The 121,896-nt window shown below is 40.3% G+C and overlaps 10 protein-coding genes across 13 annotated transcripts; 5 read left to right on the forward strand and 5 right to left on the reverse strand.

The window, feature by feature from the left end:
* Positions 1-24,712: 24,712 nt before the first annotated feature.
* fscn2b (fascin actin-bundling protein 2b, retinal) lies at positions 24,713-38,484 on the forward strand. The gene is made up of 7 exons (XM_028028750.1): positions 24,713-25,533; positions 25,846-25,944; positions 26,037-26,763; positions 36,163-36,319; positions 36,819-36,940; positions 37,026-37,193; positions 37,977-38,484. The coding sequence occupies exons 2-7, from the start codon at positions 25,852-25,854 to the stop codon at positions 38,180-38,182; spliced, it is 1,473 nt and encodes a 490-aa protein (XP_027884551.1). The 5' UTR covers positions 24,713-25,533; positions 25,846-25,851; the 3' UTR covers positions 38,183-38,484.
* A 414-nt stretch (positions 38,485-38,898) lies between these two features.
* Positions 38,899-48,273, reverse strand: faap100 (FA core complex associated protein 100). Its single transcript, XM_028028749.1, has 8 exons — positions 47,969-48,273; positions 47,380-47,498; positions 45,948-46,816; positions 44,428-44,584; positions 42,644-43,496; positions 42,452-42,562; positions 40,930-41,004; positions 38,899-40,801 (listed from the first exon to the last, which is right to left on the reverse strand). The coding sequence occupies exons 1-8, from the start codon at positions 48,125-48,127 to the stop codon at positions 40,685-40,687; spliced, it is 2,460 nt and encodes an 819-aa protein (XP_027884550.1). The 5' UTR covers positions 48,128-48,273; the 3' UTR covers positions 38,899-40,684.
* Positions 48,274-48,531: 258 nt separating this feature from the next.
* Positions 48,532-50,984, forward strand: birc5a (baculoviral IAP repeat containing 5a). The gene is made up of 4 exons (XM_028028752.1): positions 48,532-48,790; positions 49,679-49,788; positions 50,522-50,639; positions 50,729-50,984. Exons 1-4 carry the CDS (start codon positions 48,683-48,685, stop codon positions 50,819-50,821), a joined length of 429 nt encoding a protein of 142 aa, XP_027884553.1. The 5' UTR covers positions 48,532-48,682; the 3' UTR covers positions 50,822-50,984.
* A 994-nt stretch (positions 50,985-51,978) lies between these two features.
* On the forward strand, positions 51,979-65,265 carry tmem235b (transmembrane protein 235b). Its single transcript, XM_028026796.1, has 5 exons — positions 51,979-52,365; positions 52,463-52,543; positions 52,635-52,772; positions 61,523-62,436; positions 64,554-65,265. Exons 1-4 carry the CDS (start codon positions 52,188-52,190, stop codon positions 61,750-61,752), a joined length of 627 nt encoding a protein of 208 aa, XP_027882597.1. The 5' UTR covers positions 51,979-52,187; the 3' UTR covers positions 61,753-62,436; positions 64,554-65,265.
* Positions 65,266-67,165: 1,900 nt separating this feature from the next.
* On the reverse strand, positions 67,166-75,478 carry uqcrc2b (ubiquinol-cytochrome c reductase core protein 2b). Of its 2 annotated transcripts, none has more exons than XM_028028611.1 (14): positions 75,361-75,478; positions 73,401-73,469; positions 72,921-73,070; positions 72,209-72,273; positions 72,071-72,127; positions 71,860-71,984; positions 71,630-71,727; positions 71,499-71,556; positions 70,316-70,411; positions 70,028-70,227; positions 69,387-69,467; positions 68,901-68,977; positions 68,019-68,172; positions 67,166-67,528 (listed from the first exon to the last, which is right to left on the reverse strand). In XM_028028611.1, exons 1-14 carry the CDS (start codon positions 75,391-75,393, stop codon positions 67,445-67,447), a joined length of 1,347 nt encoding a protein of 448 aa, XP_027884412.1. In that variant the 5' UTR covers positions 75,394-75,478; the 3' UTR covers positions 67,166-67,444. The 2 variants fall into 2 exon arrangements, with proteins under 2 accessions (XP_027884412.1, XP_027884411.1); XM_028028610.1 differs by lacking the exon at positions 73,401-73,469 and adding an exon at positions 73,264-73,365 and having other exon boundaries at positions 75,361-75,458.
* A 952-nt stretch (positions 75,479-76,430) lies between these two features.
* snu13b (SNU13 homolog, small nuclear ribonucleoprotein b (U4/U6.U5)) lies at positions 76,431-78,341 on the forward strand. Its single transcript, XM_028028619.1, has 3 exons — positions 76,431-76,652; positions 76,819-76,939; positions 77,924-78,341. The coding sequence occupies exons 1-3, from the start codon at positions 76,650-76,652 to the stop codon at positions 78,184-78,186; spliced, it is 387 nt and encodes a 128-aa protein (XP_027884420.1). The 5' UTR covers positions 76,431-76,649; the 3' UTR covers positions 78,187-78,341.
* A 3,405-nt stretch (positions 78,342-81,746) lies between these two features.
* Positions 81,747-85,634, forward strand: crym (crystallin, mu). 2 transcript variants are annotated; one of them, XM_028028612.1, is made up of 8 exons: positions 81,748-82,009; positions 82,079-82,229; positions 83,333-83,395; positions 83,507-83,608; positions 84,407-84,590; positions 84,677-84,798; positions 84,886-84,970; positions 85,053-85,634. In XM_028028612.1, exons 1-8 carry the CDS (start codon positions 81,843-81,845, stop codon positions 85,124-85,126), a joined length of 948 nt encoding a protein of 315 aa, XP_027884413.1. In that variant the 5' UTR covers positions 81,748-81,842; the 3' UTR covers positions 85,127-85,634. The 2 variants fall into 2 exon arrangements, with proteins under 2 accessions (XP_027884414.1, XP_027884413.1); XM_028028613.1 differs by lacking the exon at positions 83,333-83,395 and having other exon boundaries at positions 81,747-82,009.
* On the reverse strand, positions 85,423-103,230 carry LOC114151419 (ras-related C3 botulinum toxin substrate 1-like). 2 transcript variants are annotated; one of them, XM_028028615.1, is made up of 9 exons: positions 103,003-103,230; positions 100,051-100,122; positions 99,743-99,860; positions 99,620-99,682; positions 98,342-98,501; positions 96,609-96,736; positions 89,020-89,082; positions 88,064-88,223; positions 85,423-86,666 (listed from the first exon to the last, which is right to left on the reverse strand). In XM_028028615.1, the coding sequence occupies exons 1-9, from the start codon at positions 103,038-103,040 to the stop codon at positions 86,536-86,538; spliced, it is 933 nt and encodes a 310-aa protein (XP_027884416.1). In that variant the 5' UTR covers positions 103,041-103,230; the 3' UTR covers positions 85,423-86,535. The 2 variants fall into 2 exon arrangements, with proteins under 2 accessions (XP_027884416.1, XP_027884415.1); XM_028028614.1 differs by lacking the exons at positions 96,609-96,736; positions 98,342-98,501; positions 99,620-99,682; ... (1 more) ...; positions 100,051-100,122; positions 103,003-103,230 and adding exons at positions 89,775-89,892; positions 90,031-90,099; positions 91,227-91,500.
* A 1,456-nt stretch (positions 103,231-104,686) lies between these two features.
* LOC114151421 (ras-related C3 botulinum toxin substrate 1-like) lies at positions 104,687-110,010 on the reverse strand. Its single transcript, XM_028028617.1, has 6 exons — positions 109,722-110,010; positions 108,525-108,596; positions 108,238-108,355; positions 107,718-107,780; positions 107,340-107,490; positions 104,687-105,931 (listed from the first exon to the last, which is right to left on the reverse strand). Exons 1-6 carry the CDS (start codon positions 109,754-109,756, stop codon positions 105,804-105,806), a joined length of 567 nt encoding a protein of 188 aa, XP_027884418.1. The 5' UTR covers positions 109,757-110,010; the 3' UTR covers positions 104,687-105,803.
* A 3,992-nt stretch (positions 110,011-114,002) lies between these two features.
* LOC114151420 (ras-related C3 botulinum toxin substrate 1-like) lies at positions 114,003-120,250 on the reverse strand. The gene is made up of 6 exons (XM_028028616.1): positions 119,933-120,250; positions 118,696-118,767; positions 118,453-118,570; positions 117,956-118,018; positions 116,924-117,083; positions 114,003-116,114 (listed from the first exon to the last, which is right to left on the reverse strand). Exons 1-6 carry the CDS (start codon positions 119,965-119,967, stop codon positions 115,981-115,983), a joined length of 582 nt encoding a protein of 193 aa, XP_027884417.1. The 5' UTR covers positions 119,968-120,250; the 3' UTR covers positions 114,003-115,980.
* Between the last annotated feature and the right edge of the window lie 1,646 nt (positions 120,251-121,896).

Genomic DNA, 121,896 nt, shown 5'->3' on the forward strand with positions numbered 1-121,896 from the left:
GTCAGGCCAGAATGTATTGATAAAACCCATTAACAAAGTGTTAAAATATGAATAAATAACTGTCTTTGCATTTTAGAAGTAGTTGTTAAAATTGAACATCTTTATACATTGTTCAGTCCCTCTAGGATTTTGCAATTGATTTTGTGATTTTTAAAAATTTTTTTGCAATAAAATCACAAATATTGTGGAGCTAATTTAGAAATATTTTCAAGGAATTTTGAAATATTCACATTTACATATGACGTAAAATGTGACTTTAATCGTCACATCGATTACGGACTAATCAGTTGATATCAAATAAGGCTGAGGCAGCGGTGTTGTAAAAAGACTGCCCCCTACAGGAGGGAGTTAGTGCTTAGTTAAATCCAATGTTTCTGACCATGTTTGCTGAAAATTTGCAGTTTTGCATTAGTGAGAAAAAAAAGTGGGAATCTGTTGATTTTATGTGAATTTCCATGATCACAGGAAACTGGGAGGACTGATTGATCTAATTCGGCACCTGGAGTCTGGAGGGCCACACAAAAAAGCCATGGCAAACCAGATTTGGCCTCCAGGCCTTTATTTTGACATGTGTGTTAAAACATAAGTAAGGCTTTGATAATTAGCATTTTGGCAGATCCTGTTTAAAGAGCAGGTGTTTTGTGATTTCCAGCCATATAGTCACATTTTATAGCACAATCACGTAACCATGTTACCTACAGTTGTTACAAAAGTGCTGCATGTGTCCAATAGGACTTAAAAAAATGACACTTAAAAGAAACAACACTTTGCAAATACCATTGGCTCTCAGTGTCAGTTCCAGTTCCAGCGTGGAGACGCCACAAATCCACGTTACACAGAGAAACACGCCACCAGCTTCTGTGGAGGTGCGACTCCATCAGTCACCGGGCGAGAGGTGGTTCATCCTGGACAGGCTGCTGGTCCATGACAGGGCGACACAGAGACACACAACCATGCACACACTCATTCATAACTAATGGCAATTCAGAGTAACCAATTAACCTCAATTAATTAACCTACCTTAATGTGGATCTGTGCTGTGGGAGGAAGCTGGAATACCTGGAGATAAGCCGAGCATGCACAGGGAGAACAGGCGGGAAGATTCAGACATGTCCTGCTGCAGGCAGCAGAGCTAACAACTGCAGCACCATACAGACAAGTTCCACCCACTTCATATTTCTTAGAGATTCAAATAAACTTGAATCGCAACATATTTTAAATAAGTCTTCAGGTTTAACCAGAAGTAATTCCTAAAGGCCTTCAGTTTTTCAACTGCTTTGGCTATTTTGTCTCATTAATGCTGTAGTATGCAACTTTTATTTTAGAAAAACGTTTTGTGTATTTGTTAAATGATTTTCATGTTGTGACAGTATAAGACAGATAATCTGTGAAAAAATCGAGCTTTCTTTCAGTTATTCCAGGAGGAGGGTCTTAGCGCTGTCAATCACTCGCTATACTCGCTGCTCTGGTTCACCACAATGTAGCCTGCCACCAATGCTAATGCTAGTTAGCATAGCCAGCGGATAAAAAGTTTTCCTGGAATGTGACATTGTTTCTCCACCATTACCTCTGATTAGACCATTTGGCAGCAGGCTCATAAGGTTGATGGACAGCGCTAAGCCCCTCCTCCTGGCTCTGATTGGTTGCTTTTGACCGGGAGAGGTGCATTTCTTGATCTTTTATTCTTTTCCAAGGTTTCATTGGTTCTAATGGCCTTCATTTGAGAGAGGTTAGACATGAAATTGGGTTTTGAGACAGGAAGAAAGACATGCGGCAAAAGTCATCAGGCCGGGAATCGAACCTGTGACATCCGCATCGAGGACTAAGGCCTCCTTACATGGGTTGTGCTTTACCTCTGCGCCACCACAGCACCCAAGAAATCGATCTTTTCACAGATAATCTGTCTCATAGCACACTGTCATGGTGAAGATTTTAACAAATATGTAAAAAGCATATTTTGTAACCTGACACACTGCAGCTTTAAAGGAAAAAAATATCCAAAGCAACCTGGACTTATGTGATTTTATCTGCCATATTGTCACATTAGAGTGTTTCAGTGAAGAACATGAACGGCCTGTTTGAGGTTATGCATTAGTATGTTGATTAGTTTTAAGTCTAGACTTGGACTAAGCCATTCAAAACCCTTATTTTTTCTCCTTTTAAAGCATTCACAGTGGTGTGACTTGTGTGTCATTGTCCTGTTGTATAACCCAAGCGCACTTGAGCTTTCAGTCACAAGCTGAGACAGGCCGCTGTTCTCTGTTTGTGGATAATGGCTCTCAGTGTAGCTCAATAGAGCCAAATGGTTTCATAATCCTTTTCGGACTGAAACACCAGAATTTGTTTCTCCTCTGATACATTTCTTTAAACCGGAGCATGATGTAATACTTTTTAGGATTTTTTAACATATCTGGGTTCTATCCAGGAAATGTTTGCCATTCCTCAGGTCTGCTTGATGCGGCTGGTGCAACTGAATTCACTTTGCAGTTTATTATTTCCTTTCTTCCGTCTTTTCGTCTTAGTGCTCATCTGGAATCATCATGTTCTTGATCCAGTTCTGTTGTGGCACGTTCTGCTGTGACTTTGGCAGCAATTACTTCTTAAATCCCAAACACGCCGGTGGAAAACAACACACTCTCATTAAAGCACACAAACGAAAAAATTCACAAAAAAACAAAATGTGAAACTAAAATTTCTCCTCCTGTTAATAACCATTCGCTAATTACAAGTTCCCTCGACAAAGCAACATAGCATCCTCATAGAAAGATAGCTGTGAAAAGCATTTCATTACCTTGGTAACACTTTTGGTGCTAATATCCCTGCTTGCCCAGACAACAGTTTTATCACAAGCTAGAGCATGAATATCATACCTCCTGTCAGGTTAGTGGCATGAGAGAAACAGCTTTGATGACTGCGTAGTGAGTAAAGCCCAAAGATTGAGTGTTGGGTTGCAATTCTGTTTATCATTCACTCCCTCCATGAAAAAAGGGAAAAAAATTACAATTTAACCACACATACAATTTTTTCTTCAATATTTTAAATGTTCACTTGAGACTGCTGTCAAAAAGCTGTCGTTTCAGCATTTGGACCAGAAATGCTTAAAGACTTGCATGTAGAGCAACCAGCTCTGTTTGGTAATTCAGCTCCTGCAGTTTGTCTTTTCAGCAGCTTTTCTTCGCTATTCTTGGAGGAATGTGTAGGTTTTCCTAATGTCATTGTTTATGCATCTTTAATTCTTCTTATGAAACATTTGACTGGTGTAATGATGAAGACTTCTTGGGTTGAACAACCTTCACATATTCTGTCAGTGTCTTAAATCTCCTCAACCTTTCAACCAAGAAAGGAAATCAAAAGAAACCACAGAATAAATTTATTCCTGAACCAAATTCTAGATTCAAGCTCCTCCTAACAGATCCAAACACAAACCATAAATCAAAGATGCAAAGGCAATGTGGTTGGACTTTATAGATCAATGTGCATGTAATTTGTGCAGTACTAGATCTAAGCACTATGTAAACATATTTTAATACCCAAAGGAATGGAGGATAAAAAGCCTATCAGGAGAGAGACGGCTGACATTGTTGCGTTCTTCGACTTCTTCCTGTTCCTCCCCCCGTTCCCCGTTCCCTCTACCTCTCTCTTAGCTGTTACGTTGATGGATGCAGCACACTCAGCAATATTTCAAGGCATGATAGGGGCACAAAAAAAAACCTTTCATGGCAAAACAAACAGGCTTCGAGCAGCTTAGGCATGTGTTGACAAATGGAGAAGGAGCATTAAGTACAGTCAGAAATGGCTACATGAATCCCCTGAAGAATAGCAAGAAAAAAAATCTGACTACTTGGTTGGCCCATAACCATAAGGCTGGGTAGGTTTTACACTGACACACACACACACCCACACACTGAACAGTCCTTTGAGGAGCCTCGGGCCTAGAGGGAATAATGGTTAGCAACCTGAAAAATGCCCTCATCACAAAAGGCCTCAGACAGTAATAAATGAAATAGTTGAGCCGACCACATTAATCCACGCCGCCGCGTCAGAAAGTGTGTGTGTGTTTTACATGGTGGGTGTGTGCATCCCTGTTTGCGTATTTCTCTGAACTTTGCTGCGGGTATCTGTGTTTTTCTGTCTAGTCACGCAGGCTGGAAGCCATGGTCTCAATTTGTATGTGTGTGTTTCAGTGTGTTTGATGGAAAAAAAGAGAATCTGTCACAGCGTACGACCGGGATAGATGCTAACACACCGCCAATGCAAATATCGTTCCTGCCTCTTGAGAAAGCTCGGGATATTTGTGAAAACAATGTGGGCACATGTTAGCATTCCAGTAAGCAAAGTCTCAAAGGGAATATTTGTAAAACTGACCAGCAGGTAGTTCGTCACAAAGCAGCCAATCTTGATGCACCATTCATGTTCCCCAGCGCTGATTGGCCAAACCCTAAGAGCTGAGAAAAGGAAGACTGGGAATGTTAGCTTCTGCTGTACAGAGAAGTTGGTTCACTCTGTGTGTAAAAATGCATATTAAGGTACATTTGGTATTTGAATGATTAAAAATAGGCATATGTAACCTTCTTTAGACATTTAGACATTGTCTCAAGTATTTGTAGATTTCAGCTATTCAAGGGCGGTTAGATAACTCCCAAAAATACTGCGGAATTACTGTACTTAAATTTCATGAAAGTCAACAAAAGATCTCATGCCCCTGAACTTAAATTAATATCAGTTGACAGTGAAGTATTTGGTGATTCATCATGGAGATAAATAATCACAAGAATTCTCAACTACTGGAGGAAGTGCATTCCTCCAATTTCAAATGGACCAATCAGGAGAAGTTGGGAACGATGACATTATTTTTTCTGTGCTGTTTTTCTATTTGTAGTCTGCCTGTAGTTTTAGCTACACTAAAAGGAAGTGACGAACACACCAAAGCTGTTCAGTCTGTGTTGGCCACACTTCCAAATATTGAATTAACATCGTCGGTCATTTGGTTCAGATCAGCACTTCTCTCTTCGCAGAGATTGATGGTTGCTTTCAGCGCAGGTGGATTCCAGTAAGCTTTATGGCGTCAAACTGCCATGTTGCATACATCACAGACAAATGTTAATGATTGGGTAAAATTTAAACCCTCAACAGGGTCCAAGCCTGAAACAATCATTTCTCAGTAGCCAAGAGTTCAAACTCTCTGAACGAAGCAAATAGCATCAAACCAGGGGCTGGTTTTACTAGAATACTGTTGTCGCAAATTTGCCTCAAACCAAAAAACAGCCAAAGTGAAGTATTTTCATTACTAATCCCAGCTGGTGAATAATATTCTACACATATCAATAATCATGTTGGAAACACTGTCACCATCGGTCAGTCAATATCATACCCAAATATCTAATTTGAGTCATTTGCATACTAAATACCTGAATTCATGTCTGTTGTATTTGCTATGTAAGGCTGAACAGTCTGCTTGACACTCAAAACACAAATATTAAATGGTTTTACAATTATAAATGAATTCAGACAGTAAGATGTTTAATACACACACAAACACACAAAATGAGGGTAATCTGTAACTTTAGCTTATAATCAACCTGTGAATTCCACCCCAAAATATTGGCAGTATTCAAAATTTCCAGGCATGTTGTAAAACAAGCTGTGTGGAAGAGCAAATATCTTTCTCCAGATTGTTGATGGAAATGTTCAGAAATGTAAAACATAGAAAGCTGCATCAGATTGATGTGTTAAGTCATCAACTTAACCATTATAAACTCAGCACTACCAAAATAATTCTTGGTGCTAAATTGATGCTGACCTCAAAACACTGGTCATCTTTCTCATGGCTATGTAAAGTCGGTCAGTTCTTGTCTTTATTTAGCCAAGAAAAACAGACTGAAAATTGAAACTTTCAAAGCCTCATCCAAATTTTAACTAAACAAAAACATTACAAAGTCAGACCTGGTTAGCCCATTTGATCATCTCCAACCACTTTTTAACCGCAGTTAGACATGTGGCAACATCATCCTAACCCTAACCCTACATTTTGCTTGGGGGACTGCTGTTTGCCTGAGACCAGGTATTTATGTTTCCACTGGAAAAGCACCAACTCCAGGCCAGTAAAACTGGCTTCATGTTACCATCCAGTCTTTGTCTGGGCCAGAAGGAGTCGTAATTATCAGGGTCCAAGAATGTTGCAAGCAACCAATTAAAATGCTGCAAGGACCATGTTAAAAACTCACATGGTTTCACTTTTAGCTTGCCTAATTTTGAACAAAAACAACAAAAAAAGCGGCCTAAATAAATATCAGGTTAAGAGAAATAACCTCATTGTTTGTAATCTTCATGATAATCTGTTGTCCCGTGAACATGGGTTAATGCACACATAGAGCTCCAAGCAGAATTTATAAACTCAGCTTGTTTTGTCACTGATCATTAATTTAATATTTTTTCATTAGTCTTCATGATTTCTTCCTACAATAGCAATTGTTCTAAATAGTTATTGTTCTAAACACCTTTTAGAGATGACAAATATTAAGAACGATAAAGATTTTTCATAAACACTGACTGTTCAAACATAACATTTATATCTGACATGTATACAAAGGATAAAGGTAATGTGTGTACAAAGCACAGCCTTGGCTCATCTGTTGCCCTCTGAATGATTTAGTGTGGCCCCCAACCACAATAACAGCAACAGCAGAAACACATGGGCACGTTTTTTTTTTTTTCAGGGAAATAGTTTTACTGACAACATTTTCTCATCATGTTAAACATGAGGTACAAAAACCCTTGGGAACTCCCGTTCATTAAACAGGGCCTAACACAGCAAGTCCTGAGGCAGAGTAAGAGTGACCGTTGTCCAGTTCAAAGAAAGTATTTTCCTGAATGAAAACAGAAACAATCGGAAACTATGCCTGTTTTTAATGCACAAATGCAATAAGAGCCCCTTCTTATGTTCCAAATCTGATCTCGTTTCTACAGAACATAAGACGACTTTGTGTTTCTCATAAAATACTGTATGTCTAGTTCATTTTTTTAGAAAAAAATTATAAGAAAATTCATTTAGTTTTTTGGGGGGGAGGCTGGTTTACAGTTTTTTGAGTGCTTGAAACTTGATTTTAACTCTCTTGGCAAGAAGCTTGGAGAACACTGGCGTAAATAAATCTCCACAGGGGTTAGGAACAGCAGAGGCCTGTGCATAGCTGAAATCAGTGAATGCTTGGTGAATGCTCCTTCTAAAAACATTTATAACTGCCTGTTTTATTAGTTCAAACACCAAATATACAGTAATATGCATCAACACACACAGCAGAAACTGATGTTAACAGAAACTAACATTTACAGATTTCCTCGTCTCTTGGGTACAGCCAATCAGTGACAAGGAAAAAAAATACAGTTTCTGGATTGGCTGTTTGCAAATTCCACCCAAGACATGTCAGATATAGCATTGCACCCAGGTATTTCAGCTTCTAACGTTGCATTTTCTATGCAATATTTCAGACGACATAATCGGTTGAATTTTGTGCAAATAGTTTGGAATCACGTTCCACAGAAAAATCCATGAATACTAAGCTATGAATAGATGGAGGTCTATTGTATACATTTCCCCTTATTTTGTTTAGAAAATACATATTTCTAGTCAGCGCTTAGCGTAGCTTGTTTCTCCACTCCTTCCCTTTGCCACTGCTCTTTTCCTCTCTACAAACTGTGTGTATTTTGGTCAGTCTGTGGGGAGTCAGGGGTCATTATTAATCTTGCTGCCTCTTCTACCTTCAGGCATAACAGCAGGGCAGCATCGTTCTGTGTGTGTGTGCACATGTGTGTGTGTGGGTGTTTAAGTGAGAGTGAAAGGAGTGGTTGCAAATGAGTCAGTTATGCTATTCAAGTAAAGTGTGAGTTCTAGGGAAAGCACCGTTCATGTCGTAAGGTGTGTTCACGCTGCTGCAACGCGCAAGTTTGTGTGTAATGACTGAAAAGGACGGAAGCTGTATTCTGGCATGATGGATCATGAGAGAGCAATAGTCGTAGGACACACTCGCACAGGATACACACCCATGAGAAATGAAGGAGAGAAAGAGAGGAGGGTGGAGGCTTGGGGGTTGGGGGGAGGGTGATAGGGAAACCCAGACCGAGAGAGAATAGAAGTAGAGAGGGACACCGTGGTGAGTCCCCCGTTTCTCCTGAACTCATTAACCGCTGTCCTCTCCGCCCTCCCTCCTGCACTCCCACAATGCCAAGCAGCGGCGTGCATCAATAACACCGGTGACAGCATGAGGGGGACGGGTCAGACAAGCAACCGCCATCTCCCTGGCAACCACCTCTACGGCCACCATCACCAGGACAACAAATGTCGAACTCAAACAGGCTACGGTGGGGAAGCGAGGGGGGTTCCCCTACCCTCCTTTACGCCCCCCACAGCCCGTCACGCAGCGAGGGCCGCCGCGCCCGCTGCTGCCGGATCAGAGGCGAGCTAAATCCCCAGCACGGCTCCGGCGCAGGATGAGGTGAGAGAAAGCTGACTGATCCCCGTTCTGAGGTGATCTGAACGGAAAGGGGGTTCAGCCTGAGCCGAGGTTAGCAGCGTTATTCAGCGTTTCAAGAGGAGGACGGGGATGAGGACGCCAGGATGGAAGGAAGGGAGGAAAGTCCATCTGCAAAAACTCATGTCCGGAAGGAAAAGTCTACCGTTTTCTGGAGAAAACTAAAAATTTCTGTGCAAACCAGAAGAGTTAGGGGTGGAAAATGTACTGAAATACACATTTATTTGATAACTCTGTGCTATAACACTTAAATAAACCATTAGCTTAGCAATCTTGGTCAAACATGTAAAAGCAACACAACTTTAATTTGTTCAATCAGTGCAATTAGTAGTAGAAGAGCCAATGTAAAATAAATAATAAAGAAACTGAAACTGACAAAAACAATAGGTAGACTACCTTGGTCAAACATATAAGAAATAAATCACAACGTTCAGCAAGTGCAACTAGGGATTCTAAATATAATGTCAAATAAATAATAAAGCATGATGTCTTCTATGGATCGAGTACATTTTCATTGATATTTTGGATTTTTCTTCAATTTCAGGACCTGATAACAGCACTATTATCAGGACTAGTGATGCACCAATCTCACTGTATAGAGATTGGTGCGCCTTTATACAGAACTACATCTTAAAAAGTCACACCCAGCAGGGGTGAGAACCCAAAAGGGGTCTCTGCTCTACGCTGAAGAACAAAAATGCACTCGGATCAGTCTTTTTTCATGAAAATCGGTTCCAAACTGAAAGTCAAAGCAGCCACAAACGCTGCTCCCTCTGCCACTCAGCTTCATCCCCGCTCGCCTCCCTTCGGTGTCTTTAGACGGTGGAGGTTTTGATTTACTTCCCTGAAACCCGAAGCACAGACCAGCTCATCTCCTGAGCCGATGCCGGGCTAAAATCTAAACACCTCATCATCTGGATCAAACCAGAAGCAACAATTATTTGTTAACATCCGACACCTCCCACTGGAGCTCCCATTAGGCTTTGACGGCATGCCAAAGTCGGAGCTTTTGCTCTCCTCAACGCGAGCACACTGTGCATTTTTTGGCACCCAGAAGCACCATTATGTAATGGCTGTTCCGGAAGCTTCTGACGGTGCTCACTTTACGTTATTTAGCAGTTAATTGAATTAATACACAATCTACAGCTCAAAATTACCCCAACAGATTTTTTTTTTTTAAACCCAGCTAATTTAGACTGTTTAGCAACAAAAATGCACATTTATTGGTAATTTTCCTGCAACTGTTGAAGACTGGTAATAGCTAGTTAATGATTTCCCACATGGGCTGAAATGTACTTCTATTGTAATTGTTTAAATTGTTCCATGACTACACCTACCGCAATTCTCAAGTATTACTATTTAAATTAATCGTTCTAAATAACTGACTTTGCTCTCTTTTTTTAACTTTTATATATGTTAAGATGTCAGGTTATTAAATGCACCATGATCATTTGAAATATATATATATATATATATATATATTTATAAATACTTTCAGTTTGGAGCCGATAATACGAATAATGTTACAGCACTTTTTGATTTGTTCAGTATTTTACTTTCTGACTTGCTCCCAGTTGATCTATCTTCACCTGTTTTCTAGATCTATTAAGTCGTAGCAATCTCTGGCCCACAGCCCTCTCCAGTTGACCATAAGGAGGTAGTGGGCAATGTGAACATAAAATGTTATCACAATATTTTGTAGCACTTATCGTGGTAACAATGAAAGTATTTGTAGCTTCTTTTCAGTATTTCTAGGCAACTGCCCAATTCCCATTTGGAAATAGGTTTCTTCAGGATATAAGTGATGCAAAGAATGTGACTCCTAACACTAAACTCCACACAGTCAATGCATTTAGTCATATTTATTAAATGTCCCATGGACTCAATCGAACCAACACTACAGTCAGTTTTTGGTGTTTCATACATCTTTCATTGGAAATTATTGTTGTTACAATACATTTAAAGTTCTTATGATGAGAAATTTTAGAGATTTGATGAGCGATATGATAAATGGCAATCCCTACCACTATAGATCTTCAATCAGTTTCATTTCTGGACTGGCTAATCCATTCCAGAACCTTCCAACGCCATTCATAAAGTTATTCTTTGGTGCGATGCGGAAAAATAAAATTCCTCAACATCTTTGGCTTTCTTCATCAGGAGATTTTGGAACTGTTTTTATTGTCCAATACCCCAGTCCCATCTAAGAAAACAAAACCCAATAGCATGAAGTTGTCACTAAACATCATGCTATCATGTTCGTTTGGTAATTTTTACTGTTTTGGTTTCAAACGTATCTTTGAGAACTTGGGCGGAAATGCACTGGATTGGTTTTGTTTTCCCACAAGGTTTAAGGTTTTAGCCATGTCAGAGTGTTTCTTTTGAAGACGAGGCTTTTTTTTTAACAGCCCCATTTATGGTGATAAAAAATCTCGGATACAACAGGTTTGGAGGTGGTTCACACACCACACACAAGCTGATTTCACTCACCAACATTCAGATGTCAGATAGGAAATCTCTCGGAACCTCTCAAGATCAAACTTGAGTTCAGAGTAAGCAAACATGGGAAGAAGCAATGGCGATAGATTGTGGACTATATTTAACAGAAAAAAAACAAAAACAAAGACGTTTCCAATGTCCACCGGAATTTCTCTTGCGTAACGGCAGTTGTTGTGTTTTCTGTGTACTCGCCGTGTTTCTGTCACCTCGCTCTCTGATTAGCTAAAAGTCACATTCAACAGTCTGTGGTTCTGTTTGTCCCAACGAAACACTCCACGCATTGAGATACCGGGCCAAAACAATCCAACATGTTGAATATCCTCAACTTTTGATGGGATTGGTCCTAATGTCTTTCCGAGTGGACCAGATCACTCTTAACACTCCACACACTGCAGGAATATCTCCTAAGATTACCTTTACAACCTTCCCAATAATCGGGGCATTCTTACGATTGTCGAAAGGGGAAAATCAGGGCAAAATTCAGCATAAAAATCTTGTCGTGTCAGGTAGGAATTATGTGCTATCTACCTACCAATTGGTTGTAGTTTTTATGTTCTACTATACCAACTTAAGGATTTGCTAAACACCACTAGGACTTTACCTGGTTGGGATTAGATTAAGATCTAGGGCCTGTCCACATGGGAACATTTTCTCCTAAAACAGATTGTCAGTTTCAAAAATAATTGTGTCCACCTGGGACAATTTCAAGAAATGTTTTTACCCACACAGAAACACTAAGAATAGCCCAATATGCTGTTTACTCCCCCAGATGTGTTAGTGGTGCAAAACATGGAGTATGTATGCACATAAAGCCTCCACACAAGGTTAGCAGTAAACAGGTCAAGAAAACAAGAATGGCAAATAGCAAGGCGTGAGTGGACTTTTTTTGTAGAACTTCACCATTGTTACTGTTATGACGCGTTTGGGGTGGTAGATGAGGTTAGAGGTTTGGCTAATATGTCAAGTTTTCACATGAATTTGTTGTGCACATGAATATGTGAGGGCAAAATTTTTAACACTCTGGAACCCATTTTGGCTCCCCTAAAACACAGTTTGCATGTGCATCTGAATCAACCTACCTACCTACAGTGTATTAGGATCAATGTAGATAGAATTTTAAGGAGTAAATTTCAGCCAAAAAACTTTTTGACGTTTGGAAATTTTCTGAGTCACATAATTTCAACTTTTGAAACTCAAACATTCCTCAATTTTTTCTAGAAGATTTCTAAGACTAATCTAAAACTTTCTGAGTTTTTTGTCTTTAATTTACTGCTCCTTTTTTCATCTACAATGGCCCTGATACCCCATTGTACATCTATCTATCTGAAATATGCACATGTATCCGTTAGTTTTGGACAGATTTGAAAATGACATGTTTTTATTCTTACAACGAACATAAAGGCAAAGGCAAAAATGAATATGCCGTTCACTTTGGTAAATAGATAAGGTTTTAGAAGATACTTCAGAGTGTGTACATATTTACTTGTACTAGGGGTTGACCAATGAAAAAGTGTGCTGGTTCCTTTGAAGACCAGAGGAGAACAAGAGAGCAGCATGTCAGAGACATTCGCGCTAAAAATGGAAAGTCCTCCTCCAGAGCTGTCGACGCGGAGCTAAATATCATGTCAGATAATCGTTTGTGCTGTTCTTGTTTTTTATAATTTCAGAACGGTGAAACGAGCGGTGAGAGTCCGCTACCTCCTGATAGATGTGACGCTGCGGCGGGCGGCAGCAGAGAGATTTCCTTCCCTCGCGGACGGACAAACAAGGCGCGGAGAGGAGAGCGAGAGGGAGCCAATCACACGTCCAGACCAGCGGTGGGCGGAGTTGAGCGTCGGCGTCTCAACCAGTGAAAGCTCGCGAAGAGCGCCGAAACCCCACGTGGGTGTTCAGCTCCGAACGACACCGAGAAGGATTCTGGCCAATCAGGGCCCCGAAAGGTGTTAATCTCGACGCTGATTGGCTCGCTGTTTTTTCTCTCTACAGAGTCCCGTCACTCAACACGCTTAGCCCATCGTTTTTAACTCTTTCCTACCACACGGGATGGCGCTGCCCATAAAGCACAAACCTGCTCTGTAATAGCTAAATGTGAATTAATGAATGACTCAGAAGCGGTTTGTTTTTAGAAACGCGATACATAAGTTAGCCCGGACTGATTCAAAGCCTCGTTTCAGACATATTCAAAGAAAAGCGAGGGTGACATGGTGAAGAACTATAGTGGAGCAGCAGATCAGTGCAGCAGCTTTCTGTTTTTTAACGTGTTGACTTGATCATAATCAAATCAGCATGCAAGAAAACGATGAAATTAAAAGCACATGAGAAGACCATGCTTAGCAGTGAGGTATAACCCACATTCACACATCCAGAGCCTAAAATTGTTCTCCTTCCCCAAACTGGGCACAAGAGAATCGGAATCAGGCACTGAGCATTGACTGGAAGTGATCCGAACAAAGAGAACAGTCTCTCCAGTCCATCCTTCTTATTTTAAGAATAACTGCACTGATCTTTGATAGTTGATGACGCCTCACGTGTCGTAAGCTCTTTTCACTTTATGCAACGTCCTCCCCTCACTCTACACCCACATACATACACACCCCACGCCCCCCAAAAAGCAATAAACATTAACGCATCCATTTTAAATAACACTACAGTCCGTCCCTTCGTGCTATGCAGTCACACAGGCACCAACACTGACAAACCGAGCATCAATCTTCTCTCGCTCTTTTCCTTTTTTGCAACCTCCGAAAAATATATAGGAAAGGTGGTGATATGAGGAAGGAGCAGAAGGCTGACATCGCCTCTCTGTGGCTGCTTTGTGTATTGAAAAGAAGGGTCAGCGTGTGAGAGAGCAGAATGATTTGATCTGGATTAGATCTTTTGACTTATTTGTGTCGCAGTTCTATAGTGTCACTGGATTCCGGGCACGTGCCCCACATAAGTGACGTGATAGGCGCGTCTCAGTAGGCCAGGATATGATGCGAAAGTTTATTTACCCCGCAAATCCAATTTAAAAGTCAGTCTGATTTTTAAGATTTTGTTTGGTTTTAGTAGTTTTTTTAAAAATTATAATCTGACATCAATAAAGCAAGTCTTTTAACAAAGAAAGGCAAGTATTTCCATGCACTTGTACAGAGTTCAAAACTTGGTTGGGTCTCGTTTTATGGAGGAGTTACTGCATCAATGCGGCGTGACACAGAAGAGATCAGTCCGTGCTTCTGCCGTTGCTAAGGAAAACCAGGTTTCTTTAATGGCATTGTTGGTTCTGGGGTCTAGTTTTGGTCATTAGAGTTTTCTCCAGTCAATCACAGTGATTCCATAGATACTAAAGTGAGTATTAGCACCTTTAGCTGTACGGCTAGGTGTCCAGGCTGCTGGGAAATAAATCAGCTTCTCCATAAAATTTTTCAGCATAGAGGGTCAGTGTTCTGAAATATCTATGGACTCAATAAGATCCAGCGGACCAACACTAGCAGCTGACATGGCATCCCACATCATCTCAAGCTGCGTTTCCATTACAAATGTGTGCAAAAATGTGTCAATATTCCACCAAGGTAAAAAAACAAACAATTTCTCAATTGCTGTGTCCTCCTACCACTTCCTGTCGTTTTCTTCTTCGTGGTTTGCGTCAGCGGCATCATCCGGTTGTTGATCACGTGACTCGCGTGATGCGCAAAAACTGTTTCCACTGCAGTTTTGAGAAATGAACCAATGTCAACATGAGAGGAAGCCGTAAATGGCAACATAGCCAAAAACGAAAACACCTCATCCTGATGCCAAAACCTTTAATTGAAAAACAAACTTCTTTGAAATTGAGAAGTTTATTTTTGAAATATCGAATTGCTCAATTATGGGGTCAATGGAAATGCAGCTATTGACTGAAAATTTCACCCAGAACCGGAAGCATCATGAATTCTGGACTTGTATTTCCATTTTCAAACAAAACACAAACTTTACTTTCTCCTAAAATATATTTTAGAAAAAGAGGCTGTTGTATTCCCTCTGGTTCCAGAAGACTTTAAAAGAATGCTACCATTCTGAATACTGACTTCAGGGAAATCCACTCGTTGGGAATTTCCTGAATCTCTATAGCACTTTTTTCCTTTCACAGAACTTTCCTTTAATGAACAGCATTCTGTGAACACCCAGCTTATTTACCAGCTGCGATTTATGGCTCCCTCTCATGAAACGTTTCAATGACTGTCTGCTGAACAACTGCCAAGTCAGCAATGTTCCCATCAATTTTGAATTCAGATATTTTTTTTATTTTAATTTGCTTATTTGTTTTATGTAGTATTCTAACTCTCTAAGAAACCGCATTTTATTTCTTTTCTCTTTGATAATGATTTGTTTTTTATAGAATGAAAATGGAGAAAGAATATTTCCAGATGTATTTCTGTAACAACTGATTGAAATGATCTTTCTATGGACATTCTGGTTGTTTCAGATGGATGCTTTGTCCAGGAAGACGACATTTGGTGGTGGAAAAAAACTGATCAGAATTTACAGCATAGACCAGGAGAACTTCCTTTCCCTCTGCACGTCTCTAAAGATGGCAAAGGAGCAGAGAGGGAAAAAAAACAAAAAAAACCAGAGATGAGGCCGAAGATGAAAGGCTCAGCTTGATGGACATGGAGGAGAGGTTCCACTAAAAACAAGCGGTGACTCTTTTCTGCTCCACACCCGACGCGTTTCACGCCGCCTCGTTTACGCCAGGCCTTCGTCGGCTGCGGCAGCTGGCTGGTCTCAGACCCATTCACGCCCGCTGCAGCTCTTGTTTTATTTTCCAGGAAACAAAAAAACAGGTTTTACCTTTCTGATTAACCAATTCATAGTTTCTTAGAATCTAAAAAAAAATAAAAATTAAAAAAGAGTCAGGTGCGCGGCTGCCAGAGCATCGTGGAAAAACCCGACATCAGATCTCATAGAAAGATTATTTGTTTTTTTATCTTAGGCTTTGTTTTCATAAGCAAATATTTACAACAGATTTCTGCTCTCTTTTACCTTAAACTGAAGAATCAGAATTAGCTTTAGTTGTCGTCACATGCTCACAGCATTAAATATACAAACGTAAACTTTAGAGGAGTTTAAAACAAAAAAACTAAAGGTACACTATGTACATATCAACGAGCACAGCTAATATTTCCTTGTTGAAAATAGTGAAAATATGTTCATCTTGTTTTACAGCAGAGAAGCTGACTCACCCAGGCTGTTAGGGGTTCATTGTGTTCATCAGAGACAGTCTAGGGGGAGAAACAGTTTCTGAGGTGGCTGGTTTTATTGCTTTGTAGCACCGACCTGAAGGTAAAAGTCTAGGCAGTTTGTGTCCAGGATGTGTGGGGTCTGCAGAGATGCTAGCGGCCCCTTTCCTGACCGTACACCTGTATGCAGGGCAGTTAGCTTTGACCTGACTGTTCTTTGCAGTTTGGACCTGTCCTGTTTGGTGGATGATGGATGAACCCAGGGCAGGCTGAATGATAGCACCGAATGATGATGAGTAGCTGCTCCTGCAGAAGGCTGGACTTCCTGATTCGCTGCAGGACGTTTAGTTTCTGCTGCGCCTTCATCCAAACACTGGCTGTGTCTTCATTACAAATGTGTGCAAATCTTTGTCTATATTCTGCTAATGTGAACGAAAAAAAAAAAGAATTTCACAATTATAGTGTTTCCTTTAAAACAGAAATTAAATTAGATTCAGGTGAATAAGTTTGGCGATGCAGTAAGTAACTAAAAATCTGTGATAGATGTAAACAGTTCCATAAGATATATTCATAATTCAGCCATAGTGCTAGCGCTCATCATGTATCAGCCAATCAGAGGAGACGTCAGCATCTTATTCGGGCTAATTCGCCTTCTTGTTAGCGGCTACATGTGCAGCGTTTTAGAGAAATTGTAGTTGGCTATTTTACAGAAGAGTTATGGATTCAACACGCTGGAACTGTGTGATGCTGTGAGAGGTCCAAAAGAGCCAGCTGACCTTTGTCCAAAAAAACAAACCATCATCGTCCTACCACTTCCTGTTTTCTTCTTCATCGTTTTTGCCAGTAGTAACAGCTGGTTGCTGATCATGTGACTCACGTGACGTGAAAAAAAAAAAAGTTCCCATTGCAGTTTTGAGAGACACATCTGTTCTAATGCGGCTGAAAAAAAATCACCTCATCACAGCTCAAAAACTTGAGTGAGCTTTTTCGAAACTTATGTTTCCTTAAGTAAATTTATTTTTGCAATTTCAAGTTGCGCAATTTCATGGTCAGTGAAATGCAGTTACTTATACTCCAAAACAGGAGTCTCCAATCCTGGTCCTTAACATCTACCATCCTGAAGGTTTTCGATCAATCACTGCTTCAGCACACCTGAATCAAATGACTCATGACCCGCTGAAGAGGTCATGCAATCACTGTATTGCACGCGCACACTGTTATATACTCAAAGTTCAGTACTCCAAGTTGAGATTAATTTCCGCTGTTAATGTGTGTGAAGTGTGCAGGAAACAGGAAAAGCCGTGAACGACTTCCGAAAGCCTCCAGGTGAAACCCTCTCCGGCTTGTTTTTGTTTTGCGAGACGCGACAACTCGGACAAGCGGGGGACTCAGACGTAGATCCGGCTGATCTCACCTTCATTCAGTTCGCAACCTGTGGAAATGAACTGAAGTCCAGACAGGAAGGAAGGTCGACTTATTGGACTTACAAGGAGAGAAAAAAAAAAAAAAAAAAACAGAAATGGAGGAGATGAGAACTACTAGAAGAAGAGACAGAGGAAGAGTGTGAGTCTGAATAGGAAGGGGTGGTAAGTGGGGGGGGGGGGGGTCTATGTGGTGATTGTGTGTGTGTTGGTGAGGGAGACGGGGGGAGGTTCACTGTGGGGTACGAGGCAGCACCCTGCAGTTCCTAGTAATGGCAGAATAGAACTTAATAGGGTAGAAAAAGGCTGGAGGCTGTTAACTCACAAACGGTCATTTTAAATTCCCCGTTCTCCATCTTTCCCTCTCCTCCGTCTCTCTGTGCACTTTGTGCATCTTTAACTCTTCCCATCCATGTCTGCCTGCCTATGCCCCCCCACTGCATCCCCCGAAACACACACAGACACACACACACACTTTTCATCTCTTTTACCTCTCTTTTAACCACCCCTCTCTCCTACCTCTTCCTTGCCATCACTCCTTGCCCCCCCCGGCCCCCGGCCTCTCCTTGGAGGAGGTGTAATGATAGCTATTTGAGTGTCATCAGAGGATCGCTGTAAAGGCTTCTAAAGCAACATCCTACGGTTGCCACAGTGAACCTGGCACAGCCGCTGTCCCAAAAGAAGAGGGTAGAAAAAAGAAAAGAAGAAAAAAACCCACATCTGGTTGGTTGTAGACAGGCGTCGCCGTGCCGACAGCAGCAGCAGATGATGACGCGGCCCCGAGGGGCCACGGAAAACGAGCTAATGATGCGTGGGATAGGATACATATGAGGACCAAGTACAGTAATAGTGATAATAGAGAGAGTAATGAAAACAATAGCGCTGATAATGGTAACAGTGTGTGACTTTTCTGATTTGTTAGCACCATGTCTGACTCTGTCTTCCACATTCATGCACCTCTTTTTTTTTCTCCTCTCATTTTTTCCTCTCATTATTTTTTTCCCCTCCTTTGTTTGGAAGATTCTTTTGCTTTAATTTAAGAAACAGAAAAGAAAGGAGGAGATCCACGATTAGAAATTGAAGGATGCAAAAGCAAAGATCTGATTTCCATTTTAATTCCTTTTTTTTTTTTTTTTTGAAGAGCTCTATGCTGAGCTGACAATGAATTTCATGCATGCACACTCATGCCCGCCACGGAGCCCGTCGCTTAAATATCAGGTAAAAAAAAGAAGAAAAAAAAGAAGAGAGGAGTGAACGTTAATAGGTGGAAAAGGAGAAAACTACTGGATTTCTGATGTTTAAAACAGATGTGAAACTACAGCTTTACGCAGTTCAGGCGTGAACTGGACCTTCTGTGTGTTGAACAGCGATGCCCTCTGTAGGTCAGACAGCAGCAGTAGTCGGGACGACTTCCTGTTCCTCCTGTTTACAGCTCATTCTAAGCAGCCATTTAATGTAATTATTTTTCTGTATCATCCTGAAAAATAAGGCAAAAGCAGAAAAAAAACAGCAAAGGAGTAAACCTGAAGATATGAGGCGAAGGAAACATATTTTTAAAAAATCATTTGAAATGAAACCACATGTAACACGAACACACTGTCACTCATTAGCAGTGTTACTGACATCGGACCACTTTTTTCAGTCACGAGTAATCTAACGTGTTGCTATTTCAAATCCAGTAGTCAGACTACAATTACTTATTGAAATCACTTTGCGTTACTATTTTCTTTTGTTGTTTCATTGTATTTCCTCTACGCGTCTTGTGGAGTGACCGACGTCTTTATGCGACAGTAACAGCAGAGACAGAAATGTGAACAATGGAGGGAGATGCATATTTTGTTGGTGGAAAAACAGGAACTATTTTGAGTTTCTGTCGCCAAGTTTGATTTTTATAAGCGGCTTTGGGCTTTTTTTTTTTTTTTTTAAAAAGTCGCTTGCAAATTTAATGAGTCGCGGGTTGCGCCTCTTTGGACTCGTTTTTGAACGTGAAGTTGCTCATTTGGGCTTGGAAATAAGCAGAGACTGGTAATAAATCCCAGAATTTATCTGACATCCAGTTAGTTTTAGTCCATCATTTCGCGGATGATCCGTCCTGCTGTGTCTTTGTTAATGTCAAGTTAAAATATTACCTGTGAATTACATCGTACTATCCAGAACATTGGAAACATCGAGACTAATCTGAACAGCGCAATAAACGTGAAAACAGCCACGAATGAACGAGTCCGTAAAGTTGTGCAACTAAACGCCTTTATAATTATTAATATTAAGATAAGTGTCACAAATCTGTGCAGCCATCTGAATTGTGGAGCGGCAGGAGGAGCTCTGTGCTCTGACACCAAACACAGGGCCCTAACACACAACCTGGAGGCTGGGGGGTATTAAAATCCTTCTTAGAGTTTTCCAGACAATAGTGGACCACACAAAAACATGCACAAATTACAAAAGTTTTTTTTTGTACTGTTGTAACCATTAAACAATTTCACCTTCAGTTCAACCTTAAAAGTGGAGACACATTGTTGATGTTTCCATTATAAAATAACTTGCAATTAAGTATTGGCAAAGATCAATGTCATTTTCACAGCGTTGTTGTTAGCAGCTGCTGAAAGTAACTAAAAAAGTTATTTTTAATGTAACTTTCCAAATCAAGTAGTCAGTAATCTAACTAAGTTACTTTTTCAAGGAGTAATCAGTAATCCGATTAAAGTCACTTTTTCAAAGTAACTATCCCATCACTGCTCATTAGGCCTGCATGTCATAATGATTTTAGACTTCTAAACCTCCATTTGAATTGTTCTTTTTCCAGAATCGAGTAAAACAGGAACTAGTTGGCAGGGTTTTAATTGTTTTTCCTTATCCAGCATTCAGATTCTATGCTCCACAAATCTGGAGCAAACTTCCAGAAAACTGCAAAACAGCTGAAACACTGAGTTCCTTTAAATCTAGACCAAAAACCCGCCTGCTTAGAGCTGCTGAACCATAATAAATGAAACATTAACCGCCATGTTTGAAGTTTATCGATGATTTTGGACAGTGACTTTTGTCCGGGCGAGAAAACACTGTTCATCAGAAGAAGTCGTTAAGTTAGGACCTGTTTGCCATGGATGATTCTACCAACCAATGACCAATGAGATCCCTGGATCACTGGGACTCTCAAACCCCTCCACCTGGTGAGGTGGCTGCCTCGGAATCCTTTTCCTGGAGGAGCTGGCCCAAGTGGCTGGGTAGAAGGAAGTCTCTGCTTAGACTGTTGCCTCCGACATGATGGATGGACAGACGGACAGACATTGGAGCACAGCTAAGTTCTTTTTGAAGTGTATGCAGACACATTATAGGCACTCCCTCTGTAGTTTTCAATGCACAAACAGCTGCTAAATACAGAAAATGCCAATAGAATTAATTATTCTACCATGTTTTGGCGCCCCCTCTAGTGTGGCACCACTATGCATCGCATATAGTACGTACCTACTTTTTGTGCCACTGAATGGACGGATGGAGAGATGAAGGAGGAGGACTACCTCCACGTTCTTCAATTTCATTTCAGCTCAAAAGATAAGGTGATTCAAACCAAGATACAGTTTGGTGTTCCAGCGGGGACGTGAGCCAAACACACACCAAAACCGGGTTTGGAAAGAATAAAGACAGCAAACATGAAGTTTCTGGAATTTAACAGTATTGAAAATTTGTGGACTCTGCCTTAAAAGCAGCGTTTGTGTCAGGAAGTCAACTAATTTACCGTTACAAGAAGTAAACATCCAGGCAGAGGCATGCGAGAAGCTTTTAATGGTCACAAAAATATGTTTCCATATAACTACCTAAGGCACATTCAACCTAATATTTGGGGTGTTGGTCTATATTTGGACCTGTATATCTAATGTTTACACCATCTGGCCAGGAATACAAAAACCCACAATCAAATACATACAATTCTTGTTTTTCAAATTACTTGAAATGAACTGAAGTTGAAAAAACTGAAAGCCGAAAAACAATCTTGTTATGGTTGAGTGGGTGTAAACTTCTCACCGGCATGATTAATAATTATTTACTGACGGTCTAACCAGTTTCAAACTTTAAGCATATTTTATATACCTTTGTCACCTCTCCAGCCTTGGAGAGGTGACAGCAAGATTTGCCCTTTGAATTTCTATATCATAAATTTTTATAATTCTTAGTTTTCCAGTCCAAAACTGTAAGCTTTATAATCCAGCTGGATCCAACTGGATTTGATGTTCCATTTTTTTTCTCCTGTTTTCTATTAAGCGCTAATAAATCTCCACAAAGCTAATTCGAACTCAGCTGTTTTATCCCCCTGCATCTTCACAGTTACAATCGTTCTCCTCTCACTGATGTTAGAGTATAAATTTAACATTACTAATTATGCTTTTTGTATTTTCGCAATATCAAATTCCTCACTTATTATATTTTTGCAATACCAGGGCTTGTGGTTATGCTATTTATTTTTATGCTTTACTTTCCTACTTAATGGAAGTGATTAGTGTGCAAGTCTTCCAGCAGCATTTTCAGACTTTTAAATTGGAAATTTGTTTTTGTGAATGAAATGTGGCAAGTCATAAATTAAGAATAGAACTTTCTGGTTATAAATATGTAGAAATGTTGAGGTGCCAACAAAGAAGTAAACTTTTATGTGGGTCTTTGTATGCTTTCACTGCTGTCTGCACAACAAAATTGCCCCTTGGGAATAATAAAGCTTACTTAACTTGACTAGCTAGGTGATGCTACTAGTTATGCTCACTTAGCTCACATTACCTGTAGCCCAAACATAAAGAGAAAATGATGTTAGCTTTTTAAATGTTCAAAAATAAACCACCCCCTCATCAAAGTATTGTGTGTGTTTTGGTGCGTAACTTCTGTTTCCAGTGTGTCAGGGCTAATGCTATGACATTAGCATAGCGGCTGAATTTGACACATTTAACAGCAAAGAAAGTTGTGATATCAAAGGCTGAAAACATGTTATTATCTGTTGCTCTGGAGAAAAAAAAAGAATCTCCTGTTACTGCTCCTGATTACATGCAAGCTAATGTAAGCATTGCAGCATAGCTAGCTGACTCAGATAGCTAGAAAAGCGGTCCCACCACACGCTTGTGTGAATTTGACAGAACAGATATCAAAGCTTATTTGGATCAAATATACTGCAGTCTTTGTATTGTTGAGTGCCTTTCTGCTCTCTTGATGATCCTTCACTTTGTCTCAATTTACACTCCCCCAAAAACTAGGTTACTTTGTGAACGAGCCATGGGTTGACTTAACACATGAGGGCTGGTTATCAGTTTGACCCAAACTACTGGGTGGTGTTTTCACCTAAAAAATCTGATTGATATAAGTAATGTTTGACGGTAAAACTATCATAAAGTCAGTTGAAGAAAACTCATGTTACATGGTAACTAGATAAGTAATTTTTTTGATAATGAATTATTCATTTTCTACAACGTCAAACTCCGACGGTTTCCCAGGACAAATTGCAACACAAACACACAATTTAGAATTTATAAACATAATGTGCATGATTAGTCTTTTTTATTGTGGGGAGTGAGAGAGAACCAATGCATACACAGAAAGGCCCAATTAAATTCAAACCCTGGACCCAGGTTCATAGCCACAGCTAACAGTGCCAACAAAAATCTTTAAATAATAAATATTGGCAAGTAACTGAATTTAGAAAACAAAACCCATGCTCACTATATAAAACTGTAAAAGATATGGCCTGTGGATATTAACTTTGTGACCAAGTCTTTATTAGCCAGTATTGTCAACTCAGTAACTTTGTTGCTAAGTTTAAGTGTTCAGACCCATCTAATGACTCTTGAAAAATAACTAAATTAGCGAGGGAGAAACCTTTTAACTTTTTATGAGTCAACAAAAGCTTTTGGAGACTCTAACCTGAAATCACACATCATTCCTGCTCATATTCAGAATCCCAAGACACGGAAACCCAAGTTATTAACATTTATTAAATGGAATAATTTTGCCATCATGGATGGCTATGACATTTCGTCACCTTCCCAAAATAATGGCTTGAGTCTTCTTTTTTTTTTTTGGCAATTTTACCAAAAAAAGAAAATCACCACCATTTTCTTTCAAAAAGATGTCACAGGCCAAAAGAAAAAATCACTTTTGGCAAAAATGATACAGGCCATTATTTTAGGAAGGTGATGATTTGTAAGTCTTTGAGTTACATTGTCAGCATTTGTGTGACATGGATTGTCCATCCTAGTTTATGCAGCAGTTTAGTCCTCGTTCTTCAGGAGTAAACCTTTGTTGTCTGTTGTGTTGTGTGAGGCCGGGACTAGTGGCCATTTTCCATTTTCCAACAGTAGTTGGACAAGAAGGAAGCAGGAAGGGGAAGACATGCGCTAAGGGCACTGAGGTCAGGAATCGAACCCGGAACAACCGCTACGAGGACTATCACTTCTACATACGGGGCACCCGCTGTACCTACTACGCCACGCGATGCCCCAACTCTCTGGTTGGTGATGACATCTACATTAATCTGTCAGTGAGTCAATGTAGACGTTCATTTCCACTGACAAGCAGAGTAAACGTCATCATGTGTGATGCAAGTGCGTATGTGGAGTGGCGGGGTGTGTGTGTGTGTGTGTGTGTGTGTGTGTGTGTGTGTTTGAGGGTTGGCAGTAGATTAGCCAGGTTGGGATGATTGGGTTGAGGATTAGATGGATTCAGGAACAGACATGTCTGTTTACTCCTCAAAGGCGACCTATAATAGGCTGATTGGCAAGGCTGATTACACACACGCACGCACACCCCTGCACACGCACACAGAAGCAAGCACACATATTCAAAAACTTGCATGATCATTAGGTTGTTGCCTTTATACCCAGCATCTCCTTTCCTAAATTTAGATGTAAAGTCTGCCTCCCCCTTCATCTCAGACACACTTCCCATTAGAATGGAGAGAGCTTGCAATCAGAGACAGTGTGTAACCAAACCCAGCACAGGCAGGTAAGGGGAGCCGCAGTCAGGCAAGTACCCCAAAGGCAGAGGGAGTGCTCTGGTTACCCGGCGCTGTGGGAGCATACATGAGTATTGTCTCTACTCACTTCTATTTATGTGCAGGAGAAAGAGGTGAAGAGCAGAGCTCCAAATGAGGTGAAAAAAAAGAGAAAGGCAGGATTAGATACCTTGCAGGTTAGAGAAAGGCAGAGAGGGAAAAGAAGAGGATCGGAAGAAAAATCGTCAGGGAGAGGCTTAAGATTCAAAGGAGAGCATCATTCATAGCTGGCTTGAGTTGTGATAGACAGCTTATGCTTTTAGACGATTGAAGCGGTCCTCCAGTTTTCTAGGGCCTCTGAGGATGTACTCCATCCCTGCTTAAACTTGCTTTTCACAATCTAGAAGTCTGCGCTACACAGAAAGGTAAAGCAAAGTGTAAAGCCAGTTGATATGATTGATCCAAACATAGTATAGGCAAAGAAGCCAAAGGGGGGAACAGACAACACCCAAGAGAAGTCAAGTCTTGGGGAACCAAATGATTGAGCCTTCAGGGTAAATAACAAGTCATGCAAGAACAGGGGTGAAGTTGTTCAGCTGAAGAGACGAGAGAAAGAGGGATATAGGCTTCACAAGGCAAGCTAAGCAGTCCAGAGCAAAATTAGTCCACAGAGAAAGAGGGGCTGACACTGGACAGAAGAGAGATCAAGGCTGACTCAAGTCTCTGCTGCCTCTAACCTGATTAGGAAGAACAGGAGTGGTGGAGGAGCTGAGTTCGGAGACCCGATCAGCAGAAAGTACGAGCCAGCAAGAAAAGAAGAAAAAGGAGAAGGAATTACAAGAGGGAGCCTGACGAAAGAAGCCTCTTAAATCTGGGAGCTGGAATTGGAGCCGCAGGAACTGCAGAGGGGAAGCCACAAAACCGCAGTAAGTAAATTAGGAGGCTGCGGCTGGAAAAATGTATAATGAAGTCATGGGCGGGGGAAAGAATTTGTGGTTTTCGGAGTGCTTTATGTACTGCACCTTAATGAATTGATTTCCTGCTTTTACAGCGTTTGCATTTCACCATTCACTTTGATGCTTCTCTTATTCTTCACAGCTTAAAAACCTCTTCTCTTTCTTTAGTCTAATCAGACTATTTCTTATGTATCTCCTGTCCCCAGATGTTAACTTCTTATTTCTCTCTCACAACCCTTGTCACATGTCCTTCCTTACTCTCTGGACTCAACATACCCAAAGGTGAAGATGCCTGCTAACGGAAACCATCCCTTGAAGTTACAGTTTGGTCTTATCAATCATGAGGGTCGTTACCTCACTGCAGAAAACTTTGGTTACAAGGTAAACAGTGCAAGCTAATGAAACTGTTTTGGTGGTGGTACATGTCATCTGTAGACATAATGTATTAAAAGGACACCTTTTTTGTGTCTCAGCTGAATGCATCAGCTCCAAGCCTAAAGAAGAAGCAGATATGGACTCTAGAGCAAGACTCCCAGGAGACCCAAGTTGTGTATTTACGCAGTCATCTGGGACGCTACTTGGCTTCTGACAAGGATGGCAAAGTCACCTGCGAGGCAGATGGCCATAACTCCAACTGCCGCTTCCTCATCATACCGCAGTCAGACGGCCGCTGGGCCCTCCAGTCTGAGCAATACCTCCGCTTCTTCGGTGGCTCTCGGGACTACCTGTCTTGCTTTGCTCAGATTATCACAGATGCCGAGCTTTGGGCAATACACCTGGCTCTGCATCCGCAAGCCAACCTGCTGTCTGTCGCCCGTAAGCGGTATGCCCACCTCTCCACGGAGGACGGGGAAATCGCAGTGGACAGGAACATTCCATGGGGTGTCGAGGCACTCTTGACTCTCGTCTACCTGGATGGGAAGTACTGCTTAAAGACCTGCGACAGTCGCTTCCTCAGCAGCGATGGGAAGCTGCAGACAGAGAATGGGAGGGCCACAACATACACACTGGAGCTGAAGTGTGGGAAGCTTGCCTTTAAAGACAGTGAGGGAAAGTATTTGTCTCCCATGGGCCCCACAGGGACCCTGAGGTCAGGACGATGCTCCAAGCCAGGCAAAGATGAACTGTTTGACTTGGAGGAGAGCCATCCACAAGTGGTTTTGATAGCAGCTAATGGCCGTTATGTCTCCAACAGGCAAGGTAAGAAAACACAGATCCATCTTTAAAATAGTTTCCTCTCTAAAATCCTTAGATTCATTGAATCCCTGCTCCAAGGTCATCTTACTAGTCTTCCAAAAACATTGCACAGACTCCCAACAAGCTGATTGAATGAACAAAGACTTACCTTCAGTGCCATTGCTGAAGGACACACAAGCTTTTGCTAATGAAGCCGAAACTGATGATTGGCAAAGGGGTGCATGGTAATTATGAGTGATGCACTTTGTGCTTATCGTGCATATAAGTTACAGTGAACAGATGCACCTTTCCATTAAAATAAAACAGATAAGACTGATTCACAGTGTGGGCCTCATGAAAGGCACCAGAGGGGAATAGGGGATTTTGGAATGGGACTTTGGCTATGAGACAAAGTAATTACCCCTAAGCCCACTGGCTTCACCAACTGCCAACCAGCATTAACTGAGAAGGACTCCGTATGGATGATGTTTGGCCAATTCTTTTATTTAAATGATATTGGAGGGTTTTCCAACATGATTGACCTTTTCAAGTTCACACCTCAGCATCTCTGTCAGAGTTAAGTCTAGGCTTTGCTGATGTCAATCCAAACTTTTTACTTAAATATTGTTGAGCTACTCAACTAGCAACTCTTTAGCTTAAGGATGGGGGAACTTTCTCCTTCAGGATTTTATTGTAACAAGCAAAATTCCTGGCTCCATGAATTATGACAAGTTGTCTAGGTTCTGAAGCAGCAACTCAGTCTAAGACCATCACACTACCACCACCACGTTTGACTGTCAATGTGATGTTCTTTCTCTGAAATGCTTTGTTAGTTTTATGCCAGATGTAGGGAATTCATACCTAACAACGCATTTCCATTTTGTCTTGGCAGTCCACTGAAAATTGTCCCAAACCTCTTGGACAATATCAAGATGTTTTGTGGCTAATCTGTGATGGGCCTGTGTATTCCTTTTGGTCAACAGTGATTCTTGTCTTGGGTTGTAGTGGTTTTCTTTTTTACATATTTGTTAAAACTGTCACTATGTCGGGACACTATGGAACTAAGACAGATAATCTGTGAAAAAAATCGAGCTCATCTTCCTTCTCCCAGTTCTAACTAGAAATGACCAATAATAGTCAGAAGGAGAGTCTTAGCGCTGTCAATCATGCTTGACACTGCTGCTCCGCACCCCTCTCTCCCTGCTCTCTGCTATGCTAAAGCGTCTTCCCAACAGTAGAGCCTGCCATGAATGCTAAGCTAGTTACCAGAGCCACCCAAGATGGCAGATAAATTGTTTTTCCTTGAACGGTGAGTTGTTTCTCCACGATTATCACATTGTGCAGCATGTACACAAAATTGATTGACAGTGCTAAGACCGTCATCCTTACTCTGGTTGTTTTGGTGGGAAACAGCGTATTTCTTCAGACAGATCATCTGACTCATACTGTTGCAACATGGTGACAGTTTTAACAAGTAAGTAAAAACCATGTTTTTATAAAGGTTACATACTGCAGCTTTAAGTGACCTGAGTGAAGTTGGCCCCCCCACCTTCTTCAAATTAGACAAAATTGGTGTCAAACGTTTGTGCTACGTGGGGGCTGGTTGACCTTTGATGACCTCTAAAAACATTTCTTTATATCTTTAAAATGATAGCGGCACAAACGAAAATTTTTGCTGCACAAACCAGCACAAACGTAGCACAAACGTTTGACACCAATTTTGTCTAATTTGAAGAAGGTGGGGGGGCCAACTTCACTCAGGTCTGAATAAGTTGTTGAGAGTAATTTTGGGGGGCCGGCCACTCCCGAAAATATTTAGTAGCCTACTGTTCTATGTTTTCTCCATTTGTGGATAAAGGCTTTTTATGTGGGTCTTTGGAATCAACTTTTTAATCCTTAGATTGGGGCATGAAGGGTTGTTGATGGCTTCATGTTGTGTGACAGATTCTATTGAAGTGATTTTGTGATTTTACAGTTTGGCAGTAATCAGGCCTGAAGGTGACAAGTAAAACTGGGTATAGGGGTCCAAGAAATCCAATTAATTACAGTTCATTTGTGATTTAAGCAACTGAGATTTTGTCATAAAACGGGCTCAACATAATAAATACATACATTAATTGTTTTACGTCTCTGCTATATCATATGCTTAAAATACATTTTGTGTTTGTCCCGGTTCATTTAGCTCTATGCTCTCAGTGATGCAGCTGCCTGTGCCTGTGTTGATATTGAATTATGTCTTTACTCTTCAGTCTTGTGATAAGGGAACTTCAGGCGTTATTTGATCTCTGTGTTAGGCATGACATCACCTCATCGTCATGCCTGTCATGCTGATGGACTCCTCATTGACCCCAAAGTAGTTTCCTCTCAAAACCAAGGTTGAATTTCTTTGATCAGAGTAAAAACCAGAGCAGTTCTAAATTAGAGTGTCACGTTTCATCTAGTTGAGTTGCCACAGTGTGACTTGCCTAGAGTTTCAGTCGCCATGGTCAAAGGGCCCATTGGTCTGATTTCAGAATGGATTTGGAGGTAGATTAGCATAGACCAATGGCGATTGTCAGCACATTAGATCATGTCGGCCATCACTAGGCAGATTCTAGTCTGCAGGCTCAAGTTGCTACAACCCCGGATGCTGTAACTGAATATCTCCTTACTCATTGTTCTTGGTTAGCAATGGCCGCTCCGAGCAGGAATAAAATTGCTGGAAGTATTGTACATTTGGTTTCATATAAAACAAACATTTGGGATACCATGCTATGTACATTCATGCATGCTGATAATTTTTGGCTACATGCTGCTCCTCATCCTGCTTTTTTTACTCTTTTAGCACTCTCTATCCACAAACAAAAGCCTCATATTTTTTCTGCAGCACTCACCCACTCACAATCATGCTATCCTGCTGAGACGAGTGGTGAGTTGTTTTGAATTATTGATGAAGTTGGCCCCCGTTCCTGGAGGGCGAGGGGGGTGGGAGGGGAATCTGCTTTCAGAAACCCAAGCTGCCTCTTACCTGCAGCCAAAACTTCCACCCCATGAGTCCGGCTTTAACCCGCTAATCCAACCTGTAAACAGTAAGGCTGATGGGTTTATGTGGATTTTATTATACATTAAGAACTACAGTAAATGTGTATAATGTGCTTTATACACATTATACACATTTGGAGGACAGTGCATTATACCCATTTAGTCCAAGTTATGATCAAAATTCCTGTGTTAGTCCAGGAGGTTTGTATCTAGCTTTAGCTAGTTTAGCAACAAAGCTAACACTAGCTTTTGCTTCTTAAAGGGGCAGTACTGCATAAAATCAACTATTCTGAACTTTAAATCATGATATAATGTTATGCCTTCATCAAAAACATACTTGGAATGTTACCTTGATTCTTTCATGAATGTTTGAGAAATTCTTGTATTTCCCATGGCAACCAATCAGCCGTATAAAACACCTGGGTGGACTGAGCACCACCTTCAAGACGCAGCAAGAAGGAGCTGCGGCTTCTGAGCTTCTGCCTCACAGAGCAGCAGTCCTCCATTCAACTCCTTCAGACTAGCCAGCAGCAATGAACAAACATCTAATGGAACTGTACACCTGCTGAGCTCTTTGTAAGAGCACTGGTAAAAACATTGTTAAAGGGTTAAGAGAGGAGCCATGTTGTGATGACTTCCTGAAGGCGGAGTTTCAGAAAGAACAGGAGTTTTTTAAAGGGACAGAGGTCCAATTTCAAGGCTCTAAGTTACAAAGTCAAATTTCTTATAAGTCATATTTGATAAATATTGCATTTTTATAACAACTGAAGGTAACATAGCTACTTGCCATAAAATGGCACGATGTGACTGGAAAACACATACTGCTCCTTTAACTGAGACAGATGTTGCCAATGAATCACACATCTTAGCTGTGGTTGCCAGGGAAGAGGTTCACACCTGAACAGAAATTACTTTAAAAACACCGGTAAATCCATAAAAGTTGATTGAAAATATGATTCTGGATTTGGACATTTTGAATTTTGCAGCATGCAACCTGGACAGATCATGAAACTTTTGGGTTGATTGTACAAATGTTTTATGCTTTGATTAATGAATAAAACATAAATTGTAAATAACAAATTATACAGCCTCCTCTTGGCTCTGATTGGTTGTTTTTTGTTGAGAGTGAAGTATTTCTTCAGATGGCAATAGTAGCTCAGGGACGAGGTGAAGGAGATTGATTTTTTCAGATTAACTGTCTCATAACGATATGGTGACAGTTTTAGCAAATATATAACATATTTTTGTAAAAGTGACATAGTGTAGTATAGAAGTATAAAAGATGACCATTGTATGACTTCAGCGAGTTGGTCTGTATTGTATGCAGTGTGTAACGTTTAGTCTCATGATCTTTCACTGGCCAGTCACAACTTTCCTGCTAAAAATCTCCACAAGAGTCATTGTAAAAATGACTAAAGCCAAGAAACAAACTCTGTATTTTCCAAAATGACAGACTTTCTCCATCCATGCACAAAGCCTAGGACAAGATGTGTTGGAAAAAGTACAAAAATAAACAAAGGAAAGTGTAGTCGTGATGGATAAAAAGATGGGAGCTCATGGATAATAAGGGACGCAGGGATAGTGGCATTGGCTTACTATTAATAATTGATGTCAGGGCCGACTATCGTTGATGGATTAGTTAGGTCTGCCCCACTTCCAGACTTGTAGGTAGGACAACCTGAGGAAGGGGAGCTAGATCTGGGCTTCGATCAGAAATAAGACACTAGAACCTGTGTGTTATTCAGGAGCTCCTGGAAGTGCACTGATCCATTTGTTTCTCTCCTCCTTTCCTTTTTCTTGACCATCAAGTGTGTCAAAGATGCTCATCAACAATACCGTCAATAAATAATTATGCCAGCTCGGATTAGAGCACATCCAATCTCCCTTCCCCCTTTTTCTGGCTTTCTTTTTCCTTCTTCCTCCACCTTTCCTTCCACTGTCGGCTCTTGTCTCATCTGTCAGACAGCAACTATAAGGTCCCAGCTGAGCTCTGTCTGAAGATCATTTCTGGGTTGAATTAGTGTGAAATAGACACACGGAATAGGTAGACTAAGCATGACATTGAGCTGGGATGAGAGAGAATAGGAGTGATAGGCCCCCAGGCGTTGCTACAGAGTGGAAGAGCTTAAATTTATGCTTCAGATGCACTTAAGATCAATGATAATTTAACCAGCTGTACGACCTAATGATACCTAGTTTATCAAGTGTGAATAAGATGTGATTAAACCATCCCAGCAGCTCAGTGAGCGTGACATCTCTGTTGCGTATCATCCCCTCTCCTCCGCGGTTTATCTCTGCGGTCGCTTTTGAAATGCCCCAAAAGAATATTTCAAACAAATTGGATTAACACTGTCACGAACGAGCCGCTGAAGGCTGAGCATCTAGTTTAGAGATTTCATACTGACAAAAGTTGTCTGTAGCTCTTTTGTCGCTTGAAAGAAGTCAGACTTTTCCTCTCACCTGTTAAAGTGCTCTTCAGCTCATCGGGGTTTAGAATGTAGATTTTACTCATTTGGATTTAATAACAATAGCACAGCTCTGCCATGTTGTTTGATTATAAACAAGCTAACAGCTAACATGTGATCTGGGACAACAGGGACAAGAACAAAATTCTCACTGGCCAGGACATTCCATACTTCACAGGAACTATTGGGAAATTCTCACAGGTCAGTCCTACTGCAGGGTTTGTATAATAATGGCTGCACACCAAATAGGGAACGAGTTCTGACCAGGTAAATGTGTCAAGAACAAACTGCAAAAACTCCCAACCTAGAGCTGCAAGAAGACAATTTAAAGGAGCAGTGTTAAGTGTTTTTCAGGCATATAGTGCCATTTTATAGCACAATCAAGTAGCTATGTTACCTTCAGTTGTTATAAAAATGCTACGTATATGGCTTAAAAGAAATATGACTTTTATATTTATCGCCTTAAAATTAGGCCTCTGTCTCTTTAAAATCTCCTGCTCTTTCTGAAACTCTGCCTTCAGGAAGTCGTCACAACATGGCTCCTCTATTAACCCTTTAAGCATGTTTTTACCAGCGTTTGACTGAGAAGTACCTTCCATAATGCTAATTGCTGCTGGCTAGTCTGAAGCAGCTGAGTGGGGAAGGGGTGTTCTGTGTTCTGTGAGGCGGAAACTCGGAAACCGCAGCTCAGAGGACAAAACATCTGAAGGCAGCGCTAGGCCCACCTAGGCGTTTTGAAAAGTTGAATGGTTGCCATGGAGATTAAAGGATTTCTCAAACATGCATGAAAAGAATCAAGGCAACACTCCAGTGGTTTTGTTTAGGGAATAACATTATAACATCATGTAAACCTCAAAAAAGTGGATTTTACATAATTCAGCCCCTTTAAGAATAAATTCTGAAAGCACAGTGCAGAGTTATTGTGGAGTGTTTTTAAAATTTTACAGCACAGCTAGCTGCTACAACAACTCAGAACAGTAGTACTATCAAACTTTCATGAGTTATTGCTTCAAATGTCAAATGTACCTGTCACTTTTTGACATACAAAAACATCATAATGATGTCTAAAACATAAAACTGATCACATAAGTTAATTCAGTTGATTATCCATATATTACAGTCATGTTTCACATTTGTTTTGGTTTTAATTCCATTTCAGCCAGTTGACTCTAATGAAATACAACGGATTTATAATGTATATAGTAGAAAGTAAAGCAAAGCACAAACCAGGAAAGGCTAAACCAGTTTTGACAAAATCTTACAATATGCAAGCTGGCTCTTTGGAACGGCTTTCTGATAAAACTCTGTTGGGTATGGTAGGGTAGGATAAGCATCAGGTATTCCATAATCAGGAAGTGAAGTTTCACCCAGAACTGGTTTCCCTGGAAGTTCTCCTCAGAGACTCGGACCTCGCTTATCTCGGTGATGTAGCTGACAAGAAAAGTGAAGTGTCTGTTTACCGGGGATTGCTGCGCCCGCAGGACCGTGACGAGGTGGACTCTACAGCCTGGGAACTGGGGAGGATGACATCACAGAATGTGGTAACTCTGGTAGCGAAGGGGGGAAATGTCAAGCACCCGTCTGAAAAATAAAATTAAATAAATAAAAAATAACCCCAGTTATGTTATTTTAATACAAACAAGCTGAGCATATCATAAAAGCACAGCTAGCTGCTGCTGGAATTTAGAAAAGAAACAGTTCAAACCCAGATGTCTTCATTACATTCTGCTATATAACAACATTGTGTTGGATAATCACTGCAGCGAGGGACTTTTTGTCATGTTTAGCTCATTAGCTGTTTATATTGCTCTCTAACTAAAGACTGGTTTCCAATATTAATGATTTATAGCATCCATAGTCAAAGGCCATCCAAAGCAAAGGCTCGCATGCAGTCAGTGTTCACTGACAAGATGCTGTGGCAATTTCACAATTTTTTTTTAATTAATTAAAGTTTTCCTTCCATCAAAACTGTTTTCAAGTTTGAATGATTTTCAAATTTCTGATTATGTTTTTATACTGATTTCATGTTGCCTTTCTCTATCTTCAGTACCGTATCATTGTGTTTTCATGTTTTCATGATATTTTGTGACTCGGTTTTTATTTAATCTTGTATTGTTTCCTAATCCTGGGGGCTGAGCTGACCACTGCTGTGGTGGAGCTCCTGCTTCTTTAAACTGTTCTAGAAATAAAGAATTTAAACTTTGCCTAACTTCAAATTCTTTTGAAGGTAAGCAAAAGCAACTGACTGCAAATTATTTATTTTTTTTTTTTAATTATTTTTATGTGTGACATCCTTTCCCTAATGTTTGACCAACTGTAGTTTTATTGCCTAATGGTTTAGGATTGGTTGCTAATTATCTGCTATGTTTGGCCCATACAATCCTCCGCTCATTTCCTGTTTTTGTCTTTATTCCTTTTTTTTTAAGGAAGAAGCGGGGATTGCTCTAAAGCTGATTATATCTGAGCCCCGCTGTGAAGAAAGCAGACAGCCGGAGCTCCGGGCGGGGTAATGGTTCGGGACGGGGCTTTAGGGTGTTAGAGGTATGGAGGGAGACGAGGAGGGAAGGGAGAGGGAACAGGTACCGCTAACAAGAACAGGAAGAGATAAGAGGCACGGAGATTAGCGTTGTTAAAGGATTAAGAAAATGTTTGGGGGATATTTTGAGATGCATCTAATTAAGGATTTGGCCCTCTGCAATCTGGTGGTGCGGCAAGAGTTTATTCCAACCGAAGCAACAACCTGTTTGAGATGTTGGTTGTCTTTACGGCTAAATCAGAAAACATGTGAAACACAGTTTGAAATGTTTAAGAGTAACCGGTAGTAGCTGGTGGAAGAGCAGGTTTGATCGTAAAGCGTCATGTTTTCTCCCTCACCAGGATGTCACACCGTGGATGGAAGGGTGTCAGCGCTTGTTTGTCGGAAACATCTGTGTTTATCTGCGATGCATAAGCAACGGAAAGGCAAAAAATAATTGCTTTCCAAGAGATTTGCTGAAAATATTTCAAAGGTGTGACTTTTCATCAGGTGCAAACGACGGAGGGACTGCTGTTTGTAATTGCTGCTACGCGCCAACAAGAAACCTGCATCAAACCGGCCTTATTTTTCCTGCACTGACTCTTATTGTATTTACTTCCCATGTTTTTAATATTGCCCACTCTTTACTTTCTTCATAAACTGAAAACTGAAAGTACCAACCCGCTAAGGTTCTGTTCTGTTTCAAACCTGAGTTTCAGTCCAAAACCTAAAGCTGGAGTCGTTGTGTGTGTTTTTTTTCTGTAAAGTTATTATTTTCTCATAATTCTTTCCCTGAACACCTTTTGTTCATTTCTATAACCTTTGCTCCCAGCTGCAACTTTGGATAACCTCAGATTGCATGAACCCCTGTTTGGCTGTTTCTGTCCAGCCAGAGCTAAGCTAGCACATAGCTGCTTGAAAGTGAACAAATTTGGAGTGTATGGTTATATATGAGCTTGTGTGTTTAAATTTTGACCCTTGTAAAGTTCAGGAACATCCACAACAGGTTTTCTGGGGGGTTAAAATCCCCAAGCCCATTCCAAAGAAAGAAAAAGCTTTAAATACAAAGTTGGATTTGGGTTTTAGACAATGAGAAGGGCCAGAGTCAGTTTTCATTTAATTGTGAGTTCGATTTTTGAAAGTAGAGCACCTGAGATGAGTACGTCTAGGTTTTACGTTATAAAATAGCTTCTTTATGCTAATTGTTATGTTGCTAACTAGTAATGGTAATACCAGACGACAATAAGGCATTTCTCTCCTTTTTATATTCAAAAAACATATTCAAAAACAGAAGTTGTACTGCACTATCTGTCTCTGGGTTCATCTAATACGAGCCACTATTAAACAGTTTGTACCTGCAGCTTTCCCACCATTTTGTCATGGAGTTAACGGCGACATGCGTCTTTCCTGTGGCCCTCCCAGGAGTCAGCCTCGCCGCTAATCAAGAAGATGAAACTGACACGGAGACGTTTCAGATGGAGATCGACAGGGAGACCAAGATGTGCACCTTCCGCACCAGCCAAGGTTTCTACTGGGCCCTGGTGGCTCACGGCGGCGTGCAGAGCACCGCCACAGCAGTGTGAGTGAACGGCCGCGGGAGGCGTTCAAATGGAGGCATAGGTTTTATTTTACACCTTTACTAGATGTGAGTGGGCGGGAAACACCAAAACATGGTTTCTGAGCAATGAATTATTTCTTATGTTGGTGAATTATTTTTACCTTAAGGTGAGGAAATGCAGTGACTGATGGTTTCACTCATCATGAAAGCATTAGTCATAGAAACTCGGCATATAATCCTAAATCAATTTCTGCCGAACAACTCAGACATTTTGAGGGGAAAATATTGTGAGCTTGAAAAGTTGAACATTTGCGAGAAAAACAAAAAAAACCCCCGATATTTTGAGATTAATCGCAAACATTTTCTAGAAAACAACATGTGGAGCTCAGAAATGTAAAAAAAAAAAAAAAGTTTTTCTAGCAACCTCCTTTTTCCCCATCTATAGTGACAGTGACCCTAATATGTTGTATATAACTTTTTTTACTATGAGAAATAATTAGAGGGATTTTTTTGCCCACAGATCTGCAAACACCATGTTTTCAGTGGAATGGCTCAGCCACAAGGTGGCGATAAAAGCAAGCAATGGCAAATACATCTGCACCAAGAAGAATGGCCAGTTACTGGCAGTCAGTGACACCATAGGTGACTTTTCTTCTCTTTCCTGCCGGATCTCCTCTCTCCTCTAATCCTCGTTGAGCCGACTTGTTTTGTTTTTTTTTTCCTCCAGGTGAGGACGAGCAGCTCACTCTGAAACTGATCAACCGGCCCATGCTGATCCTGAGAGGGGACAACGGCTTCATCTGCCACCACAGGAACTCCAACACGCTGGACGCCAGCAGATCAGTCTACGACATCTTCACCCTGGAGTACAGCAGCGGAGCCTATCACATTAAAGGTCAAGCTCAGTTTAATACCACAGCATATTCAGCACATTCCAATAGGCCGACAAAGTGCTTCACATCGTAAAGACATTTTACAGTCATCAATTATGAAACAAGCCATAAACATTTTGCACATTTATTACTAATCAGAAGTGTCTCTAAACAGGTTGTGGTTTCAGCCTGGATTTAAAGGAACTCAGTGTTTCGGCTGTTTTTGCAGTTTTCTGGATGTTTGTTCCAGATTAAGTGTAGCTTAAAAACTGAATGTTGCAAATCTCCCCCACTCAGCTCCTTCAGACTAGCCGGAAGAAATTAGCAAACATCTGGTTGAACTGCATCAGCCGAGCTCATTATAAGAGCTACTTCTCAGTACAGCGCTGGTGAAACGTTGTTAAAGGGTTAATAGAGGAGCCATGTTGTGATGACCTTCTGAAGGCGAAGTTTCAGAAAGAGCAGGAGTTTTTAAAGAGACAGAGGTTTAAGTTCCAGGTGTTCAATTACAAAGTAAAAATTATTTTAAGTCATGTTGTGATGACTTAAAAATCACAACATGACTTGTGATTTTTAAGTCTCAAATCATGGGCTGCCCGGGGCTCCAATTTCAACAAGTTAAATTACAAAGTAAAAATTCTTTTAAGTCATACATAGCATTTTAATAACAACTGAAGGTGACATTGTTACTTGTCGGTGCTACAAAATGGCACCCTATACCCGGAAAACACACAGTACTGGCCCTTTAAGCGCCCACACAGCAGGTCACCGGTATGCCCCTCACTGGTTCCTTTGTGCCGTTGCAGGTGTGGACGGGCGGTTCTGGTACGTGAACAGCAGCGGGCTGGTGTGTGCAGACGGCGAGGCTCCGGAGGATTTCACCCTGGAGCTCCTGGAGCGCGGCCGCCTCGCCATCAGAGGGAAAAACGGAAAATACCTACGTGGAGACCAGGGAGGCACGCTGAAGGGAGACGGGCTGAGCCTCAGCAGCTCGGCTCTGTGGGAGTTCTAGAGCAAACTAATACCAGACCCAACTGTTCTGCCAGGCTTAGAGATTCACTGAGGAGAGAAGTCTCTAAAGTTTCCTGGTGCTGAGGAAGGAGACAGATGTTCAGCTGAAGAAGAGCTGGAGAAGAGACCGTGCAGTATGATAAGCCAACAGAAGTATTTTCAAGATCTGTAGCCTGAAAATTAGCCTGAGTAAACATTAGTTTGGTGTTTTTCTTTTAGATTGTTTTCCAGTAGACAATTGATGCAAGCAGAAATTCATGTCTGAAACTGTAGAAATTAAAGGCATTCAGTCATAAGTGGAAATTTTCTCTTCTTTGCCTTCACTTAATGCTATTAAAATCGGGCACTGACAGACGAAGAAGTTTATCATGGGTACAAAATAAATCTCAAACTAATTTAGGGATTAAGTAATGTATTTCAGCCTGGTGTGATCATTACAAACTCTAATGTTTTTTCAGAACAAGAATCTATGAAAGGAAGAGCTTCTGTAATTTCAAAGTTTCAAAAAATTGTTGCTGAGAAAGCCCACTTATTGTATCCCACAGCAAGCTTCCGGGAGAACTTTGAATATTTTATCACCGTACTTAGTGGAAATGGTAGTTCACATTTAAAATCGGTTTGCTTCCTGGCAAAGAACCAGCTTTTACGTCCAGTTCATCCATTTTTAATAAGGCTGAGGTTTGGGTCATATTAATAACCTCCACTGTCGATTCCACATGTGTTTATAGGCTTTTATTTCACGGTGAAGTTAAAGAATTTTCATCCTTTATCATACCACCCAGATTCTGACCCGATTAGAGAAAGTCCAGGACAAATTTATAATTGTAGAGTTTAAAATGCATCACTAGCCACGTTTTCTTTACAAATGCTCTCAAACCTTTGTCAATATTCCACTAATATTATCCCCCCAACACACACACACACACACACAATTTTGCCGTTTCCATTAAATATGAAACACAATTCAAATCAGACGTGATTATCCTCTGACAACTTCCTGTCGTCTTCTTCGTGGTTTGTGCTAGTAGTAACGTCTGCTTGTGCATCATGTGACGCGATAAAAAGTGTTTCCATTGCAGTTTGGCGAAATAAACCAATTCAATGCGGCCAGAAGAAAACCCAACCTCATCCTGTCGCCAAAACTTTCTAATCAAACAACAAGAAGGTTTTTGAAACCGCCGTGTTTCCATCAAGCTAACTTATGTTCGAAATGTCAAATTGCACAATTACCAAGTGGCCAATAAAAGCGCAGCTAGTGAGAAAGTCAAAAATAATACAACTTTCATTTACACAACTAAACCTCACTGCGACACAGAGGGTTTCACTTTCAACAGGTAACCCGGTTCTATTCATGTTCTCCTTTTGCTGCTCAGTTAACCTGGAAATTACATGTTTCTGCTCTCAACATTTATGGTGTGGACCCGTCAGCATTCAGAACCAAACCTTCCTTCAGAGGAAGAATCATGTCATCTGCCCACTTCCTCCAGTTCCAAGAGACTACAGATCAACCAACCACACATAAATTAGACAGGATTTATTCCTTTCTCTCTCTTCACAATATACAACTCAGGAAGAGAGTTTGATCACAGAGTCCCACAAAACTCAGCTGACTTTTAAAACCTAACCACAAAAACAATTCAAACTAAAAGACTGTAAGTGAGCCATGCTAAAAACCATGAAAGTGGAGTTCATAAAAATGTATTTAATCTAGATTGCTTTACAAAACCTTTTTACTTTTTACAGTTTTTTTTAACTTAAACTTTAGTTTATACGAAACCCCAACAGAAAGTATGACATACTGTAACTGTGGAGAGGGAGGAAAAATAAGCATTGGCTTTTTATGTCTTATTTTGACCAAATCCTCTGTGGCATTCAGATTCAGCTTCCTTTACTCTGATACCCCTAAATGAAATCAGTGGCTGAGGAAAACCTGCTGAAGGCTGCAGAGGAGATGAGACTTTGGTGGAGGTTCACCTTCCAATAGACCGACCAGACATTCACCCAGAGACGGAACGATCAAAGCATATTCAGGTGTTGGAATGGCCTAGTCAAAGACCAGACTTAAATCAATTTGCCAATTGATTTAATAGATTTTTTTTTTGCTAAAATCTGACTTTTTAGCAAAAAAAGAAGAAAAGTTTCCATCTCTAGGTGTGAAAAGCTGGTAGAAAAATACAAAGGCACACCACACTTTTCAGTCTTTTCTCAATAATAATAATAATAATAATAATAATAATAGTAAAAACAGGAATCAGCTTCTCATTTTTCTTCCAGATTATGCTTCACTTTGCGTCGATATGACACCTAAAATCCAATAAAATATATTGACTCTGTGGTTCTAAAAGTCAAAGCAGTTCAAAGGGTAGGAATACTTTGTGATCCCAACTTTACAGCCAGGGCCCGAATCCTCTGCAACACGAGAAGATAATTAGGCAGCTTCATCATCATCCTCATCCTCAGGTTGGAGAAGGCAGCGAGGGGTCGAAGGTCGGCTGAGTGGGTGTCAGAGCATGAGCAGAGGGCCGTCTCTGAGCTGCTGGTAAACACGCAGGAGGAGGGTCTGCATCTGCCCAGAGGACACGCCCACACTGCTGGCCTCCCAGACCTGACCTCGCTCCACCTGACGGCGCAGGAGGGAGAGAGAGAGAGAGGAGCCATGCCATTGGTCGCTTTCTGGACATCTTAGGTTTAAGAGTCATACACGTCTCTGTTGTTCTACACCGGATTGAGAATAAAGCCTGATGTTACCTCGGCTTGCTGTAGCGCGAGCCTCAGATCTGCAATGGGAACTGTTCTGGAGGAACCGGCCCTCTGCAGCAGAGTCTGTGTGAGAGAACAGAGCCGTTTGTTCCAAACAAGGTCAAAATCTGACAATGCAGGACAGCAAATAGGTTCAATCGGAGGTTCCTAAACCTGTCCATGCCATGGCCCCCCAAACACATGAACCTTTAGCTGTTGACCCCCTCTGCAATCCACAGACAGTGCTACGAAATATGTAAAGAAACTCTGAAGTTTACTTGATTTTTTTTTTTTGTAGAGATTTTGATATGCTGTAGAAATATAATGATGAAAGTAAATCTTCTCTTATAATTTTTTATACTTTATTTAGGAAAAAAAATAGTAATTTGTTTTGTTTTTCAGTTGTTTCTGTCTATGTTAATATGTCACCTAAAAAAAGTATTTTATTCATTGTTTCATAATTACTACGTTCATGTAGCATACATGCTGCCTCAGACCCTCTGATTTTAGTTGGCAATGAGTTCTGTGGTTGAAAATGTTGTCATCAGGTATTACATGATGACTTTATTAATCTGATGTTGCATATCTTATCCACCAATCCCCTCTTGTGGTAAGAAAATGTGTAATATTTGACACTAATCACATTAAATTGGATTTAATCTTCATAGCTCTTGTGGGTTTTCTCGTCAGAAACTTTTTCATTTCTAGCCTGAGGAGCAGCTTGATGAATTTGACTGGCAGCCAATCAGAAAGATGATCATTTCAAATTAATTTATTCTGAATTTCCTCTCTGTGGGACAATAAATTTCTATATTCAATAGCTCCATCTTCAATAAATTATTTTAACTTATATTTTATAGCAATGATTGATAAACAGATTACATTTATATAGATAAAAATATATCTGTGGAAAGACTTAAATATCGCTGTTCACATACAACCTCATGTGGAACACAAAGTAGTTCCACAATCTAATACCTCAGTGAGGGGAATAAAAATGAACTCCACACTTTTTAGATTTTTATCTGTAAAAGAATATTAAAAACATTTTCCCTGGAGGATAAGTTTCACCTTTTTGATAACTCACACTGGGGAGCAAGTTTAACTGTGAATTAAGATTAGCCACCGTCAGAGCAAAGGCTGATGGGAATCCAAAGACACAAAAACAAACAATCACACAGAATTACGGATATTGGAGCCGATCGATTGGTTAATCTCTGAATCCTCCATGAGAAAAAGTGAGAACAGGCGATTCTTCCACAAATAAAGTTTATGAAAAACAAGATTTCAGTCCATCTTAACACATTTGGGCAAGACTGTTGACTTCGGTTGAGTGAAACACGAGCTGAAACGCTTTCATCTGCTTCCTGTTGTCTCCTACCAGGTTAAAGGGAGGAGACAACAGCTAAGCTTAAGGTCGTCTTTAACAAGTTCTAGAAAATTCTGACTTGCAGATTTTGAGTAACACTTTGAGAATAACCTGTAAGCTCCTCTGAAGTTGCTGGTACGTTTAAGAGCGTAGGGTGTGTACCTGAATCCGATGCAGCACGGCGTGGTGCAGGCCGCACACGGCCGCAACTGACGAGCTCTTCACCTGAACCTCCATGGTGACCAGGGGTTCTGTCTTCTCCTCTGTGTTTACCTGCAGACCAGAAGACGGAGGCTCAGGTTAAACCAGGAAACGCCTGTCGGAGTAACCGGGTCTCTCCGGTAGAGGGTTCACCTCTTCAGCAGTCAGTTTGACTGCGGCGTTATTTGGCGCACTGCCACAGATCACTGAACTGTCCCCGTCAGTCTTGATTCCTTTGCGCTCCGCCTTCACTCCACCACAGCCTTCAGACAACAGCCACTCAAGCAAAGAGACACGGGGGCCTCCAGGGGTCAACCCCAGCGCGTCCCTCAGTAACTCTGACGACACGCGGACTCTAGCAGAATACTCCTCCGGTCTGGACGCCTGGCCTCCTCCTCTGCACCGGAGCTGCCGTGAGCTTATAAAACCCTGGATGAGGTCTGCCGGGTTGCTGCTGGACCGGGCTGGAGCCGGCGGGTCGCCGAGCCGCAGGGCGTGCAGCCAGTCCACCGTCAGGGTGTTTAATGGCAAACTGAAACAGGCCCTCTGCGAGTCCAGAGGGGCCGCCGCCTCCTCCTGTCCCAGGAACCTCCAGAGGGAGAACAGGAGAGAGCAGGTCACGGTAACGGGGAAGGAGGCGTCGCCCTCCGCCGCGACCGGCAGAGACACCTCCACCGACTCCCCCGGGCCGAGACCCCCGAACGGGAAGGAGTAGTTCACAGACGAGGCGTCCCCTCCTGCTTCTAGAGGACAGGACAGAGGACGGACAGCGACGCTCAGCGTCCAGCCTCGCTCCAGGACGAAAGGACTCAAGTTCTCCAGGACGCATGTCAGGTTCAGGGAGTCTCTCTGAAGCAGGCTGCTCCACCGTACCAAACCGCGACACCTGACTGGCTTCGAGTCAAACTCTGAACGGTTCGACAGCAGGAAGCTGATGTTCATCACCTGATTCAGCTCCTTCAGGATCTGATTCTTGGATCTGATGATGGTTTTCAGCACTGATGCTCTGAAGGAAAACAGATTGAAAGCACTTTAGGTTCGGGAAAGTTGGGACACAAAGTAAAAGACCCTGAAGATACAATTTAAATATCATTAGAAGGATATTTAGTTAACAAACTTGGAAAGGGTTTCATTTTCACCCAGTAGCTACGTTTCCATTACAAATGTGAGCAAATCTTTGTCTATATTTCGCTAAAAAACACAATTTCACAATTAAATAAGAAATGAAATTAAAATCACACGTGAATCAGATTGTTCACGCGAGAAGACAATAAAAATTATGGCAGTGATGGGTGCAAACAGTTACATGAGATATATTCATAATCTGAATATGAATATATTCAGCGCTCATTATCTATCAGCCAATCAGAGGAGATGTCGGCGTCTTGTTCAGCTGTTGGAGTGACAAGCCCCCTCCTACTTGGGAGCGGCTACGTATGCGACGGGATTATAGTCGCCCATTTTACATTAGAGCTGTGAATTCAACATGTTGGAATTACACACAACTTTTTATGAACTGTGATGTTGTGAGAGGAATAAGCCAGCTGCACATAGTCCAAAAACAAAACAACAAAACCCCTACAAACAAACCATGATCCTCTTACTACTTCCTGTCGTCTTCTTTGTTGTTTTCGTCAGTAGTACGTGATCAACATGCAGCTTTGGATCAAATGGCTCCTGTGATGCGAAATAAACGTTTCCATTGCAGTCTTAAGAAATACATCTTCTTTGCTACGGTTGAAAAACCACCTCATTATAGCACAAAAACTTTTTATCAAACAAACGTGAGTTTTTTCCAAACGTGTTTCCATTAAGCAAATTTTTTTTCCTAATTTCAATTTGCGCAGTTTTACGGTAAATGGAAACGCAGCTGGTTGAACTCATCTCTGGTTTTGCTCATGAATCTAAAACAAACGGACGTCCTTCGGTTGGTGTACCTTTCACAAACGTCCCCAATGGCAGACAGGATGTCCCCGACGCTGCGTCCAACCTGGGAGGAGGGACGCTTGGACAAACCGTCCTCCTGTGTCCTAACAGGGAGACGGATGGACTGCAGCCGCCCTCTGACTGACAGGCTGAGCAGCTGAACTTCACCTGGGGGCAGAGGTCACACACTTTACCAACCCACAACTTCAGGACGTCACACAGAACGGTTCAAAGCTTAAATATGATTAAAGACTCTAAAGAACTTAAGATAAAGGCTTCCGGACCAGACAGTCACTAACAGAAGGTAGTGAATGATTGAAAAGAGGAAGGGTATGATTCTCCAAGTTATTATAAATTAAAATCTACCAGTTTTGCAGGTTTAGAAAGTGAAATTCTTTCTAATTCTTCAATGCAAAGAATAAACTAAAGCTCAGCCAAGGTTAGATGGAGAACATATGAGGACATATGTAACATATAGAACATATGTAGCTTTACCTGAAATTCACAAGACGAGACTAAATGAGACAAGGTACTAAGTTCACAATCACCTGTCAAGGTTTTAACATCACTTTTAAAATGTTCAAATTTAGATCAAATGCTGCAAAAAGGCCTTTTCCTGATCTAGTTTTTATCAACTACACGCAGTCTGCAGTACATTTACCATTGCCTAGTTGCTGTTGATAGTTGAGGCATATTATACTGCAACTTCATCAGGCAAAGCCAACATGATGGCAACTGGTTATAGCTGATGAGATAGGAGAGCAACTAAGGATTATTTTGACAATTTATTAGTTAATCAGATAAAAAAGTTCACTTACTGTGAAGATTTAAACTTATTTTATGCGACATTAAAAATACAAAGAAACAACTAATTCGATTCCTTTTTTAAAATAAGAAAATAAACATTTTATTTCTTAAAATCCAATAACAGCATTCATTTACTGAACGTTTCATAAATTGTAGTGAAGGATTTGCAGCTACAAAATACTTCTAACATCAACACGTGAAAAGTTCAGACCTTTCTGCTGGACTGAACATCAGTACAGTGTAGGGCTGATCTGCTGATTATTATTTTTATTAATAATTGGATAGCAAAAGGTGCTTAATGGGAGATTTTTTTTTTTACAGAATTTGAACTAGGTAAAGCTAAAACAGAACATACAAAAAAGTTTTTTAATTTTAAATACAAAATATATATACTTTTTGACCAGTTTGGGCCGGCCCAAGCCTTTTAGGGGCCCTGAGAGGGCCCCCTTTGCAACATGTCAACACCAGATTCTTAATCATTCCTAACCAACACACCTACTATCAGTAGCATCATTTCCAATTAGCTTACATCGTACTGATGTTATTATGGCTTTTGACTTTAAACTTACAGGAGTAGCAAACTAAAAAAGACTTGGGACATTTTAGGAGGGTGAGGATGTGCTTTGGGTCTGCTCTGTGTGAAACGCATTAAATCCTGCATGGAAATGTGACAAAACATTCAGGGGGTGTGAATATTTTTGCATGCGAGGCGTCATCCATTCACCTGCAGAGCTGCATGTAGGCTGATGCAAAGCCGTGACTCCGCTCACGTTTAAACTGACGGGTGTGAGGAGGGCAGCGGGGTTGGACCGGGACCCCTCGTCCTCCTCGCCCCCCTGTCTTCCTGCTGTCCCAGAAGAACTGTCCCACAGATCCACCGTTAGCAGGTCTGAGCCGGTGCTGTAGTAAACACGTCTCTGATCCATACAGGCGCACTCCACTGGACCTGGGACGCAGCCCAGGGTAAACCTGGTGCCGCCGCCTCCCTCTGACCCGGCCCCACCAGCCCCGATCAGAACGGCTCTGCCTTGTTTGCCCAGAGCTATCAAACACCCCGCGCAACCTGCATCGGTTTCCATGACAGCAGATGCTCCGACAAACACGACCGGCTGCTCGAGGCTGTGGAGGATCCGGAGCCTGGATCCCGGGATGCGCAGAGGGAGGAAGGACAAGCGTCCGTCTGGCAGGCCGCAGAGCACAACCGGCGATTTGGAGAGCGCCGCTTCCGCCCCAAACAGAAGCCTGAAGAGGAGAGGCTGGAGAGGGAAGTGGGAACGAGACGGACGAAGACGGGAGGAGGCGGGCGACACGTCGCCGGGATACACACACACCAGCACACATCTGGATTCTGTGTCGCCTTGAACGGAAGGGGAGACCAGCGGCAGAGAGAAGGAGGCGAGCAGGTCGCAGGGGTCGGACTGAGACGCCCGCTGGGTTTGATACAGAGTCAGTGACCAGGACGAGTCGGTCCGGCAAAGTGTCAGGAGCACAGAACCAACGACCAGGAGGGACGACACTCTGTCGGCGACGGCAACGAGACACTCGGTAGAGATCTTCAACTCAGTGGGACCAGAACCTGCATCATGGGAGGAACTTTGACCCCCAAACAGATAAAAGGTCAAATCAGATTTACAGACATTAGAGGCGCACCGACAGCAGTTTTCTAGCCGATAACCCATCCTCAAAATGCCAGAGGATTCCCCCAGTGTATTATAAGCCTGGCGGGCTATCAGGCTTTACCTCCTACTGGTGGACTCCCTAGCAACCCTACCACAGGCCTTAGCAGATTTTTGGGGGGAAGCCCTGATTTACCCGATATCCAATTTTGGCCAATTCCATTTTTTTCCCCTGAAAATTAGACTTCTGTGTGAACAGTTTACAACTAATTATGACACTTGTCTGACATCAATGACATAAAAGCTGGATAAAATGACCATTGTGGTTCAGACTGCAGACGCTTTGAAAACTATGAGATACATATCCAAAATAGTTTCTCATGTGGTTCAAATTAGATTTTTTTGTGGGTGAAAAGAACGGAATTAGGTCGTTCAGATTGGTACAGGTCAAAGATCAGCAAAAAAAAAGCAGATTTGGGTTGCGTTTGCCTGCTGAGTGAACATAGTTTGTGCTACTGAGTGACAGGAAGTGATTTGTACCTGGGTACCAGCAGCTGGACTTTAACACAGTAAACTCCACTCCAGCATGCCACAAACAGGAGCTGCTCATCATAGCTGACAGCCAGATCCCTCACAGCAGCAGGCATCTGAAGAACCGCCTGCAACACAACAACCAAACAGGGAGTAACAGGAAGGAGTTGTGTTTTCATCAGCTGTAATGAAAACACAACATTACAATATTAAGTCAGACCAATAAAAACACACTTTTAATACATTATGGGAAAAGCTGACAAGGCAGCGGTCCAGCAGACAGACACATCCCCCACAGAGGGCTAGCTAAAGAAGCAGGCTGGTCACTGTGCTGTGTTGATGAAAAGTTGACATACTTTTCAGTGGTTGACATTTCTGTTTTTAAAATGTATTTTTATTGGTCTTCTGTAATATTAGAATTTTCTAAGAAACTTAATCGTGGATTTTCATTAGCATCAAAATGATCAAATTCTAATTTCAACAGTTTGTGTGACATGATCCTATATAGTATACGAAGGAGATAGGAACTGAATTACAGAAACATAAACTTTCCAGCTTGCATCTGTGAATTAATGACTTCAAACATAAACCTGCTTACCCTGAGTGTTTTCTCCTGCGCAGTGAAGACATAAACCTCCTCACCACCAGTACAGATGAAAACATCCGTCCCAGTTCCACACTTGACCAGCGGTGTTCCAGATTTTCCTAAAAGGCCGAACTCAGCCCAAGGCTCAGCAGCACACCGTCCTTCCATCATGGCTACAAAGTTTCATCAGGGTGACACGTTTCCTACATACCTCGTTTATCAGCAGGGTTAGTGGTCAAGAGCTGCAAGTTAACTTTGTGACCAGCTGTTGACAAGAGGAAGACGTCAGAAGTCCCGCGCCTCATTATTTTAACCAATGACAGTCTTGAACTACATTACCCATGACCATTAGACGGAAATGGTATGAAAAAAAGATCGAGGATCTTTTTTTTTTCGCTGTAGCCTCTAACCTCTTGTTTTACAGAGGTTAGAGGCTCTAGAGCGAGTAGGTTTAAAGTATTTCCATTTAGCAGAGAAACAATAAATACAATTAAAAACAAACAATATTGACATTTAGAAAAATACCCTGACTTAGGTTCCCTGTTCTCTGTATGACACTAGGTGGCGTCCGGTCAACGTGTCGAGCTGTTTAACCACCTACGAAGAAGAAGGCAGGCAAGGCCCAATCAAAACAGCCGAAGTGAACATCCGCCGAAATTTGAAAACGCCCTCTAGCTTAGCAGTTGTTAGCAGGTAGAAGTTTGAGCTAAGCTTGTGAAACACATAATGGACCCGTTGGACCAAAAGGATATCAAGTTATATTTTTTTGAGAACAGACTTAAAACTTTTCAAGGGTGGCCGTTTGACGAAGACTGCGCGTGCACTCCTGAGAACGTGAGTATGAAACAGTGAAGTACCGCAAACTCCCATAGTGACCCAAAATAAGTTTATATGAAGTCAAAACCTGTTGTTTGTTCTGTGGGTCGTTCTACCTGGAGGTTACATACTATTGTTGTTTTAGGTGGCTGGTTTTCTAAGATTTTAAGTAACAACAGCTCACTAAATAGTATATTTTACAGACAGCTGAAGAGGCATTTTAAAGCAGCACTTCAAATAGACGTTGGAATATCGGCCTGCGCTGTCTTTTGTCATAGATACAATAAAAATGTTGTGTTTTTTTGTTAATACTAAGTAAAACATTTTAAGTTTCCAATTCATAAAAAGTAAACAGGAATTTCCTAAGGGAAGTCCTAAAGGGAGGAGCTAATCTTTTCACTAACCCCAATCCAATATGGCTTCCTTAGAAAAAGTATTCACTTCTACCAGTTTGTATATCACTAAATCTTCCCCATAACTACACAGATACAACTTTTGTTAATATCACAGTTCTTTAGACAGAATCCCATTCTAATCTTTACCTCTTAGTACTATTGGTTTCCACTAACTCTTTGCTACAGAGTAATGGGTCCCAAATGAAGGAGCACAGATTCCTAAAAATAAATCTTTTTCAGTGAAAGCTTTGGAACTGTTGAGGTACTAGCTGCACTAGCAAATACACGCAGAAATGTGAATTTTTTTGTTTTGGTACAAGTATATATATTTTTAAGCCAGAAAAGCCTCTGATATCCAGGTAAAAGTGTTTGTTTATATCACTAAGTGAGAAAGATAAAATCTTTCTCATTTTAGAAAATTTGAGCCTGGATGTGTGTGGAATATTGAAATGAAAAGCTTTGTGGACATGTGTTGTCTCAGTGCTCTCTGTGTGCTCATGTGTTGGTGTAGATGGCCAGAGCTGGTTTCATTCACACGCCGTCAGAGAACAGCCCAGACACGGCCATGTGTTTCTTCTGCCTCAAGGAGCTGGAAGGCTGGGAGCCAGAGGACGACCCAGAGTAAGAACTGCACTTAACTGGGCCACACGTGTGTGGTTACCATGCCTACAAATATACTGTAATTCTTTTCCAAGTATGTTAGTATACAATATGTACATTCTTCCTTTGTTTGGCTGTACATTAACAAACCGTTAGCAAATGGAACTAGATAGAGCCAAATACACCTTTACAAACAATCTGAACAAATAAATCAGCTTGGTTAGTTTTCTTTTTTACCCTACTACAAAAACAATGTCTGTTTGACTGTTGTTTTATTCTGCCTTAGAATTTTGAAACATGTGGTATTTGGTTTTAGTTTTTTTCCAAGTTAGGATTACTATTACAAAGCTCTGAAAAACAGCCACTGTCCTACGTTGCTCTGAGAGACTCAACATGGTTGGTTAACAGTCAACTTCTCTTTTACCAACTTAGTCATTTTTTTAGACAAAAAAAAAAAATCGGAATAGGCAGATCAGGCTTTTAAAATATTGTTGATGGACCAGAAATCGGTGCAGCCCATCTTAATCTTAAAGGTAACGGTAATTTTATTTATATAGCACATTTTCAGCAACAAAGCAATACAAAGTGCTTTACAGAAATGGGACTTAAATTGGACTTCTGTTCAGTTTGGATTGCTTTGCCTTTTCCTTTTCTTTTTGCCATCCAGAAGAAGACTTTTTGTATTTAATAGCATACAGATTGTATGAATTTGTAAATATTTGTCATGATTATTAAGGTTGCTTTGTTTTATCAGGAAGGAACACAGATCCCATTCGTCATCCTGCCACTTTATCGCCCTGAAGAAAAAAGTAGAGGAGCTGACGGTGGAAGAATTCTTCAAACTCCAGAAGGAGAGGCACAAATTCATAGCTGTACGTTCTTCTACACGGCATGCCGCGATTCTTGATTCCAGACTGCTGTTCTTGGTCCGATTCAGAACTTTGTTTCCTTTCATTCACAGAGCAAAACTGGAAACGAGGCCATTGCCAAGTTTGAGGAAGCAGCCAGGCTGAGGCGAGCGGAAATCATTAAGACGGCCATGGGAGAGGAGTGATCCAGGATGAAGAGATGAAAATCACTCTGATGATTTTCTGTTTTTAGCTTCTGTGTTGTTGTGTTCATGTTGCTTGCTCTTGGTATTGTTTGTACCATGTGCTGGTTCGTGGCACTATGTGGCTTTACATTAAACTTTGATTATTTACATGGTTTCACTAATACTTTTCATGTCTTTTCTTGGTTGCCATGAAATGGTTTCAGTACCATGTAATAAATGATATAGTATATAAATCCTGAATAGAGCTCAGTGCTTTGCTGTTTTCACATTTTGTTACAATACAGCCAGATTGTAAATTGTATTCAAAATGTGATTTCTTGGTTTTCTAGAATTTTCAGGAAAAAGATTAATGTAATGCAATTTAGAAAAAGGGTGTAATATGAAAAAATGTGGAGAAACACAAAGCGGTACGAATACTTTATGGACTGCAACATAAAAATTTGTTTTCCAGCCACTTAATACTTTTATTTTTTATATTTGTTCCTGAGCTTTATAAAGTTCACTCAATATAGAACTTCAACATAAATCATGTAAATTTTGTTTTCTCATTTACCCACCTTACCTGTTGCAAACAGCTTCTCTCACAATAACGCATTATTTTCTTCCACTTCACAATTTTTGTTTTTAGCAGAAACAGTTGCCTAGCCTCACAGTATTCACCAGCAAGTATTGCAAACTTGTTCAAGTTACAACAAACAAGATTTTTTTTTTCTACTTCTTGGGTACTTGGCCTTTTCTAATGCCGCCCTGGGCAACTGCCCATACAGCCCATAATGAACAGCAGCATCCAAATAAAATGTAGCCGATGTTTAATGGTATACATTTCCAGGACACTGTTTCGCTTTTATAATATTTCCAGAGTTCACTCTTTGAACTTGATGTTTTCTACCTAAGCTGGTCTCATCAGGCCGCTGGTCGCCGACCGACAGTTCCAGCTTATTAAAGCGCCTGTTCTTGGTCCGATTCAGAACTTTGTTTCCTTTCATTCACAGAACAAAACTCTCCTCTCCTCTCCTCTCCTCTCCTCTCCTCTCTCTCTCCCTCTCCCTCTCCCTCTCCCTCTTCCTCTCCCTCTCCCTCTCCCTCTCCCTCTTCCTCTTCCTCTCCTCTCCTCTCCTCTCCTCTGCCTTTGCGTAAACGCGCTCTCTGAGTGAATCAAGTCAAGTCCCTCCCAGACAGAAGCTGAGAGGAACTCTGCCGTCAGAGACCCTCTCCGGTCTGACACCAGAATGTTCTTACAGCCGTTCGGAAATATATCTGGAGGGTTTTTCTGAACGTTCTCGTGCGTCGCAGAGACGGTGGGAAGCTTTGGATCACCGCCGGGGACTCCGCGTTACGCACGAAGCCGAGCCTTCAGCCGCCCACCATGAAGGTAACTTTTGGCGCTCTGGTCATCACTGCCGGGGTCTGCGGCGTTCTCAGCTTCGCCTTTCTGGCGACTTCCCTCGGAACCGATTACTGGTACATCATAGAGATGAACACGATGAACACGACCGAGTTTGAGGATATGAGCTCTCACTCTGGATTGTGGCGCATCAACGAAGGTAGGCTGCGCCTTTAGACGCACCGTCCAGGAGGTCTAGTTAAATCACAGGGGAAGAATTGTGTGGCTGTTTTTTTTTCTTCCCCCTTTACATCCAGGAGGGAAGATAAATCCTGACTCCATTGATTCATTTGTAGCCGATTCCTCCAAATACACTGAGACCGAACTCCGCATGCTGGGTAAGACTTCAGCTTTATTTCCTCATAAACTCTCTGTGTCGGTGTGTGTGTGTGTGTGTGTGTTAGCTCAATCCGTGTGTTTCCGCTCCAGGCATGCACAGAGCCGTGGTGGTGATGCTGCCGCTCAGCCTGGTTCTCCTGTCGTTTGGAGGAATCTGCGGACTGGTCAGCGCTCTGGCTCGGAGCCCCGTCCTGCTCACCGGCACGGCCTGTTACTTCTTCATCAGCAGTAAGTTACGACTTAAAGAGCTGAAGCTCAACACGCTGGAACATCAACAATCAGTGGTTTGATTCCGAAGGATGAATAGCATTTCATAAGATTCTTTTCATCATGCAGAACGTGTTTCACACGCCTGTTGTTCATTTTGATGTTTAAACGGCTCAGATCTAATGAAAACAAAACAAGAAAATCGGTTTCTCAGACAATTTGAATATTAAATAACACTAATTTTGCGGTTTTAAAAAAAAACGCATACAATTTCTGATAGCTAAGTTAGCTACAAAGGGACATTCCTAAAGATGCTGACATTTCACAGAGTGCTATTTTGAGTGCCATATTCAAGCATATTAATAGAAAACTTTGTGGAAGGAAAAAGTGTAGACAGTTTTTTTTATTATTTTAAAATCAAGGTCTCTGACAGGTCTGGAGGAAGAATTGGGAGGAACTGAATCCAGGTTTCTTGAGGTGCAGTGTGAGGTTTCAGCAGTCAGCGATGATTTTTTGAGCCATGTCTTCTTCTGACGTAGATCCACTGGGTTTTATCCAGTAAAGTTGAGAATCGATGAGAACACGTCAAGAGGAAGATGAGAGCCAATACTGCAGACAAGCTGAAGCCTGTTGGACTTCTTCAGCACCTCAGCAGAGCTCTGGCTTACTGCCTCCATGTTGATCTACCTTACGCTACATGGCAGTGGACCCACAGCTTTGTGTTAAAAATCCTTTCTCATCACTCTTATGAAATATTTGTAGAATCTGAGAAGCAATATTTTGGGTTTCCAGTAGCTCTAAACCAAAATGATCAAAATGAACATAAATTAAGACCTGAAGATATCACTGTGTGTGTAACAAATCTCTATAACATACAGTAAGTTCAACCTTTTTAATTGGATGTGTGAAAGAAGTTAACTTTTAGATAACATTTTTAGACATAATGACTGAACTGAATCTTCATAGACAGTAAAAGACAAAAGTATTTTATATGGTTCACTCATTCTAACAAGCAAAACAGTGAAAATCTGCACTACAGACTAAATAACTCCAAACTAAGACTGTAGGGTTGTGAAGTTTCCACCTTGTATGATGAGAGATTATCGCCTCACATGTCTCTCTGTTGCTTTTATGGGAGGAACCAAGTTACATGAAAGCAGCAATAAAACATCACAATAAGCATGAGAGCAGCTCTGCTTCACATCACTGTGCGGTCGAGTCAACGGAACAAAGTCCAGCTGCTCCCAAAGGTTTCTTCAGTTGGGAGCATGGATGGACGTAACAGGCTGAGAGGTCGTTAAGGTCACTGCAGTGGGGCCGGTAGAACACGTGGCTCTACGCCTCTGTTCTGCTCAGTGTTTGATGATCCACACGTGTCTCTAATGATATGAGCTGTTCTCATCACACACCCCGGTGTGTGAAGTGCTGTATATAAAGCCTCCTGTGGAGACGAGAGTACGTGATCGAAAGGTGAGACCTGACCCCAACACCTCGGCTTAGTTCTGGTTGGTTTTCCTCCATCGATCCATCTGTCTTCCCTGCCCTAAATTTGCACTTTGATATCTTCAAATGAATGTCCTTCGTCCGTTTGTGTGGCTGCTGTTGTTTCTCCAATCTAGAGGTCTGAACATTCCTCACTGCAGTGGCATGTCACACCAATGAATATGTGTTTGTGTGTCTTATCCTTGAAATGAATCATTCTGAGAGTGCTGTTGGGTTTTATGTCATGCTTGGAAAATATCCTTCTTAGTTTCTTAGAATCTCCATCATATGATGACCTTTCTTTCTCCTTTTCTTCTTCGTTAGAGTGAGTTGTGTGTTTTCTCGATGTTTGAAGTGTGTTTCTCGTCCTTCACTTCCATCCTTGTGAGGATCTGTTCGACTCGGTGCCGCAAGGTTTTAGTGACTGAATGTTTTTTGTTCCTGTGGGTGGTGAGATTCAGAGAGTTGATAGAAAATTGGGGGTTTTCTGTCTGAATGTATGCCGGACGACGCAAACGGATAGCTTGTTGTCATTGCCATCCTCCCTCGTAAACTTGATTTTGTCTTTGCTCAGTAAAGGCTTCCACTTCTTTGGCTTGCCTTTTGACCCAGGTTTCGTTCTCTTATGTGGTTCCAAAACCTTTTAAACAGGCATTAGTTCAACCGCTGATCAAAAAACCTGGCTTAGACCCTTTTCTGTTATCTAATTTTAGGCCTATTTCAAAGCTTCCATTTATGTCTAAAATTTTAGAGAAAGTTGTTTATAATCAATTAAAGGCCTATCTCGATGTAAATAATATTCTTGAGGATTTTCAGTCTGGTTTTAAAACTTTACACAGCACCGAATCTGCATTGTTGAGGGTGTTTAATGATATCCTTTTGGCTACTGATGCTGGAGATCCAGTGATTTTAGTTCTTTTAGATTTGACTGCAGCCTTTGACACGGTGGACCATGATGTTTTACTTTCCCGTTTAGAGCATTATGTAGGTCTCAAAGGCACAGTCTTAGTGTGGCTTAGGTCGTATTTGACGGATAGGTCTTTCTGTGTTGACATAGATGATTTTAGATCATCGTCTGCTCCTTTATTGTGTGGAGTACCGCAGGGCTCGATACTTGGACCTCTTTTGTTTTCTTTATATTTGCTTCCCCTTGGGTCAATATTTAGGAAACATAATATTGCTTTTCATTGCTATGCGGATGATACACAAATTTATGTGCCCCTCAATCGTAAGGGAGTCAATACAGTACCAATTTTAATGGAGTGCCTTGATGACATAAAAACTTGGATGGCTCTGAATTTTTTGAATTTTAATGAAAGAAAGACGGAAGTTATTATTTTTGACCCTGGTACTACCTGCAAGTCCACTCCTGTGGATTTGGGTCCGCTATCACATTACGTAAAGCCATTTGTTACAAATTTGGGCTTTGTAATGGACGCAAATTTTAAGTTGGATAAACAAATCAGTGCCGTTGTGAAAACGAGCTTTTTCCATTTGAGGCGGCTTGCTAAGATTAGGAATATGGTACCAGTGGATTATTTTGAAATATTAATCCATGCTTTTATTACAACACGACTGGATTACTGTAACTCCTTATATGTGGGTGTCAGCCAGTCTTCTTTGTCCCGTCTTCAGCTGGTCCAGAATGCGGCTGCTCGGCTCTTAACTGGATCGCGGAAGAGAGAACATGTTACCCCGATTTTATATTCTCTGCACTGGCTGCCAGTACATTTCAGAGTGCATTTTAAGATTCTTTTATTTGTATTTAAATCTTTAAATGGCCTTGCTCCCTCCTATCTCTCTGAGCTGCTACATATACACTGTCCTCCTCGAGCTCTTAGATCAGCGAGCCAAATGAACCTGGAGGTGCCGAGGACTTCCAGGAGGCAGAGAGGAGACAGGGCGTTTGCTGTTGCAGCTCCCAAACTTTGGAATTCTTTACCTATGTTGGTAAAACAGGCCCCCTCTTTAGCAATTTTTAAATCTGCTCTTAAGACTTACCTTTTTCGGTTGGCCTTTGATTCGGTTTGAGATGCTGCTTTTCTGTATTTATCTGGGTATGTTTATGTATTATATAGAGTGTTTTACGTCACTGCATTGTTGGTTTTGATGTGTTTTAATTTTGTTTTTATTTGTTTAATTTTGTGATTGTACAGCACTTTGGTCAGTGGTACTGTTTTAAAGTGCTATATAAATAAACTTGCCTTGCCTTGCCTTGCCTCTTATCTGAACCGGCGGCTACGTTTCCTGACAGTTTCCCGCTGTGAGCAAATGATGCAAACTCTTCTCCTGGATCTTGTCACGGTGTATCTGTGGAGTTGTGCCTGTAATGTGGGGAAAGGCACTGCAACGCATTCACACAATGTATTTAACAACGAATGAATTCAGTAAACATTTTAACAGTGACGTGTGGCTTTTATTTGCATTCTGATGTTAGACCGTGCAGCTCAGGGCTTCAGAGCAAACTTCCAAACGTGTTGGGCTGTGTAGATTTATTTAATTCAAAGAAATTAAATTAGGTGTACTCAGCAGAAGAAAAGGTTAGAAAAAATTTTTGAGCAAGTTAGACAAGTTTTTAAAACTAAATCTGTGGATTGATTATAGTGAAACATTGTGTGATGCGGGCAAAGCGGATTGATCATCTTTTGAGCTTTTTTCCCAGCCAGTGGAACAGAAACCTCTTCACTGCTAGCTGAAGGAATGGATGTGTGTCAAATGTTTGGCACCACAGAAGTTGTTGCATTATGAAAGAGTTGATTTGCACAGGCAGCGTCTCACAAGATGAAGAGGATACTCCACACACTGCAGTTCCTGGGTTATGTGATCACCATGACGACCTCAGTCAGAACAAACACAGTCAGGATGACGAGCAAAACTAACTTCAGTCTGTTCTTATGAACTGATGTGAATCTTCCAGCAGGGCGGTGTTGCTGTAGAAACAAGACAACCTGCCTCTACCAGCCACTGCTTTGGAATAGCTAACCCATTCCTACGTTTTGGTTGTTGGTAAAGTTAGCTTACCCGTAATCATCTTAACGCTGTTATGTTAATGTGGGCATTTCTGGTAATCGGATTACTATTGGACTCATAAAGCAATCTTCTCAGCTTGTGGCACACCTCGTCTAGCTTGATCTCTCCTGCCAAGACCTCATGACCTCCATAAAGATGACCTTGTGACAGACAGACAGACACTTACCTACAAAGACCCTTTGTAGTCTTCCCTTAATAATCAGCACATGGTGAGGAGCAGGATGGGGTGACGGTTTGAATCCGATTAGAACCTTTTTGTGAACTTCTTGACCTTCCAACATTTAGAAAGACGATTTTTTTTTCAATTGGATGCTCCTTATTTTTAAGCAAGCATTTACTAATAACCTTTAAAAAAAAACTCATTCTCTGTGTCTAAACATCAGAGAAAACAAGGTCAGAATTCAACAACAGCTGCATGGCTTTACAGCCATACGTACGGCCCCGTCCACAATTATTGGCCCCCCTGGTTGGTGGAAGCTCCTTCCTGAATGGCGCCCTGGTTAAGCCCCACCTTTAACCGCCTCACAGCAAACATAAACCTGCAAAATAGATACATACAGCTCTGGCAAAAATGAAGAGACCACTGCACTGAACCATTTTATTATTCCACCAAATATGGATTTCTGAACTCTTCCTGAGTTTTTAACTGTTTTACATTACTATTGTTGCTGGGGGAAAACTATATCATGCGCTTATAAAACTAACTAAGGAACAGTGAAATTATAGATGTAATATCCTTCCCTTTAGTTTTGATGGATCTGTTTGTTAGCCTTTCAAATTGATGTGAAATAGATTCTTTTTTTCACCCACACAAGAAGTTTCCATGATCATCTGTCGGCAAATGACGGCACTCCATCAGAAAAAGTTAGGAGAAAACACCGGAGTCAGTCGTTGTTCAACAACAACTGAATATATTTTTTGAAAATTGTATTTTCTGTCGAGTATTCATTACTCAATCGATGCATAATCATAATACGATACTTTGATCTTTTTGAATTCTTAACCTAAAATTTACCAAAGTATGAAAAGACTAAAACTACTACTAAAACTAACTAACTAACTAACTAACTAACTAACTAACTAACTAACTAACTACTAACTAACTAACTGCTTCATCCAGAATTGATCAGGATAAAGGCAATATACTTGGCTTTTGGTCTTCAAGAAGCACTATGTCATGCAATTAGACAGTCATAAAAAGTAATGAAGTTCTTTTTAATGTGCAACAATATGAATTAAAAAAATGCACATTTTGCAGCAACCAATGCGCGATCAAACCATCAGACCGGCAGACTCATCTAACCTCTCCAGAGAGACATGATTACAGCTTGTTGGCTGCCATCATAACGGTTTGCTATTATTACAAATAAAGTCTGAGACGGTTTCCATCAGAAAGGAGAGAGGAGGAAATGTTCAGCAGGCATCGAAACATCTCAGGATTCAAATGATTTGCCCTGAACTCCTGGTTTTGTGGAGCTGGTGTGGTTTAATTTTTTTTTTTTTTGTGCCAATCATCAGTCACCAAGCAAGAAGAGCATTTTACGATCCAGGAAGCAGATTTGTGTTTGTGTGGACTGCAGCATACGTGTAGCTGTGAAGTTACCAGCTTTGTTTCGTGCTGTTATTACAAATGGGACTGTTGTCACAGCTTCAGCATCTTTATTCCAACAGGAATCTGCTTGGATCTGAACCGTTCCATTGTGGCTGTGAATGAGAGTAAATAAGCTCAAACATTCTGTTCATGAGACACATTTCACAGATACAAATCTCATGGTTCTTCACAAAGACGGAGCATGAAGTTGTTGCTCTCGGACTACAAATTCATTGAGACTACAAGTAGAACAATGGAGGACGGTGTGTTAGAAGGTGTGGAGTGTTAGTATTTGGTGATAAAGAGTGTGTTGGATGTAAGCTAGACAGCTCAGGTCTGGTTCGTTCATCCTCATGGTTGCTGGGTTACCAACACAGCTCGTCCTAACTGGATCGGATTTATTTCCTGCTCTTCCATGAAGGCCTGATTTGTGGAGTCCATGAGTCCATTCTCCATCCTGAGCCGAGGATCTCTGCAGCTCATCCAAAGCTGCTTTTCCGATAGCGACCCTCCTGGTTCGTGTTGTCCTTTCAGGTGGACGGCCACGTCCTGGTAGATTTGTAGAAGTGACACTTCTTCCATTTTCAGATGATTGATTGAACAGAGCTATGTGAAGTATATTGTTTTAAACTGAATAAACACAAACTACCCTCAAATTTTTTGACCTTTTCTTGCGCACCGGATGCTCTTGGTAGCTAACCGAGCAATTTCAACAAACTCAAACAGGAAGTTGGATTTTTTTCTTCTTAATTTTGTAACCATTCTCTATAAATATAGAGAATAACTTGGTGGGGAGGAGAAAGTATCTGCTGTGCCAGAGTTACTGTCTGGTGCGCACAGGAAAACATTTGGTCTTCAAGCAGTTCTGTCTGATTCACATGAGAAAGTATCTGCTGGAAACAAGAAAGTATTTACGTATATCACTGAATACAAATAAATGCGGCATTTTTAGATTTGTATTAATGAAGAAAATTGAAAACAATGTAACCGTTTTTCCTTCCACTTCGTCAGGTTTTTTTATAAGATCCTATCAGGTTGGAATCCAGGCCATAACTCTGGTGTTTAGCAGGTAAAGGTGAACCATTTAACTTTAACAGCAATGGCAAGTTTTCCTTACATCATAAACTATATGACAACAATCCTCCTGATAAGCAGAGATGTGATGAGTTTGACACCAGCTGATGGGAAATACTGTTTACTTCCCAACAACACAAAGCAACGTCTTGCTGACAGACCGACCTGAACCCACATCGATAGTAACTTTTGTTTCTGAAGCGGAGGAAGACAGTCAACTTCTGTCCTTCCTGTTTGCTTCCCAGCAGCGTCTTCATCCTTTTCTCTCTCCCTCCAACTCATTGCCGCCAAGAGCATAACAATGAGACATCAGACTCGGTTCCTCATCACAACCCCCTCTTTGTTGCGCCTCAGGGTGTAATTGTAATAAAATCTTGATTAGTCACCACCCTGGGTAGCTCCACTCGCATCCACTGAAACCGGGAGCATGCTGTCAAAATTAAAACGGTTTCCAATAGCAACACAGTGAAAACCGGTGGGTCTTGCCTTCTTTCTATGTAGATAAGGGAGGCTAATATCACACACATCAGTGCATTTCCTGTCTGTCAATATGAGATTTCTGCCAGCTTGATTCTTGTCTCTCAGATTAGCGCTCTTACTGCCAGATCCAGGTGATGTCAGAGTCCACAAGCTGATTGAAAAAGGTCTTGACTAGAGGATGTGGAGCTTCCACGGCTTTAAATGTTAAATCACATATGTGGGATATTGTGTTGATGGAATAATAAGCAAAAACCTCTAAATTAGTCTTTTTTGAAGACTAATTTAAAATAATTTTTACGTAAAAAGTAAAAATCAGTATTGATTGCGTGTTCAAATTCATTTCAGTATATAAATATTTCCCAGGTCCCGTGATGAGGCACATTATGGAATAATTTGACTCTGTCTCTTTAAATTGATTTGACCTGATCAGCGGTCTGTATCTGACCAATCGGCTTACAGCAGTGCTAGCCACGCCCACTGAATTCAATTCAAGTCAAATCAGTTCGGTCTACTCATAGGCTAAAGCTAACCAGACAGTCAGAGCAGATGTAGCTTCTGTGGAGGGAAAAATGAATAAAGTGAGAGAAAACGTAAAGTTAACAGTAAATAGCAGCAGACGATGTAAACTGGAGAAGAAAGAGAGGAATATTAGTCAGTTAACTGATAACATAGATTGGGATAAGATAACACTTTAGAATGAGGCATTAGAGACTCTTATAATGATTACATAATCTATTAAATATATAAATAAATGTATTTCCATGTAGACTCAGATCAATTAAAAGTCAATAAATCCACACATCACATTTTATCTCTATCAATAATATTTCTAAAAAGGATTTTTCTTTTATTTGCTAAAACTTCCATAAATATTTTACAACTGAATTAATAATTGTATGGCTGCACTTTATCTGACAGTATTAATGGATCATAATGGGTCGCCGTGATAAAAGGCCCTGCAGCATCAGCCTGGTGCAGGCTTTCTCATGAGAAGTACTAGATGTTTATATGTTGCGTAGATGATCTGCTCTCTATCAAAATAAACATTTGTGTCTGGAAACCTAAAAAAAAATAATGATATTCCTGTTTTTTTTCTGTTTGCTTCCACATCCAGGCCTGCTGACTCTCTGCGGTGCGAGTCTCTACATCGTCTACTCCTACCAAGCGCTGGCAGAGACGAAGCGCCTGGTGGGGCCTGAGGGCCTGGCCTCCATCCAGACCTCCTTCGGCTGGTCTCTGGGCCTGGCCTGGCTCTCCTGCGGCCTGGAGCTGCTCACCGGAACTCTGCTGCTCATAGCCGCACAAATGGCCAGGATACGGCAGAGAGGGCCCAGTAAGGCCTGACACTGCCCGCTGTGCCGATCCCTGAACGTCCCAAACACAAACTGAAGCGACAACGGTGTGGACAACTTGCATTTTTTTATTTATTTTTTCCAGGTGGTGCAAGAATTTCACAGGGACAGTGATTGAGCTGTGCCCCCTTGTGGGCACAATTGTGTGTATTGAGGTCCCTTCTGATTTTGGAGTTGTTGATCATGGTGTTTTATTCGGGTATATATGTAAAAAGTTAAATCTGTAACGTTGTCCCCTCTGCAAGCCTTTCCTCTGTTTTCATCATTTTATGAGTCCTATTTGCTGTTTTCAGTTGGATAACCATGCAGAGTGTTTGCACTCTGTAAAAAGTGCAAAAGAATTACTATATAGTTTTGTCACATGTAATGGTTTAAAAATTTCCATATGCGTCAACATTTTTGCTGCTTTCGGACATTTCAACATGGTCTTCACTTTACTGCACAGTGATTTGTACCAGTGTTCATGCTTTAACCTTTCTATGAACTGCTGGGTTGCTAAAACAAACATCAATTGATTTTTTTGGTAGTGCATGATTGCAAAGTAGTTTTTTAAAAAATGATAAAACTAAAAACTGTGCCCTCCACTTGTACTCAGCTCCCTTGAGTCGGAAATCCTGAGACTGAATTTGTGGCCCGAGACCCTAAAGCCTGGTCTCTTTGTGGGGCCCAGGCTTCGGTCCTGTCAAGAAACCCCGAGCACATCCCACTTCCCCATGCTGGAGATTTTAGTTTAACAGTAATAATAAATAAAGTTATCTTTAAAATGAATCACTCAAGTGACATCAAGGCCCAACAGTAGACTTAAGTGTCAATAAAATAAATCTGGTTGTGTGTGTTGTTTTTGTCTCATGCAAACTTTGCTTTAATTCTACTTTTTTCTATCTAATCATAAGAAATCATAGTCAGTCAGAGAGAGTCATTAAACAGGAAAAGCAGGTTTCCTGGAAAAAGAGGAAGTTTCCAGCCTGCAGATTTATAAAAATAGCTGAGACTATTCCTTAGTTTAAAGGTAAAGTTTTAAAAAATTAAATCTAAACATTTTGAGTAATTTGATAAGATTCAAAGTAAAATACTTATATTAATATTGATTTACTTGTAATAATACTTACACTTATATTTGTGGGAACACTTCCAAGAAAAACAAGTAACTGTAACTTTAGTAGTAAATAATTAGAATCATGGATTATTCTTGGTTTCTTTTCAGAAAAAACATCTGTAATAACTCACATTAAGATCATAATAAGAGTAACTAATAAGTTATGGTTATAAAATTATAAATGAATGCTAAATCAGAGAAGCTAAAGAAAATAAATGTGATATAAATGTGATTTTGACATTGAACTTGAAATGGTGTAAAAAGGTGCAACTGCAATTAAACATCACTGATATGTTGGAGGTAGATGGTAGGTGAAAGGTGAAAGGTTAAGGGAAAAAGGGGAACTAACAGGAGAGCAGAGATGATCAGCACCTTATTTAGGAACAGATTGAACAACGTAAACGTTTCAGAGAAAAGGTCGTGCAGGCAAGGGACATAGGAGGTTGATCAACCCTGAGACATTAGCACAGACATCAGGAAATGTCTCTAAGACAGTGACGGATATGAGATCATCTGTCTAAGCAGACAGCCAATGAAACAAGCACAGCAACAGTGCTAGCCAAAGCAAATGCACCAAAAGGTGGATAAACCCTATAAAAGGTGGGAGCAAAAGAGGAACCTTTCGTTGGATCCTCCGGGCAGCTTCGAGTCAAGATCGAGACGGACAAAGAACTCTGCAGCTGAAGAAGAGCCGGGGCCACAGAGCCGAAGACTGTCCTGCTCATGGAGACCAACCGGTCAGGCCCACAACCTGTGGCTTCCAATCGCACTTCTCTCATCAGCTGGGTTCAGAGCCCAAAGACAAAGATGAAGATAAAGGCAAAGACAAAGAACAAAGGCAAAGAAGAAGAACTGGTGCCTTCCTTCCTGCAAGTCCTGTGTGACCTCAGCATCCTTGCGGAGAAGAAGCTCATCAGACCTACAGAGATCCCTGCCTTCATCGATCAACATCTTCCTCCTGCTGCAGCACCTTCTTCATTATCAGGCCAGGTCTGGGGTTCGAAACACCAAACTCCGTCCGTCTCTCTCTAAGGTTCCTTTATTTAGTTCTCAGTATCAGCAGTAGGGAAAGATAGACTAGATGATTGATTTTACTTATTTGATTATTTCTGCTACTGAATTAAGCTGTACTGACCCTTGCAAAAATGTCTTACTAATAAAATATTTAGCATAAAGAAAATCTAAAAGATGTTGTGGACATTCAGTTAATGAGTCACCTTAAAGTTCATTGATGGTTGTAAAATAGCTGTGATGTTTGATTCTGGAGAGGAAGAGGTGGAAAATGTTTTTAGGTTGCTGGTAGCCCAAATGTACAACATCATCCTTGGGACTCGCCCGAGTCACTAAAACCTACCTGGTTCAGTAACAAATGCAAGTTGTAAAATAGAGAACGAGCGACCGTTAACAGGTGTGCTCTGTGAAACTAGTTGGCTGTAGGCTGCTCAGTCTGGCTAATTCACAGGGGGAAGAAGGGTGGGACACCTGGATGTAGGCCGTCAGATAACCAGGCGAATCGTTTCTCGAAACCAGCTTAAACAGAGTTTACTTCAGTTCTGGACAGGATAAATCCCAGCAGATTTAGGAAACTCAATTAACCCGTTAGAAAGAGAGCTGGTAGCACATCTCCCCTCTCAGAAGAGGAAGTACGAGAGTGAGAGAGTAGAGAAAGGAGGAGGGGGGGTGTTGCACAACAACAGTTCCCACCAGGAGCAGTGAGTCCTCACAGCGTAGTATGTATCAGGAAAATGGTCCCCACAAGGTAATACGAACAAATGCGCACACACACACACACACACACACACACATACATATATATGTATATACATAAATTCTAAAGTAAACTAGAATTAGTATTACATAAAATGTACCTCTAAGTTTGAAATCAAAACTGACGGCCTAATGATGCCACTGCTATGAACCAGCCAGTGAATTCAGGAATGAACGATTAACTGGAGTCTCAGTGAGAGACGTTTTTAACTTTGCTTGTTTACACTGCAGTAGGTCTTGTTATTCTTTTTAATTTAAAAATATATTTAAGAAAGGGCTGGATATGAGCACAGAGTGAATTCTCGTTGCTCTCTGTTTTTGTCACACGTCACGGCGGCTCTGTGCTACACTGAGCAGCAGAGAGGAAGAGGAGGGTAACGGTGCGCTCCCTTCATCTTGGTTTATTCTTGCTTGTTTCTCTTTAGTTAATGTTGATAGTTAAGTGCTGCTTACAGTTCATTTGCTACCTTAATTGTTATATATAATGACAAATTGGGATTTTGTTTCTACCAAAGTAACTCAAATCAACTTTTTTCCTCTCCTGTTTGTTATATTTTCCTTTAATTTTGTTATTACAAGTAACACCAAAATGTTATCAATGCATACAACATTTGTATGTAGCAAAAAACAAACAAACAAAAACTACATGGGTATCTGACATTTATGTAAAAATTCAGAATTCTGGGAAAAAGTCAGAATTCGAAATGTTATATTTTATCAAAACATATACTTTTTTTTGCTGTAAACATACTGCGGTTATTTACTTAATAAAGATGATTCAACTTTTTTGTGAACTTCACCCATATAAACTATGAAAATAAAACTATGTTACGAATAAAATGACTTGTTTGAAAATTTACATTTTCAAAAATGGATCATTTGAGAGACATTTGACTAACAGGACGTTTTCACAACTTGAGTTGTGGATCTCTGTACCTCCTCCAGAGTCACCCTGGGTTTCTTTGCCATTTATGTTTGCAAAGTTCTATAAGGTTCTGTTTCCAACGACGGTGTATTAGGGACATTGTAGGTACAAAAAAAAGTGGAGGGAGGAGTAAATTTCTGCCAAAACACTAAATAAATTTTGGGACGAATCTCAGAAATGTTTTTTAATAAAGAGCAACTCACAAATTTTCTTGATTTTCAAAAGTCAAAACATATTAGTCTTTTGAAATTAAGAAATGTCTCCCTTTTTTTTGTCTAGAAAATTTCCGAGACCTTTCTCGCAAATTTTTGAATTTTCAAACTCAGAAGTTTCCTTGTTTTTCTAGAAAATTTCTGACATTCTCAAAATGTCTGAGATTTTTTGGCGGAGATTTACTCCTATTTTTGTTTCTATCTGCAGCGGCCCTGATACGCCGTCGTTAGTTTTGGACCGCACAGTGATCAAAGCTTATTTCATTTAACGTTGGGATCAAAACCCCTTGCAGCTGTGCATATACCAGAAAACAAGAGAGTTTTAGTAACAGCATTTAGATCAAAGGTGACTTTGGATGCTTGAACTCTGTTGTTGTGGGCTGAGTGGCACCAAATGACCTTTGACCCAACTAGATTTCTGCTGCTGGCATCCATCCTGAATTTCACGGCTTTGTGAACATCTTTCTCAGAAACGAAGCCCCCGCCCCACCACCACCACCACCATATGTTTTTCAGAGACGTGGGAACATGAATAATATAATCTCCCTGCCAGCAAAACATGCAAATGAAGGCCTGCGCTCTCCGTCGGCATGAGGTCAGGGTTGGAGGCTCGGATAGAGTTTGGGGCAACAGCAGAACTACGGAAGCCAGGAAAGAAATTTTTGTTTATTTTTTCCCTAAAGACCCATTACTTAAGTTTGACTAAAAGTTCCTTAAGCATATGACCTTCCATGCAACATGTACCTTCAAAAAATAATGCAAAAATGTGTGAAGCAATAAATTTGATTTCGTTTATATGTTTATCTTCAATTTAAATCCAGGCCCAATTCTGTTTTCCATTTCAAGATGTGTTCTCAGAAGCATCATGTAAAGCCAAGCTAGCTTTTTAAACTGTTGACATCCGCAATAGTTTGCTGCTGTAAATGACCGGGGCGGATCGCCTTACTTTACAAACGGGGACAAAGATTTTCTTGAAAAAAAAAAGGGTCAAATTTCTAAGAAAGAAATTCTGAATTCTGGAAAAAAGTCAGAATTCGAAAAAAAAATAATTTTCTCATTATTCTGACTTTTAACCTCATGAAACTAAAGCCAGAATTCTTTCATTTTTCAAGTGGCTATAACCTTTCTGTAGTTTTTATATATTCTGCCAAATTACATCGATGTGAAATGATGTTCAGTGTTGTTTAACTCCAAGTACTCATTGAGTGCAAAGACAGCTTTTTATTCATATTTAAGGGGTTTATTAACGAGTTTCATTAATACAATACATTTAAATACAACTGGCTCTTTGAAGACATTCATTGACTTTACATGGCCCAAATTAAAAATGAGTAACATGTTGGATCACTTCTATTGGACTGTCGAGTAACGAAACATCAGCACAAAAGATTTCAGCCACATTTTCTTGGTTGTTTTCATCAAGGACAGAGAGCGCCTGATACATTTAGAAGGCAGATAGATTTTATTCCTTATTTTACATCAGCTGTACAGTTGCCGTGTGAACAGATGAAAGACGGTACAGAAATGCAGCAGAGCGCAAACGACATCCTGTCACAGCACAGATAAGAGTCAGTGGTGTTACCATAACAATGCTCTGAGATTTGTAGCATAAAAAAATGGTTTTATTCAAATGTGGAGAAATAACTTGAACATTGCTGTCAATTGAAAGGTACAGTAGGTCGTTTTAAACTTCGTCCACAAAGGGAGTTTTTTTGAGGTTGCCGGAGGACGCCATCGTCTTCTTGCCCGTCACAAACTTCTTGGCAGCCTGAGGGGAGAGGGAGAGCAAAAACAGGAACTATGGTAACCAAATGTTTTCCTGAAATATGACATCATTCAATCATTTTATTGGTTCTATTTGTATGTTTTTAGTGTTTTTACCGTTACTAATTCTAGTTTAGTTTGTATATTTTAAAGTAGTGTGTGCTAATTCCAGAAATCTGTAGTTTCTTGCTGTTCACATAAGACCTGCGCTGGACTTATGTCTTCATCTATTATTTTAAAACCTGAGCCTCATCAATAGATATTTATAAATGTTAACTGAGACTGAACTATTTGACTATTATTTTCTTGATAATAAAGTGGTGCCCTGACCACTTTTGATCATTTTGATCTAAATTACTAGCATTATTCAGAATTGCTCTAAGCAATTATTATCATTCAAAGCCAAAACCGGAAGATGAAGCAGCAGCTGAAACAAAAGGTTTAACCATTTTAACCCATCACAGGTAAAAAATAAATAAAACACAAAATCTTACATTTGAAACATCAGTCAGGGAGACGTTGTCAATGTTCTTGGAGATTTCTTCTTGAGTGTGGTAGGATCCATCAGCCAGAGCCTGGGAGCCCATGGCCTCCAGCAGACCCTCAGACGCTTCCAGAGACATCAGGAACTGACCTTTCAGCGCAGCCCTGAAGAGGAAAGAAGAAATGTTGACTGGTTTAGAGACAAAAAAACGATAGTCATGTTTTACTTTAACCCTCCCATTGTCTTAAGAGATCGGGTCAAGTTTTCTACAATGTTTTCTCTTTTTTTTTTTTGGTGGTTTCGGGAACTGACAGTCTGACGGGGCAGAGTAAAAATAAAATAAACAGAATAAAAAAACCCAGCATAGATCCTTCTGTGTTCTATGCTGGGTTTTAAAATCACAAGGTGTTCCATCAGTTGGACGACATCAAGTGTAGTTCAAATTCACCTCGGAGAACTTGAACTGGTCCCTAAAGTACATGTACCACAAGTATGAGAATGGCAACAGCTTTGTCATAAAGTGTAAACTGAGTTTGGTTTATGTTTAAGACTGTGACCACTTTAACAACAAATGTAAATAATATCAGTTTTATCTTTTCCTCCTGATTACAATTTGTATTAGTTAAAGTTGAAAACAGGATCAGGTGCCGAGTTTGGATTAATGTAAAATGTGGCTGAAACTTTCTTCTGCTCATAAAAAAAATGACTTTTACTTAAAGTAAAATTTTAATGTGGTACTTTTCAACATATTACACTTATAACTTTCCTTGTATTTAAGTGGATCAAAGTAACTGTACTTGTCCTTGAGTATGTTATTTTTGTACTGTCTCAACCGCTGGCGAAACACGACCCGAGCTCCTTTCTCAATCGGCGGTCCATGTGTGTTTCTTACTTGGCCCGAGTCAGGTCAGCAGCTGTGACTCCACCCTCAGCAACAGCCCTAACCTGGGCCAGGGCGGCCCTGATCACCTGGCAGGACAACAGAGGACAGCGAGCGCATTAGAAAGCAGGACGGAGCATCAGTGCCAGCAAAACGGGGGGAAAAAAACTATATTAATTCAAAGAATAAAGTTAGAACATTAGGCGAACACATTTTAGATGAATTCCAACACGAAAACGCAGACTTACCGCTGCGTTAAATGAGAAATGCTAGGCATTTAATGAAGCTTGACTTTGGTATTGGTTTGACAAATAAAGGAATCTTGATGAAAGAACTGCAGCTTTACCAATCTTAACTTTATCAAAGCGTTTCTTTTCTTTGAAAATGTCTTTTCTCCTAATAGTTTTACAACTTTTGTGTCCTTATTCTTGTAGTTAAATTCTGTCTTGTTAGTCTGGCGCTAATACTCAGAGATGTTGTTCTGTTGGATAAACATACATCACCAGCCGCTGCAGCCTGGGAGATGGTGTAGACTCCAAACAGACCGGAGTCAGAGTAGCTGGCATTGAAAGCGCTCACCTGGGAAAAAAAGAGAAAAATCTGCTTTAATAACATAAAGAGCTTCAGTCAAGTTGATCCATGTTGTTTAACAAAGGGAGGATATCAGAATCTTGTGCAGTCTTTTTCAGTCTACATTTTGTGTTCTGACCATTGCCATGAAATTTAAATATTATACATCTATTTCTGGACTAGTTTTGTCTTTTGGATTTGTGTATGGAGGTGTTAAAAATGACAGAAAATAAAAAGTAGATAAACACACACATTGAAACTATCGTAGATGTAAGGTCAGGGTGATAAATTGATTGATCAGATTTGCTGTTTATGAGGAATTCATATTTGGAAAACAGCCTTGAGCTCCGACCCGGCCAGCGCCGCCATCTTGTTTTACAGATGGCTGAATTCAGGTCAACTCTCGAAGGAGATGACTGAAATAAAAGCAGGTTTTTGAAAAGATTTTCGGTCATTTGTAAGTACTTTATTTTTTAAAAAATGAAGAAGAAAAACAACATTTTGGTTTTATTTTTAAGTCTTATCCCCCAGCTCTTTAAAGACTGCATGACAAAGTGACTGCCACCTACATCAAAGGGGTCAGCGGTTGCCTTGGCGACCCCCTGGAACAGCTTGCCGGAGCCGCCGGAGCCCCTCTTGATGTGCGGACCGGCTCCCAGGACGTGCTGCAGCACGCTGAACGCCAGGGCCTCCCCAGTGCCGGCTGCAGCCGACTGGCTCACCACGGCAGAGTGGACCAGATCGCTCAGGCTGGACAGACGGACCTCTCCTGTGGACCACAGGTACAGGTCTGTACAGGAACTACAGCCCCCATGGGGTCCAAATGGATCATCATGCTGTTGTGGTGCTGAGCTCACCACTGCGGTACTGCGCCTTGGCCCCGGTGGCTCCGGCTCCGCCGCGGATGTTGAGGAACTGCTCCCCGACCTGCTTCAGCACAGAGTGCTCCACACCTGGAGGACCAGAGACCAGACGACAGCACAGTCACAGCTCTGGACAGGAGAAAAACCATAAACCTACAGCTGCTGTGAAGACGCCATTTACAGGCTGGCACCTCTGTAAAGACGCATGAAAAAAAAATCCTGAAAAGAAATGAATCTGTAGCTCCATCAGGAACTCGAAATCATTAATACTGATTTCATGTCTGGTGAACTTGGTTCACTTTCCACCCAGCTTCACTTTCCTAGTAGATTCTGCCGAATATTGATGTCTAACATCCTGGTGTTTGAAAGGGATCACAGCTTCACAGCACCTTCAACTAAAGGAGTTCATTTCCTGCCAAAATGTTACAAATACAAAATATTTCACAAACTGTCCTTGAATACAAAACAATGTGCAGCAACTTTCAACTGTCGAGACAACTGAAAACTGCTATATGCTATATGACTACATACTTTGTAGACTCTATTCCATCTAACCACAGCTTTCAGTTGTCTTGATGGCGCCCCCTGCTGTCATAAGTGTCATGACTTTTTGCAGAAACTTGTTGCAGTGTGTTCGTGAGCAGAAGGTGTGTTGTGTGTGAGAGGAGACACTTTGTGAAACATATTTTATCTGTTTGCAACATTCTGGCAGGAAATGAACCCCATAAATACTTCCTTGGCACTCAATTTCAGACAGAGCATTGACTTGCTGAACAGTAAATAGTGCGTTCATTTGTTTCTTTTAGTCCTTCCACCGTGTTTGAGGGTTAAATCAAACACAATAATCATACTTAGAGGGAATGAGATGCTTTTTCTTTGTTTCATGCCAAAGTCTGTGGCTCAAACTTTTCCTCAAAATTATTGTCTTGCTCACCATGTGTTGGCAAGCTAAAGATGGCTCCTCATCAAGTTCAGTATAAACAGAATAGAAAAAACAAAAGTGATACATGATATTTCTTAATGGGGAATTTGTCCCCATAAAGAATTTGGATTTTTCTACATTTCTCGGTGTGAGATTATGTTCCTGTTTTATGTTTTATGATTTTTGCCAGAGGTGTCCACAAACGCAGCCAACAGGCTTTTACAACACCGTTGGGTTAAATGACGACGATCTTACCAAGTCCTACAAGAGCCATTCTTGCACTTGTGAAATTGTTTTGGACAAACTGGTGAAGCTGAGGAAACAGAAAACAAGTGAATGAGGAAAAGGTTTCAGAACGGACAGTGAGAGAGGGTGAACTGACTCACGTGTTCAGAATGGATGTGGTCAACCATGTGGTCTGGACAGTACAGGGAGTTACACAGAGTGTTCTTATAAGCTGCTGCATGGAGAGCTTCGACCACACCTGGACAAAGAAACAGCAGAAACACACAAACTGGATTTAATGTCTGGAGAAACTTGAGAACTCTTACAGATTTCCACATCTCCTCTACACAGTGACATTATCTCTCTAGTGTAATGACACCACAGTGCCCACCTATCTGGGGGTTCTGTGCAGCCTGTGCTATGTCCAGCTTGACCCGGGGCGTGAGCTCAGACACCTCCCAGGGACGGAACTCGGGAGCCGTCGTCACGTTGATCAAAAACTCCATCACTGTGTCGCTGCGGAACAATCAAGGTGGAGGCAGGGAAACGTGAGCAGCTTTCACGGCCGGCCTCTGAAGGACGTGCCAGATGGAAACACTTACATGTCGTCTCTCAAGCAGTCCACTACGTACATCATATTCTCTCTGGACGAACTCACGCTGCAAGAGAAACATCCAAAGATAAGAGCGCTGAGTGACTCTGGTCATGTTGTCTTCCTGTCAGGGCAGGGAGGCACTGACCTCAGGCTGCCTCCCACCGCCTCAATGCCGCGGCAGATTTTGAACGCTGATGCTCCTTTGGTTGTCTAGAAGAAAATAAGCATAATATTATAAGTTAATGCCAGTAAAAGTTCTGTTAATGCAGCACCACTTTTTTTGTTGGCCAACAAAGTTCTTAAAAAGTCTTTAAAAACAAAGAAGCACTTCAGAAAAATGAAAATTCACCGTTATAAATAATTACAGTATTTTGAAGGACCACAAAGAAGTGATAAAATACAACTAAATACACAAATAAAAGTGGCGTATGCACACATATACATGCATGTGCAGCTGCCAAAGTGATATATTTATACAGCCATGTTGGCACCTTTTTCCTTCCACACAACCTTCTTTGACAATACTGACATTTTCTGAGACACAGATTTGTGTGTTTTCTTTATATAGTCTTCAAAAATACAAAAAAAAAAGGTATTGACATATTATTTCACTATATGTGTAATAAATCATTGGACAACTTCATGAAATTCTATTTTTTTGAGCTCTACTTTAATATTTACACTATTAGAGCTACACAATATGGACAAAAAAACGGTTTAGCCATGTTCAGTATTGAAGAGTTTTGATAATTATCCCAATAAGGTTTAAAATTAAGTCTTTTTAAGATTTATGACAAATTGAAAAAGCATAAATAAAAAAACGTAATAAAACATTAGTAATAAATGTAGCTTCATACCAGGTTGGAGGCCAGCCTGAGCAGGTGGGTGACACCTTGGTTGTCAGGGGTTTCATAGCGACAGCCGGCCTTGATGAAGACCCCAATTTTGGAGGCTGGGGAGTAGTTCTCCAGAGACGTGATCACCAGTCCGCTGGGCAGCTTGCTTACCTGAGCAGGGCGAGAGACAGGGTTGCTGTTTGCACTGTGACACACAACATGTCTGCCTGTAAGCTCCAGCTTCTAGAATGGTCTGTGTGCTTAGGTGGACAAATCCGCAGATTCAAATGAAAGCAGAACACAGCAGGAAGTGTTCTGCTGTGTTCTGCCCGAGCTCAGAATGCATCGAGACGTCCCAACATACATGAACCTCCTGGAAGGAGTGGGAAGCCCCCGGAGAGAGCTTCAAACCAACCAGAGGCTCGGTAAGGGACTGGCCCTTTCTGGCCGCGGCATAGAAGCGTCTCTGTGGAGGAGAGAAACACGTCAACACCTACTGACCTGAACATCCTGAGGCTGAAACCCAGTCGCCTCCACCTTACAGGCAGCCTGGGCTGCGTAAAGCCTCGTCTGGAAAAACAGAGAACATAGGAAGGCGGGACATTACTGCTAATGTGTTTCTGTCTGTGTGGCGGAAGATTGAGCCACAGAGAACTCCTACTGTAGAGAAGACCCTGACCCAGCTGGTGACCATACAAGTTTTTTTTGTTGGCCAGACAGTCGGAGACTTTAAAAAAAGCTGATCTTTATCTGATTACCAAACACGCCATCTCTAAGAAAAACAGTCTTCAGTGTGGAAGTGTGGAAGACACAAATTGCCATATTTTCACTGAGGGGTGATCACACAAAAGTTGAAGAAGCTTTCTACAAGGAAGCTGTTCCCTACTACTCAGAACCTTGGGCTGCGTTCACACTGCAGCCTGAAGTGACCCAATTCCGATTTTTATTTAATTTTTCACGTTATGCGACCTGGATCTGATCTTTTCATGACAGTCTCAACAACACAGGTCGGATTCTTTTCGAATGCGACGCAGGTTGTTCTAAGGCTGAACGCAGTCTTAGATCAACATTCAGCATTAAACTTTTTAATATCGACCTAGAGAAACTCCTATTAGATTACAAATCTAGAACAAACTTAGAAAGTTCCAGCTACCTTATAGAATCAAACCTGGAGAACCAACATCTAGTTTTATCAGATCAAGAATCCAGAGAAACCCCTTCTAGATTAGAAATTACAAACTACTTAACATTGTTAAACATTGGGAACCAATATGTAGTTTTACACTTTTACCTTTTTGTCTTTCTTTTGGTTTGTTGTTTTGTTTGTATTTCCTTCTAATTTATGTAAAGCATGACATTCTGCTTTCTGCTGTGTGATGTGTTAACGTTTTCTGAACAGGTCGCTGTTGAAAATGAGAATTTGTTCTCAATCAACTTACCTGGTTAAATAAAGGTTGCCTTAAATAAAAATAAACAATTTGTTCCAAAACCAAATCTGTGATTAGTGCATCTCTAACTGTATACAGTACATGACAGACTAGAGTGCATGATGGTGTAGCTAGACAGCTAGCCCTGCAAGAGAAGCACATTCCCACAATGAAAAACATTCACTTGATCCTGCAGCTAGGACTGTTGAGCAAATGGTTATGGTTATGTACTGAATTTTAAAAAGAATGCTTCGCAGGCCCTAAATCAGGTTTTCATCTATAGTTTAGTATATATGAACAAAACACGCAGCAGTTTAAAAATACCAACGCACTTGAACTTGGCTTGTGACAGGAACAAGCCGGGGATTAGTTATTTTGATTTCAAATAGCTAATCCCCGTTTACAGCAAAACGTCTGGAGTGTATATTGAACATTGTTCTCATAAATGCATATAGACTACAGAAAGTTATTGCTGTCAGCTAATAACTCAGTAGAAGATTTACTAAAACCAAAGGTTTGAAAATCAGCCACACAGTTCTAAAAATGTTAACTAAATTTAGACTGAAGTAAAGGGAAACTGAAGTACAATGAAGGTAGATTTGCACTAAATGTTACCAAAGTCCTTTTAAATGGCATTTATATAAACCATCCTGGTAGTAAGTTGAGCAAAAAGTAAAATTCCTCACAGCTCAATCCGAACACAACATATGAAACGAGTCAACATACAAGACGCTAGCAGCTACGAGCTAGCTGTCTTTATGCTCCCAAATAAATGATTTTCTGTTCTATAAGAGAGAAGTGAACTTAAATGTATTAATGAAAGCTAAAATGTACCCGGTATGTATGTGTTTATTATGTAATATTCCCAGGTTAAAGCTAGCAGCTTCCTCGGTTGCTCTTCCTCACAGCCTCCCTCGACAGAACCCCAGCAGTTTTTATTTTTACCTCATTCAACAATAAACCAAGAGAGCTCTAGTGGGTGAACGTGTTCCCCCAGTATTCAGACATATAAGCTCCATGAAGTGAGCCCTCACCGACAGCTGACTGATTCCTCGGATCCCCTTCATCTCTCTCAGGACGAATAACCAATATGGCCGCCTTCAAAGTGCCCTACCCAGAATGAACCGCGCGTTCTTCGTTGCCGAGTCCCGAGGCAGAGACGCAGTGTGAGGGCGCGCGCGCGCCCTCTAGTGTTGACATTAGGGTTGTGCGTTGTGTCCAAACTAAATGTTTTTCTGTGGTCGTTTTGACTTTTCTCTGTTTCAATCACATGTCGCTTAAGATGCTGATTTCCCGTTAGATTTGCCTGTTTTAAGTACTGAATGAACAATATTAATTATAATTTAATCCCAAAACAAGATATTTCAATGTGTTTTTAGACGCCGTGAGTTTATTTGCGCTAATATTATTTGTTTGTTTTTATGCTAAGCTATCTATGAAATGTTAAAAAAATAAACATCTAATTTAAAATCTACAAAACGCAAAAACGTCTACAGAAATGACTGTAAATAATGTTTTCACTCCAAAATGATAGGTAAAAACATATTATTTATGATATTTTACACCCTACGTCTGTTACCCTTCAGTGAAATTAACTTATACTACTTAATAATGTGTAATATTTATATTGTCTATTTATATTTGTCTATGTTATTTCCCACAGTTCTTAGCCTCACAGGTACGTTTAAGATAAGGTTACATACCTATTTAAATGACATTTCATGTCTGACATTTTACGTCTAGTTGGGATGAAAAATAATGATACATGTGAAGGATGTGGAGAGAAAGAAAATGTAAAACATATATTTAGGAGTTGTAAAACACATGAGACTGAAAGGGAGATATTGAGAAAAAGTATCAAATATAGGACAGGAATGAAGTCATTAAATTAATATTAGGAACTGAAGGAAACATAGTGGATAAAGTAGATTAAGGAACGTATTATTTAATACAAAATTTAAAAATATATAATTTAATTGATGTGAAGTAGAATTGCTACACACTCGCGGTATGCACCTGAAAGCTGCTTGCGATTCGCCATAATAGAAAAGAAGAAGAAGAAGCTCCGCCCTTTAATGACGACCGAACGAACGCTAGCGTTTAGCTAATGAGTCAGAGCGCATGCATAGTACTTTTCGCACGTGTGGTGAACGTTCTGACTGACTGCATGCAGCAGAGCTTATAGAGTTCGGTTCGCTGTTAAATATTAGGTAAAAGAAACATATCCTGCGGTTTTACTGCTTTCTCAAAGCTAGGAGAGAAACAAGGAGTCCTCCGTGAAGCATTTCGCCGAGAGGGCCGGAAAACTAGGAAATATATTGCAATGGTGAGTTCTGTGTTCGGCTAACAAGCTAGCTCACCGGCTAACTGTTAGCAAGCATGTGTAATGGCAACGAGCGCATTTTAAGTTGAAGCTGAGGTTTTTTTTTTTAGTTCATCTCGACACATGTATCTTGTGTCTTATCTGGACGTATTGTTTGTGTTTTATTAAGACTGAACCACAAGTGAACCCGAAGGCCTACCCGCTGGCCGACGCTACCCTGACCAAAACCATCCTGGACCTGGTGCAGCAAGCGTCCAACTACAAACAGCTGAGGAAGGGAGCCAATGAGGGTGAGAGAAATGCACAACCAGATCCGTCTCATGTGGAACCTACTGTCGGATCAATAAAGCTTCAAACGACGACGGTGCCAATAGATATGTTAGTAAAACAAAGTTGTCAAAACATCTTTCCATTAAAGATCGAAATGATGCCAACATGCACTGAGTGAAACGAGATCTAACATTACTATATATGAACAATTACCCCAAATCAGGTATTTATTTCAAAATGTATTTATTTCTAAAATGTTAGTAAATGTTCTTAAGTGGATGTTTTGCTTGTTTAAATGAAACACACGTGATTAATTTGAACCTCAATAGTCCTTAGACTCTGTAGAAATGGAAATGGTCCCCATTTAAAACCGGACATGAGAACATTGTAGCACAAGTCTGCTTCAAAAATGTTGAAGTGTTCCACAAAGCATGTTGTGTGGAGTCAAAATGTAACATTAATCCCCACTCATTAAGACTTTTTACCTGCACAATGTTTTTTTTGTTTGTTTTCAGGTCAGGAAAGATTTTATTCGCTTATCAAAGCCATTGATTTTCAGAATATAGGTAGTTGGCTAAAAGGGGCAGTATTGTGTTTTTCAGGCACACATTCCATGCAATTTTATAGCATAATAAAGTAACTTTACCTTCAGTTGCAATGCAATACATACCACAAAATAGATTTTACTTCCTGATTTAACACCTTGAAATTGGGCCTCTGTCTCTTTAAAAACTCCAGCTCTTTCTGAAACTCCGCCTTCAGGAAGTTAACCCTTTAACGTTTTTTTTTACCAGTGTTAAACTAAGAAGTAGGTCGCATAATGAGATGATCGTTCCACCAGGAGTTTGCTAATTGCTGCCATCTAGTCTGAAGGAGCTGAGAGGGAGACGATTTCTCTAACATGCATGTTGTTTTTGGGTGTCTCGCTGTTTATTCCTGTAGGATTCTGTACATTCATGTGATTATGAACTTTAAAAAAAATTCTTTTATTTCTTCTTCCACAGCCACTAAAACCTTGAACAGAGGCATCGCCGAGTTCATCGTCATGGCAGCCGACGCCGAGCCGCTGGAGATCATCCTCCACCTGCCGCTGCTGTGCGAGGACAAGAACGTGCCGTACGTGTTTGTGCGCTCCAAGCAGGCGCTGGGCCGGGCCTGCGGCGTGTCCCGGCCCGTCATTGCTACCTCGGTCACCATAAAGGAGGGCTCCCAGCTCAAGCCTCAGATTCAGTCCGTTCAGATGGCCATCGAGAGACTGCTGGTGTGATCTGACAGCAGCACTGCTGGTTGATGGGTCCATCCACTCTGTCCTTATGTTGGATTATTTAAAACATTTGGCTTTTTTTTTTAAGAGTATTGCACGTTTTTAATTTTGTAGGACCATCAACTGTATCTTAATAAATTTTATTTTATTTTTTACAACTTGTTTCAATTTTTTTTAATTAAAATGTTGCATTTATAAATCAAAATTACTTTTCCATGCAGGTGGGTACGGCAGAGTATTAAGGCCATTGTAGATGGAAATATTTTTGCTGAAAAACTCCCAAAATGTTTATATTAATCTCAGAAATTTTCTACAAAAAACTTGGAAATTTCAAAGTTGGAATATGTAAAACTTTTGAACTTTTTGTTTTTTGAGACGAATCTCAAAATTTTAGTTACAGCGGCCCTCATTATGTCGTAGACGGGCAATCGAAACGAGGCTTTTCAGAATGTTTTATTTTTTTTTTGTATTTCTTAATGATATAAGTTGAAATTAATATGTAATGTGAAAATCAATTCATCTTTCACATTAAATATTGAAGTTGGAGTATATTTGGAAATGTATTGAAAGAACTTCCCTGCTTAGATTTTTATTTCTTGGGTGTTAACTAGACCTAGGATTATTTTATTGTCATTGCACAGAGACAACAGTGAAATGTCATCGCTTGGCCACCAGAGCTGTTGTTGCGCCACCCCCCCTCCTTTCTGTCTCTACTCTCTCACTCTCGTACTTCCTCTTCTGAGAGGGGAGATGTGCTACCAGCTCTCCGTCTAACGGGTCCGTTGAGTTTCCTAAATCTGCTGGGATTTACCCTGTCCAGAACTGAAGTAAACTCTGTTTAAGCTGGTTTCGAGAAACGATTCACCTGGATTCTGACGGCCTACATCCAGGTGTCCCACCCTGCTTCCCCCTGTGAATTAGCCAGACTGAGCAGCCTACAGCCAACTAGTTTCACAGAGCACACCTGTTAACGGTCGCTCGTTCTCTATTTTACAACTTGCATTTGTTATTGAACCAGGTAGGTTTTAGTGACTCGGGCGAGTCCCAAGGATGATGTTGTACATTTGGGCTACCAGCAACCTAAAAACATTTTCCACCTCTTCCTCTCCAGAATCAAACATCACAGCTATTTTACAACCATCAAAGAACTTTAAGGTGACTCATTAACTGAATGTCCACAACATCTTTTAGATTTTCTTTATGCTAAATATTTTATTAGTAAGACATTTTTGCAAGGGTCAGTACAGCTTAATTCAGTAGCAGAAATAATCAAATAAATAAAATCAATCATCTAGTCTATCTTTCCCTACTGCTGATACTGAGAACTAAAAAAAGGAACCTTAGAGAGAGACGGACGGAGTTTGGTGTTTCGAACCCCAGACCTGGCCTGATAATGAAGAAGGTGCTGCAGCAGGAGGAAGATGTTGATCGATGAAGGCAGGGATCTCTGTAGGTCTGATGAGCTTCTTCTCCGCAAGGATGCTGAGGTCACACAGGACTTGCAGGAAGGAAGGCACCAGTTCTTCTTCTTTGCCTTTGTTCTTTGTCTTTGCCTTTATCTTCATCTTTGTCTTTGGGCTCTGAACCCAGCTGATGAGAGAAGTGCGATTGGAAGCCACAGGTTGTGGGCCTGACCGGTTGGTCTCCATGAGCAGGACAGTCTTCGGCTCTGTGGCCCCGGCTCTTCTTCAGCTGCAGAGTTCTTTGTCCGTCTCGATCTTGACTCGAAGCTGCCCGGAGGATCCAACGAAAGGTTCCTCTTTTGCTCCCACCTTTTATAGGGTTTATCCACCTTTTGGGGCGTTTGCATCATGATGTCTGTGCTAATGTCTCAGGGTTGCTCAACCTCCTATGTCCAAATAAGGTGCTGATCATCTCTGCTCTCCTGTTAGTTCCCCTGTTTCCCTTCCTGTCACCTTTCACCTTTCACCTACCATCTACCTCCAACATATCAGTGATGTTTAATTGCAGTTACACCTTTTTACACCATGTCAAGTTCAATGTCAAAATCACATTTATATCACATTTATTTTCTTTAGCTTCTCTGATTTAGCATTCATTTATAATTTTATAACCATAAATTATTAATTACTCTTATTATAATCTTAGTGTGAGTTATTACAGATGTTTTTCTGAAAAGAAACCAAGAATAATCCATGATTCTAATTATTTAATACTAAAGTTACAGTTACTTGTTTTTCTTGGAAGTGTTCCCACAAATATAAGTGTAAGTATTATTACAAGTGAACCAATATTAATATAAGTATTTTACTTTGAATCTTATCAAATTACTCAAAATGTTTAGATTTAATTTTTTAAAACTTTCATGCTTTAAAATAAGGAATAGTCTCAGCTATTTTTATAAATCTGCAGGCTGGAAACTTCCTCTTTTTCCAGGAAACCTGCTTTTCCTGTTTAATGAATCTCTCTGACTGACTATGATTTCTTATGATTAGATAGAAAAAAGTAGAATTAAAGCAAAGTTTGCATGAGACAAAAACAACACACACAACTAGATTTATTTTATTGACACTTAAGTCTACTGTTGGGCCTTGATGTCACTTGAGTGATTCATTTTAAAGATAACTTTATTTATTATTACTGTTAAACTTAAATCTCCAGCATGGGGAAGTGGGATGAGCTCGGATTTTCTTGACAGAGCACAAACACAAAAAAACTAGCCTTTCATTTTGAATTTTATAAAAATTTCACATAGGTTGATGTGATCCGACACTGAGCCTTTGCCCTTTAACGTTTTTACCACCTTCTCGACTTCTTAATTTGATAGATTTTTTTGAAAATACGTCTAATCATGACAGAGGCACCACTGTGTTTTACAGACACCATGTGACCATCAGTGTTCAGGTCGGGTTGAATCGTTGTTTTTGTAAACCGAATAATATGTAATATGCATTATTGAATCCTAAGCAAGCAATTATGACAATGAATGCAACAAAATTAATTCAAGTAAAAACAAGGTGAACGTTTGCCTTAAAGCAGTAATGTAGATAATAACCCAAAAGAAAACTTCAAATCATTTTTGGAAAGTTCAATAAACTTTTGAGATATTGGGTGTATGTTTTTGAAATTAGTGATCAGTTTTATAATCAGTTGATGAGGCTATTTGAATTTATCCATTATAATTTAGTAAAAAATATTCTCAAATTCCACACATAAACTCATACATGGTGGCGTTTTAATTTGTATTTTAAATCTAATCGCTTCTGTTCGTATTTAGGCAGGTTTTCTGTTCATGGGCAGATGAATGAGTGAAGTCCTTTCCTCTGGATGCCCGTCAATAAACAATCAACCTTGCCTCCTGTCAGCCTCTAAAAGTTGCAGTGGGTTTAGGTGGAACAAACACATCTCGGTTTAAGGCCTCAATCTGTGTCGGGAACTGATCATCTTAATATCATTCACTCCGTTAATGCTAACTCAGATGGATTTTACTCCCTCTGTATTTAGAGATTTTCTCTCTTCTTGCCCGATGTTCACCAAGGAAAGCTTTGCAAAGTAACAGCAAACTGCCGTTTACGACAGTGCAAGTACATTGAACGCAGCACCGTTTCCCGAGAGACAGGACAGGAGGCGTGAACGCAGCTCAGTTTTCCAGGACAGTGAGGAGGGTTGAACTTTTGCCCTCTTTGCTGAGCAGAGACATGGCCGAGCCTCCTGTCATCATTTGGGAGCAGGAAGTTGAAAGTGTGCTCCGTTACAGGGACCTGGTCCCCCGTCTGGAGGACGCTTTGGGGAAGTTCTCCCGACGGGACAGCGCCGAGGTGCTCCAGCCTGTGCGCACCGCGGTGCCGCTGCAGAAGCACAGCGGGTAGGCCTGGTTCGGCACAAATTAACAGACTGCTGCCAGAACAGCGGCTCAATCTGCGCCTCCTTCCAGCTTCATGGGGCTCATGCCCACATACATGGAGAACGACGGAGTGCTGAGCACAAAGTTCGTCTGTTTCTACAAGAGAGAGAAAGGATCCACTTTACCGGCTGTTCGGGCCACCGTGGTTCTGCTGGACCCAGAATGTGGGAACATCAAGGCTGTGAGTCGAACACCCTGCAATGATTAAAGCACCTGGTAGATGTTTCACATTGTGTCACATCACAGTCACAAACCTGACTGAGCTTTAATAGGATGTTATGAGGTGAACCAGAACAAAGTTGTGCATGGCTGGGGGGGGGGGGGGGATTCAAACTCGGGGGGTTTGAACTCAGACGTTTTTTTTTTCTAGAAAATGTCTATTGTGCTCAAAATTTTATTGCAGAAATTGTTCACCTTTTCAAACTGACATTTTTGAGTTTTCTGTAGAAAATTTCAGATTAATTTAAAAATGTCCAAGTTTTTTGGTAGAAACTGTTTTAATTTACAATGACTGTAGGGAAATGATCCCTGGCTTTCAAGATGGCCCGAAAAATCTGAAAAGTGTGGCGTGCATTTGTGTTCACCCTGCATGCTGTAATACTTTGTAGGATCAAATATATTGTTGCGGTCACCAGTATTCAGTAGCTGAAAAAAAGTACTCAACCCCTTGGATGTTTTGTTCTTTTTACTGATTTTACAAATTGATCAAAATCAACTAAATTTAACTTTTTAGACAAAAAAAACAAACAGACAAAAACCCCTTTTGATGTTAAAGTGAAATTATGACAATTAAATAAAAATGTGCAACATAAAATAAATGCTTGCATAAATATCCACGCCCATCCAAAATGAGTGACCTGATTCAACAGAGGTCCGGTCATTTAGCGCTGCCTGTCTCACAACGAGTCATTCTGAACTTCTAATTGGTTTTCCTCCCTTTATATAACTCAATCCACCTTCCCATCTGATCTGACTGGTGTTCTTGCCTCTGCTGAAGAAAAGCGTCGTCATGGTGGCATGATGCTGCCACCACCGTGCCTCACTGTGAGGAGGGCGTGTCAGGATGATGCACGGTGCTAGTTTCCTGTTTAGTTTAAACGACTAAAAGTTCTACTTTGGTCTCATCTGAGCAAAACACATTCTTCTGATTGTACATTAAAATCTATGTGACCAAACTGAAGGTGTGAGTACTTTTTAAAGGGTGTTTGTGTGTGTGTGTGTGTGTGTGTGTGTGTGTGTGAGACTCTGAACCATGTAAACACTGCTGGAACGTCCCGTCTGCAGGTGATGGATGGGGAGGTCATCACGGCCATGAGGACCGCTGCCGTCTCAGCCATCTCTGCTAAGGCATCTCTGCTGTTGACCTCATAACACACATCAGCAGTGAGACTCTGCAGTAACTCTGATCTGTTTGGTGTGTGGGTGTGTGTGTGTGTGTGTGTGTGTGTGTGTGTGCAGCTGCTGATGGCGCCGGGAGCAGAAGTTCTGGCCATCCTGGGGACCGGCACGCAGGCTCTGAGTCACTTGAATGTCTTCACTGAGATGTTTTCTTTTAAAGAGGTACTTGTTCAGCGGTGACAATAAGATGGGTGAAGAAAGGAAAACATTTTGCTTGTGTGTGTGTGTGTGTTTTAAAGCATTTCTTTAAATTGTTTGGGTCGTATGTGTTGAGTCATTATCCTGCTTTTCATGCTAAACTCACCTGGAGTGTTTGAGGCGCTCCACTAGTGAAGTTCAGCAAACTGTTTATGTTTGTGATGGTAGGACAGAAAAGGGATTTTTATTGTCGTCTCCATCTTGTTCGCATGGAGCTAGCGTCTAATGGCTGCTACAGAGACTTGACACAAGCTTGCATACATCTGATAATTGTCGCCCACATTTATCCCTGTTAGCTTTAGGATCTTAAAGGTTCAGGAGTAAATATCTTGACTCTCTTAATGCGGCTGATTTGATTGTCACACTGCTTCCTGTTTATAAAAATAGATAGATGTAGGAAATTCAGATTTGAGCAGTTTTTTTAAATTTATTTGGAATAAACCCATTTTTGGTTGCATCAGAAGCGTCCGTAGAGGAAAATGTGTCAATCCTCTTCTTGTAAATATTTTACATCCTTCTTAGTTTTAAAACCTAAAAGCAGAAACAAAATGGCGGTTCTTTAAATGTGACAACAAATTTCCTACAGTTGATATTCATTAAGTTTTTTTTAATGTCTTCTTTCCATAAGAGGTTATGTAACATTTGCAGCTCTCAGCGAATTTTATTTAGCAGAAGCGAAACTAAAAATGCCTCTTTGGTTGGTAACGGTCTGAATCCTCCGGTCCGGCGTCTTTCTACACGCTCGTCTTCCTTCTTCCTCAGGTCCGCGTTTGGAGCCGGACCAAAGAGAAAGTGGAGAGGTTCGTCCGCTCGGCGGGAGGCGGTGTGAGAGGATGCGGCTCGGCGGAGGAGGCGGCGAGGGGAGCCGACGTCATAGTGACGGTGACCGGATCCACGGAGCCGGTGCTGTACGGTCAGTGGGTCAAAGCAGGAGCACACGTGGCAGGTGAGGTCCAGTCAGACACGAAAACCAGTATAACCACAGCCACGTAGCTTTGCCCTTTTAACGGTCGCGTTGACTCTGCGGAGCAGCTGTGGGAGCCTGCAGGCCAGACTGGAGGGAGCTGGATGACGTGCTGATGAAGAGCGCGGTGGTGTACGCGGACAGCAGGGAGGGGGCGCTGTCAGAGTCTGGTGATGTCATCCTTTCAGGGGTCGGTCTATCTTTAGATTTGATTTTTAAGCCAGTTGGAAAAACTGAAGGTGAGCAGAACGAGAGTCGGTGTGATTGTGTCTCTCAGGCTGAGGTGTTTGCAGAGCTGGGAGACGTTATCAACGGAACCAAGCCTGCTGAAAGGGAGAAGACAACCGTCTTCAAGTCTCTGGGTGTGTTTGGGTGATATAATTATATCACTTTGTTGTCGTTTTTCATGGACCTTGTTGTGTTTTCTTGTTTTCCTTCTAACAGGAATGGGAGTGGAGGATGCAGTGTCTGCTCAGCTGGTGTTTGACCAGTGGACATCTAAAGAAACAAAACCATGAGATTTGTTCTTGATTTCTGACGTTTCAGCTGGAACTTTACAGTCAGAGAGGCGGAGGCAGACGGCAGGCAGTGTGTCAGAGGTTTTAGTGGAGTACGAACCAAGACCGACCAAACTGCTGCCTGCGGCTCACTTTCAGCCTCTGACATCGGCTCTGGAACAGTCCGAGTTTGACCCTGCACAGCTGGCAGTTGGCAAAAATGTCGGCACTTTTAAAATATTTCGAAGCAATATTTTCCCTGACAAAATAAAAATGCAGTGCAGCACAAAATTTTTGAATTTTAACCACACTTTTTGCTTTTAATTAAATTTCATAAAAAAAAAATAAAAAAAAAACATTCATTTTTGTCATTTCACAAACTGAAATCCAAAAAGGAAACAAATAATCTTGTAAAAAAATAAAAATAAAACAAAAATAATAAACAATGCCAGACATGTGTATAGACATCACTCCAGATCAAGATGTGTAAAAAAGCATTAAAAATAAATCCATTTTCTTTTTCTGTGTTGAACGCTGTAGATGAGCCTTTTTTCTGCTTCCTCTTCTCAGGCTTCATATAAACAAGCAATAGAAAACTAGTTTGGGGCTCAACTGGCAGACGACTCGTTTCCCCCACTGAGTTCTGGTTTCGCCCCACAGGTTGGGTTGCCCTGGGCAGGGAGCCTTAATTCTCCCATTGAACTGAGTGGAACTGGAATGAATAACATGTCTACACGTCCACATCAACAGAAACCGTTTGTTTGGGAAATTTCCCAGAAACCTGGTTGTAACTTTCGACAGAGTAAAACAAAAAAAAAAATTACAAAGAACAAAAGTCATAATATTATGAGAATAAATCATATAAGAATGAAGTCATAATATTACGAGAAAGTTATAGTATTATCAGAATAAATTCTGAGAAAAAAGTCGTAATATTGCGACTTGATTCCTGTAATATTCTAGATTTATTCTCATTTTATGATTTTACAATTATAATACTATGACTTTTTAAAAAATAAAATTATGACTGTAATCTCATAATATTACAAATTTATGGTAATACTTTGATTTTATTCTTTTGATGCAATTACAAGAAAAAGTCATAAAATTCAGACTTTTTCTTGTAATGCTACGACTTGATTTTATTTTTATTTGATATAGATTTTTTTGATCAACGTGGCCCTAATGCTGTGTCTGCCTAGTATTGCTTTGCCACACATTCACACTGTGATACTTTCATTTCATAAAAAGTGACTAGAATACCAAAGAGTGAAAGAATCTGTGGGAAACATAAATCACGGGTGGTTTAAATTTCTCTCTCCTTCACTTCAGGAATTCCAGAACGCCGTCTCTCATTAATCCGCCCTGCTGGCCTCAGCGACAACGTCCCTGTTTTTAAAATCACAAAAACGTAAAAGGCGTCGTCGGCATTATGACAGGCTGCAGCTTTGCTTCGGTTTGTTAACGGGCTTGGCGTTCAGGCCCACCCTGGCGGCTTCCTCGATCACCGCCTGAAGGCCGAGCTCAGTCAGAGCCGAACACTCCAGGTATGTTGCCGCACCTGGGTTTCAGAAGAAAACAGGAAGACGGTAAACACAAGCACAACGATTCAGTATTATTCAACAGGTTTAAGGAAACTGATGCAAGGGTCTGGAGAAAAAAAAAGAAGATCTGAACAGCTTAGCCACCTTTTTACTCTGGATGCCCCTAAAGTAAATCCAGTACAATGAAGTTGCAGTAGAAATCACATTTTAGTAAATGCAGTTGTGGTCCATACTTTGTTTTTCTATTGTGCATTTTTATTCTTTTCTTTTGTTTCAAAAATAACTGTGGTCTGGAATTTTGTTCTTTTTATACTTAAGGGTAAATTTAAAACATGAGCAAGAAAACATTTTTCTCTTTTTAATAAGATAAGAAACTACGGAAGAGGATTAGGGCCACCGAAAAAAAAAAAAAAGAATTCTGACTTTAATCTTATAATTCTGACTTTAATCTCTACGTTGCAGTATGACGTCACATCAGCGTCCCTCTTCAGCTGGAGGGTAAAAATCTGCTCACTGAACGACAGTTGATTTTAGCTGTCATGTTGTCAGTATAACACGCTAAGTCTTAAATGTACGTGTGATATATAAAAGAAAAAGGGACACAATGCTTCACTACTAACTGTCAACACTACAGCAACTAGATAACAAGGTCAGGAAAAAGTTTGAATAAATAAAAAAATAACGAGGGAAAGGGAAGTAGGTCAGTTATGATAGCTTGACTTTAGCAACCTCAACATGTACAGTAGATGTTCTGTGTTCAGTTTTTAAAAAAACCTACACAGCAGCCATGTCAGATCATTAATGTGTAAATTAGCTAATCAGCCACAGCTGTGTTAATTTAGCTAATCTACCACAGCGATCAATTATTAATAATCGCAAAATAAACATCGGGCCTGAAAACATCAAATTGTAACAGACTGAATGTTCTATTCTTTGTTTGGTAAATGGTTTTTCGGTGTTGAACCTGGTGGCGTTGTTGTTAGCTGCTATGGCAACAAGTCTGTGCATAGTGTAGCTGACACAGAGAGAGAGAGAGAGAGAAAAAAAAGAATACAAGTGGTCTTGAGTTGTTGTTCAATGGCTTTTCTGCGTTATTTTCCCCTTTGCTGTGTCACACCGCACTAAATGAAACATGCCTACAGCTCCAGGTTTCATTTTGTTAACGGAACTGTTGGAGCACAACCGCACGGCCACGGATTCTGGCCTTTTTGTCCTCCAGCGCAACATTTCTGGACATAAACAATAACATGCAATATGTCTTATTAAGACGACTGGACAACCCTATTATGTTGATGCAAACATGACCAGTGAGACCGAATCTTTAAGAGTACAGAAAAGATGACTTGTTTCCAGTTCCAGAGTTTCACTGAAATCAAACTAAAACCATCCAGTAGATCAGAGAACAGATATCTACCTATTTCTTCAGCCATGGCCAGGCCCTGATCATAGGTGATGGGAGAGAGATGCTCCTTTTTCAGCTTTTCTATCCTGTCTTTGTCGTCTCTGAGGTCCAACATGGTGCCCACCAGGACGACCGGCACCGCGGGGCAGTGATGTCTGACCTCGTCGGTCCACTGCAGCAGGAGGGAGCATGGAGACTGGATCAGTGTTCACGGCATGGCAGCAGCGTTTTTATTGGCAAATTATCACAACAAGCAGAAATGTGAAGGCTTGTGTGTGACGATTTGCATCCAAAACATCTAGAGTTTTATCTACATCATTTAGTCCTTTATAATATCAAAGTAAAATCCTAAACCTGACAGTAAAACTTTTGATTTTACATTTTTTTTTTCAAACTGAACATTTTTATTTGTGTTCTTCGGTTTGACCCCGGGGTGTGCAGCCTGCAGCTCTGGAGCCACAACAGCTGTTTAAAACTTCAGCTAAAAATCATAAAAGAACTAAGTCGTGATTTTAAAGCTACAATAGAACAACACTAAAAGCAACAGTTATATTGTTTTGATCTGTTTCACTTTGTCTGTCATTAGATTGGACACTACATGCTCGTTTTTGTTTTTTACATACTTATATCAGAAGACAGTAGAAGAAAATCTACCCACCCTCTCTTTGCGAGAGGTTTGCAAGTTTTTACTTGTAAACTCTAAAAATAGAAATAAAATTGTGTTTTTTGGGGTTTTTTTTTTGGAAATGACAACAAATTCCCTATAGTAAATATTTGTAAAAGAAAAAAAAGAAAAGAAGGAAAATGTCGTTTTTTCAAAACGTATTTTATGATTTGCAGCTCTAAATGTGATCTATTTGGCTGGACAGACGGGTCAAAGTGGCTCTCTGGATTGTTAAGGGTGCAGAGCCCTGGTTTAAAGTCTTTAACATGTCATGTATGAAGGACGGCTTTATGAGTAGAGTCACCTTGCTCCGCACGTTTTCAAAAGACGATGGACTGGTGAGGGAAAAGCAAAGCAGGAGCACATCCTACCAGGTAGAAAAACAACCAAAGTCAAAATTCCATGTACAACATACAAATATTTACACGGTTAATTCACGTCAGATATCGGCAACAATACGAGTGATCCACCGGTACGAAGGAATCAGTTACGGGTGCAAAATTGGAAAAACGTTTCGAATCTTCCCGTGTGGTTTGACTGAACTGGCTATATTTATTCATGAACTGAATTAGTTTGTCTTCACATGCGAATAGAAATAAAATGAAAATGAATGGGGATTATTGTGATAGATCAACACAAAGTAGAGTAAAACTGTGACGTTGCAGGTGAATGATGAATAATTTCAGTCGTTTCTCACCTTAAAATCGGAAAAACATGCCGTACATTAACGTTTGGCTGCTTTTACTCTAACACCCTTCACAAAAAACGACAACAAACAAACAAACAAACAATGCAACTCAGCTTCCAGGCACCTCAAACTTCCAGAAAACTAAAAACGCCAGAGCGCAGAGTTTCTTTAAATCAGTCCTGAAAACCCACCTGCTGCTTTTGAACCATAACTAACGGGACATGAACCAACATATTTGCTGCGTATTGATCATATTAACGATGGCGCTTGAGAAAACACAATGTCTGCTACTGGTTCCACAGCAGTTGACTGAATGAAATGGGGTTTGTGCTAACAGCGGCTAGCTGCTGTGGGTCTCCGTGGAAACACACCGTCTGTGGGAAGGACAGGCGTCTCAACCCGTCATAGTCCGATAATCCGCTGTGGTCCCACACGTCCAGGGTCACCTGGTTCCCGTCCACCGTCACGCTGACCTTATAATTCTCCATCCTGCAGGTAGAAACATTCACTTTCAAAACGGATAACTGTCGTTAAACCTTCAGTCATATTATCAAAAAAATTACACCTGTTGTCTTCACAGTTGCTACGACCAAAAGGTCTCCTAAAGTGCTGCTGTGTGTGACTTACACTGACGGGGTCCACTCCTTAGGGAAGCCTGCAGTGTAGGTGATGATCATGGCTGATTTACCCACAGCCCTGAGAGGATCAATGAGGGAAACCTTTTCAGGTTAATCACTCAGAATCATTGATTTTAATCAATATGTTTACTGATGCAGGGCGAAATAACACACACACACACACACACACACACACACACACCACCATTTGTTTAAGCCTCGTTAATATGAGCTAGCTAAGATAAGTTGGCTAAGTTAGCTTTAACACTTTTCCATCTTCTAAATACGTTGCCACTCACACTTGTTCTTGGGTTACTTTTGTCCACTTCAGTTAAATTCAGATTGTTTTTATGTTCTCCAGCTGCAGCACTTTCTATCTGAAGCAAACATCTGGTTTAGTTTGAGTCACAGTTATGAGCTTTATGAGCTTTCCATTGACCTTTTAAGAAACTGACACCAAAATGGCGTCATTTTGAGAGAACCAAAGTAATGCCAGTACTGTAAAACTGTTTGAGAGCCTTGGTTATTCCATATGTGCTATGATGAACAACATGCCAGTTTGTAGTTTTTATTAAGTTTTGGTCCAAATACATTATTGTAACATTCAGATATTGTTGCACCTAAACGATACATTAAAACACACCTACTGCTATTGTTGAAACGTCCCTGTAAATCAAATTCCCCTGCATACAGGGACATAATGTCACCTGAAATCTAACTTTTATAAAAGTTTTTTCTTACTAATAATTGTGTCACTTTTGACCAGAGGCTTGCCGTACACGACGTTAGCAGCCTGAGATATTTCTTTAGTACTCATAACTGTGTTCATTCTGAGCCAGGACAGAGGAAACAGGCTTCCTAATCTTTAGCAGCACCTCCACCGCAGTGATGCTGCGAATTTCTGGGAGCTTTCTACCACATTTAAATTAGATGGATTTGATTGCAAATATGTGTGTGATTACAAAGTTTTAAAGCCATTTACAGTTTTTAGCGCTTAAAAAAAAGGGAACCAAACAGCTCCAGTTGCTCAAAAGTACTGAGTTTCATCACCGGCAGCCTGACAACAAACTGCTGGCATGTTAGACCTGCAGCCACCTGGTGGTTCTGGATGAACCCAAACACTTACACTTCCTTTTATTCCCGCTGATGTAGACAAAATATAAAGTAAAAAAGTTTAATTTGGAAGAAAACTTTACATTGACTTACCCGTCCCCCAGCAGCACACACTTTACCGTCTGCATTGTGTAACGGTATGGCGTCAATTTCCTGTAAAAAAAAAAAAAAAAACCCGAGGAGTTTATTAAGCAATCACAACAGGGCGTATTAATCAAGGGAGCATAACACTGATTCCGACCGCATTTCCATTTGTTGGCGGGTCCATGAACGCAGCACGGCGAGAACTTTGACAAGTTCATAGGTTCTGATTGGTCAGATTTTCATCTCAAATCCGATGACAGCAACCACGAGACTTTGATCTAATAGCGGAAGAAGAAGAGGAAGAGGAGAATCAAGAATAAGATGTTCCGGAAAATGAAAGAAAAAAACAAACAAAACTTTTCATTTCTTTACTCGCCGTGCTGCGTTTATGGGCCGGTGAATAAATGGAAATGCGGCCGCCGTCAGAGCAACGCATTTTTTCGATTAATTAATGCGCTATTATGACTTTTTATAAGCTCCTCGCAGGTTGTATTTTTTTTTTTGTTGTTTGTTTTTTTGGCAGGAATGTGACGCCATAAACGTGAGATTGTATTAATCTTTTTTAGAGGACGCGCCTGCTGTAAATCTCAGCAGGAATGTTAGTAACAAGACCACACTAGTAGCTACTGGGAATTTCACAGCGTCTTCTAAGGTAACCGGCTCTTCATCAGCCTTACAAGCCCCGGTTGAACGGCCGCGGCCATGACTAAAATAAACAGTGTTCATGAAACCCAACGTGACGTTTGGGAAGATTAAAAATTACAAACTCCAACTCTTGGGTCCATGCTTATGGCAGGTCGTTTTAAAATAAAATTAGCGTCGCCACACTTACAATTCAGAAATTAGAATTTGGTTTATGACAAGACATATTATTTAATCAAGAAGTCTGTCATTGCATTCTGACTAGCATAAATGAGGATGTACCATTAAGTTGTATGGAGGCTCCAATTCAAAATATTAGCAATTACTGAAAACATCTCAAAAGAAATGTTGAACAGTCAAAATGCTTGATATCTAAAACATTTTTTAAATAATTTTAGATATCAGAATGTAGATGCAGCTATCAAAAATGATCTCCCAGGATAATTAAAATGTAGTTGTGTTTAATCAAAAAGCATTTTTGTTTATTTAAAAGTCTAAGTCAGACAGGCCAAGCAGGTTTTATGTTAAAACGGCCTGCCATACTGGTCTCCGGCGGGCGGTGGCGCATTCGTCTGGCATTACTAATAAAGATGCGGCTTGGAGTCACCACGCAAATTACGACGGTTAAAATGAGTTGGCTCTGATCTAACAGGCTGGTTCGGTTAATTAAATCTGAATAATGTCTGCCTGATTCACAGAGGAACGAGCTCTAGTGGTGAAAACGGTGAAAGATTTTATTTTAATATTAGAGTCTACCTGAATGAGTTCGGATGAAAAAAAAAAAACATCGATAAAGGATTTTGTGAAATTAATACCAAAACAATCTTGTCATATTTCACACACAAACTCTGTTGAATTTTAATGAGACAGAGCAACACAAATTACTGAGGTGAAAAAGAATGATGCCTGGGTCACCAAGTGTGTGACAGCGCATATGATTAATCCGATACAAAGTAGGACCAGTATTGCCGATACACATATCGACACTTTTATTTTTTTCAATTCGATAAATCATCAAACTTCTGACCTTTAGCTGTTTTTATGTCTTTTTTTTCCTCTTCGGATTATTTTGGTAAAATCTAGGATAGAAATTGGAGAAAGTTTATACAAAATACTTTAATACAATATTAACACGATATATAGAAATAATAGAAAACAACAAACTACAATTCTGTAAATGGAAAAAAAATATATATATTCGAGAGGCAATCTGAAACTAAAGTAACGATCCTACCGTGCTAGTATGGATCTGATACCTTATCAATACTTTGGATCAGTCTGCACACTTATTGCTAACTAAATTTGACAAAATCTAAATAATTGGGTTTATTTGTAAATCTGTTTTCAGCCCTAAAGCCAGCCTTTGGTATAATTCCGCCTCTCTGTAGCTAGAGCTGCAGATTCGTTGAGGTTTGACCAGTTTTAAACGTCAAACGTATTTTTTTTTCTTGTGCTTCTTTGCAAAACAAACAAAAAAACAAAGCAAAGCTGAAGCTCAGTTGGATTGGATAAAGAGCATCTGAGAACCTCGATTATAAAGATACAGTCCAGATTTTCAAATATTTTAAAATCTGAATTCAATTCCCAAAACAGTTGCTTAGTTGCTAATAATAATAATAATCAATAGAAAAGTACTTTTAGACCACTGACTGACTGAGTGGAAATGCAGCAGTTCTTTTTCACTGGAATAGTTCAAGTTTGCTGCTAACAAACACAATGTAAACCTTTGGTTCCACTCCCAAACGCAAGTAGCAGCAGAAATGTTTAACATAACACGACAAAATTAATGAGAGCTGAAAACTAATAGTCAAGCATCACATTTATAATCAATCAACCATTTCCTGCCTATAAAAAAAGAAGTAAAAATGTCAGTAGGTCCTAACGCAGGAGGCAGTACAGATGCAAGAACACACAAAATTCTTACAAGAGCAGAAACAGAAGATACTCTTTTGCAAAGAAACTACAGCAGGACTTTTAGACTTCCTCTCCCCTGAAGCAGAAACACTTTGATGAATGTCTGGAATTCTGTTTTGATTCATGAAGATTGAGCAGATAGCACACCACCAGGACAAAAGAACCGAGCCCTCACGTCTGTGAAACAAGACAATCAGATTTTAGCCCAGACTTTGACAAGGCCACTGTGTTTGTTTTCGTACCTTCTGGTGTGTTTTGCTGTGTTTACCTAAAGCAGCGTGTCGTTTTTGACTCCGTCTGTTTTCTCAATGTTACCGTGAACTAAGTCAAGTGAGAAGTTGTTCTTTGTTCTGTTTAGTCTCTCAATGTGCTCTCGGAGTAACTTTGGGTCTGTCCGACAAACCTGGAACGGTAAACTGTTCCGTGATTTTTGGTGGAAAAACGGATAACTGCGGTTTGTTTGAGTGAAAAACCGGAGGAGTAGATTTGCGACATTTTCCGTCTGCCCTCAAATCTCTTCACGTGGGAGTATGATGGGTTTGCTTTTTCAGACCTCGCCGCCTCCTTCTGTTGTCTGACAGGTTCTGAGAAAAGTATTTATTTATGCCACATTTAAGCTGGGGAAAGGTGAAACTGAACACATCTATCCAAAAACACGTTTTAACGTTTATAACTGACCATGGCCATGTTTCTGTGAAGGACGCTGAATGAGAGAAGAATTTACCGTCACAGGTCAGATGTCTGCAGGGAATGTGGAGGTGAAGAGCATCCAGCCTTTGAATTTACTATATTGTGTTTTTAGCGGTTAATTATTCGAATAATCTATCAGAAGCCTACGAAACAAGAGGAATTTGTTTCTCAGAATACAATTTATTACCATTTGCATATATTTAGCATAAACACACTGGAATCCTCTGTGTGTTTCTCCAACTCAAGAAAAGTAAATGTTTTTAAAAAGATAGAAAATAAATATAAGATAAAACAGACACATAAAAAAACTACTGACCTGTTGAATGATCTTTATAACAAATTTACACAAGAGGAAGTCTCAGATTTAAGATTTATTCAGCATCAGTGATATGATTACACTTCCATCAAAACTACATGAAAAATACTACAGAAAGCTAACAGATTATGTGATCAAAAAGGATCTAGTGAACATTATGTTATGGCTTATTTTCAGAAGATTCCAATAAAAAAAACATGGGAAAAAGAATGCTGCAAAAAAAAAAAAATCCACAAAAAACCGCTAGAGCTAAGACAGGAACCTTTATGAGCAAAAAAAAATGAACATTAAGTTAACATTTATGTAAAGTTTAAAGTAAAGTTAGGCATTTTGTAGCCTAAATTTGAAAGCGGACTGGAAGTTTCTCCTCTTCAACGTAAGAAAGAAGAGAAAAGGAAACATTTAAAGTTTCAGAGCCACCTTAGTCAAATTTCACTGGCACCAGGAAAACACATTAGAAAAAGAAGAACACCTTGTTGTGGTCTGGATCTCCTGCCAATGAACCAGACTGCCTCGAAAACCTGCAGTCCTGATGCTCATCTCTTAGGCTGCTTACTGGGAAATTCCCAGCACAGCAGCTGGACAAACAGGGATTAAGGATAAGTTGTGTGCAGCAGAGAGGGACTGGTTCCTCTGGTTCATGCTTTGGATGTTTGGACAGAATCCTGCCTTGGTTTTGTATCTGACTGACACAAACAGGGAAGAAATGCTCCTTAGCTGCATTTCCATGGGCTGTATAACTGCACAATTTGACATATTAATGAATTTAAGTTTATCTGACGCACATCGACATAAGCAAACTGAACAGAACAGAGCTCCCATGTTTGCGTCACAGTGCCCGTAGCAACAGCTATCAAACCACATATCAAAAATAAATGTGGTCGAAAAAACTCTCATTCTGTAAAGAGTTTTGGCACTAGGATGACGTTTTCTCAATGGGAACACTATTTTCGCGTCACACCAGTCACACGATCAACAACAGGAAACAAGCTTTTCAGGTGCGACGAACAAAACAAATGTAGCAAAGTGAAAATGCCAACAAAAACATTCATCACAAACAGATTTTCTGAGCACAGAGAGCAAATGATTTTTTGTTGCTAGGTTGGCTCTGAGCCAAGAGCTTCTGGGTGACGGTGTCGTCAAAGGGGGTTGATCAGCCAATCAGAACCAGCCGGAGGAAACATGTGGCCAATAAGAAAAAACAGGAACATTTTATTTACTGGCGTTTGACTCATTGAGAGACGGGGAATGCAGAGAAACTCTTCGTCACATGAAAGGCTTCAAACATGAAACCAATGAAAACACAGGCTCACCTCAGAGTTTAAAACATTAATCACTATTTTAATTTACAACCAAACATGGATAATGACTATTTATAAGTAAACAAAACGAGATAATCCTTCATATTCAGACATTATGACAGATATTCAGACACTACTAAGAGTAGAGATCACTTCAGGTTCATAAAAACATTAAAGATTCATGAGACCGCTAATAGTATTCTTGGATATTCAAGGGACTTTGGGGGTGGAGGTAGTTAGTGAAGGTGAAAGGTCACATTTGGAGTCTCCTATGCTCCACACCAACCTGTTTATGAGATTTGCTCATAGCCCATGAACCCTGCAGACCCTTCCCAAGTCTTCTGAGAAAGGTCAGCGGGTGGAACCTAGAGTTAAAGCCACAGTAGCGATTGGGTTTTCAGAAGATTATTGGTTGTTGCTTGTATATTTGCATTTGACGACTTTGTATTCAGACTGACTGTCTGAGAAGTGCTAGTTGATTGACGGTGTATTCTTGTGACAGCGGCTCTGCGGATCTCACTATATCACGGTGCACTTCTTCTTGACCTTCTGGTTGGGAGCGGTCACAGAACACATCACCACCCTGACGGCTTCATCAAACACGGTCTTGAGGCCGCGCTGCGTCAGAGCCGAGCACTCCAGGTACTTCACCGCACCTGGTTTCAGGCAACAACAAGGAAAACATGTTCATGGTACGTCCACAATGCTTTATCCCTCTGTGTCAAATCAAGTTTTCAAATGACATGTGCATCTCAGTAAGTTTGAATATCAACACCAAAGAGTTGATCCACTTCAGTAACTCAGCTGAAGTTACTTAAAAAAAATAAAAGTCTTTGTACATCCCTCTCTAACACAAACCTGCAGCTGAGTTTCCATTAACCATCAAATTGCACAAACTGAAATTACAAAAATAAATTTGCTTAATGGAAACACAATCCGATTTCTACAAAATTGGTGCTAGGATGAGGTACATAGTTTTTCAGCTGAATACAAACAGATGTAATTTGCAAAACTGCAATAGAAACACTTTTTTTCCCATCACACGAGTCACATGATCAACAGCCGAATGTTGCTACTGGCAAAGATGACAAAGAAGACAACAGGAAGTGGTAGCAAGATGGTGTTCTTTTTGTCTGTTTTCCCATCGTTCTCAACCCACAGCATCACACTGCAAGGACAAGTTGTGTCATTCCAGTGTGTTCAATCCACAGCTCTTCTTCATTTTCCCAAAACGCTGCATATGGAGCCTCTCCCAAGCAGGCTTGTCACTCCAACGCCTGAATAAGATGCCGGCATCTCCTCTGATTGGCTGACAGATGGTGGCTGAATTATGAACATGTCTCATGTAACGATTTGAATCCAACAAGTTTATTGTGATTTGAATGTCATTTCTTCTTTAACGGAAACACTACAACTGTGAAACTATCGTTTCTTCAACATTAACAGGATATGGACAAAGATTTGTGCAGATTTTTTATGGAAATGCAGCTGGTGTGTGGTGGAGTCCAGCCCAGTTCAAACTTTTACATTTGCTTCACGACCTTCTTAATTCTGCAGGAATTCCTGTTGCTCGTCCATTTTTGCCTGTTACATTTGAAACGTTTTATTAATACGGTTGGACACAGAACTGTTCTGGTCAGACATCTTCCTCATGAATGTACAGGCCTTAGCATAGCATTGCATTTGCATTTTCTGAGACACTAAATTTTGGGTTTTGGATTTTTATTAGGTAGGAATAATAAACATTTCAATAGTTCTGAGTAATAATCATCAAAATGAATTGAAATAAGTACATGAATTATACTGCAGTGAACACTGAAACTATACACACTTATTGTTTAAAATGAAATTATATGGTCCTAAATAAAAAATGTTCAATCAAATGTTATTTATGCATACGCATAAATCAAAGTCATTTATTCACTGACTCTTTTAAAGATTTTAACCTCTTCCAAAAAAATGGGACAGAAAGCAGATACAGGATGAAAGCATGTGTGATGTCCAGGATGTCTGACAACATTCACCTTATTTTCCGTCACCCTGGCAACTGCGTACGCATGTTTTATACTACAAACCGTCACACTGGATGAATATAACATGCCTGACAGTGTTCGCCTTCAAATCAGTTACATATTAATGCTGGATACAAACATTTTCATGAACTTAAAGTAACCAGTTTAAAAAAAAAAAGTCCCTCTAAGCTTGTGTTTTAAATGTTATAGTGAACATGTGTTGGTGCATGTGTGGACTGGACGACTGACCTATTTCCTTGGTTAAGGCCAAAGCCTGGGGGTAGGTGACGGGACAGAGGTCCTTCTCCTTCAGCTTTTCAAGCATGTCCTTGTCGTCCCTCAGGTCGGACTTGGTGCCCACCAGGATCATGGGGGTGTTGGGGCAGTGGTGCTTCAGCTCCACACTCCACTGCAGGAAGAGCCGGCAGGACGTTAGCAGACCAACTGACACGACAGCAGCAGGATCTGTTGCCTTTTGTTCTTTAGGAATGTCTTATTAATATAGAACATTTCAGCAACAAGGCGGATCAAAGGGCTTCACATGATGAAAACATAACACCATAATCAAATGTACTTTCACCTAATATACACCAAATATATGAATGAATGAATGTTCTGGTAATTATTTATTGAATAAACTCTGAGCTGGTGGGTTTTGAGCCTTGATTCAAAGGAAAACTTTGGCTGTTTTTGAAGTTTTCTGGTAGTTTATTCCAGATTTGTGGTGCATAGAAGCTGAATGCTGTTTCTCCATGTTTGGTTCTGCTTCTGCAAATGCAGAGTAAACTAGAACCAGGTGTGGGGGTGTACTGACTGCTGTTTTCTGACTGATCGCCGATTACTGCTCCTTAAGAACACTGACCTGCCAAGTCTGATTTTGGTAGATCAGTTTTTGGTGTGAAATGAAAGAAATGAAGTCGCTGAGTTGGTGACAGTGCGGTGACTATTGTTAGACATGCAGGCAGGACCTGGTGGGCCGATCAGTCAAACCGTTCTGACAGATGAGCAGAAGAGGCAGTGGCTGATTTTTAGAGCTTTGCTCAGGAAGAAAAAATCGATGGATAATATCGGCTTCACATGTAAGTATCGGCCAATAACCGATTAAGGAAAAGACCTGAATGCTCTGGAAGGTCGATATGTAGTGACGTGCGGATCAATCCTAACCTACCTGAGCTTTATTCTCTGAAATTGTTTCTCAAATCAGAAAAAATGATACTTCTGGTACTTCAGTTGTTTTAGATAAATGTATACCATTAACAAAAAACACAGTGGAAAGAAACTAAACTGTTGAGATTTTATTGTTTGTAAAACCAGTGTGCTTACGATGTCTATGTTCAAAACATATATGAAAGGCATCTACTACATTTGCAAATTCCACAAAAAAAACTTTGATATGTCAAAATGTCACGTTATATGCATTTCTAATATATTTAGGACTTCATTTATTCATCTAGGTCATTTCTGATAACATATAAGAATGCAAAGATAAAAGTAAATGCGTAACCAGTTGGCGTTGCAGGGTCTTACCTTGGTACGGACGTTTTCATAAGAAGCTGGACTGACCACTGAAAAGCAGACCAGGAACACATCCTAAGAAGAGAAATAAAGAATAAACGTATTTGCTTGTCTTGCAGACATATGTAAACCCACCGTCTGAGGGTAGGACAGAGGTCTGAGTCTGTCGTAGTCCTCCTGTCCTGCTGTGTCCCACAGACCCAGGGACACTGGTTTCCCGTCCAGTAGCATACTGGCAGAATAATTATCAAATCTGAAGGGGAAGAGTTTTCAAAATGAAACCAACTTATCTCGGATGTGACGTTTCACCACATACAATGCAAAAACAATAAAAAAGACATTAAAATCTGCACAATGTCTTTAATAATCCGGACTCTACGTTACTGTTGAATATGACCACATCTGGTCACTAGTTGGCGCTGTTTGTTCCGTGTGGTACTTACACTGTGGGGATGTATTCCCCTGGGAAGGCATTGGTGGTGTAGCTGATGAGCAGACATGTTTTACCCACAGCCCTGAGGAGGCAGAGAGAAGACAAGAAGACGAATTGTTCAATATGAAGCATACATTTAGAAAATATACTGCCTGACCAAAAAAACGTCGCCACCTGGATTTAACTAAGCAAATAGGTACAAGCCTCCTATTGGATAAGTACTGCATAGGTGATTATCTTTCAGCTGGCAACAAGTTATTTAACCCCAGCTGATGCAATGAGTAACTCCTCATTTCTTAAACAACCATGGCAAAAGACACATCCTGTGGTCGTGGAAAAGACGTTAGTCTGTTTAAGAAGGGTCAAATCATTGGCATGCATCAAGCAGAGAAAACATCTAAGGAGATTGCAGAAACTACTAGAATTGGGTTAAGAACTGTCCAACGCATCATTAAAAACTGGAAGGATGGTGGGGAACCATCGTCTTCCAGGAAGAAATGTGGTCGGAAAAAAATCCTGAATGATCGTGATCGGCGATTACTTAAACGTTTGGTCAAATCAAATCGAAGAAAAACAACAGCAGAACTCAGGAGTGTGTTTAATTGTGAACGCAAAAGCATTTCCACACGCACAATGCGAAGGGAACTCAAGGGGTTGGGATTGAACAGCTGTGTAGCCGTAAGAAAACCTCTAATCAGTAAGGCTAACCAGAAAAAAAGGCTTCAGTTTGCTAGGGAGCATAAAGATTGGACTCTGGAGGAATGGAAGAGGGTCATGTGGTCTGATGAGTCCAGATTTACCCTGTTCCAGAGTGATGGGCGCATCAGGGTAAGAAGAGAGGCAGGTGAAGTGATGCACCCATCATGCCTAGTGCCTACTGTACAAGCCTGTGGGGGCAGTGCTATGATCTGGGGTTGCTGCAGTTGGTCAGGTCTAGGGTCAGCAACATTGTGTGCCCAAAGAATGAGGTCACCTGACTACCTGAATATACTGAATGACCAGGTTATTCCATCAATGGATTTTGTCTTCCCAAATGGAACGGGCATATTCCAAGATGACAATGCCAGGATTCATCGGGCTCACATTGTGAAAGAGTGGTTCAGGGAGCATGAGACATCTTTTTCACACATGGATTGGTCACCACAGAGTCCAGACCTTAACCCCATTGAGAATCTTTGGGATGTGCTGGAGAAGGCTTTGCGCAGTGGTCAGACTCTCCCATCATCAATACAAGATCTTGGTGAAAGATTAATGCAACACTGGATGGAAATAAATCTTGTCACACTGCAGAAGCTTATTGAAACAATGCCACAGCGAATGCGGGCTGTAATCAAAGCTAAAGGTGGTCCAACAAAATATTAGAGAGTGTGACCATTTTTTGGTGGCGACTTTTTTTTTGGCCAGGCAGTGTACAAACAAGAGTAGCACTACCCTAGTAAAAACTAGCACCTTGTACTGCACTTCTCTTTGTCCAAAGGGTTTGGATTGTTGACAAACGATTGCTAAAACTCCAGACAATTTTAAAACAGTGCAGAAAACCAATATTATTGTTCACAACTTCTCCTTCTGTTCGCTGATTGGTCTGAGTCAAGAGGACAGAGCCCAGACTTTGCTGGCAGCGAGACAGATTTTCGAGTGGCATTGAACAGGAATGCAATGGACAGACTAGCATAGCACAGCGCAAGAATAATCAATAGAAGGCTTCAAAACTCCAACATTTCTAGATTCGCCCTGAAAATAATTTCTGGCCTAGTGTTCAAATGTCTACAAGAGTTTCTTTCTGTTATAACCAGGATTTGTTATAATCTCTACCATCCACAAACTGGTACCAAACACCAATGAGGGGCTGTGAAAGACAGCAGATGACCTAGGAGGTAAGATCATGACCAAGATAGGAAAACATGGCCTCCGTCTTATGCCAGCGCTGTGTGATAAAGAAACATACTGTTGATACGTCCAAAGTTTTACACGCTAAGCCAAAGGAAATGGCCTGGAAGTCCCACAGTGAGAGTGGGAAACAATCCAAAGTCAAGACTCTGTGTCCCACAGAGATTCTATGTATCCTCCATTTTTTGAGATTTGGTACCATCAGCAGTACCAAATCTCTGATGGTGCAGCAATTTATTTATAAATTGCTGCACCATATAAATTGCACCATTTATATCGCGATTTATAAATGATATTATCTAAATCGCAGTATATATATATATATATAAATATACATATGTATATAATGTATTTTGTTTATATATTACAAAAATGTAATATATACTTCCTCACAAGAAGCATGAAAATAACCTGATTATTGTTGTACACTTTCACTATCGTTTGCTGTAGGGAACAGTGACAGTAGCTGCTGCAGCACAGAGCCGACTGGACCTTTTGTCTGCCTACTTCCTGTCTGAGTCCAGTCATTAAAGGCCGCTAGTCCTAAACAATAAGAGTAAGAAAAAGTGAAGGTGTTTAAAATCTTTCTTTTGAAGTTGAATTTTTTTTTCTTATAAATAAAACTGTACAGTCGTCACAGAAAACAGGCAACATGTTGTCTGTGCTGCAAACGTTGCTGCAGCTGATGTCACTAACCCAACCTGATAGAAAATATTTAAAGTATGTTTGTAAAGAGCCGCAGGTGATGGTGCCTATTAATGTTCAGCGAGTGGACAAACCTGTTCCACCATGACTGTACGACATGAGGATGAACTGGTTTGGACTGGAGGAACAGTTTTCATGAACGCTGCAGTTTAATTAGCCTTTTCTGTCTCTGACTCTTTTATGTCAGAAAACATTCAGAAATGGCACTTTAATATCTAATAAGGAAAAAAAATACTACATTTTACACCAATATGAGCTTCTTTGTGATTACTATTATTAGTAAAACGGCTTCTGTTGGCTATGTTTTTTTTGTTGTTGTTAAAATACATTATGATTTACAGGTGAGAAGGGAAAACTGAAAGTCACTTACCCATCCCCCACCACCACACACTTAATGGAGTTTTGCATCGGACACAGCGAACAGGCCGCCTGGACAAAAGGTGGATGAGCAGGAATCTGTCGTCCTAAAGGCGAAGCAACCGGAGGAAACGCTTCTGGAGAGACTCATCCATGCTCTGCTTCAGGAGGAGAGACGGCAGCGCCAATTATTGGACTTCCTCTCCTGTACCAGGAACAAACACCCCGGTGAATCTCTGGAATCTTGCTCAGGGCTTGTCTTTTGGCAAGAATTTCATTCATGCAGATGTCTGTACAGTTAGCAGAGCAAAGCAAAATGTCTGACAAGCATTGAACTGTGATGCTCATCAAAGGGGCCGTGTCGTGTAAACTCAACGTTTTTTAGCTCTGCGGCATGTCATAAAGTTATTCCTTCATCAAAAACACACCTGGAGTGTTGCCTTGATTCTTTCATCAGTATTTGAGAAATCTTTTAATCTCCATGGTGTGTAAAATGCCTGGGTGGACCTAGCGCTGCCTTTTTAGGACAAAGCTCCTCCTCTGAGCTGTAGTTTCCTAACTTCAGAGCTTCCGCCTCACAGAGCAGCTGTGACCTACAACACCCCCATTCAGCTCCTTCAGACTAGCCAGCAGCCATTAGCAAACACCCGGTGGAACTGCTACATGTGCTGAGCTCATGGTACCAGCTGCTTCTTAGTGCAAAGAAATGTAGTTAAAGGGTTAACAGAGGAGCCATGTTGTGATGACTTGTTGAAGGCGGAGTTTCAGAAAGAGCAGGAGCTTTTAAAGAGACAGAGGCCCAATTTCAAGGCGGTAAATTATAGTCAAAATTCTTTTAAGTCATGTTTGACATAACATCTGAAGGTTACATGCTTACTTAATTGTGTTATGAAATAGCATTATGTGCCTGGAAAACACATAATACAGCCCTTTTAAGAATGTGCTTTGATGAAGTCGAGTCTCTGTAGAGGAATATAATTATGTTATAGAAGCCGTTTTATGTGATGTTGTGTATCTGCAGATGTGCATTAAAATCTCTTCTCGTTCGACTATGAGCAGAAGGAGTTCTGAGTCTTGTGTAGATCTTTATTTATATATTCTGAGTTTAGACACCTATAGCTTCTACAATATCTCCAGCAGGGCAGTTTTATCTTTGTAAAGATAAAACAGACCTAAAATAACAAAACTTTGATATTATTCTGTATTTGTTATGTACAAGTTCAGAATAACATCAAATCATGTTTGTTGATCCAGGCACGAATAAAACCTTATTATCTTTTCTTATTATCTAGATTTTATGATAGGTTAGTTTTTAGTAACTGATTACTGGGAAGTTACCAGTAATCAGTTACTCCCCCAGTAACTGGGGGCAGGAGGGTAACTTATTACTCCTCTAGTTACAACAACCCTTTGAAGAAACTTGATAATATGAGTAACATTTCATTTTTCCTTTGGGATTTTAATTAAGTATTTTTGAACTCTGTTTCCGATGGATTCCAAACTATAACTTCCATTAAAGGCTCTAAAACATCGTTGAAAAAGTGACTCTGCAAGTTTATTTATTTATTTATTTATTTCAAACACTATAGAAGGATAAAATCACACACATGAACATGGAATGCAAAAGACTTTTTTGTACTACAACAATCTTAACATGCTCATAAAGCAGCAGGAAGGAGTTAGAAACTTATGAACTCCTAACCCATAAACTCGTACAATATTTTCAGATGGACCCTCATTATTAAATCAAATTAAAAAATAAACAGGTTAATTAATGTTCTATTCTATCTGGGTTTACATACTTCTAAATTTATATAGACATAGGTCTATATAAATTTAGACATACCTCCACACACTCATATGCATTAGCCTCAATTTACATAAACACATTAGTGCTATCTCTCACCCATAGTTCTATATCTTGTAAAAAAAACCTCCTCATATTTCTTTTTAAATTGTATTCAATTCTGACCTTGCTTTAACTCTTCATTTAACTAATAATTTAATTATTTAATAATTTTGTACCATGAATTTTGTAATTAATTCCCCACACCTCTGAACAACATGATAAATATGGCAAAATCAGAGAGTTATATAGAATATGAGATGATTTATTATCCTGAATATGTCTAGTTTTTGCCAGGAACTGATATGTTTCTACATAGTTTAATCTGTAAATGTTTAATATGAAGTTTCCAGCTGATTTTGTCATCTATTATTAGACCAAGAAACTTATTAACATAAACCTTTTCCAGAGTTACACACTCTGTCTGAACTTGAATCTGAGTATTTTGAAACTGTTTAAAAAAAACAAACATGATTTTAGCCTTTTCCAAATTTAGTGTTAATTTACTATTGTCAAACTATTTCATTAATTCACTGATTTCTGAGGTACGTTTTTACAGGAGACTAGAATATTTGTGTTGTCAGCAAATAACACAAACTTTAATACATTAGACACTTTGCTTATGCCGTTTATATACAAATTAAATAAAACTGGTCCCAGTACTGACCCTTGAGGTACTCCACACACAATCTCCAGACAATCAGGTGCAATATCTCTCATCTTCATGAATTGTTTTCTGCTCTGTTACCCAGTTTTCTTTCAGGTTCGACCTAAAAGAAAACTGGAAGCAGGTTTTGTCTCCATGTTTGTTGGAAAAGAAATCACATCCTTAGTCAGTTTGACAGGAATAAGCAGGAGAAAAGGACGGCATTGTTTTTACATTCAAATGAAATTTTACATCTTCTCTGTTTGTAAAGACGATGATTTTTTTTGTGGGAATTCTGCCTCATGGTCCACATGGATCTCCATCAGAGTATCTGGCACCTGCGTTTTTTCTGGACTTTGGGGGCCAGCAGGACCGTCCTGATGGCTTCATCAAACACAGTCTTGAGGCCGCGCTGCGTCAGGGCGGAGCACTCCAGGTACTTCGCTGCACCTGGTTTCAGCACACGCAGGAAAAATTTGTTATCGTATCTATTTTTTGTATATAAATGCAAATTTTCTAAATAGATATGGACTTTCAGTTTTTTTGAGTTCCCAGTTCTCTGATGACAAGTTCAAATCAAATAAAGTATAACATTTATACGGTGCTGCAGCAATAAAAAAAAGCATCACAATATGAGATTTTTAAGCAATTCACTGATATTATTAGGGCTACACAATATTTCTCAAATATTCATACCACATTGGAGTGCAATAATTATGGAATAACAATTATGTAAGTGTTCTGAAACTTCTTTTGACAGTATCACAACAGACATATTTGACATGGACTAAAATGTTAAAAGTCACAGAGTGATGGAAGAACAGATGAGAGAGGAGAGAAAAAATAGGCAATATTTACCAATATTAAAAGAAAAGTTCTAAAACCCCAAACACTCAAATTTATTACTGATTTTAGGAGAATCGTAAATAAATAGAATAGAATGTCACGGCCTTTCTTGGGAGGCTGCTGTGTTTGAGTCGCTCTATGATTTGATTTTATTGTTTTGGATTAATGTTTGTTTTAAATGTTTCTCCTTCAGTGGGATCTCTTGATAAAAATAAAGCTATAATTACAAATTTGTTATTTGCATAAAAACATTACCACTAATCTAACTTTCCTCAGAAAATGTAGTCCAAAGTGTGGCCCGGGGGCCGCTTGTGGCCCTTGCAGTTCGAGAATGATATAAATCTGTTTTTTAATTGGGGTAAAATTATTACCGACGTAATTTTCCTCATGATGGGAAATATTAATTACAACACAAACTTTATTAGCTTTTTTTACAACCAAACATTTCTAATAAGTAGGACCACACTCTCTCACACACACCCCCCCACACACACACACACACACACACACACACACACACACACACACACCCACACACACACACACACACACACACACACCTACACACACACACACACACACACACACACACACACACACACACACACACACACACACACACACACACACATCTATATGAAATGCCAACTTTGCTCCACCCAAATCAGCTTTTATTTCATTTATTAAACTTTGCTAAATATGTCAATGGTTTTGAAAGAAAGTGACCTGAATCCTATTTTTATAACTGACAATAAAATTGTTCAACTGAGCCTAAAACAGTAAAAAAAAAACAAAAAAAACTAGGTACCTTTCTTTTAATACAGCAAATGTGCAAAATCCTTTGAAAGTTTTGGATCAACAATGAATAACGTTCCTTTTCATTCCTTTTCAAAAAAATAAAGAAAACAATTGGACTTTTCTATTTTTGCTATTTGTTTTTTTTTCTGGCCCGCTAGTACTCCTGTAGCGCCCAGATACATTTAAACAGAAAACAGGAGGACCACAAACTGACCGATTTCTTTAGCCATGGCAAAGCCCTGCACAGTGGTGATTGGAGTCAGTTTCTTCTCCTCCAGAGCTTCACTGTCATTCCTCAGGTCCACCTTGGTGCCCACCAGGACTATCGGGGTCGTAGGGCAGTGGTGATGCAGCTCTTTGATCCACTGCAAATGGAAAGCAGGTTGTAAATAGCTCTGAAAGAATAAAAAAATGTCCGCCCAACCTTTGGTATCTTACATGTTTTTCTTACGTCTAAAACCAAATATAGAAACAGAAATGAACTTTATTTCTTAAGCAGACGTTGGGTTGCGTCAACGATGGCCCTGTTTTCTACGTAGTGGTGAGCAGATGTGAACATCTGGCCTTGTTGCCGAGAGCAGGCTGTTCTTACCCTGGCACGGACATTCTCGAAGGAAGGTGGACCGACGAGAGAAAAGCAAAGCAGAAACACGTCCTAAGAGAGAAGGAAGCAAAATAAAAAATATTCATAAAAATCTATTAACACAAACGTTTTACAGTTCAATGTAAACTATTGACAACTCTGTTGGACTTGTGTTGAATGCAAGTATTTATGTTAAGGCTCTTTAACATTTTTTGTTTTTTACTTTAATATGTTTTTTGGACAACATGTGCTACAAAGCAGAATATACTGTGTTACAAAAGAAAGTGTTAGGAAAAGTGGTGCTTGAGTTTATTTCGTAATCGTGTTGTTTAGCTTCTGTAGCCAAAGGTTCAGATTGGTCCCCGCCCTCGACCACCACCCATCCCACCACCGATTGTCTTGCTGACGTTATCAGTTAATCAAATGTCATAAACTTTAATCTGATAAACCACTATTTGACAATCGATTATTTGTTTGCATTCCTTGTCGCAACAACTAGTGTGAGCAGATGTACTGAACATACACCCACCGTCTGAGGGTAGGACAGAGGTCTGAGTCTGTCATAGTCCTCCTGTCCTGCCGTGTCCCACAGACACACGGCCACTGGATTCTCGTCCACCATTACATTGGCAGAATAACTATCGAACCTGGAGGAAAACAGCAAAACGTTAGCGTTCAGAGCAAACTGTCTTTGACATAGTGTTCCACTTATTCTCTTATACTATATCTCTGTATTTTTAAACTTCACCCAGCTCTCTATTGAATAGGACCAGATCTGACCAGACGTGGTCGTGGTTGGTGCTGTGTAGGACTTACACTGTGGGGATGTATTCTCCAGGGAAGGCATTGGATGTATAGCTCATGAGCATACATGTTTTACCCACAGACCTGAGGAGAGAAATAAGACAATAATTAGAGATATATTTCAATAAGAGTGTCCTCTAATGATGACCGACCATTCTGAACTAGTACTGTACATGTTCGTCTGAATAATACCCAATGGGTTATACCAATCACATAGATTTATCAGCTCATATTTAATTCTTCAGGTGAGAAAAAAAATGACTGTAATTCTCTGGTTTTTCCGCCTCGCATTAGGAGTCTGTTCTTCTTGGTGAGTGAGAAGGATAACCACTCTGCACGCTCAAGGAGGGAAGGTTCTGATTTGGCTTTTTTTCCACCAGTAGTAACTACTCTGTACGGCTCGACTCGTCTGTCTGCAGTTAGAGGGTTTATAGTTACATAGTCACTGCTGCGTCTCCAGTCCAGTCTGTTGTCCAGATATCTGTTCTACAGAATGGCTCATTTATATCAAGAAATAGTAAGTAAGTAAAGTTTATTTATAAAGCACTTTTCACAGACGTAAAATCACAAAGCGCTGTACAACAGAAATCGACCTAAAAGTCCTACGAAACATAAAACCAACAGAGGAAACACAATAAAATCACGAGATAAAAGCCTGGGAAAATAAAAAAAATGTTTTTAGTTGCTTTTTAAAACAGAGTCAGCTAAGCTGCAAGGGCCAGCTGTTCCACAGCCGTGGGGCCACCGACTGAAAGGCCCGGGCCCCTTACGTTTTTAACTGTGTTTGTGGAACAACCAAAAGATTCAGCCATTCAGAACGAAGACCAGGAGCAGCAGAATATTTAGTTAAAAAGCTGGCAAAGATAATCAGGAGCCTGGCCGTGTAATGCTCTGTATGTCAGCACAAGTACTTTAAAACGAATTCTAACATCAACTTATCATATGATTAAAATGTTCAGGCAAAACAGTTACAATATTGACTCAAAGTAAAACTATGAGAAGTTCAAAACTTCAACTGCCTTAAACTGAAGAACACGCAAGAATTTTCCTTCAAGTCTTCTTGTTTACAAAGACTTGAAATGTTTTTGGTTTGCATCCATGCAAACATGCTGAATTTAATCACTAATAATGTTTCAAATAGCACAGTAACTTTGAGTCTAGCTCACACTTTGAAATACTGAATAAAGTGAGAATAAAAATCTAACTTACCCATCTCCCACCACCACACACTTAATGTTATTCATCGTGAATTATCCTGGACAAATGACCAGGAGGTAAAGTAAACCAGAGTCCTTGTGTTGTCTGAAGTGAACAACAGACTAAATAAACTGTTGTGGAGTTTCTGGTTTCTATTTTGTTACAGGAACAATCAGGACTTCCTCTTGATTTACCGCCAACAGCAGCCTGAGAAATCTCTGGAATTCTGAGCAGGAGTTGCTGCTGGTAAAGGTGACGGTGAGTTTGGGATTTTCATTACTTGTCAGTTCCGATCAACAATATATGAATATATGAATGTGAGAGATTTATTACTAAGATCAACAAATGTGAACAAATCAGACACCATGATGTGAACATGTCGATTCTGTGTGGCAATTAATTTAATTTTTTCATTGTTTTCCATCATAGTACAATTTTCTTAATCCAGTCTAGATTATATGATAGGTTAGTTTTTAGTAACTGATTACTGGGAAGTTACCAGTAATCAGTTACTCCCCCAGTAACTGGGGGCAGGAGGGTAACTTATTACTCCTCTAGTTACAACAACCCTTTGAAGAAACTTGATAATATGAGTAACATTTCATTTTTCCTTTGGGATTTTAATTAAGTATTTTTGAACTCAGTTTGTTTCCGATGGATTCCAAACTATAACTTCCATTAAAGACTCTAAAACATCGTTGAAAAAGTGACTCTGCAAGTTTATTTATTTATTTATTTATTTCAAACACTATAGAAGGATAAAATCACACACATGAACATGGAATGCAAAAGACTTTTTTGTACTACAACAATCTTAACATGCTCATAAAGCAGCAGGAAGGAGTTAGAAACTTATGAACTCCTAACCCATAAACTCGTACAATATTTTCAGATGGACCCTCATTATTAAATCAAATTAAAAAATAAACATTAATGTTTAACAACATTAAACATTAATGTTCTATTCTATCTGGGGAGAAATAAGACAATAATTAGAGTTATAACTCAACAAGTGTGTTCTCTAATGATGACTGACCATTCTGATGTAGTACTTAATGTTGGAAGCTGGGGTTTTGGTTTCTGTGGAGTTTAGCTCTAGCTCTTTTAGCTATCAACCAGAGGGAGCCAGGAGACTGTTGCGGGTTCCTGGTCATAATCACACACACCTGCAAGTCATCAGTCTCATCAGACTGAGGATAAAGGGAGCTGTCGCTTCTGTGCCTGAGTGTTTGCCTTTCATGGTACTCTGTACCCCTCTGAGTTTGTGTTCTGTAGCCCTCTGAGTTCCTGGATTCAGTTACTTACCCTTATGATTTCCTTGTAGGTAGGTCTCTCTGTGGTGCCCAGGATGTTACCCTTTGTGCTGCCTGAGTTTCTCCACACAACTTCAAGATCTCCTTTAAAGATTTCCTGGTTCGACTTCCACAACTGGCAACTTACCGCTCCATTCCTTCCAAATCTGTGCAGCTTACCTGTCTGCCCTCCAATGCAGTCACCAACCTGCGGCCTCCACCATTGGTCCCTGAACTTCCTGGTTTCTGGACTATACCTTCCTGGACCTGCAACCCCACAAGAACCCCACCTCCAGTGACCACTCAGTCTTCAACCCCTCCCTGGCGGATTCAGCTCCATCTTACCATTATTCATCTGTTACTCACCTCTCATCTCCCTTGTCTTCAGAGTTCCTGATTTCCCAGCCTCTCCGATTCCCAGACAAAGAACGCACATTCACCTCTGTCATTGTTTCAATAAACTTTATTTAACTGTTTTATCTCTGTCTCCTCAGTGTGTTCTGCATGTGGGTTAAACAATTGGCACCTAATCGACAGAACACTCAGGATAAGACTCACTGAACAGAACTCCCTCATTCAATACATATTGCTGAGAACTCTCTGATCAACAAGACTGACCCAATCAACATTTGGCTCATCTAACTAATTTCTTACCATGAAATTTCCAACAGGCTCCTGCTCCAGTCCAGGTTTCCGCTCCCCTGCTTCTCTCTGCCTCTTCTGACATCTGACCTCATACTCCGGAAACATACTAAGGTGACGTAAATCGATGTGGAGGTTTTCTGTTTCTGTGCTCCCTGACCTTAAATCTCTCTCCCCAGAGCTTCTTTCATGATGGTTCCAAGACAACATATGTAACTTCCCTGTTATCAGGAAGAGCCCTGGAGTGGCTTGTTAAGGGATTTAAGAACCCATTAAATTTCAGCTGCTCTTCTGAAGATTTTCTAGCAGAATTCAAACAAACCTTTAGCCAGGAATCATATCATGCTTTTATATCTCGTTATCTCTGGACTTTAAAACAGGGCCAAGAACAGATTTTGCCATTGGCTTCAGAATTAGAGCTTCAGGTTGGACCTCCTCTGCATTAAAACCTGCATTCTTTCATGCTACTAAGGACAAACTGGCAACTCTAAATGAGCCCAGAACTCTGAACAAATTCATCACTTGGACAACCATTTGAGAGAAATAAGAGTCCAATGATGAAGTGGTCAACTTCACCTGAAGCATTTAATCTTTTTCCTCTTCTCAGAACCAGAACAATCCTGAACCCATGCAGATCAGCAGAAGCAGCCTTAGTCCAGAAGAAAGAAAGAAACGAATATATTCCAACCTCTGTCTTTACTGTGGCTCCCCGGGTCATTACATTGCGGTCTGCCCGGTCCGGCCAAAAGCCGGGGCCCACCAGTAGACTTGGGGAGGCTGGCGGGCCACCTTAACAGAAACGAACAATCACTTCCTTGACTTCTTCTTGCCACTCTGTTTCAAAAATGACTCTGTCAGTTCTTGTTGATTCTGGTTGTGAACATAATCTGATTGATTCTGCTCTAGTCCAACAGTCCTCCATCGAAACAGTCCAACTACCCACACCGCTCGGAGTCACTGCTCTAGACGGTTGGGCGCTGGCTGCAGATCACTCACATGACCAAACCTTTACAATTACGAATATCAGGGAACCACAGTGAAAACACCTTTTACATATCTGGACCAATGCTGTAACCTCCCTCAATCGCACCTCAGAACAGAAAGATGAAACTTTTAATACCCCTTAACTGCATCCTGACCAAAAATGAAGCCGATTGGTCAAAATCCCAAGGAGGAGTTTGTTAAAGTTCAAAGTGTGCAAAACTGAAAAATGGCCAAAATTTGCCCTTTGACCCAAAATGGCTGCCTCCCTGTACATCCAAGAGGCTTTTTGTCCTGATTTGGGGCGAGGGGTCTACCTATATACTGAATTTGAGATCTCTACGATCTGCAGTTTGTCCTGTCTCGCGTTAGGGGGCGCTGTAGAGCAGTTTGGCCAGGCCCACTTGTGGTTCCACTGAAATCCCAAGATTTTAGTTGGGGGACCATTTTGGTTGAAGTTTGCCGAGTCTTTGAATATGTCGGAAAAATAAGAAATCCTGTGATTACAATAGGCCTTCACATCGCTTTGCTGCTTGGACCTCATTAAGGATAGAAAGGAAAAGAGACGGGACATCACGAAGGAAGAATGGAAAGAAAATGAGGCAGGACACAAGGATGGAAGGACAGAACCTGCAACCTGAAACTGTATTATTAATCTATAACTCAATTTAGAAAGAAAGATGACATTTCTATTCTACAGAATTGTTTTTATATCAAGAAATGATCAAATTATTAAAATGTTCAGGCAAAACAGTTACAATATTGACTCGAAGTAAAACTATGAGAAGCTTAGAACTTCAACTGCCTAAGCTGAAAAAACGAGTCTTCTTGTTTGCAAAGAGTAGAAATGTATAGCATGTTTACTTTAAATCTATCTCACACTATCAAACACTGAATAAAGTGAGAATAAAAATCTAACTACCCATCTCCCACCACCACACACTTAATGTTATTCATCATATGGTGAATTAGCCTGGACAAATGACCAGGAGGTGAACTGTTGTGGAGTTTCTGGTTTCTATTTTGTTACAGGAACAATCAGGACTTCCTCTTGATTTACCGCCAACAGCAGCCTGAGAAATCTCTGGAATTCTGACCAGGAGTTGCTGCTGGTAAAGGTGAGTAACTAAGCTGTTTATTTTGATTGTGATAATAAAGAAGTTTCATTTTAGGGAGCACTTGCCAGATCAAATCAAAGTTTATAAGAATATATTTTGAAACTTCGACCAAAAAGATTTTTGTTTTCCTATAAAGAACGGTTTACACCATACTGCCTCTACAAGCTGGTATTGCATTTACTAGCAGGATTCGATATGGATGTGATATCAACATTCTTTGGAAGAATCCTGTAATATTTTCACAAAACACAGGTCCAAGAGAGCTTTGTAAATGCTTTATTTGCTTTAAAAAACACAACACTACAAAAAGATACTGCTGTATTGAAAACGATTACAAAGTGTCCAGAAGTCATGGCTCTTCAGAGTACCTGTGCTGGTTTAGTTTTTCTCGTATCAAGTTGGGCAGCCTCTGATTCATTCAGCATTAGGCATGGGCCGGTTACAGATTAGAAAAATCGAGTTAAACATGTTCCTATTCAGCCATTCTTCCAGTTACAGTGAAATCCTTTTTGTTAAGTGATTGTAACCAGTTTTCTTTGAAATGGAACAGAATAGCGTTGCCCCCTCCCCAACGTGTTGCTGTGTTGTTAGGTTAGCTGGCAGGAAAAAGGAACCCAGTTGAGCTGGAACCACAGGTGGCGCTAATGAGCACCTTTATGAAGCCAACGTTGCTTTAAAACACAGTTTGGATCCACAAGCTAGTCAGCTGACAATCACACTGACCAGCTTGTTTTTGCTCCCACTATTACTGAAGAGCAGCTGGGATGAAGCTAGAAAAATTCTGCTTTCGACTCAATTTCTGCTCAAAGTCTGATTAATATTGTAGTGCAACATCTTAGAATAAAACAGCTTTGTTGTCGTATGTAATTTTTGTTTGCGACGAGTCATTTGAATCAGTCTGAGAATTTCCAACCAACCCATGTCTAATTTTTATGCAACATTAAATCCCTAACACTGATTGAGCTCCACCCTTCAGATATTACAACACTGACTCACTTCAGAAACTTGGAATAAAGCGTGAAAAACCACAAACCTTCATAACAACATAAATATGTTCTGAAATAACAAAAAAGAACGATAAATGCAGTGAATGCAACTAAAATACTGTCCTCCAGGAGTTGGACTCCTTTTCCTTCTGTCAGTTTTTACGGGCTAGGCGTGAGGTTGCCATGTCCTACACATGTTGAAATTAGGGGTGCACCAATAAACTCATTTTTCCTCACATATTTCCTCAATCTTTGAGAAATTGGCCGATACTCGGATAAGAAACCGATCTTATTTGCCTCCGTGAAAAAAAATCAGCTGATTTTCAGACCTATATATTTTTAACGACTTTTCAGACGATTGACAAATTGCCATCTGTCAAAACTGGAATCGGCAGTTCAAGCTTTTTAAAGATCGGCGAGAAAATCGGTGCGACTCCAAGTGAGAAAAACAAACATTAAAACAACAATATGATCAGCAATCTGGGTTTCTGCAACCTCCATCTAAACGAAGTCATGTAAACAAACCAGTCTGTCAAGCACAACTAGCAAATCAAGTGACATTTAAAATAAAAATGTGTCTAAAAACATTTTTGCATAAAATAAAATTCAGTAAAGGCAGCAGGAATCTTAGTGTTCAGGGCAAAGTGAAGCACTGGACCTTCTTCTGTAAAAATCTAGTAATATGACAAATCCACATTCAAGTAGTGTTTCTTCATTGCATATGACAAAAATACATGAATATTTTTCATAAAATTTTCAATCGTATAGCTTACCCTCATCATGAGGGCTTTTTAAAATTTACCATGTACTAATGGATCTGAAAGAGCCAGATGTAAGCAACCACACGAACATCTGGTTCCACTCATTAAAAAAAAAGAAAAAAGCTTCACTTAGATCTATGAAGATCTTTCAGATGGAAGTCAGACATACGACATCTCAGGGCCATTGGAGATAGAAACGTTTTTTTTTTTTTTTTAAAGAAGTGCATTTCTACCAACAACTTGGAAATTTCAAGATTCATCTCAAAACTCTTCTAGAAAAAATGTGTCTGAGTTTCAAAGGTCGATAATGTTTTTTTCCAGGAGATTTCTGAGATTAATCTCAAAATTAAGGTGGAAATTTACTCTTTTTTTGTTTTGTTTTTCTATGTACAAAATGCTCTGATCCGGCGTGGTAGAAAAGCTAGCTGTGGGAACCCGTGTGCTGTTTTTCCTTCATCCTGGCCGTGTGTTCTGATCCGGACGGGTCTTCCTTACAGTACGGTGCACTTCCTCCGCCTGGGCTTCTTGGTGGGCTGGGGGCACAGGACCGCCCTGATGGCTTCATCGAACACCGTCTTAAGGCCGCGCTGCGTCAGAGCGGAGCACTCCAGGTACTTCACTGCACCTGGTTTCAAACAGCGTCACAATCCAACTATTAACATATTTCTCATATTGGTAGAGGAAAGGGACGACATTCATAAAAACTGCTGGAAAAGCAGCGAGCTGCACAGATCTATAAGCCTGTTGCAGAAACTAAAGTTGCTGGATGATAAATAGTACTGGTAATTATTACGATAAATGATAATATTGTTATTTTGTAGCCATTTTCAAGTAATATGTTGATAATGGAAGAATAAAGCAAAGTTTTCCCTCTCAAGTACTAATAAACTTTAGTTTGGTAAAGAACATGTAACACTGGACCTGGAAGATATTTAAAATATCTAAAGTAAAACAGCAGCCAAAACAACAAAAATAAAAACTTATATACAACCAAAACCGCAAATAAAATGGATTATGAAGCCTCTAAACATAAATAAACTTCAAAAGAATATTCATCATCAGAATGGGAGTGATCAAGCTCATTTTAATTTATCGTGTGATTAATTGATCAACTGCTTGTTGCAAAATGTTTACAGGATTAAATTAAATGAATTTTATGTCTCTGAAGTGTGTGTGTCATCCTGAATAGTTCATGTGTATTGGGGTCAAAGGTGTGGAATTTACAGAGTTTTATTGCATTAGTACTGAGTAAGTTACTTTAAGCATCCAGCATACTGAGATGAGTAAATCATCGGTGCAGGCAATGCCAAAAGTAATCATGTTACTTATGGGTCATTGATGCAAATCTGACTCAAACGTTGAGCAAATGCTGGCTCAGCAGTGACAAATATGATAGTAAAAATTGATCTGGGCATGCGTGAAACTAAAACTGACTTATTTCCTTAGCCATGGCCAAGCCCTGTGGATAGATGATGGGGGAGAGTTTCTTCTCCTTCAGCTTTTCAATGGTGTCCTTGTCATCCCTCAGGTCCAACTTGGTGCCCACCAGGATGATTGGCGTCTTGGGGCAGTGGTGTCTGACCTCTGGATACCACTGCAGGACAACACAGGCCATCACTTGCAGACACAGGACGTATGAGGGTGCTCCACTGTTCGATTAATGCCAAACACACGTCTGTTCATTATTACCAATATTCCCTTAATTAAAATATCGATTTACCGTCTCATGGGAGACTCTATGCTTTACTTCTCATTAGGGGTGCACTGATAAGTTGATTTCCTTAATTTTGCCCGATTGGCTGATATTTGCAACATTCGTCTATATTCTGCTAATGTCGGAAAAACACAGTTTTGCAATTGTGGTGTTTCCTCTAAATAAGAAATTAAATTAAAATCACACGTGAGTAAGTTTCTTCACGCGACAAGTTATTAAAAATCACAGCAGCGACGGACGTAAACAAACATATTCATAATTCAGACATCACTTCCTGTCGTCTTCTTTGCTGTTTTCACCAGTAGTAACATCTGGTAGATGATCACATGAGTCATGAAGCAGGAAACAGTTTTTCCATTGCAGTTTTGCAAATCACATCTATTTCAATAGGGCTGAAAAAGCACCTCATCCTTCCACAAAAACGTTTTATAGAAAAATGTGTTGTTTTCTTTTTTAAATTTGCAAGTTTTCATCAAGCTGACTTTATTTTCATAATTCCAATTTACACAATGTTATGTTCAATGGAAACGCACTGTCCCCCTTTATGCTGCTGTGAGAGAGGGCTCACTGACAGAGCCACCCACATGTGTGAAGTTAATAATAGTCACCCAAATGTTGCTAACTTAGCATCTTTTGAGATCCAAAAATAAATTGGTGACGCCCAAAATCGGAATCGGCAGGTCTGGCTTCAGTGCAATCAGTGCAGCCCTAGATCCATAACGCAACACGGTTATAACACGGGCTCCTCTTACCTTGGCCCGGACATTTTCAAAGGAAGCTGGACTGACGAGTGAGAAGCAAATAAGAAAAACGTCCTGGAAAGAGAAAAAAAAAAGAAGGTAAAAATCAGTGGGTTAAAAAAAAAACTTGATCTAAAAAACGTCACTGGAAGTATTCATACCTTAACGCGAGAAATCATGTTGTTAATTGAGTTAGAGTACATAGAGTAGAATGATAATGACATAACACTAATCAGGACTCATTATATTGGTCAAATACAGAGTGACTGTCTTTCTCTCTTGCACAAAGACCAGATTGTTGTGAAGACAAACAGCGTAAACAAGAGCTGCTAGTTACTGCATCTTACTGTCCTCCAGACTCTGTATATTCTTCACTGTACTTGTCTGAGAGGGAGATTGTTTTGTTTTGTTAAATAACTCAGAGTGAAGACAGTGTTTGCGCTGGCAGCGACCAGCTAATTCAGATCTGTCCAGGACAATGGACAGTGATGAGTTGTGTGTACGCTCACTGTCTGAGGGTAGGACAGCGGCCTCAGCCGGTCGTAGTCCTCCTGTCCTGCTGTGTCCCACAGACCCAGGTTCACTGGTTTCCCGTCCACCATCACATTAGCAGAGTAGTTGTCGAATCTGCAAGGAATGTCTAAAAAAAATGAGCTTTCCAAGGACATTTCTGCTGACCAGAAGTTTACTCTTTAACACATTTTAGGTCCATCACATTAAGAATGACCAGAGCAGCAGAGTGTGGGACTTACACCGTGGGGATGTATTCTCCTGGGAAGGCGTTGGTGGTGTAGCTGATGAGCAGACATGTTTTACCCACAGCCCTGAAGAGCCAGAGAGAGAGAGAGAAAGAGAGAGAGGGCTACAGTAAGAACAGTGGATTTCATAAGCAGCAAAAAGTATTTCTAATTCAGCCTCCAACATTCACCACGCTGTTATCACAAAGTGAGGAAATATATTTACAGAGGAATCAGCAGGTCACATCAGAAGTCAGAGATTAGGAATTGGGAAACAAAACTTGGATTGGCTTCCCAGTCCTAACCTGGACTGGAACTGACCATTATTTTTAGTGATGGACGATTCTGACCATCAATCGGATTAAAACAAATGGGACATTCGGCTGAGTTTTCATTTAACCACCTAAGCCTTTTCTTTTACACAATATTAGAAATGTGTTAAAATATGAAAAAAAAAAATGTTTTTCTTAAATGCAAAATGTAATTTTTTTTTTTGTCGTTTTGGCTTAATGCTCTCAGTGTGTTGGTCTTTTAGGAAACGGACCCAAACCTACCTATAATAATAAATACTATTTAAAATAATTGATTTTGACATGATTCTAACATCTCTTCGTTTTGTTATTGCTGTGGTTATTAGTGCAGTTTATTTTTTTTAATAGTGAAATCAAATGCATTTAAAGTAACAAATATGACTTCCTGCCCATTATCGGACACCTATTCTAACCGCTAGACAGTCAGAACAATGTTCAAAAACTCACAAATGTTTTCATGGCAACATCTAAAAACTAAATAAATTGGCAATATAAATTATCTCAGAATTTCAGCTTAAGAAAAAATTACATGCTTTTAACTTACAAACGTGACATTGGATTGATTTAAAAGTTCCTTTCATATTCCCTCAGGTGCCACGAATCGTTTGGACATTCAGTTTTTATTTTTTAAATGTTACGAGTCGCCCTCTTTTACTTAAAGTGGATGCAACTCTAACGTTAGGAGTATACTTTATATATATATATATATATATATATATATATACCTTCTTGAAAGGTATAAAGTAAATCTGTGACCCAGCTGGAGGGACAGCAGCCACCATAGCAGCTGTCGCTCTATCTGGGACGGTTAGCCGCTAGCCAACTGTTGCTAACTGGGTCAAACCAAAGTCCACATTTTTTTAAGCTTTAATTCTACAACTCTACGATTCAAACTCTGACATTTGAGGTTAGAATGGGAATAAAGATGTGAATTAACTCACCCGTCTCCCACCACCACACACTTAATGGCCTGCATCGATCCCAGTTAGCTGGTCAGGCTAACAGCAGCTAAACTAGAGCTTGTGCTGCCTGAAAGTGCAGCGAAAACAGAGAGAATAAAACTGGGAAGTGATTTATAAAAAGTCTACATAGAACGAACTATCTGACTGTCCGTGTCTGGGTCAGGAGCAACACTCCCAGTGAAACTTCAGCGATGTAAAAAAAAAAAAAAAACACAGACAACACCCCGAAGAGAGAAAAAACAATCGAAGCTAGATTGAAGGAAAAATACGCCCACGGTTTGATTTGGAAACTGTGGATCCCTGGAAGTCTCATCTGGTCAGAGCAGAACAATGGTCAACGCCCGCCCTCTACTGGTTATTACTATGTGTGACACACAGCGATGGTCACAGTCCTCAGAACACTGGCATTGTTTTTCTTTATCCTCAAAACCAAAAGAGGATACCCAAGTATGGCAAGCCACAAAATATACAGTTGAAATCCTTAAATGATAAACAAACAAACAAGCGAATAAAAAGACAAACAAACAAAGATAAACACATCTAAATACACACCTTTAATCTGCTTAATGGTTTAACGTGACAATCCAATGGAGTCTTACATTACATGTAAATGTTTATCAACAAAAAACTTCAAGTTTTATTAACTTATAGTGGACAAACATGTTTAAAACGTTAATATGCAGTGAATGTGTTTGTCCAATTTCTGTTTGGAATTAAAATATTGTTTGCTGTTGGTCTTTAATTCTTAAACATGTTACATATTACAAAATGAAGCCGAGCCTCACTGTCCAAATTTCACGGTTCTCATTAAATTTCATTGATTTATTTGTTAATCTCATTAATTTTTTTATTCATATAATTAACCTCATACTAACATATAATCGGTGATAGATGTTCTCTAAGTAGAATTCATATTTTGCACTTTGTTTAACGACTATTGTGTTCATCAGAACTTGAATACAAAAATGCCATTTAACATTTAAACACTAGAGGGCAATATTGTCCTTTTCTGTCGAAGACTACAAATGATCCTCTTTTTTTTTTGCTCTCGGATTTGTAACATAAACCGTAAACATTTATCTGCGCTTCTTTCTGTAACTTTTCTAGCTGTGGTTCTGTTTTACGCTGGCTCTGCAGCGTCATCAATTATTCTCTGTCTCCGTGGCAACGACCTTTTTTTACACATGCGTCCTCTGTGTCACGCGCGGATTGAGTTTTCTCCTCCGACAAACAGCACATTAGGAGGACAAACCCCAACATTAGAAGCTGGAGAGAGAGAGAGAGATGAGTGAAGGATCAGTAGAAGCTCAGCAGGAAGGTTTTTAAGGATATCTCACTGAGAAACAGTGAAACAGGAAGAAAATGTCTTAGCATAAACATAAACACTAGAATAAGGTCTCAGATATTAGGTTGTATCCAAATGCGTTGTATTTGGCGTGGTATAAAAATATGGTTCAGATGCTAAATAAAAAAAATTAAATATTTTCATCTCTGTTAGGATTTTTTTTTTTTTTTTTTTACGTCACATCCACAAACATAAGTTTATTTTATTGGAATTTATAAAATAGACTTAACACAAAATAGTGTAAATCATAGAAGGATAATGATACAAAGTTAACAATGTTTATTATTATTATTATTATTATTATTATTATTTAAAATAAAATCTAATAAGTGTGAGGAATCCTTTAATCTCCCATGGCAACCATGTGCGAAACTCCTTTGGAGGATCTAGCGATGCTCCTTGAAGTTGCAGTGTCCAAGTTTCCAAGCTTCCGCCTCACAGAGCAGCCCCTCCCCCCGTCACTCCCCCACTCAGCTCCTTCAGACTAGCCAGCAGCTATTAGCAAACACCCGATGGAACTGCACATCTGCTGAGCTCATTGTAGGAGCTGCTTCTCATTGCAACGTCTGTAAAATCATTGTTATAGGGTTAGTAAAGG

This window comes from Xiphophorus couchianus, chromosome 9, assembly GCF_001444195.1.
Source record: "Xiphophorus couchianus chromosome 9, X_couchianus-1.0, whole genome shotgun sequence".
Lineage (NCBI taxonomy): Eukaryota > Metazoa > Chordata > Actinopteri > Cyprinodontiformes > Poeciliidae > Xiphophorus > Xiphophorus couchianus.

Bases quoted from the DNA above. Each gene is read 5' to 3' on its own strand.
- birc5a (XM_028028752.1), top strand. From the start codon at position 48,683: ATGGACCCGTTGGACCAAAAGGATATCAAGTTATATTTTTTTGAGAAC. The intron at 49,789-50,521 runs GTAAGAACTGCA...TTGTTTTATCAG, and splicing joins GAGCCAGAGGACGACCCAGA to GAAGGAACACAGATCCCATT. The intron at 50,640-50,728 runs GTACGTTCTTCT...TTTCATTCACAG, and splicing joins AGAGGCACAAATTCATAGCT to AGCAAAACTGGAAACGAGGC.
- crym (XM_028028612.1), top strand. From the start codon at position 81,843: ATGGCCGAGCCTCCTGTCATCATTTGGGAGCAGGAAGTTGAAAGTGTG. The intron at 83,609-84,406 runs GTACTTGTTCAG...CTTCTTCCTCAG, and splicing joins AGATGTTTTCTTTTAAAGAG to GTCCGCGTTTGGAGCCGGAC. The intron at 84,799-84,885 runs GTCGGTCTATCT...TGTGTCTCTCAG, and splicing joins GTGATGTCATCCTTTCAGGG to GCTGAGGTGTTTGCAGAGCT.
- LOC114151420 (XM_028028616.1), bottom strand. From the start codon at position 119,967: ATGCAGGCCATTAAGTGTGTGGTGGTGGGAGACGG. The intron at 118,571-118,695 runs GTAAGTCCCACA...CATTCCTTGCAG, and splicing joins GGAGAATACATCCCCACGGT to ATTCGACAACTACTCTGCTA. The intron at 117,084-117,955 runs GTAAGAGGAGCC...GTTGTCCTGCAG, and splicing joins TTGAAAATGTCCGGGCCAAG to TGGTATCCAGAGGTCAGACA.
- LOC114151419 (XM_028028615.1), bottom strand. From the start codon at position 103,040: ATGCAAAACTCCATTAAGTGTGTGGTGGTGGGGGATGG. The intron at 99,861-100,050 runs GTAAGTACCACA...CTTCCCCTTCAG, and splicing joins GGGGAATACATCCCCACAGT to ATTTGATAATTATTCTGCCA. The intron at 86,667-88,063 runs GTAGATATCTGT...TCTGAAACCCAG, and splicing joins GGCCATGGCTGAAGAAATAG to GTGCGGCAACATACCTGGAG.
- fscn2b (XM_028028750.1), top strand. From the start codon at position 25,852: ATGCCTGCTAACGGAAACCATCCCTTGAAGTTACAGTTTGGTCTTATC. The intron at 26,764-36,162 runs GTAAGAAAACAC...TGGCCCTCCCAG, and splicing joins TTATGTCTCCAACAGGCAAG to GAGTCAGCCTCGCCGCTAAT. The intron at 36,941-37,025 runs GTGACTTTTCTT...TTTTTCCTCCAG, and splicing joins GGCAGTCAGTGACACCATAG to GTGAGGACGAGCAGCTCACT.
- uqcrc2b (XM_028028610.1), bottom strand. From the start codon at position 75,393: ATGAAGGGGATCCGAGGAATCAGTCAGCTGTCG. The intron at 72,128-72,208 runs GTCAGTGCCTCC...TTTCTCTTGCAG, and splicing joins GCGGTGGGAGGCAGCCTGAG to CGTGAGTTCGTCCAGAGAGA. The intron at 68,978-69,386 runs GTATGTTTATCC...TTGTCCTGCCAG, and splicing joins AGGCTGCAGCGGCTGGTGAT to GTGATCAGGGCCGCCCTGGC.
- tmem235b (XM_028026796.1), top strand. From the start codon at position 52,188: ATGAAGGTAACTTTTGGCGCTCTGGTCATCACTGCCGGGGTCTGCGGC. The intron at 52,366-52,462 runs GTAGGCTGCGCC...CTTTACATCCAG, and splicing joins ATTGTGGCGCATCAACGAAG to GAGGGAAGATAAATCCTGAC. The intron at 52,544-52,634 runs GTAAGACTTCAG...TTTCCGCTCCAG, and splicing joins GACCGAACTCCGCATGCTGG to GCATGCACAGAGCCGTGGTG.
- snu13b (XM_028028619.1), top strand. The intron at 76,940-77,923 runs GTGAGAGAAATG...CTTCTTCCACAG, and splicing joins GAGGAAGGGAGCCAATGAGG to CCACTAAAACCTTGAACAGA.
- LOC114151421 (XM_028028617.1), bottom strand. From the start codon at position 109,756: ATGAATAACATTAAGTGTGTGGTGGTGGGAGATGG. The intron at 108,597-109,721 runs GTAAGTTAGATT...TTCTCTCCTCAG, and splicing joins TGTGTGGTGGTGGGAGATGG to GTCTGTGGGTAAAACATGTA. The intron at 107,781-108,237 runs GTGGGTGTATGT...CTTCTCTCTTAG, and splicing joins CTCTGTCCTACCCTCAGACG to GACGTGTTTCTGCTTTGCTT.
- faap100 (XM_028028749.1), bottom strand. From the start codon at position 48,127: ATGATGGAAGGACGGTGTGCTGCTGAGCCTTGGGCTGAGTTCGGCCTT. The intron at 43,497-44,427 runs GTACACCAACCG...GTTTTCCTTCAG, and splicing joins ATTGGGGACGTTTGTGAAAG to AGCATCAGTGCTGAAAACCA. The intron at 40,802-40,929 runs GTAACATCAGGC...CTGCGCCGTCAG, and splicing joins TCGCGCTACAGCAAGCCGAG to GTGGAGCGAGGTCAGGTCTG.